Source organism: Camellia sinensis, chromosome 14 (assembly GCF_055761805.1).
Source record: "Camellia sinensis isolate YWXY chromosome 14, ASM5576180v1, whole genome shotgun sequence".
Classification (NCBI taxonomy): Eukaryota; Viridiplantae; Streptophyta; class Magnoliopsida; order Ericales; family Theaceae; genus Camellia; species Camellia sinensis.
Window position 1 is genome coordinate 111,955,259 of NC_138974.1, and position 144,179 is coordinate 112,099,437.

Sequence of the window (144,179 nt, forward strand, 5' to 3'; positions counted from 1 at the left end):
ACACGTCCCAATGTTTCTAACCAGAACAAGGCGGTATAAGCATCAGAACACGCTCCAAACGCTTCTAACCGGAGGGGTGGTATAAACACCGAGCACACGCCCCAATGTTTCTAACCAAAACAGGGCGGTATAAGCATCAGAACACGTTCCAAAAACTTCTAATCAGAGGGGTGGTATAAACACCGGGCACACGTCCCAATGTTTCTAACCAAAACAGGGCGGTATAAGCATCGGAACACGTTTCAAACACTTCTAACCGTAGGGATGGTACAAACATCGGGCACATGTCCCAATGTTTCTAACCAAAACAGGGTGGTATAAGCATCAGAACACGCTCCAAACACTTCTAACCGGAGGGGTGGTATAAACACCAGGCACACGTCCCAATGTTTCTAACCAAAACAGGGTATACAAGGGACATGAATGATCTTACCTGGAGTTCCACTGAATGAACCATACATACAATATCGTCTGGTTGCACCAGCTTTGAATGAACCGTACATACAATATCATCTGCATAAGAAAGAGACTTAACTGATACAGCAAGATAAGAATGCATGTTTCATGCAAGATTAACAGCATGTTCTATGCTAAATACCAAATGCATGTTCTATGCGAATGTGAGAAGCGCATATTCTATGTAAACATGAGAAAGGGCATATTCTATGAAAACATGGTGAATGCATGCTCCATGCTCGATTAACAAATGCATGTTTTATGCAGGTGAGAAGTGCATATTCTATGCAAACATGAGAAGTGCATATTCTATGCAAACGTACATAATGTGTGACTTACGCTCAATTAACAAATGCATGTTCTATACAAGTGAGAAGTGCATATTTTATGCAATGAAAATTGTGGCATGCTCCATGTACACCAAAATGCATATTCCATGCCGTACTAGCAAACTCATGCTCTATACAACAGACACACTTTCATGTGAATGTGAGAGCATATACAACGCAATACCAAGAGAGCATTTTCCATGCGAGATGAAGAGCATGTATAATGCAATGCCAAGAGAGCATTTTCCATGCGAGATAACAACAATACATATCTTATGCCAAACATGTTACGCACTAAAGTTCAAAATGCGTGCTGAATGCCCAAGTAGAAGTACGCTCTACGCTAAAGTACAAGATGCATGCTCTATGTGAGAGTACAAGATGCATGCTCTATATAGGAGTACAAGTACATGCTCTATGTGAGAGTACAAGATGCATGCACTATATGAGAGTACAAGTACATGCTCTATGCGAAAGAGACTATGCAAGACCTCATGTGAAAGGTACATTCCAAAGGGGTGCACATTCTATGCAATAACAAAAGCGGTGCATGGTAAAAACGACTCGATCATAACCCCCAACTTACCTCTCGTAGGAGTTGCAACAAGTTAAAAGGATACACCTCGCACGTGTTGAATATCACACACTGAAAACACGGTCCGGAGCTTTTGCAGAGACCATTTGAGCTTAAAAGTGTACTTTCCTTACACTTTCTTGAGGCATTAGGGCATAAAACAACAGAACAACATCCAAGGAGAGCACTAGAGGCCTGTCAACCACTCTGGGAAGCCATCGACCACCCATCGGCCACAAAAGAATGTCATCGGCCACAAATGGTGGCCGTCGGCCACCACTGGTGGCCGGTGGCAGACTCAGGGAAACAAATTCACCTTGGGTCTTTGAGTATAGGGTTCCAAACCCTTTTTCCACACTACCTCAAGCCTGAAAATCCTTCTCATCTCACTTTAGACCATTTTCCTCCTTAGATCTGAGTATCATGCACATTTTCCAACACCCCGTAAACATTTCCTTCACTAAACCCTCATAGTTTACACCACCTTGAACCAATTGAAAGTTGATTTCGGTGTTTCTTTCCTCATTTCCACCACTTGAGGTTTGTTTCCCTCGAGTTACCCTTGAGTTTGGTGCCCTTTTCCGAGCTTTGACTTTCTTCCATTTTTCCTCTCTTAGAGTGGACTTTTGTTGACTTTAGGCATTCTCCGCCCATTTTTCCCACTTTTGACCGTTTTCTCATCTTTCCTTGAGATAGCGAATGACATCCCACACGACGGAGCTCCTCCAGAGATGGAGACGGGCGATCCAGAGTTCGAGCCATTGCCGCTCAGCGTTCGGCTATTCGACCCAGCGACGTATCATCCTGAGATACACGTGCTACCACCCGATAGCATCCACCAGTTTAGGGGATTTGCATGAGGCACACCGGAGGACCTTTTACTGTACGAGCCGGAGTCACATCTATCTCATGGCGCCTCCGAGGTATACACTATTTTCATTTTCCACAATGTAGGTTGCATTTCTTGTATAGTTCACATTGTCTTTCATCTGTTCATCCCACACACATTCTTGCACTGTATTTCTTACACTGCCTTGCATCTGCTTATCCTGAACATACCCTTGCTCTGTATTTCTTATACTGCCTTGCATCTGCTTGTCCTGCTTACAGGGGAATTCACATTGCATCCGAGGATACGGGACTACCTCTACGAGGGAGTGATACATGGAGCTTCCTGACGTAGTCCGCCACATCATCGATGAGGCCGGCTTCGGCTCATTCTGCATGGGGCTCTCACGCCTCATAGCGAGCCGGCCTTTGCTAGGCGCTCTGGTAGAGAGGTGGTGGGATACCACCGATTCCTTTCAGTTCTCTACCGCAGGGGAGATGACGATGATTCCCTTTGACTTCTCTATGCTCACTGGCATAGAAGTAGGGGGTCATTCGATTCCTTACAACACAGACATGGACGAGTGAGAAGCCGCTTAGGTTTACTTGCTAGGGATCCGTCCACTCATCTCTCGATCAGGGATGGTTTGATATACAAGGTTTGCTGATCACTTCAGAGGGGCGACGTGGACGACCCGAGAGGAGATCGAGCACTATGCTCGAGGTTTCCTGATGTTCGTGTTTGGTACTACCTTGTTTGCCGACTGGACGAACACTGTCGGGCTCTACCTCATAAGCGCCTTGGTGGACTTGTCTCGTGTTCGATTCTACGACTGGGCCAGTGCAGGCTTGGCCACACTATACGAGTATATGAGCTTCACCTCCCGCCGGAGCGGGCATCTGATTGGAGGCTATTAGAGGGCCTGGGAGGTATGTCTTACCCTTCTGTTTTACATTTCCTATTATACCTTCTACTTTGCATTTTCTGTACATTGCGCACACTGTACACCATATACACATAATTTGTTTTCTACTTTGCATCTGTATTCCGCACACGCACTGTCTACTTTCTACATTGCATTCTCTATACACTGTATACACAATCTGCTTTTTGCATCATCTGTATTCATCTGTGGTATACTCACTGTTGCCCTTCCCACCTCTGCAACTATGGGTGTATGCCTATTTTCCCACCCTTGCCTTAGAGCCAGAGGTGGAGATGCCTTCCATAGTACCATACTCGCATCGATACGGCGGTCGGTGCCAGCGGAGGCCCCGAGAGTCCTTCTCATTTTTTCGTCGATTCTTCGACACTGTGACCACATCAGAGGTAACTCAAACCGTACAGTTATTTAAGCTCTACTTCCTATTGCATATCTAATGGCAGCTAACAATCTGTATATTCACTATTTACAGATCACCTGGCAGCCATGGGTGGTGATGCCTGACGGGGTCAAAGATCAGTTCGCCGGCGCTCAGGAGGCTTCCCGATTTCAACTTCTTCTTGAGGGTCCGGTTTGTCGGGTATGGTTCTTAGGAGAGCGATTCTTGCGTCAGACCATCAGTTCGTCCGAGCCGGTAGTTCTAATGTGACCCCTGACATATATGAGGGTCACAGAGAGGTACACTGTCCAAGAGATGATTGATTTCACTCGAGGCTGGGATGCCAACTTCTTCCGAGTCGAGGGTGACTACACAGTCTTCATTCAGACATACCTTATGCCCCCTTTGACCGGTGCCCGTGGGGGTGAGAGAGCTAGAGCATCAGCTGCGGGAGGGAGAGTCGAAGGGTCCCGGGTGACCAGGGCCCATGACAGGAGGGGTTCTCAAACGAGGCAGGGGGCAGGATGGCCAGAGCTGCCTACTACACCGACTTGCTAGCGATCCACTGGGGAGGCTTACCAGATTCCCATTGAGCCTGCACCAACTAGTCACGAGCTTGTCGGAGTTCGAGGCCCGACCCCGGTATGTACCATACTTTACATTTTGCACATTCAATGCATTTCAGTTATGCTTTATAGACCGCTGATCATCTCAACACATTTACAAGAATCCATAGAGTACACCGGGTAGGCTCTCGAGCTAGCGGCTTCTCTGATGGGGATGGTACAGATGAGCATGAACCTGCTCAGCATCTATGGCATTCTGGTAAGTTTCTTCAGCTTACATTTCATACCATCAAACCTTCTACTAACACATTAGCATTTCAACTGCAATCTTCTTTATACTGTACTGATACGAGACACTGCATCCATTCACTGCATACTGCATTCCATCTTTGCATCTGATATATACCACAATTAATGTTTTTGACAAACTGTTCTTTTCAGATCCCAGCCACACCAGGCGCTCCAACAGGAGCCGCAGCAGGACCATCAGCACCTCCTCTGACAGCAGGGAGAGAGAGACGAGGGGCTCTGGTACACAGTCGAGGTAGAGCTAGACGTACTCGTGACGAGAGGGACTCATTAGAGCCTGTCCCAAATGATGAGACAAATAAGGACGAGGAGCCAGTGAGTCCCCAGTCAGAGTCATCTGAGGGTGGAGACGACGGCACTAGCTCGGTTTCTGAGGGTGGTGGCGATGCTAAGGAGGGCTTCGAGGAGGGGAGCGGAGGCAGCTCTGGTTCAGGCCCCGGCTCAGATTCGGACAGTGGCGCCGGCGGTGATAGCTCTAAGTCCATGCGTAGGAAGAGGACGAAGAGGGCCTCTCAATCCTCAGATGGATGGCACTGATATTTTGCTTTTTGCTTTGTTTCCTTTGTTGCTAGTAGTGTTAGCACATTCTACAATTTTATTTTCTTAAAAACTTGTACCTTTTTGTAAAAAGAAACCATGATTGGAATAAAAATCAATTTTTTTGATGAAAACATGTTGCATTTTATTTTCTGAGCATCGCATTGCACCATTTTACATGAAAACGGGATCTGATGGAAAATTGAACATTTGTAAACTGTATTGGCAACTTCTTAATCAGGTAATGAGCCAACCAACACATAACAAACAGAGCAAAAGAACGCAATGAACAACTAATACAACAACTCAATAAGCGAAACAACAACTCGATAAGCAAATCAACAACTCGATAAGCAAATCAATAAATTGGTAAGAAAATCAACAACTCGATAAACATATCAATAACACAACTCGATAAGCAAAGAGAAACTACATAATTAGCGACTCAACAAAATTCTTCGAACATGGCAGCAAAATGCACCAAGAGTAGAACAAAACATAGGTTCCCAACATTCCCAACACATAAGAAGGCTATAGGAATCATGTCGGCCATAGACAGAGGTTGTCGGCTACCAAAAGTGGCTGTTGGCCACTAATACTGGTCGATCGGCTAGAAAAGTGGCCGGTCGGCCACAAAAACTAGCCGGTCGGCCACTAGTGCAAGAAACCTCCAGATTGTTGCCACCTGTCTTCCACTCAGCACCTTATCTTGTTCAAAAGTTGGGACTTTGTAGTTTCTTCATTCTAGCTCTGTTTTTGCCACAAATGGAGCCATTCTTCACCGAAAAACTCTCATATTGGATTGCAACTCTAGGTGGCCTGGAAAAAGTGAACTTTCAAGGTTTCGGGACAAATGCACTATTCCTGCTAAGTCGTACCCCACTGTGTTTTCCATTCCTTCATGCCGCGGCTAAATATTGGAACCTGGTTACGCATGTTTTCAGCTTCGGGGGACAAGAGACATGTCCCACAATCGAAGAATGCCAAGTTTTGATGGAATCGCAGCGTGACGAGGAAATCTTGGCCCAGTCCCCTTTTAGTCACATCCAGGCCTTAGGAAGGATGTGTGGGCTCACTTTACACGATGCCTGATCTTTGGTTCACAACGGAGAGTTGGCTATTCCCAACCTCATTTAGCAGTTTTCTGATGCCGGCGACCGTGGTGACTATCTTTGGCAAAGTTTTCGGCAGCATGCCCTTTGTTTGTGTATGTTGGCTCATTTCCTGCTTGCCCTCGGCTTCGGATGGTCTAGCATTCACTTGATCGAAGTTGCCCAAGGCTTGAAAGAGGGCAAGAGCTGTATTGGCTTGACACTAGCCGAGACTTTGATGGGCTTGGATACTTTCCATCGCCAAGAAACAACCAAGTTCGCAGGAAGTCCACTACTCTTACAAGTAATGTTTCCCACCCTTCTCACATGTGTTTCTCACATCACTCGGCCCTCAGGCTCTATTTTTTTTTTCTTAAAACTTTTTCTCACTTTTCTCTCCACATACACCTCTTTATTCTTTAATCTCTCTTATTTTTTATCCCTCCCCAGATATGGCTCATGGACAGGTTGAAAGTAGTGGACTTTTGCCCCACATATTCAGTGCACAGCTATTTCTTTCACCAACGGCTAGTTGATTTCCCGAACGAAGGATGATGGTGCCATTGGATGTGCAACAGGTCTATTGTTGACATTGCTTGACGTTGCCCCTAGTTTGATTTGCCTAAGATGAGCTATAATATGTCTCGATAGCTTGGTATTCAGTTGATTGGTTTGATATATTGTGTCTTCTATTTTTCATTCCGATTCAAGCGTCAGTTCAGGCACGACCAGACCTGCCCAGAAGAGGGGGTAGAGTACTCGACTTCATTTCCAATCTAAGGTTTACTACTAGCTCGATATCCCACTGCATAGTGGACAAGAGAACTTCTGGCTCCTACTCCCACTTTCAGTTACGCCCTTTCTGGCGAATGCATAGATTGGCTTGAAAATGAGGCGCAAACCGGGCCTACTTTAGCATCTGAAGCTTCCATAAGCTCTAGGATGGGACGCAGGAACATCTGACTTATCAATGCCCCAAGTTTATTGCATTAATCTTTACTTTCAAGTTTTCCTTTTGAATGTAATAAAAAGCAGCTTTGATTTGTATCGAGAGTTGGAGAACTCTGTATTGAAATCAATGAAATTGAAGGTTGTGGGTACCGAAAATTTTCCTTTTGGTCCAAAAATGGTCTAAGTTGTAAAAAGATTAATTTGAACAAAATCAACTTTTATTAAAACTTTTCAAAATCATTTTCGATATGGATCACAACTGGACACACCTGGAATCTATCCTTGAGATGTACAACCCTGAATCCAAAAAATGGAAAGTTGCCCCTTGTCTGAAGAGCACTACACTGCACTGAATTGTAACCAGCTCTCATAGTGGAGATCACAACCGAACTCTTGGATGTAGAAAGACAAAGACGACCAAAACAATCTCATGGACACAGTTGATTTGGAAGTATTTATGGCTGGACTTCAGAATGAAGTTGCCTACGTATCCTAAAAATGGGAATCAAGCCTTATGTGGTTTGGTTCGGGTTCACTCGGGTATTAACACTCTCCTTTTGCGCTCTAACTTTTGCCAAGGCCGCCCTTTCTAGGTTTTCAACCTTGCGAGCCTAGTTTTTCTTATTTCAATTTTTTGTTGAGCTCTAACTTTTGCCTAGGTCGCCCTTTCAGGTTTTCGACCTAGCAAGCCTCTCAAGGGTAGTATTGCTTTAACTTTTCCATGTTGATTGGTTGAGAGAATTTGAGGCCATCTAGGTCCATAAGAATGATAGCTCTACCCAACCAAATAGACTTGATGATGTAAGGACCAGTCCAATTAGGTCTGAACTTGCCCCTAGGATCATGGATGGGAGCTCGGTTGTCTTTGAGCACCAAATCCCCTTCTTTTAGATTCCTGGACTTAACTTTCTTGTTGAAAGCCGTGGCGATTTTGCGTTGATAACTTTGGATGTGATATAGTGCTTTCAGCCTCCTCTCATCGAACAACATTAGTTCCTCAAACCTGCTCTGCTGCCAATCCGCTTCTGTTATCTAGCACTCAGCCATAACCCGCAGCGACGGAACTTCAACTTCAATCGGCAGTACAACTTCCATTCCATAAACTGGGGAATACGGAGTTGCCCCAGCAGATGTTTGGATTGATGTCCGGTAGCCCCAAAGAGCAAATGGCAACTTATCTGGCCAATCCCTGTAGGTTTCTACCATCTTCTGTAGAATATGCTTGATGTTCTTGTTAGCGGCCTCAATAGCTCCGTTGGTTTGTGGCCGATATGTGGATGACTTGTGAAAAGTCACGTTGTATTTCTCTAACAAGTCGATCACTTCTTTCTTGAAGTGGGAATCATTGTCCGAGATGATCTCATTCAGGACCCCATAACGATAGATGATATTATTCCTGATGAACTTAGCCACATGTGACGCTTTCAACACTACATAAGATTGGGCGTCGACCCATTTTGTAAAGTAGTCTATTGCCACCAGGATATACTCATGCCCATTTGACCCCTTCAAAGTAACTGCCCCAATAACATCAATTTCCTATACTGAAAACGGCCATGGTGAGGTCATGTTGTACAGCTTCGACGGTGGGATATTCATGCGATTTGCATGAATTTGGCATTTGTGGCATCGCCGAACAAAACCAATACAATCCTCCTCCATGGTTGACCAGTAGTAACCCTGTCTGAGAATTTTCTGAGCCAGCATCCCTCTGCTCATGTGCGATCCACACTCTCCTCCATGGATGGCCTCCATTAGGTGCTTTGACTCTTCTGCATCAACACACAGCTTGTGCATTCCTAGATGGCCCCGTTTGTACAATTTACCCCCACAGATGATAAACTTGTATTGCCCTTTTATCTTTGGCATTTGCCCCTGGTGGATAAGCCTCCTTTTCTAAGAAGTTCCAAATATTATGATACCAGGGGTTCCGATTTTGTACTTCATCTATCGCGGCAATCGGCACATATCTCTGTTCAATAATGATCGGACGCATCCGGACTCCCAAAAGGATGTCTAGTATGGAAGATAGAGTTGATAAAGCATCAGCGAACCTATTGTTCTCTCTTAACAGATGCGTGAAGGTTAGCTTCTTAAACCTAGGAATCAGGACGTCCAAGGTTTGGTGATAGATTTTTATTCTTTCGTCCTTAACCTTCCAATCTCCTTTTGCTTAAGACACAACCAGGTTCGAGTCCCCAATGACGTCCAACCGTTTTGCCCCTAGTTCCAGGACGGCTTCCAACCCAGCGATACATGCCTTGTATTCTACTTCATTATTTGATACTTTAAACCAGAGTTTGAAAGCTAAAGGTATATGGGATTTGTCGGGTGCTATCAGCAACACCCCTATCCCATAACCATACTGGTTAGACGCTTCGTCAAAGTACCCTTTGTGGATATCATGATCGGAGTGCCCTTCGTGGATATCATGATCGGCCAGTCAAAGTCTCCGGATTCGGAGCCCCTTCGGCGCATGACGCCGTTGGGCCGAAAAAACCTCTAGATTCGGAGCGCCCTTCGTGGATGTCACATCGGCCACTCAAAGTCTCCGGATTTGGAGCCCCTTCAGTGCATGACGCCGTTGGGCTGAAAAAGCCTCCGGATTTAGAGCGCCCTTCGTGGATATCACGATCGGCCAATCAAAGTCTCTGGATTCGGAGTGCCCTTCGTGGATATCATGATCGGCCACTCAAAGTCTTCGGATTCGGAGCTCCTTCGGCGCATGACGTCGTCCAAGCCTAAGCCTGGAGCCGAATAAATACCTAAAGAAAATGCCAGATTCGGAGTCTTATCAACACCACTTTTGGGCAATGTAAAGGGCATACTGAATAAATATTTAGTGACGTGCTCCATTAGGACGAACCGGCTAAAATGGTTTATTTGAACAGTCTCTGTCCAACAAAGCACAAAACATTCAAACATATATACGCCAAAGAATTACATAATTACGCAATTTGACAAGTAATTATAAGCCAACAGGAATATTAACAACATAGCATTTTATTCATCTGGCAAGCAATTACATAATTTTCGACGCAATCTGCGCCTGAACGTTACAACGAATATTTTTATGCGGCCTCTCCCTTATCATTGCTCTTTTCGACCTCAAAGGCGGAAAAGGCAAAATGATTGCGTCGGTACTGCGGCAACGCCGAATCGACACCGTTTGCTTGAAGAGCCTCTACGGCCTGAAGTGCTGCGATCCAACCATGCTTAAATCCCCGATTTTCGCATCGGCAGACCTCCTCTGCAAGCTTTTCCTTCATTTTGTTAATCCCAACCTTCCGGCCTGCATGAAAGCCTTGCTCATAACCTTTGGATCTCGCATTTTCTACGGCAAGCATGCTAGCCGTGTCTTGATCGGCAATGGCATGACTCAATAGCCGTTGGGTCACCCTTTCGTCTACGATTGGATTAGATCGACCCGCCACATACAGCTCGACGGCTTTAGCCATCCTAAGCTCATTATGTTCGTGCTCGGCTTTCTCCGCCCGAACCTCCGAACTGCAGACCCTTTCGTCCATCTTCTCTATCTCCTACCGCGCGGCGCGCAGGCGCATGCTGACTTCATAGGCAGTGTACAACCCCTTCACCGCCCCGTGGATTCCCTCTCGAAAGACGTTAAAATCTTGTCGGCCAACCAACGACTGCTGTACCTTCGGTGAAAAAATCTGTCGAGAAAATTCGACCGCCACCACTGGGTCCCTGATAATGGAGTCCGCCTCCGTCATCGGTCTGTTCCCCATGAAAACTATGAAACTCAACAGTCGCGATCGTGGAGAGCTTTCCCGTTGCTGTTTCTCTTTTCGGGGTGATTTGCTTTAACAACTTGGAGGCTGACGTTTTTCCCATTCTTCGGACGACCCGCTTCCTACATGAGTGGCTTCTTTGCCGCGATTCATCGCAGTATCAAGCTCAGCCAAAGTTCGACCTTCGCCTCTGCTGTTGAAGAAAACTCTATTTGCCATTCGCGATAAGTTGCCTTGAAAACACAGTAAGCGAAGTTACTGGCACAAACAGCCACCCCTCATTTATTTCTAATACTTGCAGTGCCCCCAAGGAAATTTCATTAACGCTACTCTCCAAACGAACTATCTTAACGACAATTTTTGATCAATGCCTTTGAAGTTCATGCACTGGCTGGGGCAAGGGCAGATTTATTAATCTAGCCGATCGCGTACCCTGGCCTCATGCCGATCGATATGTGCCGCAGCCAGTTCATTCAATTTTTGGCTTTTAAAACGGCCTAACTATCTAAACGAAAATTTTTGATCAATGCCTTTGAAGTTCATGCATTGGCTGGGGCAAGGGCAGATTTATTAATCTAGCCGGCCGCGTACCCTGGCCCCATACCGATTGATATGTGCCGCAGCCAGTTCATTCACCAATTTTTGGCTTTTAAAACGGCCTAACTATCTAAACGACAATTTTTGATCAATGCCTTTGAAGTCCATGCACTGGCTGGGGCAAGGGTAGAGTTATTAATCTAGCCGGCCGCGTACCCTGGCCCCATGCCGATCGATATGTGCCGCTGCCAGTTCATTCACCAATCTTTTGGCTTTTAAAATGGCCTAACTATCTAAACGGCAATTTTTGATTGATGCCTTTGAAGTTCACGCACTGGTTGGGGCAAGGGCAGATTTATTAATCTAGCTGGCCGCGTGCCCTGGCCTCATGCCGATCCATATGTGCCGCAGCCAGTTCATTAACCAATTTTTGGCTTTTAAAACAGTGTAACTATCTAAACGGTAATTTTTGATCAATGCCTTTGAAGTTCATGCACTGGCTGGGGCAAGAGCAGATTTATTAATCTAGCTGGCTGTGTACCCTGGCCTCATGACGATCGATATGTACTGCAGCCAGTTCATTCACTAATTTTTGGCTTTTAAAACGTCCTAATCATTTAGTCGGCAATTATACAACATTTGACCCAAAGCAATTCCATTCATCAATAACAGCGAGGTTAAAAATGAATTTTCATTAAGTAAATTGGGCACAAATTGTAACCATTTTACCTATGAAAATTACTAAGCAAAAAACTATAAAAAGCTGAAAAATACACGCAAATCCTAAAACAAAAAGCAAACGCCTTTGAGATCAGCCATCGGAATCAGACTCCAGCGGCTCAACATCCACTTGCTTGTATGGAATTGGTGCAGCCAAAGACACATTAGCGGCAGCATGGGCTTTGAGCCAGCCGTGTTTAAAGCCCCGATTCTCAAACTTGGGGAGTTCATCTACGTATTCATCATAAGCAGATTATTTTCCGGCATCAAATGCGCTGGAAGCCTTCAGGTCAGCTGTTTCCTTCGCCGCCTTCATCTCTTCCAACTCAGCCTTCAATTTAGAATTCACCTACTGGGCCAATTTAAGCGCGGTGTCGCTCGCATTCGCCCTCTCCTTGGCGACCGATCTCAAATCTTCAGCATTACGGGCTCTCTCCAACTCAACCTTGGCATGAGCGCCCTCGATCTGCGCCCTACTCCTTTAGCCCTCAACCTCTGCTTGTAAACGGCCAATCTGCTCAACGGCATCATGATAGCGACGGCCCATGTTGACTATCCTTCCGATGGTCTGCAAAACAGGAAGTTAAAACCAAAATAATGTGTAAGGAGAAAAGACAGAGTCAAAATATGTACCAAAAGAGCCGATTGCGCGGCCAACGCGATTGCAACCAGATCCAGCTCCGCCCGAAAAGTCGCTTTATCAGCAGGCAGTGAAACAGACGTCGCCAAACTAAGTGCAACCGCTAGATCTTTGATTACCGAAGCATCGGAGAAGATCGGCATATTTTTCATCTTCGATTGAATAACAAAAGGTACAATCACATCCGATTCCTCCAAACGAGGCTGTTTGTTGGCGCGATCTTCTTCTGAGCCCGCCTCGACATCAGCAGGGCGCTTCTCCACCCTTTGCTCAGCTTCTACACTGCCTGCACCAAGGGTTCCGTTTCGGTGCTTCCTCCTTTTGCCGTCACTTCCTCAATAACGGCAGGGAGGACTGAGACTGAGACTGAGACTGAGATTCGGCAACCCGAATTTCCTCCGCCCTTCGCCGCGCAACTATCCTTTCCGCGTTCGCTTTCTTGGCAAGCTTAGTGAGGCTCAGCCGAACCATATCTTCTGGGTACGCGCTGGGAAGATCCTCCAGACCGTGAAAAATATCATCAAGTGGACGGTCCTCTCGACCTAAAGTGGACGGATTATCAACCGAATTGAGGCCGGCTTCCTCAAATGCTAATTTCAAAGCCTTGTCAACCTCTGTTTCGGCTTCGTCTGGTTCGGCGGCCTCAACTACTTCTGGTCACTCCGAATCTGATTCCTTACAGCCGACTTGCCTCAAATTTTTGAAGTCAGTCAAGATACGGGCGACAAGAAACTCCTCACCGATCGGAATTGGGATATTTTCTGCCGCCGAAAAGGTCGTATAAGTCGGCTCGTAGCGGAGCAGAACGTGGGCCGCCCTTCCCTGCTTCTGAAGACTCCGTCGGCCGAAGTACTTGAGCGCAGTCTTGATTTCTGAAAGGACGGCGTCGTTAGTTGAGGTCAAGATTTTCTTCAAATCATTCCCTGCAAAAGCAAAACCATAAGGTCCCAAAAACGAAGCTTTATAAATTTAACAAATGAATAAAAGATGATACTCAGCTACCTAGTTCCCCCCTCCGTCTAGGAATACGATCAAGGCGATTCTCGCCTTTGTCGAATTCCCAGTTTCCTTGGACAACGACCATAACATCATCGACTTGCTTCCCAGAGCTAGAAAGCATAGCCACTAGTTGATGGTCGGTGTCTTTGGCTCTAAGGAAATAACGCCCGTGTCGACCAGAAGACTTGGCCAAGGCATAACAGTACCGAACAGCGGGGATGCCAAGGTTAAGCCCAAGGCAGTAGTTTAGTGGGACAATCCCCATTACAATCCTAAAGAAATTGACGTTGGGCTGCGAAGGGATTAACTCCCAATGGCAAAGCACGGCCCTAAGGAGTGGGTGAAGGGTGAAATGGACCCCGCCCTTTGTGATTGATAGAAGAGGGAAGACGATTGTGGTTTCATCAACCCTCTCCATATCAAGGGTGTCGTCTGCCACAAAAGACAAACGGACGTCATCAGGGATGGAAAAATGGCGTCAGAAGCCAGAAATTCGATTCGGTGAGAGGAGGTCTTTTAAATGTTTCGCCATTCTCCCCAGCCAATATGATTATGCTAAGCCAAAAAACTGTGCAAAGAAGGAGAGAACTTACAAGTGGCGAAGGAGGAAAAGAGTAGAAGGTCGCAGAAGTAGTTCGGAAGGCAATCCAGCGACGGGCATCTAAAAGCGTGTATCTATTTGAAAAGACGTCGAAATTTTAAATCACAATAAATGAGTGTACGAAGAGGTGGGAAGTTGAAATGATAACTGAGAAGCGTGTGGACAGACATTCGTGTTGGAATACGATCAGCCGCCGAATTTTAGCTCTGACTCTTCGAGTTCAAAGCCAAACACTCCATCCAACTGCCGGTAGTGGAGTGCTTGGGGGGCAATTGTGGGGGCCGAATATTGGGAGTCGTAGAGATTTCGGAGAGTCAAACATTGAAGAATCAAGATTCAAAACATTCGGCCATTGCCACAGAAACTCAGACCCAACCTTATTCGGCTAGATAGCCAATTAAGCAAGGGGCCGAGTGAAGATCGGTTTATTACAAAATATGCCAAATAGGAGGTTGGATTTGGAACTAATCCCGAGACCCAAAGAAGAAAAGATATAAATTGAAGAGACATTAGCCAGAAAGAGGTATGTGATAATTGTGGTGTTTAACTTAGAATACAAGTAATCTAGCACGAGAGACTGACTTGTCCGTCAGAGTGCTAATTCCGGCACCCCCGACCGGAGTGTTTACTTCCTTTCAGGTGCCTATCGGTGGATCACGAGCGTCCCCCAGGATTAGAAGAGTATTTCCAAAAACCATATCCCCACAATATATAACTCGAAGAATAATCCTTACTTCAAGTCTTAGAGAAAGAAAGATGAGAAACCCCAAATTTGACGATGTTGAAACGTGATCTCCACAGCACACAATGAAGCCCTCTAGAAGTTATCCAACTTTGATGAAGGAACTTGGGTTAAGATGCCAATGGATTTAGGGAGATCAAGGATCTTGTAAGGTTTTTAGTAAGAAATGTAGAGAGAAGAAGGAGAAAAGGGTTTTTTAGATAGAGAGAGAGAGGTGTATAAAATGATATACACTCAGCCTAAGGATAGAAGAAAAGTAGTAGTTCAGACTAAGCGTCTCCCACACATGCGGTGCCCATTCCCGCATGTGCAGAGCGTGCCTCCCACACGTGCGGCCCTCTCCTCCCTACACCTGCTGCTTCATGTGCTTTTATTTCAATATGCTCCCAGGTCTTCCTCTATATTCCGCATGTGCGGCCTTACCTCCCGCACATGCGGCCCCTCTCCCGTACGTGCAGCCCCATCCTCCAATGCAGAATTTTCTAGATGATGGGATGTTGACACTATTATGGTTTATGTCATAATGATTAGTAGATGATGATGTCAGCAGGCAAGATTGGCTCACTCACACGAGCAATCGCCCTTGGCGCTTGGGAGCGAGCAAGGATGAGACTAGTGGTTTATTTTTATTTGGAGCCAAGAGAGGCTTAAATAATCCACTATGCATGTCGCCTTGGTTACAACCAAGATGAGGTCGTGTTAAGGACCAAACATGGATGTTAGTACCCACTTTCCATGTTGTGCCTGTTATGATTAGCCAGATGCGAGATCTCATTTAGTGCCTGGAAGGCGAACAAATAGGGAATTCGGGTTAGGCGCTAGAAAGCGACTAGACTAATATCTGTACGGTGTATCGAGTATGACGTCACTCTTTATGGAAGAGTTACTCCACCGTAGCATGTATTCATACTATATGTGCTTGGCGACCGAGTAATGAGGTGAGAGAATGAATCCCTATTTCCTCACCGCGTGAGTCGTACGTGTCATTATTGAAATGACTTTCATTTATGTACCCTTTCAAAAGGTAAGAGGTTGATGTTCTGCTACTTTAGTATGTTGCCTGCGGCCATGTATGATTCGGCCTTAAGGGACATCACTGGGAAAGCGGTCAATCCTAAACTAAATGGCATGAGGGCAAAGGGAAGATCATCTAGTATTACAGCACTGTTGTATATTCACTGTCGGCAACTCACATCGCTCTATATGAGAGGCGAATTGAGTGTGAATATATTGCAAGAATTGAGAGGGTCAAACATGCTCTTTTTGAGGGATTAGAGATGTTTTTTGGACCGGTGTAATTAGATGACTCTGGGGTATATGAGACACTATTTCTGTTCTTTTTGGGTTGATGTCTCTATGCTGAGTCATTTTGAGTTTCTAGTATAGAGCTCCCATATGCAGGTGTTCTCAACAGTCGCACGGTGCAGTGGCTGGTATGAGATTGTTTATTTTTTTGGGGAGATTGAGATAGAGATGTGGCAGTGTCATGCCAACTCATGTCCGAGTGGGAGATGTTAGAAATTGGGTGCCCATGTGGCATGACCCTTAGAACCTTTTGAACCTGAACCTTTTGAACCTTATCCATGTAAGTTTGAATTTGAATTCAAAACTTATTTGGATAACCATTCAGGATATCTATATCTATCATATCAATAGATACGAATAGATGGATAGATAGATATTGGTTATATTTTAGATTATATGGTTAATCTAAAGATATACGTATATTAGATATACGTTATGCGGTTTTTACCCATAACCTTTTTCCCTAGACTCTCTCTCTGACTCTCTCCCAGAAAACAACGATCAAGCCAATTTGCACTGTGACTTGTGTGGGTGATACTCATTTTGTAGTATCACTCCACTGCTGGGTTCGTTAACTAATCAGATTTTGGAAGCACGTGATTTACCCACGAGCTTGTGTCATTGAGGTATGATCTGAATTATTTTTTCCCGCTGTAATATAATACTTTGTTTTACATATAGATATTTTTTAGTAGAGTTATAACAATTTGGAGTTTATAAATGAAATTACGCATTTTAGGGTAATGTTTTACATTTTTTAGTTAAAAAATATTTAGATAAACAAATACGTAACATAATTAAAAAAAAATTCATAACATTATCACAAAATGCGTAACATCATTTTTGAACAAAAACTTATCAAAATTTTACTAAAAATTACATAAAAATATTATAAAAATACGCAACATAAATCACAAAATTACATAATAAAGTGTATATGATACACATATTTTGAGAGGTGTATACCATAACATTTCCCTTGATAGTTTCAAAATATTTCTCTTTTTGTAAAATTGTAAGAATCTCCTAAAAATGTTGTACTTCTTGTTCTAGATCGTTGTTCTAGAGTAACAAAATAAGTTAGGATATCATTAAAATATGAATCCACAAAGACGTACCAATAAAAAATGTCACAACACTTGGATCATCATCAACATGAAGATAATAAGTGACGGAGTCAGGAATTTAATATAGGGGCACCTATTAATTATAATCTCAAAATTTTTCTTCCCCAATCAATAACAGTAGCATAATAATAATTTTTCGAGCTAATGTTAAACATTAAAAATTAATATTCATTACAAATAGTTTTTAATTTTAAATTTTTATAATTGACCCTGATGGGTTTTCATCTTTTGAAATCTTTCCATAATAGTATCATTGTCAATGCTATCAAAAATATCTCTCTCAATGTAGACAACTAAGCTATCATTCATCCATTCATCACCTATTCAGTTCTGCAACCGATTCTTCACAATATTCATAGCTGAGAATACCCTCTCAACAGTAGCAGTTGTAACAAGTAAGATTAATGTTAAAGTCAGGAGAAAATACACCAATGGATATACTTTGTCTCTTCTAGTCTCCACCTTTTTCTTAGCAAGATCGGCAATTCCATTCAACATTGAGAACTCACTACTGGATAACATTTCGATAATAGATGTGTCAAGTTGTTCATTAAGTATCATGAGCTCCACTGAAGAAAATTTTTTGGGATAAAATTCAGTACGATGAATTAACTTTTTCTCGTCAAAACTTAAGAAAGAGTTAGATGGATTCAAACATGTCACACAAAGTAACAACTCAATGTTCGACTCAGTGAAATGAGCATTTAGTTCTTCAATTTGCATATCTAAAACAGTGTAGAATAACTCAGCACGATAGTGATGTAAGTTTGTAATTTCTTGAGTATTGCGCCTTTGTCTCCCTCAAGCTACAAACACATCTTCCATTTGGGGAACATCAATTTCTTGCTTTTCACAAAAAGACAAAAATATCATCAAGTAAAGATGTCCACGCACTCTCCCTCATCTTTTGGAACCGTACTTTAGAAATTTGAACTAAATTCATGGCATTAACAATATCTTGATCTTTCCTTTGTAGTGCTTACGATAACTTACTTGTAATAGCCAATATCGTTTTGAATTGAGTCCAACAATACATTTGCTTCTGCTCGTTGTTCTGAATTTGAACCATCCTCCAAAATCATTTCAAGCACATCAATCACTATTGAAAACATACTAGCCAAGTTGACTAAAGTACCATAGTGTGAACCCTAATGCGTATCACCACCACGTTTAAGATTAGTTTCTTGATTTAAGTATTGCCCACTAGATAGCTCTCTAGTATTAAGTGCCTCAGCAACTTTTGCAGCTTACTTCTCCCTAAAAATATCTCGACGTTTACATGATGCTCCAACAACATTCGCCACATTAGAAACGAAAGTGAAAAGTAAAGCAATTTGATTATGATTCTTTGCCATGGCTATAAGTGCCAATTGTAATTGATGAGCAAAACAGTGAACATAATATGCACAAGGATTGTCTTTCAGTATAAGTGTTTTAAGACCATTGAACTCACCTTGCATATTACTAGCCCCATCATATCCTTGACCCCGCAATCTGGAAATACTCAATCCAAGTCTGGAGAATAAATTTTCCACAGCTTGTTTGAGTGAGAGAGCATTTGTATTAGCAACATGCTCAATACCAAAAAAGTGCTCAATCACTTGGCCTTTTTTGTCAACATATCGTATTACAACTGCCATTTGCTCCTTGATTGATATGTCACAGGCTTCATCAATAAAAATAGAAAAAAGTGCATCACCAAGATCTCTAATAATCACATTGATAGTTTCAAATGCAGCCACATTTACAATGTCTTTTTGAATATCAGGAGATGTCAACTTGAGATTTTGTGGAGCATTGCTTAATGCAACCACTTTGACATCTTTATTATGATCAGCAAGAAACTTAAGAATTTCAAGAAAATTTCCTTGGTTACTTGAATGTTTAGATTCATCATGCCCACGAAGCGCAAGTCCTTGTCTTAGAAGAAATTTGACACAATCAACTGATGAAATCAAACGGGTTCGATACTCAATTCGAGCTTGATCAAATTGTTTGAAAAAAATGGTTTGAATATGTTGGTTTTGGTTTTGGTTTAACAAGTCTTGACATTTACTTGAAACTTGATTATGAGCACTATTAGGACCTTCAACATGAGTCTGAATTTTTTTTTTCTTCCAGTTTGAGAAACCCTAACCAACAAAAGAATCACCACCAGCTTGATCTCCAATATCGGGTTTGAAAAGATAACAACATAAACAAAATGTTGCATCTTTTGCTACGCTATACTCCAACCAATTAGGAAATTCACTAAACCAAGCCTGATTAAATTGCCGAAGTTTTTGTCCAAATGATTTTTTGTGGAAAATTATGATCACGAGGTTGACAAGGACCTTTTTGTAGATATGCCCTACGAATTTAGTCTCGACCGTTAGCATTATAGTCCATAATCCAAGCCTGTAGTCCTGGATCTGCAGGAAGGTCTACTAAGTTGATTTCTATGTGACTTTATTTTGTGGAAGAATAATGATCATCTTCTTCTTGAGGAAGAGATGGTTCCAACTTTGATTTTCTTTTGACATATTTCTCCATGATTGTTTGAAAAAGCTAAAAATCAAAATAAAAATTCATAATCAAAATCACAAACCCCCACAAATCAAAAGCTCCAATGTTAACACAAATCAAAAAAATTTAAATTAGCACAAATCACAACAAATCAAAATTTCTAATTTTAGCATAAATAATAACAAATCAAAATCCTTAATTTAAATATTAATCATTGCAAATCAAAATTTTTAATTTTAGCACAAATCAAATCCCTAATTTTAGCACAAATAACAACAAACCAAAATTCCTAATTTTAGTATAAATCACCACCAATTAAGATTCATAATTTTAGCATATCAAAATCTCTTATTTTAACATAAATAATAATAAATCAAAAACTTTTACAAATCAAAACTTAACAAATAACTATAAATTAATACTGATAATTTTTATTTAAAAGTAAAAATAAATAAATAAAGTTACTTGTAAATAATGAAGAGAAAATACCAAGGTTGTAGTGTGGTCTCAAATCTGTGTTGTGTGATCCTAATTTGGTGAATTGCGAGTTAGCAAATTGCAAAGCAACAAAGGGAGACAAAGAAGATAAAGAAAATACAAAGATACTTAACAAGTACTGTGAATAAATAAAAAAACAAAAAATTTCATACACTTTTAGGATTTTAGAGTTTTAGCCTTACTGTAATTGGAGTTGTGTGTACTTATCCAAAAAAAAAAAAAAAGGGTATGTGTCAATATTTAATTGCGATTGGGATTCTAAAAATAAACCAAACCTGGGTGCGTGTGTGTCAGTGGGTTTGACATATTTGGAAGGGCTATTTATTAGTATTAGGAGGGGTACTACTGCACAATATGAAAGCAGACCCCACGTAAAAAAAAAAAAAAAAGTTTTCAAAAGTAATGGGGGGCACGTGACGCCCCCTAAGCCCTAAGTCCCTCCACCACTGAAGATAACAGATATATTATTATCCAGAAGGCATGACCAATCACTCATAAAGACATTCTCAAGCCTTGAAAGGAATCTTCCACTCGTCACCCGACCTTATCCAAATTTGGTGATACTCATTTTTCAAATCCAACTTGGTGAATGTTTTGCCATCCGTCAATTGAACAACTAAATCATCCAATTTGGGAATTGAAAGATAATATTTAAATGAAATTATGTTGATCACTTTACTATCTACTTACATCCTTCATGACCCATCCTTCTTTGGACTAAACAATGCTAGCATGTCATAAGGGTTAATAGTCGCCCTAACGATACTGTTGAACAACAACTTCTCGACTTACATTCTCACCTCCTCATATTGTTTCAAACACATTAAATAATGGGTTCAGTTAGGTAGGTTAGTCATCAGAACAAGGTCAATTTTGGTGTTGGATATTCCTTAACAACAACCATATAGAAGCTTTGCAAGAAACACAATACTTAACTCTTTAGCAAAGGTTTGATGAGTTTGGGTACAACCCTCTCCTGAACATCTGCACCAGTACGAAGATTAACTTTGTTACTGCTACTTCCTCTTCGAACTACACTTCTAACAAAAGATTGGATACCTCCTTAACTTTTAGTTTAGGTACAATCTCCTTAGACAAGGACACCACAATCTTAATTTATTGAACATGAAATTTTAGTGCATTCATACATACTTTAACCTATAATCACATTGCCATGGTCTTCCAAGCAAAAAATGGTGCACATATCCATATCAATTACATCACACCAAACTTGATCCTTGTACTTCAGATCGATAAAAAAGAAAACCATGCATTGTTTAATCACTTTTACCTTGTTATCTTTCTTCAACCATGCTAGTTTATAACGACGAGGACGTTGCTTCATCTTTAGGCTCAACTTTTGGACTATTTCTTCAGACATTACATTATCACAACTATCGATTTAATCATGAAAAAATGACACACATTGCCTCCTATGATACTAGCAGAGTGAAAGATGTTCTTACAACGGTTCTTATTTAGACCTGACATATTTAATACTCTTAGATATGAGATTCAGTACTTTAATTGTTGTTCATATCCTTTATCATCTTGTGAGTAGTCGAGTTGAATTGGTGGTCATGTTTGAAATAGGTTGGGAGTTAGTTTTTCAAAAGAGTTGGTGTTCTGTTTTCTACTTGTTCGCTCGAGCGGTGTTTTGGTTGCTCCTGCGGTTTATCAAATCTCCTAGTATTTTTCGAGTCTCCAAAAGTTCTAGGAGTAGGGTATCTTCGCTCAAGCGGTATTTCTTGCCCTCGAGCGGTCTTCTTCAGTTTGCAAACTTCTAGGAATGGGTCATTGTCAGTTCCATCAATGTTTTGGTCGCTTGAACGGTGTCACTTATTATCTCTAACACTCGACCGGTGTTTTGGTCGCTCGAGTGGTTTGCACATATATTAGTTCGAGAAAAGGGGTTTTTCAATCACCTTTTCATTTCCTCTCTCTCTAATACCTTCTAGACCCTAATTTCTCCACGTTCTCTCTCTAGTTCTTGCTTGAAACCTCAAATAATCCATCATCCATTGATTTCTCCACCATTACTCCTTGGAGAAAAAGCTAGAGCTTGTCAAAAGCTTTATTCTATTCGGAAAGGATCTCATATTCGGCTCAGTCATAGTTTCACCTTTGCTGTCTTCCTCTTCTAATCGTATGGTAGGGATTTCTTCGACCTTCTAGTATGATACTAAACTTAGCTATGTGTTCCTTGTTAAGTCTTGAGATTTGGGAAATGGGGATTTTGGTTTTAGGGTTTAGATTTTGAAATGTAAAAGGGGGGCTTTCAAATTGGTCCTTGAGAAAGGTTGTGGGAATGTGTTTATTGTTGAGTTATGTTGAAAGGTTGGAAATCTCTTCTTTAAAAGCAATTTTGGAAGAAAAATGTGTGATTTGAAAATCATAAATGTTTGATTTATGAAAGAAAAATGAATGTTGTTGGGTTTTGAAAGGATGAAATGAATGTGATGTTGATAATGAAGGTGGAGTTGGATATATGTATCACTCCCATTTTAAAGAATTATGAGATTATAATTATTGTTGGAAAATTGTCTGTTGATTAGAAATATCTGTTTTGGGCTATCATGGAGAATAGCTTTCATTGTTGTAGAAATTGCACGAGGATTAGGTTAATTGAAACCAATTACTCATATATCTTGGATTGAGCATTGTTTCATACTTAAACACTAAAAATGTATTGTTTTGAGAAAAATAGGTGTATACCTCGGTGAATCTGGTTAGGGGGTGTGGTTGTGGTTATTATGTTGGCCTGTGTGTCCTTAGTGAAAGTCTAGAAACTCATGCGGTTAGGTGCCGATCATTCTAGTTAGTACTGGTAAAATGACTTTGATAGTGCTTGTATAGCCTGCTGGAAGACACGTACCAACATATTCCCAATGTTTGGTATCCACTGCCCAGTTTCTAATTAGAAAAGTATCATCATTGAATGGAATCACATCTTATTGAAAACATGGCATTGTTTTGAAAGAGAAAGCATCATGTTTTGGAAAAATAGCATGGCATTGCAATGCACTCACTATATGATTTTGTTAAGATTCATACGTTGTGTTTGAATATCTCTATTGGGCTTTAGCTCACCCTATGTGGAAAACTTTCAGGTGCTAATGATATGCCTCCATCAAGGACTTAACTTGGAAGAATTGTGGAGCTGAAGGCTCATTTTTGTTTCTTGTTCTAACTATTTTTGTACAAACTTAAGGTTTTAACTGTATTGAGTTGAACTCACTTTTGTTGTACCCAAGCATTGTCTTGGAAATATGTAACCATTAGGGCATTAACTTGTCTGTATAATCTTTTATTTCAATTCACTCATATATGACATATGCTATAGATTCAGGATCAAGGATGTATGAATGTATACTCGCATATGTCCTCTTTTGTACCGCAAAAGAATACAAATGAAAGGTTATTATTCCGCATATTGTGTTTCTACTGAATATCATGAGATGGGTTGTCATTATTATTTTGGGGCGTTACAACTTGGTATTAGAGCTACCAAGTTTGAATACTTTGGAATCGTGGGATGTGATTGTGTAGACACCTCATTTTTGACCGTCCTCAAGGCTTGGACGTCATCGTTTGAACACGCGATGATTATCCATACTTGTGTTTGTTTTGAGTTTCGAAAAGTCTTGGCTGCGCGCCTTGCCTTAGAATCTCTTAACTTCTTTGCTTTGTGTCTGGTTTTGCACCAAGAGCTTGTGGATGTGTTCCTGAGGGAAGGGGGGGAGCCTGTCGACCAAGTCTCCTGCCCACCGGCCGCCTTGTTTTTCAATCGGCCAAATGTGATGGCCGACCGGCCAATTTTACTGCCAGTCGACCACTTTGATGGCCGGCCGGCCAAATGTGATTTTCAACAGATATTTCTGTAGATAGCTGGCAGCTGCCATTCTAGGCCATACCACAACCCATGCTTGGACATGGGTGTTCTGAGGAGCTGCAGATTGATACATATCTATATCAATCAAGCTCTCTCACAAGAGAGAAAAAAAAGAGGAACAAGAGGAAAAAGAGATATAGAACTTGGAGCAAAAAAATCTCTCTCTCTCAACATTTTCTGCCTCTCTCTCTAAGGTTTAGGGCTTGTTTGTGCTCAAAAGTGCATTTTCTTTGCACTTTTGCATACAAACACCTAGTTCTCTACTCCCTTTGTTGAGCTAAGGTCCTTGAAGGTGATTTTTGGGGTGATTTGAAGCCTTTTCTTGGTCCAAAAGTTGCTGATTTGCTGTTGTGCTTCAAGGGTGAGCTTTTACCTCTTTTAAGCCTTGTTTTCATAGCTTGTTTTTCCATATTTGCAACTATTTTTGAGCTTAACATATAACATAGAAAAGTCTTCTTTTTGAGTGCTCTAAATAGTTTGTTAAGGGTGTTTTAAGATTTGGGGTTGTTTGACCCCTCTTAAGGCTTGTTTGGCCTTTGTTTTGTGCCATTTCGGTTGAGCTCTGGGACCATTGTGTTTGGGCCTCCTCACCACTGAAATCTTGAGGGATTTCAGTGATGAGGATGGTGCCTTGAGGTCCTAGGAAGGAGAGGGCCATCCCGTCTCTTTGTTGTCCTTGAAAAGGGCCATTTTTAGCCTCTTGAAGGAGCATATAGTTTGAGTGTGTATTGACCATGCCTCGACTGATTTTCATGCTTATTATGTCATAATATAGCATTGTTGTATGTTGGTTTTGGTACACCATGCTTGCTTAGCATACATGCCTTGTAATGCCTTGTTTTAGCCTTAACATGTCCTATGCTTTGATCCCTTATTCAAGCATGTTTAGGCCTAGCTTTATGAAGCTTTTATGTTTTTCTTGCCATGCTTAAGGTCTGTCCTTGGCTGTTTTAGTCGACCAAGACATGCATTGCATAGTCCCTTTGCATCTTGGATTGTTAGCCCCAAGTGTGTGAGTGTGTAGTGTGCATTACTTGTATCATTTTCAGTGGTTTGGAACCACTTACCATGCTATTTCAGTTCTCATAACATGCTTGGATGCATGCCTTTGATGCCTCTTTGATGCCTTAAAAGCTTGTGTTGTATGCTCCATGTTTAGCCTCTTTTGCACGCTTCCATGTTTAAGCCACTTAGATGCCATCTAGGTGTTCCCTTTGCATGGTCTAGGCCTACCTTGAACCTATTTTAAGCCCTCTTGGCCTTGCGAGGCTTGGTTGGCTTAGCCATGGTATAAGTCTCCTTGACTAGCCTCAAGTACTTGGACCAATTGTACGCTATGTTTGTCTTGGTTAAGTTGGTTTGGCACCATCATTACCATGGTTTTCGGAGCTTACATTGCATGCCCTTAGTCAATGTTTAGTCTCTTCCAAGCATGCTTGAGAGTTGCCTTTTGATGTTTAAATGTTGGCCCATTAACATGTGCATGTGTGTGTGTGTGTTGGTCCTCATGTTTGAGCACTTCGGCCACTGATTTTGGCATGCTTGCGAGCCATCCTAAATTAGTTTAAGTCCATCTCCTTTGCTTGATTGTGTGCTCACCTTGTATGTTTGCTTGCATACTTGCATATTCGCATTGCATTGCCATGTTGTATGCTAGTTCACATGCTTAGGATTGCATTGCATGAGTATGCATGCTTGACCTCTTGAAGTGAGTATGATAGAGGTTGAGTTCAATTTGTTTGATTATATGCATTGCATTCCATATCAAGATGCAGACTTGATTCTTTGGGCCATCATGCATGGAAATGCGCGATTGGTGGTCCGAGAATCGAAGACCATGTCCCTTTGACTCAGACACATGATAAGGGGTGTGATTGGTGCATACATTGCTTGAAATACATTGCCATGCCAAGTTCTGTCCTCTGCTGCTATCAAAACAGATTCAGCAGGAAGATTTGGCCGGCCGACAGTGTTTAGTGCTGACCGGCAAATAATGTTTGGCCGAGAGTTCAATTGATGGTCGATGACCACTTCAAAATGGCCGGTGATGATCCCACTCAGCCGGTGGTGTTCTACAACACTCAGAGAAGCAACCTTGGGAGTTGTGCAATTTTCAGAGAAGCAAAGCAGTCAAAGCAGAGGCAAACTTGTGCATGGCGTTGGATTTCCGAGCAAACCCGAGTACGCGCGCATTGGATCCTCTTCTCGAGGCCTTTACTGCTTTCTTAGCTTAGTAATTTATTTGCTTAATTAATTAGGTGGTCTGTAATAATTAATTAGCTTGTAGGTTAATTAATTTGTATTATTCTTTTGGTCCCTCCGAGCGAGGGTGAATTTGTAATAAGTGTGGGTGCGTGTGTGCTTGTCTTCCAACTCCCACTTCTTTCTCCCTTTTACTTACCTGCTTTGATGGTTGGTACTAGGACATGTTTACTTTAGCATACCTTATGCTATGCATGCGTGCATCATTCATTAGTCTTGTATGCACCAGGCTCGACGCATCATACTAACTGCATAAGTATTTCAAATCTAACTTGGATACATGCTACTTGTGCATTTTAACATGTCATTTATAGACTAGCCGAGCCTACTCTAGTGACATTCCGTATGCGTTGCATTAGCCACTTAACATGAGTTAGGATCATGCATTGATTACTAACTAGCTTTTGTTTTGGCTCGGAGTACATTGTAAGTATTTTTACGCTTTAGCATACCGCATGAGTGAGTGTTGCCATAATAGCATGATTACCATGAGGCTAGCTGCTTATGTGATATAACTGCTTGAATGCTTGTGGATGAAGGTTGGATTGTTTGAGTTGGGATAACTCATTGAAATCCGTATTTTAGCCTACTTGTGAGTAGCAAATTCCAAAGCGTTTTCCAAACAAACGGATATGCAATGTTTTGTTCCAATTTAGGTGATTTGGTCTATACTTGTTTGTTGCGCGCATAACATAGTAATTCTAGGCTAATAAATGGAATAAGAACACATAACGTTTTCAAAACTGGATATCATGGTTAGTAGAGGCCGATCTTCGGATCGAGCGAGAGGGGGTGCTCATAGCTGACCTTCCCCAATCGTACCCAAGCTCCCAAGCCGAGACAACTTTGGTGATGATGGACACGTGGCCTTTGGCACCGAGTCAGGGTTTTCTAAATTCCCCAAAAATAAAAATATTTAGGTGGCGACTCTGTATCTGGCAAAGCAGTCCATGTTTGGCACTTCTTTCTAAAAATCTGTTTTCTCAAAACGATTTGCCGGATTTGGACTCTTTGGTTCAGATTTAGAACCGTGACAATTTGAGAGTCCGAACTGTAGTGAGCCCAAAACAAACAGAACGGGGGAACTCGTCCTCCCGGGGCGTTCGGGGACGTCTATAGTTTCTGGCGACTCTGTTGGGGAGTTTAGAGAGCTTGACTCGAACTCATGATATCCTATTCTGATTTCATTTATGTGTCTCTTTGCAATGCATGTGCATTGGTGCGCCTAGGACACTGTGTTTGCCATCTGCCATTCCTGAATGGTTTGCCGGAGGCTTGACTTTGTCAAAGCATGCCATAAGGCTGACCGATTGTGGGCTCTGACAGTATGGGAACACAAACCCCGGTTTTACCGGGGCACCCTTTTCGACCATTCGACCTAGTGCATATTCGGAAACCATAGTGACCATTCCAAGCTAGGACAGGTTGCTTACCCAATTATAGGTTGTTTGAAAACTGCTACGTGCATAGTGAAACCCTAGCCCCTAACAAAAATAGGGTAGGGAAACCCTACCCCTCCATAGGGGTGTTTTGGCTCTCACTTGCTTGTTATGTGCTTTTAGAGTGCGTCTCTACAGGGAATGCATGTACCAGTTTACAAGTTTGAGTATCAGGCCTGTGGGCATCGAGATTAGTATTTGGGAAATCAGTTTTACCTGAGAGTATCGGTTTACAGGCAGAATTTGGGGCAGAATTTAGTAAAGATTCAAATATGTTTTGGCGAAATCAGGCTGAGATGCTGTCTATTTTCTCTTTTGCTAGGTAGTTTGGGAACCATAGCTTCAGAAGGCTCCGATATCCCCCGGGTACATTGGACTAGTGCTGATAGACTTTGTTAGGTCAGAAATTCAATTCAAGGGCAGCCAGTGTTCTTTCGCTGAGGCAAGGCAAGGCCAGTCGGGGCTCACCAGTCCATCTGATCCGTCAGTCACCAGTCACATCACCTTTGTTCAGACTCAGCAGACCGTGATGGCACAGGGTTCGGAAGAATTTGTGGCCGTGATAGCAGCATTAAATCAGGGAACTGCCATGCAGGCTGAGACCAGTATTGAAATGCAACGTCCATCTGGGGCATCTGCCTCATATCCAGCTTTGGGACCCCAGCCAAACTTCGACCCACTTCTGCCAGTTGAAGATTTGCAGTGTCCGAATCCTCGAGAAAGGTTGACTCAAGCTCAGGTGCTTAGACCCCTGGTGCAGCCTAATGAGAGGCTTTATCCCCTTGATACTAACGACCTTGATCCGACCGCGGTAAAAATTGCGAACCTTGGGAAGCAATTCAAGAAGGCACAGGGCCTTAACTCCATTCCTAACATTGAGGATGGGCACACCGAGGCTGCCGTACGGCTCCCAGACAGATTCAAAATGCCATATATTGACTGATTCGACGGGTCTGGAGATCCAATGGTACATATCCGACTTTTCTTGGATGTCCTGAAGCCGATGGGTTTGACTAAGCCACAGAAACTCTCTCTGTATGGAAGAACCCTGTCGGGTGTAGCAGCCACTTGGTATGCTAAGTTGGAAGATAAAGTGAAGCAAAACTAGGAAGAACTGGCTGAGGCCTTTGTCGATCAGTATTCGTACAATACCCAAGTTGAAATGACCATGCAAGAGCTTGAAACAACCCACCAGAACCCAACAGAGCCTTTTGTGGAATTTGTTGCAAGATGGAGAGCCAAGGCAGCACAGATGACAGATCGGCCTTCCGAGAGGGATCAAGTGCAGATGATGGTGCGAAACCTCGAGCATGATATGTTGCAAAAGTTGATAGTCGCTCCACTATTCACTTTCAAAAGTTTGCATGAACTGGGGGTTCAGGTCGAGTTTGCGTTCAACAGCGGGATCATTCCCAGAACAAGCGAAGCGACAAGGAGGGTGATTTCAGGGAGTGCCAATGCTGGTAGTAGCGCTATTCCCAAACCCGCAGAGATCAATACAGTCACCATAGCCGACCCTTTTGCCAATCCAAACCTACAAACCGCCGGCCCAGCCCGAGCTCAAGGCAAAACTTTCACCCCCCTCTATATGAGCCTGACTAGCGCACTAAAAGTCTTAATGGAAAGAGGGTATCTCAAACCCCTCGATCCTCAACCTCCGCCTAACCCACTCCCAGCCAGACATAACCCCTCCAAGTACTGTATGTACCATCAGCAGCGCGGTCATGGCACCGACTGTTGCTACCGCCTTCGTCATGAGGTTCAAAATCTCATCGACAACTGGACGATAACTCCACCTTCAGCCCCCAATGACCAAGTACCTCATCCACATCTCAATCTGATCCACATACTGGCTGTCCCTTACGACCCCAGCGTATACATCACCCCAGCCCATCTACCCAAGCCTAATGTGTTTATCCCAGAAAGCATGGACTTATGCATGATGGGTGCATCTGAACCCCAATTATCTCAAACCCATGAACCCACTACTTCTGAGCTGATGAGGATGATCGAAGATCTTCAGAGAACTGTGGCAGATCTGGCCTTTGGGGTTTTGGCCCCATCATCGACTACATCACGCACCAGGGAGTTCATGTCTAAAGGCTCCCCAACCTTGGGACGAGTTGCATTGGAAGAAGGCCACTCCCTTGGCAAAGTGGAGGCAAGTGGTAAGAATAAGGTAGGGGTAGGCATTGGTCCCCATGAACACCTTCAGTGCGATATTGAGGCTTTGAAAGCCGAAGGGCTGAACAAACAGCAAGTACTCACAGTTGTTGCAAAAACTGTGGACGACACTTTTGCCACTCAGAATGAGAGCAGTTCAAATCAAGGGGCAAGCCGGGAGAAGGGCCGTTGTACCAGGAATGTTCCTTTCAACTCTAAACCCTCGCTCGGAAGAGATCAGCAAACCCAGTTAGTGCCTACCAATCCCTTTGCTAGTGCATCCAGCAAAACTCCACAACCTCAAAACACCCACCTCGAGGCCAGAGGGTGTTCGCACCACTGTACATGTCTCTATCAGCGGCCTTGAAGGTTCTGATTAAAGAGGGGGATCTGAAACCCCTGGAGCTGCGACCACTGCCAGATAGACTTCCTCTCTCCCATGATCCGGCCAAGTACTGTGCCTTTCATTAGCAAGTCGGCCATGTCACTGATAGTTGTTTCCGTCTTCGCCACGAAATACAAGATCTGATTGACAATAAGGTCATTGTCGCACCAACTCAGCAAAGTCTATCGTCATTGGATCAGTGAACTTGGGGGATAATGTGAATATGTGATCGGGGGATGAACCAGCTGCGGCTGGCACTCGACTTACTCTAGATGTGGCGTATGGCACGCATTGTTTTGAGCATTTGCAAATACTAGTTTCTGACTCGGGTATTTAGGCCAGTTTTTGTTGTGTTGAGTCTGTCTCTTTATTTTGAGTCAGTCTTTTTGTTTCGGGTCTGTCTTGTTGTGTCGAGTCAGTCCTGTTTTATTAGAGTCAGGTGATTCCGGGGGTGTTACCTCGGGCATCACTATTTTGTTTTGTGTCTGTCTTTTCACTTTCTTTTGAGTCTATTTCTGCCATGGAGCCAGTTACACCAACAGTTATGAATGAAACAGCAGTGGTTTTTCATGCTTTTGTGCTTGCTTCTACCTTGTGCCAGTTATGCCAGAAAGTTTGAATGAAACGGTAGTACTTTTCACCTACTCTTCTGCACCCCAAAATCATTGCATTGACCTAAGTTTTTCAAAGCTTTTTGAACACTGCGGTGAAAACGAAGAGGAAGGAATTCCTCGGTTTTGCAAAAATTTGATCATTTGAGAGAAAGAGAGGCATGCTAAGGCTTTAATGATCGAGATCATGCTTGTTAATGTGAGTACTAAGAAGGATCCTGGCTTGATCCAGATTGGTCCCACACTGTCTTCAGCGCGAGCGACTAGTCGTTTTCTTAAAAGATTTCAAAAAAATGTTTTTCGCAATCCTGCGAAGACCTGTGTGGAATCGCTCTTGAGATTGTGCAGCCTAGGATCGCTCTCAGCCTTGAAACTCGACCCCTCATTTCCAAACCTTGGACTTAAATTCATAATGGTCAATGGTCAACCATCAAAGGAGGCCTGTGTGGCCATATTTGAAGTAGCCCACGAACTAGGGGCAAGGGAAGTCAGATCAAGAAGATCAGATGTCGTCAAAAGAAGCTTGCAAAGCTAGATCAGAAGCACCCCTTGAACTAGGGGCAAAAGATGCTAGATTGTGCTCGAACAGCCGAAGATGGATCATTCTGCAAATCAATGAAGACTGAGAAGAAAGAAGAAAGTATTGCTGAAGAACGACTGAGTTCCTATCCATAACACTAGGGGCAAATCCAGCCCCCATGGGATGGACTCCTGCATTTTCAGCGAACAACAGTCACTCTCCTGGATTCAGACGGATTCGAGATCTCAGAACCATTTGACATGGACCAAGCTACACTTTTACCCTTGAGAGGCTCGCTCGGCCCAAAACCCAAAAGGGCGACCCAGGCAAAAGTTAGAGCGAAAAAAAAAAGAAAAGAAAAGAACAAAAGAGAAAAATGCAAAGAGAAAAATAAAGAAAATGAAAAAAATGAAAAAAAAAAGAAGAAAAAGATGAAAAAAAGAAGAAATGAAATGAAAAGAAAAGAAGAACAGAGCTCGCAAGGTTGAAAACCCAGAAGGGCGGCCTTGGCAAAAGTTAGAGTGCAAAAGGAGAGGTTAAATACCCGAGTGTACCTTAACCCCGAACTACGTAAGGCTTGATTCCCATCTTTGGGATACGTAGGCAACTTCATTCCGAAGTCCAGCCGCAAAACACTTCAAAACCAACTGTGTCCATGTAATGGTTTTGATCATCTTTGCCTTCTCTGTATCCGAGAGTTCGGTTGTCATCGTCACTTTGAGGACTGATTACAATGCGCTGCGATGCTATCCAAACAAGGGGCAACTTTCCGTTGCCATACAGTGTGTCGTGGTGCCATTCAAACAAGGGGCAACTTTCCGTTGCCGTGCAACTCTCTTCAAGCAAGGGGCAATTTTCCTTCGGATCTGAGGTTGTGCATCTTAAGAGTAAGTTCCGTGCTCGTTAAGCATTGGCCATTTGCAAAAATAGTTTTTGAGAATTTTTACTGAGGATGACTAGTTTTCTCGAAAATTGTTTTATTTTTCAAAACTGGACCATTTTCTGGGACCCAAAAAAGGAAAATTTTCAGTGCTCATAGCCTGACTTGCATGATTTTAAATCAGAAAATTGAACAAGTATGTTAATCTAACTCTCATATTGGTCAAAATTGTTTTAGTAGAAAACCAAAACAAAAATGGTCATAATGATGAACTAGGGGCACGGTTGAGTTAGGCTTCCTGTTTTTCCCCCATCGCCAACATACTTGCCAAGAAGGGCACAACTCAAGCTGTCATTAAAGGGCTGAAAGCTCTCTCAACCTCCGAGCAACGAGGTATCGAACCAAGTGCGAAGCACGAATCTGAAGGGATCAAGGTACTCCGTTCCCTTACCTGGGGCATCGACCAAGCGCCACCGGAAGAAATAGCCGTGAGCAAACCATGTCGGGCGTGAACCCACAACTTCCTATTCATCCATTAAATATCCCGGGGGAGGGATAAAAAAATGAGAGATTGAAGAATAGAGAGATGTGCACTGAGAGAAAAAGTGAGAAAATGGCTTTTTTCAGAAAAACAGAGATTGAGTGCCAGAGTGATGTGAGAATCACAAATGAGAAAAAGGTGGGAAACACTACCCAGAGAAACTGGCTCCTCGCGAACTGAGAGGTCTCTTGTCTTTGTAACACGTCTGCGTGTCGTGTCTTTTGTTTTGTTTACCTCAACTTTTGTTTCGAGTCTTTTTCGAGTGTTACTTGATGTGTTTAGGTCGTGTGCCTTTTGTCGAGTCGTTGTGTGCTGTGTTCAGTCGTAGGGTCAATACCCAGACAAAAAATTTTTCTCATTTCTCAATTTCAAAAAAATAAAATAAAATGAATGAATCGTTTTATGCTCAGAGTGCTGTGCCATTCTCAACATTTGTGCAAAACAGGATTGTTTCTTTCATAAACTGCAGGGTCCACCCCCGATAAGTGTGAACAGTAAAACAAGGACCTATCTGAAGCTATATAGGTTCCGGACTGCAAAGCAAAAGAAAAGAGGGAAAATTTGGAGCATCTTAGTCTGTTTCAACTTCGGCAAATTCTGAGACTGCACTCCAGGTGCACCTTCTCAGGCCTCGCCATTTCTCTGGAGTATGAGTGTATCTCGACCCCAAATGTAAGCCTGCTTCAAGTCAGAATGACAGTCCAAGCGGCACCCGAGGGTTTCACATGCAGATGTTATCTCTCGCCAATATAAACAGGATGTCCTCTTTTGAGCTGAGCGTATTGCCAAGTCCTCCGAAAGGTAAATCGGAGGCACCAGAGTACGTGTTTGATGCCCTTCCATTGTATAGAATGTGCACTTTCATATACACTTTTGTTACATGCGTGCCGCGCATCGTTATGATTCATGCATAGAATATGCTTGCTTTCGATTCTGCATAGAATATGCTTTCAATATTGCATAGAATATGCTCCTGTTTCTTGCATAGAAAATGCTCGTATCTTTTGCATAGAAAATGCACTCTTCCATACTTGCATAGAAAATGCACCTCATTTGCATAGAACATGTATTCACTTGCACTGTCTTGTGCACTTTCACTTTGTATCTCACTAGCACTGTCTTGTGCATCTTGTGGTTGTATCTCACTCGCACTATTTAGTGCATTTCAAATCAATCGCGCTGTTTAGCGTATCACACTTTCTTGTGCATTTCAAATCACTCGCGCTGTTTAGCGTATCGCACTGTCTTGTGCATTTCAAAATCAATCGCGCTGTTTAGCGTATCGCATTGTCTTGTGCATTTCAAATCACTCACGCTTTCTTGCACATCGCATTATTTTGTGCAGTTTATCACTCGCGTTTTCTTGCGCATTGCGCTGTTTTGTGCAGTTTGTCACTCGCGCTCTCTTGCACATCGCACTATTTTGTGTAGTTTACACTCACGCTCTCTTGTGCATCGCACTATCTTGTGTATTTCATTACATGCTCTCTCTCATCTTGCTTAGAAAATTCTTGTAGCATTTGTCAGTGCATTGCATCGCACTGCTTTGTGTAGGTTATCATTTGCGCTGTTTTGTGCATCACGCTGTTTTGTGCAGGTTCAGGTTCACGCCATTTTGCGCATCGCACTGTCTTGTGCACTTTCGCATTTGTAATCACTCGCGCTTTCTTGCGCATCGCACTGTTTTGTGCAGTTTACACTCGCGCTGTTTAGCGTATCGCACTGTTTTGTGCAATTTACTTTCGCGCTTTCTTGCGCATCGCACTGTTTTGTGCATTACATTGTATCATTCGCGCTATCTTGCGCATCCCACCTGCACTTGTTAGTGCATTCCATTTCATTCGCGCTATTTTGCGCATCACACTATTTTGTGCACCTTACATGCATTGTGCATGAATTTTATCGCGCTATCTTGCGTACCTCACCTGTATAGCACTGTTTTGTGCATTCACTCTTGCATTGCACTGTTTTGTGCATCTTGTTAGCACTGTCTTGTGCATTCTAACCTGTATCGCACTGTTTTGCGCATCTTCTTAGCATTGTTTTGTGCATCACATTGTCTTGTGCACGCTGTGTTTTTGTATCACTCGCACTGTCTTGTGCACTCTTGGGTCTAGGAGACCTTAAATCCTCTAAAGGTGCGATTCCTTTTTTTTTATAAATCCTGAATTTTCAATCAAACCGGCGTCGCGTAGCGTATAAGTCCAATTTTCAGACCGGCTTTGCGTAGCATATAAGTCCAATTATCAAAGTCTTCCTGCATATCATTTGCATCTTGCCCCTGAACTACGCTGGTTTGATTCCTTGCAAAGGGATACGTAGGCAGCCTACGGGCGCAACCATTTATTTATCGGTATTTTGTTTGTTTGTTTGTCTAAGTCTTCGGCCTTGTCAAAAATGGGTCGTCTCTGGGCTTTGACATTCACTCCCGTCATTGTTATGACTTTCGAGTTCTGTCAAAGAGGGGTAATTGTAGACACCCCATTTTTGATCGTCCTCAAGGTTTGGACGTCATTGTTTGAACACGCGATGATTATCCATACTTGTGTTTGTTTTGAGTTTCGAAAAGTCTTGGCTGCGCGCCTTGCCTTAGAATCTCTTAACTTCTCTGCTTTGTGTCTGGTTTTGCACCAAGAGCTTGTGGATGTGTTCCTGAGGGAAGGGGTGGAGCCTGTCGACCAAGTATCCTACCCACCGGCCGCCTTGTTTTTCAATCGGCCAAATGTGATGGCCGGCCGGCCAATTTTACTACCGGTCGACCACTTTGATGGCAGGCCGGCCAAATGTGGTTTTCAACAGATATTTCTATAGACAGCTGGCAGCTGTCATTCAAGGCCATACCCCAACCCATGCTTGGACGTGGGTGTTCTGAGGAGCTGCAGATTGATACATATCTATATCAATCAAGCTCTCTCACAAGAGAGAAAAAAAAAGAGGAACAAGAGGAAAAAGAGATATAGAACTTGGAGCAAAAAAATCTCTCTCTCTACATTTTCTGCCTCTCTCTCTAAGGTTTAGGGCTTGCTTGTGCTCAAAAGTGCATTTTCTTTGCACTTTTGCATACAAACACCTAGTTCTCTACTCCCTTTATTGAGCTGAGGTCCTTGAAGGTGATTTTTGGGGTGATTTGAAGCCTTTTCTTGGTCCAAAAGTTGCTGATTTGCCGCTGTACTTCAAGGGTGAGCTTTTACCTCTTTTAAGCCTTGTTTTCATAGCTTGTTTTGCCATATTTGCAACTGTTTTTGAGCTTAACATATAACATAGAAAAGTCTTGTTTTTGAGTGCTCTAAATAGTTTGTTTAGGGTGTTTTAAGCTTTGGGGTTGTTTGACCCCTCTTAAGGCTTGTTTGGCCTTTGTTTTGTGCCATTTCGGTTGAGCTCCGGGACCATTGTGTTTGGGCCTCCTCACCACTAAAATCTTGAGGGATTTCAGTGATGAGGATGGTGCCTTGAGGTCCTAGGAAGGAGAGGGCCACCCCCTCTCCTTGTTGTCCTTGAAAAGGGCCATTTTTAGCCTCTTGAGGGAGCATATAGTTTGAGTGTGTATTGACCATGCCTTGACTGATTTTCATGCTTATTATGTCATAATATAGCATTGTTGTATGTTGGTTTTGGTACACCATGCTTGCTTAGCATACATGCCTTGTAATGCCTTGTTTTAGCCTTAACATGTCCTATGCTTTGAGCCCTTATTCAAGCACGTTTAGGCCTAGCTTTATGAAGCTTTTATGTTTGTCTTGCCATGCTTAAGGTCTGTCCTTGGTTGTTTTGGTCGACCAAGACATGCATTGCATAGTCCCTTTGCATCTTGGATTGTTAGCCCCAAGTGTGTGAGTGTGTAGTGTGCGTTACTTGCATCATTTTCAGTGGTTTGGAACCACTTACCATGCTATTTCAGTTCTCATAACATGCTTGCATGCATGCCTTTGATGCCTCTTTGATGCCTTAAAAGCTTGTGTTGTATGCTCTATGTTTAGCCTCTTTTGCATGCTTTCATGTTTAAGCCACTTAGATGCCATCTAGGTGTTCCCTTTGCATGGTCTAGGCCTACCTTGAACCTGTTTTAAGCCCTCTTGGCCTTGTGAGGCTTGGTTGGCTTAGCCATGGTTTAAGTCTCCTTGACTAGCCTCAAGTACTTGGACCAATTGTACGCTATGTTTGTCTTGGTTAAGTTGGTTTGGCACCATCATTAGCATGGTTTTCGGAGCTTACATTGCATGCCCTTAGTCCATGTTTAGTCTTTTCCAAGCGTGCTTGAGAGTTGCCTTTTGATGTTTAAATGTTGGCCCATTAACATGTGCATGTGTGTGTGTGTGTTGGTCCTCATGTTTGAGCACTTCGGCCACTGATTTTGGCATGCTTGCGAGCCATCCTAAATTAGTTTAAGTCCATCCCCTTTGCTTGATTGTGTGCTCACCCTGTATGTTTGCTTGCATACTTGCATACTTGCATATTCGCATTGCATTGCCATGTTGTATGCTAGTTCACATGCTTAGGATTGCATTGCATGAGTATGCATGCTTGACCTCTTGAAGTGAGTATGATAGAGGTTGAGTTCAATTTGTTTGATTATATGCATTGCATTCCATATCAAGATGCACACTTGATTCTTTGGGCCATCATGCATGGAAATGTGCAATTGGTGGTCCGAGAATCGAAGACCATGTCCCTTTGACTCAGACACATGATAAGGGGTGTGATTGGTGCATACATTGCTTGAAATACATTGCCATGCCAAGTTTTGTCCTCTGCTGCTGTCAAAACAGATTCAGCAGGAAGATTTGGCCGGCCGGCAGTGTTTAGTGCCGACCGGCAAATAATGTTTGGCCGAGAGTTCAATTGATGGTCGATGACCACTTCAAAATGGCCGGTGATGATCCCACTCAGCCGGTGGTGTTCTACAACACTCAGAGAAGCAACCTTGGGAGTTGTGCAATTTTCAGAGAAGCAAAACAGTCAAAGCAGAGGCAAACTTGTGCATGGCGCTAGATTTCCGAGCAAACCTGAGCACGCGCGCATTGGATCCTCTTCTCGAGGCCTTTACTGCTTTCTTAGCTTAGTTATTTATTTGCTTAATTAATTAGGTGGTCTGTAATAATTAATTAGCTTGTAGGTTAATTAATTTGTATTATTCTTTTGGTCCCTCCAAGTGAGGGTGAATTTGTAATAAGTGTGGGTGCGTGTGTGCTTGTCTTCCAACCCCCACTTCTTTCTCCCTTTTACTTACCTGCTTTGATGGTTGGTACTAGGACATGTTTACTTTAGCATACCTTATGCTATGCATGCGTGCATCATTCATTAGTCTTGCATGCACCAGGCTCGGGGCATCATACTAACTGCATAAGTATTTCAAATCTAACTTGGATACGTGCTACTTGTGCATTTTAACATGTCATTTATAGACTAGCCGAGCCTACTCTAGTGACATTCCGTATGCATTGCATTAGCCACTTAACATGAGTTAGGATCATGCATTGATTACTAACTAGCTTTTGTTTTGGCTTGGAGTACAATGTAAGTATTTTTACGCTTTAGCATACCGCATGAGTGTGAGTGTTGCCATAATAGCATGATTACCATGAGGCTAGCTGCTTATGTGATATAACTGCTTGAATGCCTGTGGATGAAGGTTGGATTGTTTGAGTTAGGATAACTCATTGAAATCCGTATTTTAGCCTACTTGTGAGTAGAAAATTCCAAAGCGTTTTCCAAACAAACGGATATGCAATGTTTTGTTCCAATTTAGGCGATTTGGTCTATACTTGTTTGCTGCGCGCATAACATAGTAATTCTAGGTTAATAAATGGAATAAGAACACATAACGTTTTCAAAACTGGATATCATGGTTAGTAGAGGCCGATCTTTGTATCGGGCGAGAGGGGGTGCTCATAGCGGACCTTCCCCAATCGTACCCAAGCTCCCGAGCCGAGGCAACTTTGGTGATGACGAACACGTGGCCTTTGGCACCGAGTCAGGGTTTCCTAAATTTCCCAAAATAAAAATATTTAGGTGGCGACTCTGTATCTGGCAAAGCAGTCCATGTTTGGCACTTCTTTCTAAAAATCTGTTTTCTCAAAACGATTTGCCGGATTTGGACTCTTTGGTTCAGATTTAGAACCGTGACAATTTGAGAGTCCGAACTGTAGTGAGCCCAAAACGAACAGAACGGGGGGACTCGTCCTCCCGGGGCGTTCGGGGACGTCTACAAATTGTTACCACAATGGGTTTGTCTCACTAGATAGTATTAAAAGTAGATCTAGTATGCTATATGATAACATGTTTATGTGACTAGATGAGTATGAGATTTGGTTTCTAAGATATTGATTGGATCTATGAGTTTCTAGAAGTCCTATTAGAAGAGTACTTGATTGCTTCTTGTTCCAATTGGAACTCTGGCAATGTCACAGAACTATTGATTATCTGGGAAGTAAATTTGTTTGTTATTACGTAATTCGATGCTTATGTCAAATTAATTAATTGTTGTCCACTGCATTAGGACATGAGTGAGTTAGGTTCAACACATTTGTAAATGTACTAAACTATTATGTTACCTTTATTAGAATGTTAGGATCAAGACGTGGTGGTGGTAGGGCTCAGGCCTAGGCAGTAGGGGGTGATGATACTGAATAAAATTTTAGTATAGGAGGAGGGAGTTAGTCAAACCAACGTGGTCAAGCCCGCTGGGCAGCAAGCCATCGGCACCTTAGCTTGCAAAATGACCGAAGCATTGTAGGAATCCATGGACAGTCTTGGGGTTGAGAACCAAGTCCAGAACTATGTTACAGAAATAGGGCCATCCTTTTTGAAGGAGTTTTTCTAGTCGAATCTGGACGAGTTTGTAAGAGATCCAAAAGAGCCACTAAAGGCCAATGAGTGGCTTGAGCAAATGGTGAAAATGTTCAAGATGCTTGGCATCGAGGATGACGGTTTGAGGATGACCTTGGAGTCTCTCCAACCGAGGGGAGATGCAGGTCAGTAGTGGAATATTGTGCGAGGGCATATCAGGTTGACTTGGGAGGCTTATGTTAATGCCTTCCAAGATAAGTTCTTGCCACCCACTGCTAGGGAGAGGTTGGGAGACTAGTTTCTAAAGCTTAAGTAGCTAAACACGTCAGCAGCCGAGTTTGAGGTGACTTTTACTAGTTTGCCAAGGTTTGCACTAGAACTTGTGGCGATGGAAGAACGACAATGTATCGAGTTCAAGAAGAAATTGAGGGTCGGGCTCCTTTTCAATGTGGCCAAAACAATGATTTGGGATACAACCGTCTTGTGGCGTCGGTGGCCCACTTAGAGATCCTGATCCAAGCAAAGGAAGAGCGAATGAGGGTCTCAAAGTAGAGGTCCTAGAATGTTTAGGGAGACACTAGGGACAACAAATGGCAAAGGGGTTCCACCCCGTAGCAATCCTAGGCCACATAGTTTAGATCTTCATTTCTCGTATCAAGTTCGGGTTCGAGCAAAGGTAATCACCGTCGGCTCGTTCTCAAAGCCAAAGTTAGGGGAGAGGTCAACCGCCTATCTGTTATCAGTGTGGGTAGTCAGGGCATTGGAGGAGGTTTTGACCTCAGTCTCATGGCATATCTAGTGCATTTGGTTCAAGGCAAACATAAAGTCATCAGCCAACACAGCCAGCACAAGCCTTGAAGGCCAATCAGGGAGCCACTTCGGCTTAATCAGTGTATCAGGCTTATGCTCGGAGGGGTAAGCAGGTAGATTAAAGGCCTTCAGGATATGTGTATGCTGTTACCGCAGTGGATCAATTACTAGCACCTTCCGTAGTGAGAGAGAACTTTTCATTGTTCAACTTTATTGTCAATGTTTCGATTGACACTAGTGCATCTCATTCATTCATATCATCTTCTTTTGCATCCACTTTGGGTTTAGAGTATGAGTTGTTGGAGTCTTCTCTATTGGTTAAGACCCCTATTGGGGGTAGAGTGCCATTGGGTCAAGTATGCTGCTCTTGTGAGATTGAGGTCGCAGATCATCGACTCTCTTTTGATTTTATTGTTCTTGACATGCATGCTTTCGACATAATCTTGGGTATACATTGGTTGACTCATTACCGCCCTTTAATACATTGTCATCGTCGGAAGGTATCGGTGTGTACACCAATAAGAGAGTGCTTCTATTTTATATGTGACTGGGGTGATAGTCCTACCCTTCCGTTATATGACCTCAAGGGTCGAGGAGGAGTTGAGTTTTTTTTTTGCTATCACAATAACCGATGAGGGTAGTATGATTGGGGTGAATTGCCAAGAGTAGTTCAAGAGTATCCAGATGTTTTTTCGGAGAATCTCACAGAGCTGCCACCACATAGAGACATTGAGTTCTTAATTGACTTAGTGCGAGGTACGACTTCGATTTCCATGGCACTATATAGCTTTACACCAGCCGAGTTGTGTGAGATAAAGATGCAACTTCAAGATTTATTAGATAAGGGCTTTATTCGTCCTAGTACATCACCTTGGGGAGCACCGGCTCTCTTTGCTAAGAAAAAAGATGATACATTGTGACTGTACATTGATTAGCGAAAGTTAAGCCATGTAACTATTAAGAACAAGTATCCATTACCATGAATAGATGACATATTCAGCTAGTTGAAGGGGTCTCATTGTTTTTCTTAGATTGATTTGAGATCAAGGTATCATCAGTTGAGGGTGAAGGAGGACAATATTCGGAAAATGACATTCTGTACGTGGTATGGCCATTACTAGTCCTTAATGATGCCTTTTGGGTTGACCAACGCACCGGCTTCGTTCGTGGACTTAATGAATCGAGTCTTTAATGAGTTCTTAGATTGATTCATGGTTGTCTTCGTCAATGACATCCTAATATACTCACCCTCCGAGGGGAAACACAAGGAACACTTGCAGGTTGTACTTGAGTTACTTATAGCACATCGGTTATATGCTAAGTTTTGGAAGTGTGAGTTTTGGCTCAATGAGGTTAAGTTTTTAGGCCATATGATTTCTGGAGAAGGGGTGACTGTAGATTCATCCAAGATAGACACAGTGCAAGATTGGGAACAATCTAAGAATGCCTTTGATATTCAGAGTGTCTTGGGCTTTGTCGGATATTACTAACATTTTGTGAAGGATTTCTCCAGATTGGCCTCACCATTGACTAGATTGACAAGGAAGGGAATTAAATTTGTGTGGAGTGAGACTTGTGAAAATTCATTTCAAGAACTTAAGGTTAGACTCACAACTGCTCTAGTTTTGATTATTTTGAAGATGGGTTTGGGTTATTCAGTTTATTATGATGGGTCTCGAGAAGGTTTGGGTTGTGTATTGATGAAAGAGGGAAATGTGGTAGTGTCTGATTCATGGCAGTTGAAAAAACATGAGAGAAATATCCCACTCACGACCTAGAACTAGGGGTGGTGATCTTCGCCTTGAAAATCTGGAGGCTTACCTATATGTGGAGAGATTTGAGGTGTTTGTCGATCATAAGAGTTTGAAGTACTTGTTTTCATAGAAGGACTTGAATTTGAAGCAAATGAGGTGGATGAAGTTCATGGAGGATTATGATTTTGAGTTACACTATCATCTGGGAAAGGCCAACGTAGTGGCTGACGCTTTGAGTAGGAAATCCGTAAGCAGTGTAGCTAGTATCGCCATCCGGGAATGGGAGATGTTGGGCGTAGTGGGAAAGTTTGACTTACATCTTGGTGAGTTCATTGAGTCGACTGCTTTGTTCACTATAGTTGCACAACCTACTCTTGTTACCCGAGTTTTAGAAGCACAATGAGATGATTGCAAAGTGAAATCTATCAGGAAAAGATATCTAGTGGAAAGGTAGAGAAGGGTTTGAACGTTTTTTCTGACTCGAGTGTGAGGTATCTGGACTGCCATTTTGTGCTAGAATCTTGTAGAGAGGAGGTACTCTGAGAGTTCCACCATTCACGCCTTATGGTACACCCGGGTGGTACAAAGATGTATCACGACCTTAGTTTCCGATTTTGGTGGAGGGGGATAAAGCGATAGGGAGTCTTGTTTGTTTTGAGATGCCTTACTTGTCAACAAGTGAAGGCCGAGCATCAGAGACTAGTGGGTTTGTTCCAACCTTTACCAATAGCCTAGTGGAAGTGGAAGTATGTCACAATGGACTTTGTTGTGGGTCTTCCGAGGACTCAACGGGTTAATGACAAGATATGGGTAGTAGTTGATCGGTTAACCAAATCTGCGCACTTTGTATCCATGCGCACGAGTGACTTAGTAGACTACCTTGCCGACCTATATGTTAGAGATATAATGCGACTTCACTAGGTCCCAGTGACTGTTGTTTTAGATAGGGATTTATGTTTTATGGATCGGTTGTGGCAAAGCTTATGGGTGCCTTGGGCACTAAATGGACCTTTATAGTACTGCCTATCATCCTCAGACTGACAGGCAGTATGAGCACACCATTTAGATTTTAGAGGACATGCTTTAGGCTTGCGTTCTTGATTTTAAGGGGTCGTGGGAGAGACACCTGCCTTTGGTGGAATTTGCCTACAATAATAGTTTTCAAGCAAGCATTGGTATAGCACCTTTTGAGGCCATATATGGCCGATCGTGTAGATCTCCTGTGTGCTGAGTCGAGGTGAGTGATGCACTTATGTTAGGTCCAGAGTTAGTCCGGGAATGTCAGAGAAGATTACGCTTATTCATAAGAGGTTGGCTTCGACTCTGAGTGGCCAGAAGAGCTATGATGACAGTAAGAGGAAACCTGTCACGACCCAAACTTGTCCCTAAAAGTTTAGGCCATGATTGGCCTGTAATTAGGCCTCAAAGCAATTATTGTACAAAACTCAATAACGAGGCCTAAAGCAGAAGCAAAATTAAATAAGAATGTCCATTGAGCTGTGTTTATATGTCAGGAGAGTTCACATACGGAATTTATATGTATATACAAATGCAAGTGATATAAGTATAACAAAGAGTTAGAAGTCCAAAAATTTACATATTGACCAAGTGTTCAGTAAAAGCCACCAAAAACTCAGCAAAAATATGGCATCAAAGGAACTCCTTAACAACAACAAAAGGGCTCCAACTTTGGAGGCTTAACAAATACAGGTCCAACAAAAAGGCTCCTGGAGCTGACCTAGGGTTGGCCTCCGAGCTGGTCACCTACATAAATATACATAAATACGGAATGAGCAAGGCTCAATGAATAATAATAATGTAAGGAGGTTCATGTGAATTGGCATATGTCTTGGAGAATATTTATCTAACATATACATGTCCATAATTATTTTCCAAAATGGCCTCAGGCCCACATAAGATAGAACGGCCTTGGGCCCAACATAGTCCGAAATGGCCTTAGGCCAAGCATAAGACAAAATGGCCTTAGGCCCAGCATAATACACAACAGCCTTAGGTCCAACAGAATAGCACAACGGCCTCAGGCCCAACATAATAAAAAAACGGCCTCAGGCCCAACATAATACCAAAACAACCTCAGGCCCACATATCAACAACTGTTAGAAACATTATAGGGTAGATTGAACATCGGTATGTCTTCATCTCCCTCGGCCTTACCTCATGATTCATAAACAATCCACATCGTTATAGAGTAGATAGAACATCGGCATGTCTCCATCTCCCTTGGCCTTGGAGCCATGAGTCATTAGTAGTCCATATCATAACGGCCTTTGGCCCATCATTTATAACCGAAGCAGAACAACCTTGGGTCCATTTCATACACCATTATTTAATCATTTCCATCAAAACATAAGTCATGTAACGTATGCCATTCATGATCAAGATATAGAAATCAGAAACAAAATTTCATAAATGAGATATATTGTTACACTACTATTACTCACAGTGGTTTAGTCGAGCAATGGTCCCTCCCAACAAATGACCTACACATGGCACACACATACAAATGAATAAACATTACATTATTCTCTTAGCTTCTTGACTTTCATCATTCTTCCATTTCATTCGCTTTCTATTCATTTTTAAACATTTCAGAGGACTTAAACGTACACATTAATAGATTCAGAGGGTCGAAAAGGGTAAAAGAAGGTGACATAATTTTTCCGCACTAGCTGCACGTGCGGAAGTTCCCCACCGCATGTGCGGATAGGTGTGCCGCATGTGCGGCGATGCACGTGCGGCTCCGCATGTGTTTTTATTTTAGATTGCTTGACTTGCTTCCCTTGTTTTCGCAAGTGCGGCTCTGAGCCATGCACGTGCGATCCTGGGCACTGTTTGAGCAGTCTGAAAATTCAACAATTTCAAGCTTTCCAAAAGCATTTTCAAGGCTATATTCAAGCAACTTTTGTGATAACCCTGCACTGTGTTAGGTTAATTAATCTTAATTATGATTGTGATTATGTGTCTGATATGATTTTGAGTGCCAATTTTATGATTATATGTATTTTCTAATTTCTATCTGTTTATCGTAGGAAAATCTACTCAACTTACTGCTACAATTTGAAAATTGAAGTTCGTAGAGGTTACAGAAACTGAAATTGTCTACATAATTATGATTAGCATGATATTTAGAGCCTATGGTGAAATATGATTAAAAATTGATTCGTATCGAAATAATTAGATTGAATTAAGTGAAGCTCATTAGCTTTAATTGAAATTGATTAACTAAGCTAACCACCTAGTATATATAGGCTAATTACACTCAAGCTCATAGTTGTTTGAGTTCAAAAATCTGAGATATGCACTCTAGAGAGAGAGAGGGGGCTCATCCTTGAAGATTTTGTAAAGGAATTCAAGAACTAGGTGGATTAGCTCAACGCTTACCTATATTTGGAAGAATTGGACCTTTTAGGTGAGTAACCAATCCTTAATTCATGAGTTTAAGCCTACAATTATGTGAATTCTAAGGGAATTGGTAATCAAGAACAAGATTTGAATGGTGTGTGATAAAATTGAAGTTAATATCTCCCTGTATGTAAAGAATTACATGAATGTGCATAATCATGAAGAATTGAGTACCAAATCACACATGCATGCATAATCTTGTTAAGCTTCATGATTTTGAGCATCTTTTGTGCCATTTGAAGTAGAATTGGAGTCAATAATTAACATGCATGCATGATTCATGGAGGTATGAAGCTTAAATGCATAAGTTTTGAAATTGGCAAAGAATTTGGAATGATTTTGGAAATGGCCCATGATTTTGGATAATTGGTTTCAAATTATCTAAGTTTTTATGTTACTCAATGTTTTTCTATGTTTTGACATTAATTTGCAAACTTTGGACCCTTTGGGATTGTGTTTTGAAGCTAAAATAGCTTGATGGAAAACCTAGAATTCAACTAGTCCGCTCAAGCGAGGAAAGTCTCACTCGAGCGTGAAAATTTAGCTCCCAGAAGTTTTGCAGAGATTTGCACAATGGCTTGAGCGGCAAACCTTACGCTGGAGCGAACCCTATTTTGCAAGACTCTTCGCTCAAGCATCAGAAATCCCGCTCGAGCGTAAAATTCATGCAACTAGTGCTTTTATAAAGCTTTGTAGGCCACTCGAACGGCTAAAGTTGGGCTCAAGCGGAGAGCCCTGTTTCAGAAATTTCAAAAAGTTGTTTCATGTTTCATTTTATGTTCTCTTTCATTTCTAAGAACTCTTATGCATGCATTAAGCATTGTAAATGAACTAAAAGGATAAGAATTAGGCCTAAGAGAAATAAATAAAGTAAGAATGAATTGAATCACTTGTGACCCAATATGTTATGAAATGTGTAGGGTCAAGCGTAAGGGTAATCGATCGGCAGAACACTGTGAGTAATATCTTAGTAAGGATATTTTGAAGTATGCTACTTTCCAAATGCTTACTTCTATATAAGTTTCACAGATTTGTTAATTTGAATTGTGAATGAATATTCGTCATGCCAATGATTGAATAAGGCCGTTGGAATACAATTATGATTATGATATGATTATGATCTTAATCATGAAATGCACATAAACATGAATAAATTGGGCTTGAGGCCGTTTGACATGAATGATTGGGCCAAAGGCCATCTGACATGAATGATTGGGCCAAAGGCCATCTGACATGAATGATTGGGCCAAAGGCCGTCTGACTTGAATGAATTGGGCCCCAGGCCATCTAACATGAATGAATTGGGCACGAGGCCGTTTGATATGAATGATTCAGCCAAAAGCCATTTGATATGAATGATTAGGCCAAAGGCCGTCTAACATGAATGAATTGTGCCTGAGGCCATTTGACATGAATGAATTGGGCCCGAGGCCTTTGATAAGAATGAATTAGGCTCGAGGCCATTTGATATGAAGGGCCAAAGGTTGTTTGATAGGTTTGGGCTTGAGGCCGATTGATGTATCTGATAGAAATATGAATGAGCCTAAGGCTGTTTGATATGTCTGTTACAAATTTCATTCATGTAACTTCTTTATTTGATATTATTCATTGGCCTTTGCTCACTCTCATTTATATGTATGTAGGTGAGCAAAGAGATGTCCAAACACAGCCTCACTGAAGAATGTGAGAGGAAGTCGAGTTTTGTGGAGTCAGCCCGAACGTCTCTCGCATGAGACTTTGTTTTGTTCTTTTGTTTACTCTTTTTGTTACCTTGGTGAATACGTTAGACCACCCATGTATATAAGCTTTTGTTCGGCTAACTACATGTTCGAAGTTCCTGGACGTATAAAATGTTAAGTCTGCCTATACGTGTGAGTTATTATGAAATTTTTTTGGAATAATTTTGTTATGCCATATAAACACAGCTCATTGGAGAAAATTTTTTTAGTCTGCTTCCGCTTTGACCTCTTTATTTCTACTAAAACATGTTTAATTAGTTTTAAGGCCATAATTAATCTCATGATTATTTGCCGGTTATGACCTTATAGGGGCGTGTTCGGGTCATGACAAAGTGGTATCAGAGCACGACTTAATAACTCATACACTTGTCCAAATGAGCAATAAGCATTTAGAAAAGATCTAGGATGCATTCACATGATAAGTATGAACTTGAAGACATATAAATATGCTTAAATGTTTTGAAATAAAGGACTATGTGCTATGTGTTTTGTGATTTACTTGCATTGTGACTTACTTGAATATGTATGCTCTATTGTATATGCATACTTGTGAACATTTTTTATAAAGAATAGTGCAAGTTTAATCAAATAATGGTGAGAACAAGAGGTGATGAATTAGAGAAGTCCTCTACTACCAGAATGGATAGGATGGAAAGATTAATACAGGACATGGCAGAAACATTAAGGCAACAACAACAGTGGTAGCAACAGTGACAACAACCACACCTCTGCCTCCACCTCCGGTACTGCCTGTACAAGATCTGTAGAATGATGACTGAACAATTGCTCACACCAAAGAGTTTAAGAAGATAAAACCGCCACAGTTTCATGGAGGATTAGATCCATTGAAGGTTGAAGTGTGGGTCCTTGGTATAGAGAAGTTGTTTGAAGTGTTTCCTTGTCTAGAAACATAGAAAGTATTGCTAATCACCTTTACACAAGAAAATGAAGCAAGTAGGTAGTGGACGTTGATGCGTGAAAGTAATAAAGATATTGGTTGGACACAGTTCTTGGAAATTTTCTATGACAAATACTTTCCACATTGTGTTCGTGATAGGAAGGTGACAGAGTTCATGGAACTTAGGCAAAACAACATGACAGTAACCGAGTATGAGGCCAAATTTACTGAGTTGGCCAGATTTGCACTACACATGGTTGATACTGACTATAAGAAAGAGAGACACTTTGAAGGAGGTCTTTGAGATGATATTTTAGAAAAGGTGAATGTACTAAAGCCAGAAACCTACATTGATGTGCTAGATCGGGCCATAATATTAGAAGCTAACATAGCCAGGTAGAGTAAATCATTAACTGATTGGAAGAGTAAGAGGCAGGGCTTCTTTTCAAAGAAAAGACTTTCAAAGAAACAGAATACAGGCTCCTCAAGCACTTCAAATTCTTCCAAAGATACGTCTCCAATGTGCAACCAATGTGGTAAAAGACATCGCGGGGTTTGCCACCATGTTTCAGGAGCCTGCTTTAAGTGTGGTAAAACTGGGCATATGACCAGGGATTGTAAACAAAACAGTGGGAAGTTAACTGCTAGCTCAAATGCGTCGATCCCAAAACCAAAAAACACTACAAGGCCTACTGCCACCAGAGAGTCTTTGTGCTTGTCTTGAGCGATACATGGAACACAGAAGTCGCCGTCTCAGGTACTATCTCTATATGTTGTCGGGATGCATTTATGTTAATTGACTTCGGATCAACGCACTCCTTTGTAACTTATGCATTTGCATCTAGATTGAGTTGACCTCTAGAATCATTGCCATATTTGTTATGTGTACCTGCTCCATCTGAGGAATCTGTGTTGTGTACATCTGTGTGCCGATTTTACGATATACGTATTGAGAATGCTACTTTGTATGTAGATCTATTACCCTTGGACTTTAGACATTTTTATTTAATTCTGGGCATGGACTGGTTATCTAAATACTGCGCCAACATTGATTGCGTAACGAAATGAGTCGTATTTAGACCACTAGGGCAGGAAGAAATTGTGTTTCTGGGTAACAGGGTAGTACCTCCACCTTATTTGATATCTGCAATGAAAGCATGTAAATTAATCAAGAAAGGGTGCCAAGGCTACTTGTGTTGTGCATTGTTCGAACAATCTCTGAATGTTGAATTGAGTAGTATCCCTATTATTAGCGAGTTTCCAGATGTATTCCAGAATGAATTGGTAGGAGAATTGGTTGATAGGGAGATAGATGTAGACACCCCATTTTTGATCGTCCTCAAGACTTGGACGTCACCGTTTGAACACTCGGTGATCATCCTTGTTTGTGTTGAGTTCCCAGAGGCCTCGGTTGCATGCCTTGCCTCAGAATCTCTCGGCTCGACTGCTTTGTGTCTGGTTTTGCACCAAGAGCTTGTGGATGTGTTCGTGAGGAAACGGGATGGCCTGTCGACCAAGTCTCCTGCCCACCGGCCACCTTGATTTTCAATCGGCCAAATGTGATGGCCGGCCGGCCAATTTGACTGCCGGTCGACCACTTTGATAGTCGGCTGGCCAAGTGTGGTTTTCAACAGATATTTCTATAGACAGCTGGCAGTTGTCATTCCAGGCCATACCGCAGCCCATGCCTGGACGTGGGAGTTCTGAGGGGGCTGCAGATTGATATATCTATATCAATCAAGCTCTCTTACAAGAGAAGAAAAGGAGAGATACAACTTGGAAGAAGAAAGAGAGATACAACTTGGAAGAAAAAAATTTCCTCTCTTTAAAAATTCTCAACTCTCTCCCTATCTCTCTCTTCCAAACCCTTCAAACCCTAAGGTTCTTGCCCCCTTTACACTACCACTCATAGCCTACAACCTCCATACTCCATTCCAGCAACTTGAGGCTGTTTTTCAGAGCTTAGGAACACCATTTCTCGGACCAAAAGCTACTGGAAGTTTGGACTACAAGGGTGAGCCTCATTTCTCTCTCTTTTTGCTCTATTTTGCATGCAATCTTAGCCTTTGTTGCTTACATTTTTGGGCTCCGACCTGAACTGTAAATAGTCATATTTTGAGCTCTTTTTCATGTTTGATCAAGGACCTCTTGCTGTTTGAGGTCTCCTCCTCCCTCTTTGTGTTTACACCCTCTCTTTAGGCCAATTTTTGCATGATATTTTAGGCTTATTTGTGAGCTGCTTTGGACTTGGTCATAAATTGTGAAATGTTTTTTTTTTTTGAGCCCCTCTTTAACTTTGTTGAAGGGCTCTCCTCTGTTTGAGGTCAGCTGCTACCACTTGCCTCTTTATCCCTCTTTGAGGCCTTTTTCTTGCATGCTGATTTGGCCTTATTTTTGTTCATTTTCGAGACTTGATGTAAACTGTAAAGTGCTTCACTTTGAGCTCCTCTTCAACTTTGTTGAAGGGCTCTTCACTGTTTGGGGCCAGCTGCTATCCCTTGTCTCTATTCTCTCTTTTAGGGCCATTTTTGCATGATAGATTAGCCCTATTTATGTTCATTTTTTAGGCTTGTTATAAACTGGAAAAAGGCTTGTTTTGACATCATCTTCATGTTTTATTAAGGGCATTATTTTATTTGAGGCCATAGGCTTCCTTGTATGCTTGATTGTCCCTTGTTTTGAGCCTTACACCTAAGCCCCAATTGCATGCTTTGTTTGGCCTTCTAGCCACTGAAATCCAGCGGATTTTCAATGGCTAAAACACTATTTTGAGAGCCAAGATTAGAGGGGGGTGACCCCCTCTCTCCTTCTCTTATTTGGTGGCCTTTTGGGCCTTCCAAAGAGACCCTACCTTGCATGCTTCGAAGTCACTTTCCAGGTTCAATTTGGTGAGTTTTAGGACTACCATATTTGATTTTCATAGTTGTTTATGCCATGCTAAATGTCTACCTTGCATGTGCTTGATAACTCCTTGCATGGCCCTCCAAAGTAACTCATTATTTTTGCATACCATGGTTGCATATCAGTGGTTATTTGGACCTATTTTCACATGATTTATTCACTGATTTTTGCTGGTTTGGTGAGATTACATTTGCTTCATATACTTTCCATGAAAACCATGATTGCTAGTCAAGATTGCATGCTATTTTGTCCACCACGCTAGCATCTTTTGGCCATGCTTTGAACTGGAAATGTTCATGTTTTGGGTCTGCCTTGGCTCTGTCTTCATGCTTCATGATCAAATAATGCATGCTTTGTATATCTATAAGTCATTCCATGTGCCTAATTTCGAGTTTCGGGTTTCATCTCATGTATCGGGTGCCATTTTCCATGTTTTGGGGCTATTTAGCATCGTATTTCAGTGCTGGAATTTGTGAGTTTGCATGCCATCTTGCATCCCTTGCCATGTCTTGTTAGAGTTACATGTTATGCCTCAGGTTCGGTCCTCGGTTTGCATGTATGCGTGCACGCATTTCGAGAGCCTCATTTTCACCTAATGGCTACTGATGTGAGTGTGGCTGAGGTACATTCATGTTAATGTAAGTCCATCCTTCATTGTGTATGCCATGTTTCAATGCGTTGTGCTTGTTATGTTGTTAGCATTGTGTGTGCCATATAGTTGCATTGCATGTTTGTATGTTTACTTGCATGCTTAGGTCACATGTGCATCGTTGTGCATTGCCTCGCCTCTTGATCAACCATGATTGAGGTTGGGTCCCTTGTATGTTTTGTGTGTATTGCATTTGACATTGAAATGCATACTTGACTCTTCGGCCATCATGCATCGAAATGCGCAATTGGTAGCCCGAGGGTCAAGGGCCATGCTCCCTTGAGCCCATTGTATGATAGGGGGTGTGGCCATGCATACATTTGCCTGAAAATTCCATGCCATACACTACTTGCCCTCTGCTGCTGTCAATTGCAGGTTCAGTAGGAAGCTTTGGCCGGTCGGCCAAATATAATGCCGACCGGCCAGTAATCTGTAGCTGACATGTTAGAAGGCGACCGGTGATCATCCTATTAGGCCGGTGGTGTTTCTACTTGGTCGGTGGTATTCCCCAATGTCTAGAGAGCACGCCCTGGACTTTGGCAGTCCTCAGAGGAATAGGGCAGTAGAAAAACAGAGGTAGCAGTGCTATGGTAGTGAGTTTCCGGGCGACACGAATCAAGAATGCATTATTCACGCATCCCGAGGCGGGGCTGTGGCCACCTTGTTTTGTTATTAATTTGTTAATTAATTAGAGAGTCTGTAATAATTAATTAGCTAGGATAGTTGATTCATTATTCGGACTGTATTATTCTTTTGGACCCTCCGAGCGAGGGCAATTGTGTAATAAGTGTGCGTGAGTGTGCGTATGTCTTCCAATCCCACGTCTTTCTTCCCTTTTATTTACCCGCTTATGATGGTAGACTAGGGTATATTTAAATTAGCATACCTTATGCTATGCATGCGTGCATTCATACATTTGTCTTACATGCACCAGGCTCGGCACATCATGCTAACTGCATTGTGCTTCAATTCCAAATTGAATACGTGTTAGTTGTAGCATTTCACATGCCATGTTTAGAATAGCCGAGCCCGTTTCTAGTTGCATTTTGCATGTGTTGCATTAGCCATCTTAAACTAGGATCATGCATATGATTACTAACTAGTTTCGGTTTTGGCTTGGAGTACTCGGTAAGCATTTATACTTTAGCATACCGCATGCGTGTGAGTGTTGCCATAACAGCATGATTACCATGAGGCTAGCTGCTTATGTGATATAACTGCTTGAATGCCTGTGGATGGAGGTTGAATTACCTAAATTGGAATAATGCATTAAAACTGTGAGTTTTAAGCCCACTAGATAGTGGCAAAACCATCTTTTCTAAAAGCCCACTCGAGGGTGGCAAAACCTTCATTTTACCCTACTCACGAGTAACAAACCATCTTCAAAACGAACATGCAATGTTTTGTTCCAATTTAGGCGATTTGGTCTATGCTTGTTTGCTGCGCGCATAACATAGTAATTCTAGGCTAATAAATGGAATAAGAACACATAACGTTTTCAAAACTGGATATCATGGTTAATAGAGGCCGATCTTCAGATCGGGCGAGAGGGGGTGCTCATAGCTGACCTTCCCCAATTGTACCCAAGTTCCCGAGCCGAGGCAACTTTGGTGATGACGGACACGTGGCCTTTGGCACCGAGTCAGGGTTCCCTAAATTCTTCCAAAAAAAATATTTAGGTGGCGACTCTGTATCTGGCAAAGCAGTCCATGTTTGGCACTTCTTTTCTAAAAATCTGTTTTCTCAAAATGATTTGCCGGATTTGGACTCTTTGGTTCAGATTAAGATCCGTGACAATTTGAGTCCGAACTGTAGTAGACCCGCAAAACGAACAGAACGGGACTCATCCTCCCGGGGCGTTCGGAGACGTCTACAGTTTTTGGCGACTCTGCTGGGGGTAATAGAGAACTTGACTCGAACTCATGATATCTTGTTTTGACTGCACTTATGTGTTTCTTTGCATTGCATGTGCATTGGTGCGCCTAGGACACCGTGTTTGCCATCTACCATTCCTGAACAGTTTGCCGGAGGCTTGTCTTGTCAAGGCATGACCATAAGGCGGACCGGTTATGGGCTCTGACAGTATGGGAACACAAACCCCGATTTTTATCGGGGCACCCTTTTTGACCATTCGACCTAGTGCATATTCGGAAACTATAGTGACCATTCCAAGCTAGGACAGGTTGCTTACCCAATTATAGGTTGTTTGAAACCGCTGCGTGCGTAGTGAAACCCTAGCTCCTAACAAAATAGGACAGGGAAACCCTCCCCCAACATAGGGGTGTTTTGGCTCTCACTTATCTGCTATGTGCTTTAGAGTTGGCCTCTACAAGATTGCATGTATCAGTTTGCAAGTTTAAGTATCAGGCCTGTGGGCATCAGGATTAGTATTTGGGGAATCAGTTTTACCTGAGGGTATCAGTTTATAGGCAAAATTTTGGGCCAGAATTCAGTAGAGGGCACAGTCATCCTAGTATTCTCATATCTGTTCAGGTGAAATCAGGCTGAGATGCTGCATGTTTTCTCTTTTGCTAGGGTAGCCTTGGAACCATAGCTTCAGAAGGCTCCGATATCCCCCGAGGTTCATCGGACTTGTGCTGATAGACTTTGTCAGGTCAGAGATTCAGTTCAAAGGCAATCAGTGTTCCTTTGCTAGAGGCAGGGTAAAAGGGCCAGTCAGGCACAGATCACCAGTTCAGCAGTTACTAGATCGGTGGGCCTTATCCACCCTACCAGTGAATAGTCAGGCTGAGGCCTCAGTTTTTATCAGTTTTTAGTCACCTCACCAGTCAGTCAGCCGGAATAGCAAAACATGGCAGGGATGGAGGAAATGATGCGTCAACTCCAAGAAAGTATGAAACTCATGCAGCAAGACGTTGCCCGGCAGACGGAATTTGCCAAACAGCAAGCTGCGATCATGGCCCAGCAGGCTGAGCTAATCACCAGGCTGCAACAGCAAAATGGAGCATCTGCTTCACACCAAGCCCCTCCCCCACCAGGAGTTCCAGCACCCGAGCAGGCACCAAATGTCCAGGGAGATACGAACATTCCGACAGGACCAGCTCCGCCCCCAACCTTACCCCAGCTGTCTAAAGCACCGATCAACCTGCCGGATTCACCCTTTGAGTTCGAGTTAGACCCTACAGTGCTGAAGGTGAGCAAGCTAGAAAAGATGTTCAAGAAATCTCAGGGAGTAAAATCCATTCCGGACATTGAGGACGGGTATACCAACGCAGCTGTAACGCTACCGGACAGATTTAAGATGCCACACATCGACCGATTTGATGGATCTGGCGATCCCATAGTGCACCTCCGGTTGTTTTCAGACATACTAAGGCCGATGGGCCTCACCAAGCTACAAAAACTTTCATTATTCGGCCAGACCCTGTCGGGTGTGGCCGTTATCTGGTATGCAAAATTAGAAGACGATGTCAAACGGAATTGGGATGAGATGGCCGAGGCCTTCGTTGCGCAGTACTCCTATAACACGTAAATCGAGGTCACAACCCGTGATCTTGAGACAACAAGGCAAGAGCCTAAGGAGAGTTTTTCTGATTTCGTAGCCCGCTGGAGGGCCAAGGCCTCAATGATGACCCTTAGGCCCACTGACAAAGATCAAATTCGGATGATTGTGCGCAATCTCCAGCCCAAGCTTATGCAGAAGATGATCGTTCTCCCCTTCCCTACCTTTTCAGATTTACATGAGATGGGAGTACAGATCGAGGATGCAATGAAACAGGGCCTTCTTGACCAGGAGAAAGAGCAGCCCAGGAAGGCGTTTTTCCGCAGTTCAAATGCGACCACCAGTGGTGATGCAGCTGCAAGATCTTCTGAAGTGGGCATGGTTAACACCACCACATCGAAAACAGCTACCCCATTCACCGGTGCATCCGGAAGTAGCTCACAGACGGCCAAATATCCACCCTGAGTCAAGAGGGTTTTCACCTCATTTTATATGCCTTTGTCAAAGGCTCTAGAGGTCTTAATCCGGAAAGGACATCTGAAACTGTTGGAACAACGGCCTCTACCCGATCCTCTCCCTCTGAAGCATGACCGGACTAAGTATTGTGCCTACTATCAACAAACCAGTCATGAGACTGATAGCTGCTTTCATCTGCGCCATGATGTACAAGATTTGTTTGACAACAAGGTCATTGCCGCACCGGCTCAGCAAAGTGTATCACCACTGGATCAGTGAACTTGGGGGATAGTACGAATATGTGATCAGGGGATGAACCACCTGTGGGCGGCACTCAGTTTACTCAAGATGTGGCGTTTGGCACGCACTGTTTTGAGCATTTGCGAATGCTAGTTTTATATTTTCTGACTTGGGTATTGGGTCAGTCTTGTCATTTTGTATTGAGTCAGTCTTTTCATACTGAGTCAGTTGGGTCTGCCTTGTTGTATCGAGTCAGTCCTGTTTTGTTAGAGTTGGGTGATTTCGGGGGTGTTACCTCGGACATCATTTGCTTGTTTTGTGTTTGTCTTTTTGCTTTTTTTTTTTGAGTCTGTTTCTACCTTGGAGCCAGTTATGCCAACAGATCTGAATAAAACAGCAGTGATTTTCACACTCTTGTGTTTGCTTCTGCCTTGCGCCAGTTGTGCCAGAAATTTTGAATGAAACGGCAGTGCTTTTCACCTGCTCTTTTGTGCCTTGAACTCATTGCATTGACCTAAGTTTTTTAAAAAACCTTTTGAACACTGCGGTGAAAACAAAGAGGAAGGAATTCCTCGGGATTTGCAAAACTTTGATCAAATTGAGAGAAAGAGAGGCGTGCTAAGCCCTTAGTGATTGAAATCATGCTTGTCGGCGTGAATACTGAGAAGGACCCTGGCTTGATCCAGACTGGTTCCACACTATCTTCAGCGCGAGCGATTTGTCGCTTCTTTAAAAACTTTCAAAAACAAAATGTTTTGCGCGATCTTGCGAAGACCTGTGTGGAATCGCTCTTGAGATTGTGCAGCTTAGGATCGCTCTCAGCCTCAAGACTTAAGCCCTTGCTTTAAAACCTTGAACCACAATTCGAAGTGTTCAACGATCGACCATCAAGGGAGGCCTGTGTGGCCAGATTGGAAGCAGCCCTCGAGCAAGAGGCACCAAAGTCAGATCAAGAAGATCAGATCTCATCAGAAGAAGCTTGTAAAGCTAGAACAGAAGCACCCCTCTAACTAGGGGCAAAAATGTCCGATGTGCTCGAAGAGCCGAAGATGGGTCCTTCAGCGAATCAATACAACAGTCATTTTCCTAGACTCAGATGACTTCAGGATCTCAAAACCATTTGGCATGGACTTGTTACATTTTTACCCTTTGAGAGGCTCGTTGGGCCGAAAACCCGGAAGGGCGACCCAGGCAAAAGTTAGAGCAAGAAAAAGAACAAAAAAAAAAGAAGAAAAAAAGAAAAATGCAAAGAATGAAGAAAAGAAAAGAAGAAAAATGAAGAAAATAAAAAGAAAAGATGAAAAAAGAAGAACAGAGCTTGCAAGGTTGAAAACCCGGAAGGGCAGCCTTGGCAAAAGTTAGAGTGCAAAAGGAGAGGTTAAATACACGAGTGTACCTTAACCCCGAACTACGTGAGGCTTGATTCCCATCTTTGGGATACGTAGGCAACTTCATTCTGAAGTCCAACCGTAAAACACTTCGAATTCGACTATGTCCATGTAATGGTTTTGACCATCATTGACTTCTTTGCATCCAAGAATTCGGTTATGTTCGTCACTCTGAGGACTGACTACAATGCGCTGTGGTGCCATTCAAACAAGGGGCAACTTTCCGTTGCCATTCAGTGCGCTGCGGTGCCGTCCAATCAAGGGGCAACTTTCTGTTGCCATGCGGTGTCCTCCAAGCAAGGGGCAATTTTCCTTCAGATCTGAGGTTGTGCATCTCAAGAGTAGGTTCTGTGCTCATTGAGCAGTGGTTGTTTGCGAAAATAGTTTTTGAGAATTTTTACTGAGGTTGACTAATTCTCTCGAAAATTATTCCATTTTTCTAAAACTGAACCATTTCTTGGACCTAAAACAGGAAAATTTTCAGTGCTTATAGCCTGACTTGCATGATTTTAAATCAGAAAATCGAACAAGTATGTTAATCTAACTCTCATATTGGTCAAAGTTGTTTTAGTAGAAAGCCAAAAACAAAAATGGTCAAAATGATGAACTAGGGGCACAGTTGAGTCAGGCTTCCTGTCTTTCCCCCATTTTCACCATACTTGCCAAGAAGGACACTCTACCTGCCGGAAAAAGGCACCACTGAAGCTGACCGCAACAGGGGAGAAAGCTCTCACATCCTCCAAGCAACGAGGTATCAAGTCAAGTGCGAAGCACGAACTGGAATGGACCAAGATATTCCACTCCCTCATCTGGACAAATTTGATCACGTCCAAACTCCCCAGCAAAGCATCGTCAACCGATGCTAGCTGCAGATTTGCTACACGCCCAGTTGTAGCGCAGCCCCTCTGTAGGAGAAACTCACTGTTGTGAACAAGATTGAGAATCTGGTAGAATACCAGGGGCAAGAGCCCACAATTTCCAGCTTATCCATCAACCACCCAGGAGAGGGATGAAAAAAATGAGAGATTGAAGAATAGAGAGATGTGAGTTGAGAGAAAAAGTGAGAAAATGGCTTTTTCAGAAAAACAGAGCCTGAGGGCCGAGTGATGTGAGAATCACAAATTAGAAAGGGTAGGAAATAATACCCAGAGAAACTGGCTCCTCGTGCACTGAGATGTCTCTCGTCTTTGTAATACGTCTGTGTGTCATGTCTTTTGTTTTGTTCGTCTCGATTCTTGCTTTGAGTCGTTCCGAGCGTGTCTCGATGTGTTTAGGGTGTTTACTTTTGTTTTCCTTTGTTGATTTGTAATGCGTTGTGTCCTTTCGTAGACTCAATACCCAGTTAAGAATTCATTTTCAATTTCGATTTCAAAATAAAATCGTTTTGTGCTCAGAATGCTGTGTCATTCTCCACATTTGTGCAAAATAGTATTTGCTCTTTCATAAAACCGCAGGGTTCAACCCAGGTCATGTCAGAACAGTAAAACCAGGACCTATTTGAAGCTATATGGGTTCCAGACTACAAAGCAAAAGAAAAGAGGGAAAATGTCGGGTATCTGAGTTTGTTTCAACTTCAATAAGTTCCGAGACTACATTCCGTTTGTACCTCTTCAAGTCTTGCCAATGCTCCGAAGTGTGAGTGTGCCTCTACCTCAAGCTCAAGATCAAGTCTGCTTTAAGCCAGAATGGCAATCAGAAGTGCTCTCCTCGAGTACCGTTTCGTGCCAGGGACATCTTGGCCGTGTCTGCAATGAGTTTCTAGGAGACCAACTGCAACGGTGGAAACTAGAGTTCGAATGGCTGATGCCTAGAACGTAAAGGTTCGGGATTTCCGGGACTAAAATCTGGTTTAAAATACCCAGGGGTGTATCCCCAGCTTGAAATCTCTATGGAAGCCCCATAGGTTGAGATAGCGTGTATGCACCTCAATTCAGGATACTGAACCAACCTAGTCTGCCACCCTGTTGGAGAATAGAAAAAGTTGTGAATATGATCAGGAAGAAAGGCAGCATCCAAAGTGTTCTACGTAAAGAACCCTTGTCAGCATTTCAGAACCTTTGTACTGTGATTTGAAGGTAAAGTGTTCGAAGAGAACAAGGGGAGATCCCCATCGGAGAAGAGCGGTTCACCGCCACTCACCTCATGAGGTGCTTTCTAAAGCGCTGCTTTGTCCATTTATTGCTTCCTTAAGCATCATGCATTGTAATGCATTGTACCTATCAAGTTTCTTTCTCATTCATGCATGATATTGTATGTACGGTTCATTCAAAGAAGTTCCGTTTGAGATCATTTATTTAGCGCATCAATCACACTCCATTCAGTTAGTGTATCAATCACACTTCATTTATTTAGTGTATCAATCACACCTCATTCACCCTTAGTGTATCTATCACACTTTCTTACTTCACTTTTGTGTATCTATTACACTCTCACTCAGTGTATCAATCACACTTCACTCATTTTGTGTATCTATCACACACATTCTCGTTTTCTGTATCACACTTTCAGTGTATCAATCACACTTCATTGATTTAGTATATCAATCATACTTTGTTCACTAAGTGCATCTATCACACTTCGTGTTCACCTTTAGTATATCTATCATACTCTGTTCACTAAGTGCATCTATCACACTTCGTGTTCACCTTTAGTATATCAATCATACTTTGTTCACTGAGTGCATCTATCACACTTCGTGTTCACCTTTAGTATATCTATCATACTCTGTTCACTAAGTGCATCTATCACACTTCATGTTCACCTTTAGTATATCAATCATACTTTGTTCACTAAGTGCGTCTATCACACTTCGTGTTCACCTTTAGTATATCTATCATACTCTGTTCACCAAGTGCATCTATCACACTTCGTGTTCACCTTTAGTATATTAATCATACTTTGTTCACTAGTGCATCTATCACACTTCGTGTTCACCTTTAGTATATCTATCATACTCTGTTCACTAAGTGCATCTATCATACTTAGTGTTCACCTTTAGTATATCAATCATACTTTGTTCACTAGTGCATCTATCACACTTCGTTTTCACCTTTAGTATATCTATCATACTCTGTTTACTAGTGCATCTATCACACTTCGTGTTCACCTTTAGTATATCTATCATACTTTGTTCACTAAGTGCATCTATCACACGTCGTGTTCACATTTAGTATATCTATCATACTCTGTTCACTAAGTGCATCTATCACACTTTGTGTTCATATTTAGTATATCAATCATACTTTGTTCACTAAGTGCATCTATCACACTTCGTGTTCACCTTTAGTATATCTATCATACTCTGTTCACTAGTGCATCTATCACACTTCGTGTTCACCTTTAGTATATCTATCATACTTTGTTCACTAAGTGCATCTATCACATGTCGTGTTCACATTTAGTGTATCTATCATACTCTGTTCACTAAGTGCATCTATCACACTTTGTGTTCACATTTAGTATATCTATCATACTCTGTTTACTAAGTGCATCTATCACACTTCGTGTTCACCTTTAGTATATCCATCATACTTGTTCACTACGTGCATTTATCACACTTCATGTTCACCTTTAATATATCTATCATACTTTGTTCACTAAGTGCATCTATCACACTTCGTGTTCACATATAGTATATCAATCATACTTTGTTCACTTGGTGCATCTATCACACTTTATGTCCATGTTTAGTGTATGAATCACACTTCATGACCTTTTGTGTATCCATCACACTTTGTTCGCTTAGTGCGTCTAGTACACTTTGCGTTCACCCTTGTGTATCTATCACACGCTCACCTAGTGTATCCATCACACTTTGCTTCATATAGTGTATCTATCACACTCGCTTCACTTTGTGTATCTATCACACGCTTACGTAATGCATCTATTACACTTTGTTCACTTTGTGTATCTGTCACACGTGCTCACTTTTGTGTATCTATCACATTATACTTACTTTGAGTATCTATCACACGCTCGCTTTGTGTATCTATCACACTTTACTTGCTTTGTGTATCTATCACACGCTCGCTTTGTGTATCTATCATACTATGCTCACTTAGTGTATCTATCGCACATGCTTACTCACTTTCTATATCTATCGCACATGTTCGTGAGGATTTCACAATTTTCAAACCGGCTTCGCGTAGCGTATAAGTCCAATTATCAAAGTCTTCCTGCATATCATTTGCATCCTACCCTTGAACTACACTGGTTTGATTCCTTGCAAAGGGATACGTAGGCAGCCTGCGGGCATAACCATTTATTTATCGGTATTTTGTTTGTTTGTCCAAGTCTTCGGCCTTGTCAAAAATGGGTCGTCTCTAGGCTTTGACATTCACTCACGTCACTTCTTGACTTTCGAGTTTTGTCAAAGAGGGGCAACTGTAGACACCCCATTTTTGACCGTCCTCAAGACTTGGACGTCACCGTTTGAACACTCGGTGATCATCCTTGTTTGTGTTGAGTTCCCGGAGGCCTCAGCTGCACGCCTTGTCTCAGAATCTCTCGGTTCGACTGCTTTGTGTCTGGTTTTGCACCAAGAGCTTGTGGATGTGTTCCTGAGGGAACGGGATGGCCTGTCGACCAAGTCTCCTGCCCACCGGCCACCTTGATTTTCAATCGGCCAAATTTGATGGCCGGCCGGCCAATTTGACTGCCGGTCGACCACTTTGATAGTCGGCTGGCCAAGTGTGGTTTTCAACAGATATTTCTGTAGACAGCTGGCAGTTGTCATTCCAGGCCATACCCCAGCCCATGCCTGGACGTGGGAGTTCTGAGGGGGCTGCAGATTGATATATCTATATCAATCAAGCTCTCTTACAAGAGAAGAAAAGGAGAGATACAACTTGGAAGAAAAAAATTTCCTCTCTTTAAAAATTCTCAACTCTCTCCCTATCTCTCTCTTCCAAACCCTTCAAACCCTAAGGTTCTTCCCCCCTTTACACTACCACTCATAGCCTACAACCTCCATACTCCATTCCAGCAACTTGAGGCTGTTTTTCAGAGCTTAGGAACACCATTTCTCGGACCAAAAGCTACTGGAAGTTTGGACTACAAGGGTGAGCCTCATTTCTCTCTCTTTTTGCTCTATTTTGCATGCAATCTTAGCCTTTGTTGCTTACATTTTTGGGCTCCGACCTGAACTGTAAATAGTCACATTTTGAGCTCTTTTTCATGTTTGATCAAGGACCTCTTGCTGTTTGAGGTCTCCTCCTCCCTCTTTGTGTTTACACCCTCTCTTTAAGCCAATTTTTGCATGATATTTTAGGCTTATTTGTGAGCTTTTTTGGACTTGGTCATAAATTGTGAAATGTTTTTTTTTTTTGAGCCCCTCTTTAACTTTGTTGAAGGGCTCTCTTCTGTTTGAGGTCAGCTGCTACCAGTTGCCTCTTTATCCCTCTTTGAGGCCTTTTTCTTGCATGCTGATTTGGCCTTACTTTTGTTCATTTTCGAGACTTGATGTAAACTGTAAAGTGCTTCACTTTGAGCTCCTCTTCAACTTTGTTGAAGGGCTCTTCACTGTTTGGGGCCAGCTGCTATCCCTTGTCTCTATTCTCTCTTTTAGGGCCATTTTTGCATGATAGATTAGCCCTATTTATGTTCATTTTTTAGGCTTGTTATAAACTGGAAAAAGGCTTGTTTTGACATCATCTTCATGTTTTATTAAGGGCATTATTTTATTTGAGGCCATATGCTTCCTTGTATGCTTGATTGTCCCTTGTTTTGAGCCTTACACCTAAGCCCCAATTGCATGCTTTGTTTGGCCTTCTAGCCACTAAAATCCAGCGGATTTTCAATGGCTGGAACATTGTTTTAAGAGCCAAGATTAGAGGGGGGTGACCCCCTCTCTCCTTCTCTTGTTTGGTGGCCTTTTGGGCCTTCCAAAGAGACCCTACCTTGCATGCTTCGAAGTCACTTTCCAGGGTCAATTTGGTGAGTTTTAGGACTACCATATTTGATTTTCATAGTTGTTTATGCCATGCAAAATGTCTACCTTGTATGTGCTTGATAACTCCTTGCATGGCCCTCCAAAGTAACTCATTATTTTTGCATACCATGGTTGCATATCAGTGGTTATTTGGACCTATTTTCACATGATTTATTCACTGATTTTTGCTGGTTTGGTGAGATTACATTTGCTTCATATACTTGCCATGAAAACCATGATTGCTAGTCAAGGTTGCATGCTATTTTGTCCACCACGCTAGCATCTTTTGGCCATACTTTGAACTGAAAATGTTCATGTTTTGGGACTACCTTGGCTCTGTCTTCATGCTTCATGATCAAATAATGCATGCTTTGTATAGCTATAAGTCATTCCATGTGCCTAATTTCGAGTTTCGGGTTTCATCTCATGCATCGGGTGCCATTTTCCATGTTTTGGGGCTGTTTAGCATTGTATTTCAGTGCTAAAATTTGTGAGTTTGCATGCCATCTTGCATCCCTTGCCATGTCATGTTAGAGTTACATGTTATGCCTCAGGTTTGGTCCTCGGTTTGAATGTATGCGTGCACGCATTTCGAGAGCCTCATTTTCACCTAATGGCTACTGATGTGAGTGTGGCTGAGGTGCATTCATGTTAGTGTAAGTCCATCCTGCATTGTGTATGCCATGTTTCAATGCATTGTGCATGTTATGTTGTTAGCATTGTGTGTGCCATATAGTTGCATTGCATGTTTGTATGTTTGCTTGCATGCTTTGGTCGCATGTGCATTGTTGTGCATTGACTCGCCTCTTGATCAACCATGATTGAGGTTGGTTCCCTTGTATGTTTTGTGTGTATTGCATTTGACATTGAAATGCATACTTGACTCTTCGGCCATCATGCATCGAAATGCGCAATTGGTGGCCCGAGGGTCAAGGGCCATGCTCTCTTGAGTCCATTGCATGATAGGGGGTGTGGCCATGCATACAGTTGCCTAAAAATTCCATGCCGTACACTGCTTGCCCTCTGCTGCTGTCAATTGCAGGTTCTACAAGAAGCTTTGGCCGGTCGGCTAAATATAGTGCCGACCGGCCAGTAATCTGTGGCCGACATGTTAGAAGGCAGCCGGTGATCATCCTATTAGGCCGGTGGTGTTTCTACTTGGTCGGTGGTATTCCCCAACATCCAGAGAGCACGCCCTTGGACTTTGGCAGTCCTCAGAGGAGTAGGGCAGTAAAAAAACAGAGGCAGCAGTGCTATGGCAGCGAGTTTTCATGCGAGACGAATCAAGAATGCATCATTCACGTATCCCGAGGTGGGGCTGTGGCCACCTTGTTTTGTTATTAATTTGTTAATTAATTAGAGGGTCTGTAATAATTAATTAGCTAGGATAGTTGATTCATTATTCGGACTATATTATTCTTTTGGACCCTTCGAGCGAGGGCAATTGTGTAATAAGTGTGCGTGAGTGTGCGTATGTCTTCCAACCCCACGTCTTTCTTCCCTTTTATTTACCCGCTTATGATGGTAGACTAGGGCATATTTAAATTAGCATACCTTATGCTATGCATGCGTGCATTCATACATTTGTCTTACATGCACCAGGCTCGACACATCATGCTAACTGCATTGTGTTTCAATTCCAAATTGAATACGTGTTAGTTGTAGCATTTCACATGCCATGTTTAGAATAGCCAAGCCCATTTCTAGTTGCATTTCGTATGTGTTGCATTAGCCATCTTAAACTAGGATCATGCATATGATTACTAACTAGTTTCTGTTTTGGCTTGGAGTACTCGGTAAGCATTTATGCTTTAGCATACCGCATGCGTGTGAGTGTTGCCATAACAGCATGATTACCATGAGGCTAGCTGCTTATGTGATATAACTGCTTGAATGCCTGTGGATGGAGGTTGAATTACCTAAATTGGAATAATGCATTAAAACTGTGAGTTTTAAGCCCACTAGATAGTGGCAAAACCATCTTTTCTAAAAGCCCACTCGAGGGTGGCAAAACCTACAATTTAGCCTACTCACGAGTAGCAAACCATCTTCAAAACGAACATGCAATGTTTTGTTCCAATTTAGGCGATTTGGTCTATACTTGTTTGCTGCGCGCATAACATAGTAATTCTAGGCTAATAAATGGAATAAGAACACAAAACGTTTTCAAAACTGGATATCATGGTTAGTAGAGGCCGATCTTCGGATCGGGCGAGAGGGGGTGCTCATAGCTGACCTTCCCCAATCGTACCCAAGTTCCTGAGCCGAGGCAACTTTGGTGATGACGGACACGTGGCCTTTGGCACCGAGTCAGGGTTTCCTAAATTCCCCCAAAATAAAATATTTAGGTGGTGACTCTGTATCTGGCAAAGCAGTCCATGTTTGGCACTTCTTTTCAAAAAATCTATTTTCTCAAAACGATTTGTCGGATTTGGACTCTTTGGTTCAGATTAAGAACTGTGACAATTTGAGTCCGAACTGTAGCAGACCCGCAAAACGAACAGAACGGGACTCATCCTCCCGGGGCGTTCGGGGACGTCTACAATAGAGTTTACTATTGATATTGTACTAGGCACTCAGCCTATCTCAAAAAACCCCTACAGAATGGCTACTGCTGAAATAAAAGAACTGAAAGAACAATTACAAGACTTACTTGACAAAGGGTTTATTCGACCAAGCATTTCACCGTGGGGTGCACCGGTATTATTTGTGAAAAAGAAAGATAGAACCCTGTTCTTGTGTATTGACTATCGTGAATTAAATAAGGTAACGATAAAGAATAAATATCCTTTACCCTGTATTAACGACTTGTTTGATCAGCTGCAGGGCTCATAAGTATTTTTCAAAATTGATTTGAGATCCGAGTACCACCAGTTGAAGGTAAAGGCAGAAAATGTTAAGAAAACCGCATTCAAAACGAGGTATGGTCATTATGAATTCCTTGTTATGCTGTTTGGAGTGATCAATGCCCCTACAACATTTATGGATCTTATGAATCGAATTTTTAACCCTTACCTTGATGAATTTGTTGTAGTTTTTATTGATGATATTCTGATATATTCAAAGAGTCGACTTGAACATGAACAACATCTGAGGACCATCTTGCAAACACTGAGAGAGAAGAAATTATTTGCTAAATTAAAGAAATGTGAGTTTTGGTTAGATGAAGTTATTTTCTTAAGGCATGTCATCAACAGAAATGGGATTTCAGTTGACCCACAGAAGATAAAGGCAATTGTAAGTTGGCCTACGCCAACAAATGTAACAGAGGTCCACAGTTTCATGGGCTTAGCTGGCTACTACAGAAAATTTGTGAAAGATTTTTTGAAAATAGCCGTACCACTTGCTCAACTCACACGCAAAGGACAAACATTTGAATGGACTGATGAAAGGGAGTTTACCTTTCAGGAATTGAAGATGAGACTAACCACTGCACCAATTTTGACATTGCCCTCAAGTATGGAAAACTTTGAGATATATAGCGATGCTTCTTATAAAGGTTTGGGTTGTGTATTAATGCATAATGAAAGGGTGATTACTTATGCCTCTTGACAGTTGAGGCCATATGAGAAGAACTACCCAACACATGACCTGGAATTGGCCGCAGTTGTGTTTGCTTTGAAAATCTGGCGGCATTACTTGTATGGGGCAAAATGCGAAGTCTACATAGATCACAAAAGTTTAAAGTACTTGTTTACTCAAGAAGAGTTGAACATGCTGCAAAGAAGATAGCTTGAACTAATAAAAGATTATGATCTTCAGATTTAGTATCACCCCGGGAAAGCCAATGCAGTTGCTAATGCCTTGAGCAGAAAATTAACGAGGAATTTAGCTTGCTTACTTACTAAACAGAAGGAAATCTTGCTAGATTTTGAGAGAACCAAGATTGAAGTTATGTTGCATGAACAAGCTGGGTTGATAGTCGCCATTTCAGTTGAGCCAGTAATAGTTAATGAAGTTAAGCAAAGGAAAAAAGAGGATGAGTTCCTCAAGAAAATAAATTGCTGAGTTTGAGGCAAATATGAAATCAGAATTCAGCATTGATGGTAAAGTGTTGAGATTTCAAAACCGAATGTGTGTCCGAAACATTCTTGAACTGAAGAAGAGAATCCTTGATGAAGCTCACAAGTCAATGTTTATTATGCATCCGGGTAACAACAAAATGTATCGGGAGTGAAGCAAAGCTATTTGTGTCCCAAAATGAAGAAGAAAATCGTAGAGTATGTATCCAAGTGCCTTTAATGTCAGTAGGTTAAAGCTGAACATCAAAAGCCAGGCGGTCTACTTCAACCTCTCCCTATTCCGGAATGGAAGTGAGAGCATGTGACCATGGACTTTGTTGTTGGTCTACCTTGAACTCCTAGAGGCATGGATTCTATTCGGGTTGTAGTTTATAGATTGACTAAATCTACACATTTGACATGAATGATTTGGCCAAAGGTCGTCTGACATGAATGAATTAGACCCGAGGCCGTCTGACGTGAATGAATTGGGCCTGAGGCCATTTGACATGAACGATTAGGCCAAACGCCGTCTGACATGAATGAATTGGTCTCGAGGCCATCTGATATGAATGATTGGGCCCGAGGCCATTTGATAAGAATGAATTAGGCCCAAGGCTGTTTGATATGATGGGCCAAAGGCTATTTGATAGGTTTGGGCTTGAGGCCGTTTGATATGTCTGTTATGAATTTCATTCATGTAACTTCTTTATTTGATATTATTCACTAGGCTTTCACTCACTCTCATTTATATGTATGTAGGTGAGCAAAAAGATGTCCAAACCCAGCCTCAGTGAAGAATGTGAGAGGAAGTCGAGTTTTGTGGAGTCAGCCTGAACATCTCACGCGCAAGACTTTGTTTTGTTCTTTTGTTTACTCTTTTTGCTACTTTGGTGAACACGTTGGACCACCCACATATATAAGCTTTTGTTTGGCTGACTACATGTTCGAAGTTCCTGGATGTACAAAATGTTAAGTCTGCCTATATGTGTAAGTTATTATGAAATGTTTTTGGAACAATTTTGCTATGCCATATAAGCACAGCTCATTGGACAAAAAAATTTAAGTCTGGTTCTGCTTTGGCCCCTTTATTTCTTCTAAAACATGTTTAATTAGGTTTGAGGCCATATGTAATCTCATGATTACTGGTCAGTTATGTCCTTAATCCATAGGGGGGGTTCGGGTCATGACAATTTCTCTTAAAAAACATGACATACGATCACAATAAGAGTGAAATTCAAGCTTAAGTAGATCAAAACTTCCTTTAATTTGACATATAGAACTTTGATCTCCATGATTCTTTCAAAGCTTCCATCTTTTCATGTTATATACATATACATATATATACTTACATGAGTTCAAACATGCAAAGACTCAAGATTAAATCACAATTTCTCACAATCTAACCCAAATCGCCTAAATCAAACTAGCAATAAAGGAATCACTCTTAAATTAAAGAAATCTATGGTAATTTCATGAGAGTTGCACAATCAAAATCATAATCCATAAACCCTGACTTCTATAAGGGTAAAAGCTTCATCATAGGGCTTGATTTTAACCAAGTGAAAGAAGATTGAGAGTATTCTAGTTGATTTACACATACCTTGAACTATAATCTTGATTTTCCCCCTTCAATTCCTAAATCTTCAAGCTCTATGATTGAGTTCTCTTCTTCCTCTCTCTTTTCTCCTCTTTTCTTTCTCTAGGAGTTCTCCAGGAGATATTTTTGTTGAGTCAAGCCTCTTATAAGACTTACCTATATATCTTACTAAACCAAGAGTTCCCCTTATTTGAGCCTAAGCCAAGCCTCACTAAGAGTTTAGACTAGTTAAACCTAATTAATTCATTACGAATTAAATTTTTACAAAACTTCATATAATGTCCTAAAAATCATGCTAATCATAGTTGTAAAGTCAATTTTGGTTTATCGCACTTCTAAGGCTTTTAATTTGCAGTCCAAAGGTCATAATTGCAACAGATATTCTTACAATCGACAGATACAATCTCATAAGCACATAAAGCACACATTTAAACATAAAATTTCACATCAAGCATACTAGAACACATATACTCACACGGATAATGAGGGAATTAAAGCATAGGCAGTATATGAAAGAGTCGGGTTATTATAAAACCTCTATATTTTGAGATATGGGATCACAGATAATGAAGGGGATTTGCCACCTCTCCATACATAGGATTTGTTGATAGCTTTGAATTCTTATTTTCTTACACTTTCTCTCTAATATTTCCACATTCCAAACATTTTATTTTTTGCATTTCTTTAGGAAATTTGATTGAATATAGACTTGTATAGAGGTTACTAATCTCAGCATATGTTTTGCTTTGATAATGTTCATAGTTCTCTTCATTTTCTTTTGTTTTCTATCATTTTCTCACCAATTTTCTTATCATCCAAACATGTTTAATTCTCATAATTCAACCCTTGCTTATGTATTGATGAGCCATTGTGCTTGTTTTGTGGGATTAATTGGATGATTAGAGAGGGTGATACTCTCATTTTCTTTTGTTTTCTCACCATTTTCTTTTTCATTTTCTTGGAAGCCAAACATTGGCCTCCTCTTGGAAATAACTTGTAATCTAATCTCTCCATCCATTGTTACATTAATTCGAGCATCTATTTGCTCTTTGCCATGTGTAGAGATGTAAATTCTTTCTTATTTCTTTGATTCTAGTTTCATTCTTTGAGTTGCTTCCATGATCATCATGTGATTGTTCGTATCATTTGATGATCAAGGAAGTCCACCTTTTCATGATTATTTCCATGATAAGAATGGTGGATTTTTGTTTGCTTTGATTCTTATTTCTATTCTCTGAATTGTTTCCACGATCATCATGTGATTGTTCATATTATTTGATGATCAAGGAAGTCTACCTTCTCGTGATCATTTTTGTGATGAGAATAGTAGGTTTTTGTTTTGTTTTTTCTTGATGCTAGTTCTTCTCCCATTCTTAGTCTTATGATGGTGAGAGGGAAATTCTTTATTATGATCATTGGAAAGCTTCCATGGCTTGAATGGATCTCATTCTCTCATTATCTATGGTGATTGAAGGTGAATTCATCATGTCTAGCTTCCATTAAGGTTTGAAGAGAATTACTACTTCTTTTTTACATTCCTATGTTAGAGAAGCACTTTGACTCATTTTAATTTTATTTAATTTTATTTGTTTCTTAGCTTCTTTTGATTAGTATCTCCTATATCTTCATTTGTTAGTTTTGATAGTGTAACTCATTCATTCATGGTAGATTTTATTTTTGTTAGTAGTTTGCTTATATCATATCGCTAGATTGCTTCTTTTAGATTAGATGTATGTATGTTCATCTCTTTTTTTTATTCCTTTCTCTATTCCTTTCTCTATTCCTTTTATTTGGTGTTTTCCATATTTTGACATCATCTTTTCTTTATTCATGATCTATATGCTTTTCATTAATTTTTCATGCATAAGGACTTGGCTCATTATACTTAGTGTTTTTATCATTACATGTGTGATTTTGTGCGGGATCCCATGTCTTGTGATGGTTTACATATCATATGCTATCAATCAAGTCTTTAGTTGCATTTCTTGTGTGTGCATTGCAATAGTTTCTCGTCTCTAGGATCAGACATGTTTTGTAACATTTTTGCACTTAGTTGGTGTGGAGGAGTACAAAGTGAGTTTCTTTCATCTTGGTATCTCACTTGTATGCATTTCTTTTCTTTATTTTATCTAGCATTCTACCATGTTGCTACATGCTTATCTAAGATACCTCTTTGATTGCTAGTCGGTGGAGACTTTTTCGCTTGAATTGGGATGACTTTGATCTTTATGCATGTGAACTCTTATTTTCTTTAGAGTTGCACATTTCAAACATTTTTTTCAAAATAAATGAGATCAAAGCGTTCCAAGACAAGTGATTCAGTCTATATTTGTTTGCGTCATCTAATAAAAATAGCATTAATAATCAGATCATGATCATATCTTGGCAGCGAATCTCATATTGTGAATTAGTAGAGGCTGATCTTTTGATCGTGTGCGCAGGAGTACTCTATTCATGACATTCCCCCCTCATACCTAGGTTTTCAAACTAAGACACTTTGGTTGTGACAGACAGTGGCCTTGTGGCACAAGTCAAAGTCATGGGTTTCTCAGTTTTCCCAAAAGATTAAGTGGCAACTCCAAGTCTAGTGATGTAGTTCGAGTTTGGCATATGATTAGTGGTTTTCTATGGATTTGTCAGATTCAGACTCTTATCTCATTTCACATTACACTTGTAAAACCAGACAGGGGTTTGAACGATTGGGCCTATTCAGTGCTCTCTCGAGAGATCCCACACCATGCGGGTACAGTTCAATTCTAAAGAACTGGTCTACTTATGTTGTGTTTGGTTGAGGGATTTGGGGAGGGATTCGGAAAAGGAAAGGGAAAAGGTGTGTGAAACTATGTGAAATGTAAGTATATTTTTTTTCACATTTCACCTACCTTTTCCATTTCCCTTTCCAAATCCCTCCTCAAATCCTTCAACCAAACACAGCATTAGTCAATGACTTTATCTCTAACTTGTAATAGATTAGACAATGTTGTGGTGGAGGTGGGTGCTTACTTGTGAAATGTTGGGTGCGGTGGTTTCATGTTATTTTGGTGTTGGTTTTGTTGTTTGAGTTGAAACCTTTTCAACTCTATTTCCTTCTTTTGCTTGAAGTGCACAGGATTGGTCTGTCATCAAGTGCTAACATAGATGAGATATGATGTTTGGACAACAATGTTGGTGCCGTCCTAAGCCCGTGTATAGTTTTTTTTTCATTTTTTAACATAATTTTTTTTTTGCTTTGCCACTCAAAATAAAAGTGTTGAGATCAAATTGTTCAAATTGAAATAATAAGGATAAAAGTAAAATTTAAGTCAAACTATGAGGTAAAAAGTGTAATTTATCCAATTTAAATTTAATAGCTTATTTATGAATTTCAATATTGAAATAAACTATTTTATTATAATGATTTAAAGTAACAATATAAAAATAGTTATTTGAAATCATGTTTAAAAAAAATTCTAGTACCAATGATCCGATTAACTTCTCAACTTGTCTTCTTCTATAACTTTTCTCTCCACCTATAATAATTAACGTTTCAATATTTTTAATTTCAAGTCTATTGATTTCAAAGCCTCAAGGGTTGGCCTAATAGGTGCAACTTGAGGTTTGAGGGTGTCCTCTCTTCCAATTTCAGGTTCAACACCCCCTAAGTATTATCAACCCCTTGGGTCATTCCCGTGGGCTTTATCCGATATTTACGAGATCCAGGTGGAGGAGGCACTTTACGAGAGTTTCAGGATTAGTCGAGATACGTATAAACTGAGCCGGTCACCCAGTCATAAAAATATCTCTTAATTTAAACCCCAAAAATGTAAAATTTTTACTGGTCTAGTTAACCAAACTGGAAGGTCTTTTAGGTAGTTATTATATAGCGAAGACCTATAAAATACTACTTTCATCAAGGCTGGGAGGTTATTGCTTAAGGAAACACCCATATAATTGCCAATATAAAAGGGCATACCCCCCATTGACAACGGATTTTCTTTCTCAAAACTATGTTTGTCTTTCAATTTTATGTATTTATAATTATATAATCTAATTTTTAATCTTAAAAGCAATCAAATTATGACAAATTATTAGCTGTGGGGGCCAAATATTGGGACTCATGGAGAGGCCGAATATTCAGACCTGGGTCGAAGCATATATTTCATTCGACCCTGTCCCACAGTTTAAATCTTGCCCTATTCAGCCGTATAGTCGATTGAGTATGGGGCCGAATGAGAAACGGTTTGCTGCGAACCAAGCCGAATAGACAATTACACGGCAAATTGACAGTGGGCTCATTCCTAAAGCCCAAGAAGGAGAGTAATATAAATACAAGATCATCAATTAGAGGAAGGTATGTGAGAACTATTATGCTTAACTTATAATACAAGTAATCCTGAGTGTAGAGACTGACTTGCCTATCGAAGTGCTAATTCCGGCACCCCCGACCGGAGTGTTTAGTCATTTTCAGGTGACTAGCAGAGGATCACAAGCGTCCTCCAAGATCAGAAGAGTATTTCCAAACCACTTCTCCACAATTGGCGCCATCTGTGGGAATACTCAAACACATCCATGGCGGGCGTAATGGAAGACCCTCCGATAGTCACTGATGAATCCATGCAGAGAGACGACCTCACTCCAACAAACATGCTTGGACCGGAGACTATCCCCGCAAGACGCGCTTTGAACTTCGCTTCACCCTCGACTTCAAAGCATGAGGCGATGCAAGCCATCATGGAACAAGCAAAGCAAAACGAACAGAGGTTAGAGAACATGATCGCTGAGAACGAACGTCTCCATCAGGATTTGGCCTTAGAAGTGGCAAAGTCCAAACAAGCTGTACGCCAAGATCCAGAATGACCTGTAAGGGCATGTGGTCGACGATCTCGAGCCCGACAACAAGACACTGATAGCAACTCCGACTCATTATCCCCGGAGCCCAAGAAAAGTGGACAATCTGAAACTTCCAGTTCCTCTGAAGAGAGTCCACGTATAAGGCATAAGCGCAGAAGAAATAGCTTAAATGAAGAAGACCAGCATGATCTCTTTGTACGACGGATCGCCAGGACAGTTTTGTCGAAAAAGTTCAAAGCTCCGTCGTTCACTCTCTATGATGGAAAATCAGACCCCACCGATCACATCCGTCACTACAAGCAAGCCATAACATTGCATACAGACGATGAGGCCCTTATGTGCGGAATATTTCCCAACAGTTTAGGACTATTGGCTATCAGGTGGTATTATAAATTGGAGCCGGCTTCGATCAAAAGCTTCCATCAATTACAGAAATCCTTCAGGGCCAGATTCATCACCAACGAGATCCAGCCGAAACAAGCCGACTCTCTCTGGGCAATACAGATCCAGCCAGGAGAAACACTAAGAGCGTATTCGGCGCGCTATTGGGAGTGCTTTAATCTTATTGATGACGCTTGCAACAACTCCATGGCTATCACCGCCTTCAAAATGGGTTTGCTTCCTGACAGTGCTCTCTGCAGTTCTTTGACTATAAGATCCCCCAAGACGGTCTGGTCGTTGATGAAGAAAGTTGAAGAATACTACAAAGTGGAAGATGACGCTTTGCGGGTTAAAGCCGAAAACACGGCCAACAAGACAGCTCCTAAAATTGCTCAGCCAATAAATTTTGTACCACCTCAGAGCCCTGAACCACGACATCGGGCCAAATGGGACAGGAGACGGGATTCTTGCCTATCAAGCGACCAATGCTCCCACCGAGAAAATGAACAACTGCAAGTTAACAGCAGGCGCACGAGGCGCGCTGACAAGAAATATACGGAGTTGACAGAGCCGATCAGTGTGGTTATGTCCACAATCCAACACCTTTTGTTCTTCAAATGGCCGTCGAAAATGGTAGGACCTCCCAACACGAGAAGACACGATAGACGGTGCGAGTATCACAACGACCATGGCCATGATACTGAGAGTTGTTATGCACTAAAGGATCACCTGGAGGAATTGGTACAAGATGGCCAGCTACAACAGTACGTCTGAAAAGGCAACCCAACCAAGGCAATAGCCTTAAGACAGGATTCACCTCCGCTCGGCATGATCCACATTATATATAGCCTGTCAATGTCATCGGCGGTGCATACGATTCAATCAAACTCCGACCCACAAAATCAACTCACTCTGGCTAAACGGCCCCATGAAGGCGAGGGCATTATTTTTGATGATTCATATTTGGCCGGAGTAACACTGCCCCACATTGATCCCTTTGTAATTGAGTTATGCATAAACGGATTCACAGTTGAGCGCGTACTCATTGATCTAGGGAGCACATCGGAGGTTATGTACTATAAGACATTTACCAAATCTGGCTTCTCCGAATCAGATCTCTCTCCGGCCCCTTATTCACTATTCGGCTTCAACGCCAATCCAGAGTACCCGTTGGGGAAAATCACAATACCCGTTCGAGCAGGCTCCCGAACAGTGGATGTGGAATTCTTGGTCGTCAAGCTGCCGTCGCCGTATAATCTCATCATAGGGCGATCTTGGTTGTATACTATGCAGGTCGTGCCAAGCACCTATCATCAGCTGCTACACTTCCCGACAGAACACGGTATTGAGCAAATTCGTGGCTCCCAGAAATTGGCACAAGCATGTTATCTCCTTGCTGAAAAAATGCCAAAAGAGCTGCAGGTGAATTCCATTGACGTGCCACATTGAGAGAGCCTCAACGATGTTGGGCGGCTCCCAAATGAAAAGGTCACAGAAGGCTTAGACCGAGTTAAAATCGATGGAAGCCCAAACAAGTTCTTTATGGTCGGCGCCTCCCTGAATCAGGTCGACAGACAGCAGCTAATCCCTTTCCTGCTCAGCAACCTTGATGTCTTTGCGTGGACTCCATATGAGATGTCAGGTATAGATCCGTCCATTTCACAGCACGGTTTGAATATTGATCCTAAGTGCAAGTCGATCATTCAGAAAAGCCGGCGGTCAGCCGCAGAGCACACTGCCGCCGTTGTTGAGGAGGTTGACAGGCTACTTGACGCCGGGGCAATCAGGGAAGTGACTTACCCTACATGGCTCTCTAATACAGTGATGGTGAAGAAGAAAAATGAGACTTGGCGAGTGTGTGTCGATTTCACGGACCTAAACAAAGCCTGCCCCAAGGATTGTTTTTCCCTACCCAGAATTGACCAAGTTGTAGATGCGACGGCACGTCATCAACGTATGAGCTTCCTCGATACTTACAGAGGCTACCATCAAATCGCCATGCATCCAGAGGACCAGGACAAAACGGCATTCCTCATCCCAAGAGGAACCTACTACTACAAGGTTATGCCTTTTGGGCTGAAGAATGCAGGGGCAACCTACCAAAGACTGGTCACCGCCATGTTCAAGGACCAACTCGGCCACACTATGGAAGTGTACATTGACGATATGGTGGCCAAGTCCAAGGAAGAGCAGAATCATATAGCCGATCTGGAAGAGACATTCGGCATTCTACGCAAATATAGAATGAAGCTAAACGCTTCCAAATATGCATTTGGGATCGGCTCTGGAAAATTCTTGGGATACATTGTCAATCACCGAGGAATCAAAGCCAACCCAAGGCAAATCACAACAATCCTAGAACTTGGCTCCCCTCGATCGGTCAAGGAAGTTTAGAAGTTAATGGGGATGGCCGCCGCACTCAACAGGTTCATCAGTCAGTCCACAGATCGCTGCCGACAATTCTTTCATACCCTACGGCAGAGCAAGGCTTTTGAATGGTCCGCCGAATGCGAAGCCGCTTTCAACGGCCTCAAGACCTACCTCCGCTCAGTACCACTCTTGACAACACCTGCTATTGATGATCTGGTAGTTTCTGACAGGGCCGTCAGCGCCGTACTGATAAGGGAAGAGCTGGGGGAGCAGCGGCCAGTGTATTATGTGAGCAACGAAATGGTTGACACCGAAACACGCTACCTTCCATTAGAAAAAACTCATCCTAGCCCTAGTTATGGCGGCAAGAAAACTAATGCATTACTTCCAAGGGCATAGCATTGGGGTGCTAACAGATTATCCCCTCCGATTAGTACTACGAAGTGCAGAAGCATCAGGATGTGTTTCAAAGTGGCCTCTTGAACTCGGCTAGTACGACATTCAGTTTCTACCTAGAACCTCAATTAAGGGACAGGTGCTTGCCGACTTTGTTGCCGAATTCACTGGGGGTCTTGCCGATTTCAAGTCCGATGAAATTCGACCGGAGCCAAACTGGAGAATTTATGTTGGGGGCATTTGGCAGTTGTACTATGATGGATCATCCAATCAGTAGGGCAGCGGAGCCAGAGTTGTAGTCATGGCTCCCGATGGCGCAATAATTGAGCAGGTCATCAAGCTCGGCTTTGAAGCATCAAATAACAAATCCGAATACGCATCCCTTCTAACCGATTTGCGGAATGCACATCTTCTGGGTGCTCGGCATTTGCTTGTATTTTGCAATTCAAAATTGGTGATCAATCAGCTAAAGGGGGAGTACGCGGCAAGAAACGACCGTATGGCAGCTTACATGAAAATGGCCAACTCCTTGCTGGCAAAATTTGACCATCATGAATTGAACCAGATAACACGTGATCAGAACACACATGCAGATGCCCTTGCTTACCTGGCCTCCGCCATTAACTCAGAGATTAAACAGACCATTGAAGTTGGTTTCATCCCGGAGCCGAGCATTGGCCCTTCGGAGGAAATCCAGGTCAATGTCATAGAGTCAGGACCGAGTTGGATGGACCCCATTGCTGCATTCCTGTCTTGCGAACAGCTCCCAGTGGACAAAAAAGAAGTGCACAAACTGCGAAACAAAGCCTTGCAATACTACTTGGATCCTCAAGGAAAACTTTATAAAAAAATCCCTTTCTAGTCCATACCTGGAATGTGTACACCCGGACAAAGTCGAAGAGCTTCTTACTGAAATACATGAAGGCAGTTGTGGCGCCCATTCTGGCGGGCGCTCTTTAGCCCATCGAGGTATAACACAGGGGTATTACTGGCCGACAATGAGAGCTGATGCTGAATGCTTTGTGAAGAAATGTGAACAGTGCCAGAAGTTCTCCCCGTTAACCCACCTGCCTGCTAAAGAGTTAAGCTCCATTACCAGTCCCTAGCCGTTCGCCTAGTGGGGACTTGATATCGTGGGACCATTGCCGAGGGCCCCAGGGAACAAGCGATACTTGATTGTCGCGACAGATTACTTCACAAAATGGGTCGAAGCGGAGGCATTAACGCACATTCGAGTTGCTGACGTTAAGCGCTTTGTATGGAGAAATATCATAACACGATTTGGCATTCCAAGAGCTCTTATTTCAGACAACGGCACCCAGTTTGATTGTGGCGTCTACCGAGACCTGTGCAGCAAGTATGGTATCCGGCCTTACTTTTCTACACCGGCTTACCCACAAAGCAATGGTCAAGCCGAGGCCTCTAACAAATCCATCTTGGATGGCATCAAGAAGAGGCTGGAGAAGGCTAAAGGCAAATGGGTCGAAGAATTGTCGAGTGTATTGTGGGCTCGTCAAACTACGTCGAGGCGATCCACTGGAGAAACGCCGTTTGCTTTATGCTTTGGAACCCAGGCGATCATACCTCTGGAGATCGGCCACCCAACCCTGAAATCGCAAGTTTTTAATATGGGCCGAAACGGCATGATGCTGGCTTTGGATTTGATTCTGATCGAAGAACGAAGAGACTGTGCCCTTGCGTCCATGGCACGGTACCAGTAGCAGCTTGCCAAGTCATATAATCAACGTGTTCAGCTACGCCGCTACACACCAGGAGAGTTAGTCCTGAAGAAGGTACTCCCAGCTGCCAAGAAACCGGCAGATGGAAAATTAGGTCCGAACTGGGACGGCCCCTATTAGATTTATTCGATCGTAGGAGTGGGGGCGTATCGACTCAAAAACATGTCTGGAAGGAGTCTGCCACGGCCTTGGAATTCAACGCACTTGCGCAAATTCTATCATTAAACCCGACCTGTGGGGAATGATATTGGTTTTGAAAGGCTCACCATGTACACATTCCACTTTTGTAATGCAAAGATTCCTGTTTACACACTATGCAATCCAATTCAAAAGATTTCTGATAAAAGCCTCCGGATTCGGAGCGCCCTTCGTGGATATCACGATTGGCCAAATAAAGTCTCCGAATTCGGAGCCCCATCGGCGCATGATGCCTTTGGGCTGAAAAAGCCTCCGAATTCAGAGCGCTCTTCGTGGATATCACAATTTGCCAAATAAAGTCTCCGGATTCGGAGCCCTATCGGCACATGACGTCTTTGGACCGAAAAAGCCTCCGAATTCGGAGCGCCCTTCGTGGATATCACGATTGGCCAAACAAAGTCTCCGAATCCGAAGCCCCATCGGCGCATGATGTCTTTGTGTCGAAAAGGCTTTCGGATTCGGAGCGCCCTTCATGGATAGCACAATTGGCCAAATAAAGTCTCCGGATTTGAAGCGCCCTTCGTGGATATCACGATTGGCCGAATAAAGTCTCCGTATTAGGAGCCCCATCGGCGCATTACGCCTTTAGGCCAAAAAAGCCTCCAGATTTGGAGCGCCAAAGTCTCCGGATTCGAAGTCCTATCGGCGCATGACATCTTTGGGCTGAAAATGCCTCCGGATTCGGAGCGCCCTTCGTGGATGTCAAGATTGGCCAGTCTCTGAATTCAGAGCCCTATCGGTGCATGATGCCTTTGGGCCGATAAATCCTTCAGATTCGGAGCGCCCTTCGTGGATATCACGATTGGCCAAATAAAGTCTCTGAATTCGGAGCCCCATCGGTGCATGACGCCTTTGGGCCGAAAAAGCCTCCGGATTCGGAGCGCTAAATAATCTCCGAATTCGGAGCCCCGTCGGCGCCTGACGCCTTTGGGAAGAAAAAGCCTTCGAATTCGAAGCCCCATTGGCGCCTGACGCCTTTAGGCCGAAAAGGTTGCCTGATTTGGAGCACCCTATAAATGAAGGCCGAAACATTCAAAATAAAATGAAGGCCAAAACATTCGTGGACATCACAACATTCAAAATAAAATAAAACTTGCCGTATAAATGCAGGCTGAAACATGTGAACAGTCAGAATAATTGAAAGCACATGAGATAAAAAAATGTATTATTATTCAATTAGCTGAAAATTACATGAATTTTTCATTACAACGCCTACAGTGTTTACTTTTATACAGCGTCTCCCTCATTGTCACTCTTTTCGACTTCAAAAGCAGAAAAGGGGAAATGACCACGCTGGTACAGTGGAAGCGCCGAATCAGCACCCTTTGCTCGGAGAGCCTCCGTGGCCTGAAGTGCCTCGATCCAACCATGCCGAAAGCCCCGGTTCTTGAATCGGCAGACCTCCTCTGCAAGTTTCTCTTTGGTTTTGTCGATCCCGACCTTCCGGCCCGCATGGAAGCCTTGTTCATAACCCATGGTCCTGGCATTTTCTATGGCAAACATGCTTGCCGTATCTCGGTTGGTGATAGCATGACTTAACAGCCATTGGGTCACCCTCTCCTCCACAATCAGGTTAGATTGACCCGCCGCACGCAGCTCGGTTGCTTGAGCCTTCCTAAGCTCTTTAAGCTCACGCTCGACCTTCTCCGCGCGAGCCTCCAAACTACGGATTCGTTCGTCCTTCTTCTCTATTTCTCGTCGCACGGCGCGCAGGCGCATGCCGACGTCGTAGGCGGTGTACAACCCTTTCTCTGCCCCATGGATACCTTCTCGAAATACTTCGAAATCTTATCATCCAACCACCGATTATTGGACCTCCGGTGGAAAGATCTATCGAGCGAACTCGACCGCTACACTCGGATCGTTAACGATGGAATCTGCCTCGGTCATTGGTTTAGTCCCCACGAAAATCACAAAACTCAATGGTCGTGGCGTCACGTCTGGCTTGTTCCTCAGTCGCAGTGGTAGGGAGCTCCCCCATTGCTGTTTTTCTTTTCGGGGTGATTTGCTTCGACGACGTGGGGGTTGACGTTTTTCCCGTTCCTTGGACGTCCTTCCTCCTATGCGTATAGGCTCGCTACTGCGATTCATTACAATGTCTAGCTCAGCCAACGTTCGTTCTTCTCCTCTGCTATTGAAGAACAGTTTGTTTGACATTCGCACTTGTCCCAAGCTAGTTTGAATCGAGTCTGAATAAGAATAAGTGGAATCACTGGTGCGAACTTACCACATTTATTCTTAGTGTATGCAACGCCCCCCAGGTGACGTCATTAATGCCAAACGCCAAAAGCCAGACGCCGATCGGATCATTCCATGAACGGGTCTTATTCGGCTTATAAAGCTCATGCACAGGCTAGGGCAAGGGCAGATTTATTAATCTGATCGGCCAAGTATTTAAACCCAACGCCGATCAATTTATGCCGCAGCCACTCCATGAGCTAGTCCTATCCGGCTTTTAAAGCTCATGCACTAGCTGGGGCAAGGGCAGATTTATAAATCTGATCGGCCAAGTATTTAAACCCAACACCGATCGATTTATGCCGCAGCCACTCCATGAGCTAGTCCTATCTGGCTTTTGAAGCTCATGCAGTAGCAAAGGCAAGGGCAGATTTATTAATCTGATCGGCCAAGTATGTAAACCCAACGCTGATCGATTTATGCCACAGCTACTTCATGAGCTAGTCCTATCCAGCTTATGAAGCTCATACACTGGTTGGTGCAAGGGCAGATTTATTAATCCGATCGGCCAAGTATGTAAACCCAACACCAATCGATTTATGCCGCAGCCACTCCATGAGCTAGTCCTATTCGGCTTATGAAGCTCATGCACTTGGTATTGAAAAGAAAATGTTGCCATTTTACAATTGAAAGCAATACCATTCATCAACAACAAAATTTAGCACAAATAATAACAAGGTAAAAAAGGAAAATTTCATTAGTAAATTGGGCACAAATTGTATCCATTTTACATACGAAAATTACTAAACAAAAAGCTACAAGTTCGCCTGAAAATGCCTAGCAAAACAACTATGGCTGTAGCAATACATGAAAATTACCAAACGAAAAGTTGTAAAAATACATACGAAATCCTAAAACAAAAACGTCGCCCAAATTAGTCCTCAGAGGCAGACTCCAGCGGCTCAACATCCACTTGCTCGTGTGGAATCGGCATAGCCAATGTCACATCAGCAGCAGCAAGGGCTTTGAGCCAGCCGTGTTTGAATCCCCGATTCTCGAATTTGGGTACTTGCTCCACGTAATCGTCGAGGGCAGCGCTCTTCCCAGCCTCATACGCCTTGGAAGCTTCAGAATCGGCTAATTCCTTCACCGCTTTCGATTCTGCCAAATTCGCTTCAAGTTTGGCGATTACCTCTTGGGCTGACTTGAGCGCAGCGTCACTCGTATTCGCCCTCTGCTCAGAAGCCAACCTGAGCTCATCTGCATTTCTGGCCCTCTCCATCTCAGCCTCGGCCCTCGCTCCCTCCATATTCGCCCTCATAGCCTTGAACTCGGCTCTGCTCCTTTGGCCTTTACCTTCCGTCTGTAAACAGCCAAGTTGTTCGATGACGTCATGATGGCGACGGCCCATCTCCACTATCCTATCGACTGTCTGCAAAATAGGAAATTAGAACCACAACGGTATTTGTATAAAATGAAAAGATAAAGTCAAGATATATACCAAAAGAGCCGATTGAGCGGCTAATGCTATCTCAACCAGATTCGGCTCTAACCGGAAAGCCGCCTTGTCAGCCGGTAGTGAAACGGATGTAGCCATGCTAAGTGCGACGGCAGGATCTTTAATGACCGAAGAATCAGAGGAGATCGGCAAGTTTTTTTTTATCTTCGACTAAATGACAAAGGGCAGGATCACATCCGATTCCTCTACACGAGGTCGTTTGTCGGGTCGATTTTCTGAGCCGGCCTCGACCTCGGCAGGACGCTTCTCTACCCTTTGCCCGGCCTCTCAATCGGCCTGCACAACCATTGCGGACTTGACGCTTTGGTTTTTTTGCCATTTCTTCAATAGGCAAGGGGGGTTGAGAATCAACAACGGGTAGGGAAGGCTGGGATTCGGCGGCAACTGGCACTTGAGATCGAATGGCCTCTGCTCTTCACCGCGAGGCCATCCTTTCCGCGTTTGCCTACTTGGCAAGCTGTGTAAGGCTTAACCCAGCCATGTCTTCAGGGTATGTGCCGGGAAGATCCTCTAAACCGTTAAAAAAGTCTTCAAATGGAAGGTCCCCTCAGCCTAAAGTAGACGAAGGGTCTGCTGAATTAAGGCTGGCTTCCTTAAAGGCCAACTTCAATGCCTCGTCTACTTTCACTTCAGATTAATCTGACTCGGCGACCTCAGCTACTTCCGCCTGCTCCGAATCGGATCCCTCTAAACCGACTTGTCGTAAGTTTTTGAAGTTGGTCAAAATAAAAGCTGTAAGAGACTCTTCACCCTTCGGTATTGGGATGTTTTCTACAACCGAAAAGGTCGTATAGGTTGGCTCGTAGCGAAGCAACACGTGGGCCGCCCTCCCCTGTCTTTGGAGACTTGGACGGCTGAAATATTTGAGCACGACTTTCATTTCCGAAAGAACGACATCGTCGGTTGAGGTCAGGAATTTCTTCAAATCGTTTCCTGCATAAGAAAAAACCATGAGGTCTCAAAAATAAAGTTTTATAAACACAATGAAAAATAGACACAAAAAGCTATACGGCCACCTGGTTCGCTCCTCCGTCTAGGAATAGGATCAAGGCAATCCTTGCCTTCGCCGAATTCCCAATTGCCTGGGACAACAACCATAACGTCATCAACTCGCTTTCCAGAATTGGAAAGCATAGTGACTAGTTGATGGTTAGTGTCCTTAGCCCTAAGGAAATAGCGTCCATGCCAACTAGAAGACTTCGCCAAGGCGTAGCAGTGCCGAATAGTAGGAATGTCGAGGTTAATCCTAAGGCAACGGTTTAGCTCTATAATCCCCAATACGATTCTAAAAAAATTGACATTGGGTTGAGAGGGGATAAGACTCCAATGGCGAAGGATAGCCCTGAGGAATGGATGAAGTGGGAAACGAACTCCACCCTCCACAATCGACAAGAGAGGGAAAATGATCATGCTTTGATCGTCCCTCTCCATGTCGAGAGTGTCGTCTGTCACTGACAGACGGACATCATCAGGGATAGAAAATGGGGTCAAAAGCCAGAAATACGATCCACAGAGAGAAGATCTTTTAGATACTTTGCCATTTCGATCAGCTTATAGGAATGTGCTAAACTAAGGGCAAACCAAGAAAAAGGACTCAAAGCAAAGAGAGAGCAGGGAGGAAGGAGACTTACAAGAGATGGAAAAGATAATGGAGGATGAACAGAAGTTGCTGAAAGGAGTCAGAAGGTAGTTCAAAAACTTTAAGCGTCCAGAATGTGCGTATTCGAGAAGACGACAAGATTTTAAATCATAATAAATGGAGGTGTACGAAGGGGCGGGAAGTTGAAATGATAACCGAGAAGCGTGTGCTCTGACAACTACGTTGAAATGAGGTTAGCCACCGAATTTCGGCTCTGACCTTTCGAAGTTCGAAACCAAACACTCCAGCTAACTGTCGTAAGTGAAATGCTTGGGGGGCAATTGTGGGGGCCGAATATTGGGACTCATGGAGAGGCCGAATATTCGGACTTGGGTCGAAGCATATATTTCATTCGACCTCGTCCCGCAGTTTAAATCCTGTCCTATTCACTACTACAAAAATAGTTAAAGATCACACTTTGACAAAAAAAAAGATCTCACTTTTATTGGAAGTGTGATAAAAAAAATTAGATTGATATTTTAATCACACTTAATTTGATTGAGTGTGATAATATTTATTTTTTATGTCACTTTTCAATTAAGTGTGATTATATATATATATTTTTAATCACACCTTCTAATTAAAGTGTGATTATATATACACTACTACTTTTTAATCACACTTTTTAAACAAGTGTGATTATATATATATTTTTTAATCACACATTCTAATTAAAGTGTGATTATTTATATATTTTTTAATCACACTTTCTAATTAAAGTGTGATTATATATACACTACTACTTTTTAATCACACTTTTTAAACAAGTGTGATTATATATATATTTTTTAATCACACATTCTAATTAAAGTGTGATTATTTATATATTTTTTAATCACACCTTCTAATTAAAGTGTGATTATATAAACGCTACTACTTTTTAATCACACTTTTTAAACAAGTGTGATTATATATATATTTTTTAATCACACATTCTAATTAAAGTGTGATTATTTATATATTTTTTAATCACACCTTCTAATTAAAGTGTGATTATATATACACTACTACTTTTTAATCACACTTTTTAAACAAGTGTGATTATATATATATTTTTTAATCACACATTCTAATTAAAGTGTGATTGTTTATATATTTTTTAATCACACCTTATAATTAAAGTGTGATTATATATACACTACTACTTTTTAATCACACTTTTTAAATAGGTGTGATTATATAGATATTTTTTAACCACACATTCTAATTAAAGTGTGATTATTTATATATTTTTTAATCACACCTTCTAATTAAAGTGTGATTATATATACACTACTACTTTTTAATCACACTTTTTAAATAGGTGTGATTATATAGATATTTTTTAACCACACATTCTAATTAAAGTGTGATTATTTATATATTTTTTAATCACACCTTCTAATTAAAGTGTGATTATATATACACTACTACTTTTTAATCACACTTTTTAAATAAGTGTGATTTTATATATATATTGTAATCACACATTTTAATTAAAGTGTGATTATATATACATTACTACTTTTTAATCACACTCCCTAAATAGGTGTGATTGTATAAAATATTTTAATTTGATTTTTATATAAAATATACAATTCCCAAATTCGCGCCTCTATTCTACCCATGAATGATAGAGATGACTCACTACTAGAAAATGAGGCTTTAGACACAGAACTTTTTCACCCATTTTTTCATCTTTCTATCTCTCTGTCTCTGTCTCTCTTCTCTCTCTCTCTCTCTTACTCTCACTCATCACTCTTCTCTGTCTGTCTGTCTCTCTCTCTATCTCTCTCATCTCTCTCTGTCTCTCTTCTCTATCTCTCTTCTCGTTATCTCTCTCGCTCATCTCTCTTTATCTCTCTCTCGTTTATTTCTTTTCGCTCTTTTTTTCTCTCCCTCTCTCTTTGTCTATATCTTTTCGCCTATTTTTTCATCTTCCTCTCTCTCTTCTCTTTCTCTCTCTCACTCATCACTCTTTTCTTTCTGTCTATCTGTCTCTCTCTCTCTCTTTGTGTCTCTCACTCATCTATCTCTTCTCTCATCTCTTTTCTCTCTCTGTCTCTTTCGTTCATCTCTCTTCTCTGTATCTCTCTCATATTTCTCTGTCTCTCTCGCTCATCTCTCTTCTCTCTCTCTCTCGTTCATCTCTCTTCTCTCTATCTCTCTCTCGTTCATCTCTCTTCTCTCTATCTTTTTTCTGTCTCTCACTCTCTATCTTTTTGTCCCTCTCTCTCTCTTCTCTTTCTCTCTCTCTTTCTCTCCCACTATGTTCGCGTTGCTCACTCTCTCCTTTCTGTCTTCTCTATTTACTGAGCTCCCTCTCGATTTATCTATCCACTACAAGAAAATGCACTTTTAGCGACCACTTTGTCTCTCTCTTGCTCATCACTCTGTCTTTGTCTCTCTCTCTCTCTTTCTCTCCTCTATCTGTCTCTCACTCATTTTTCTCTCTCTCACCACCCATCTCCTTTACCACCTTCACCACTACTGCAAACGCCATTCCACTACCACCATTACTACCACTGTCGCCATTTCACCTCTACGACTACTATTGCTACTACCATTGCCACCACTACCACTACTGCCACTATTACTACCATTACCTCTCATTCACCCTTGCCACTTCATCTACTCTACCACTACCACAACTTCACCACTAATCTCCTTCGCCACCACTACCACCACCATCATCTCTTATCCACCACCTTCACCACTACTGCCACTACTACTACCATTACCTCTCATTCACCCTTGCCACTTCTTCTACTCTACCACTACCACAACTTCACCATTAATCTCCTTCGCCGCTACCACCACCACCACCATCATCTCTTATCCACCACCTTCACCACTACTGCCACTTTCTATCCTCTACCAAAAAAAAAAAAAAAAATCATTAATTACAAAAAAATATATATTTTAACAAAAAATATTTTTTTTTGACGACGGCAACTCCCGTCGAAAAAAAAAAAGAAAAAGAAAGTTAAACGACATTATTTTGTTATTTAAATTTCATTTCTGACAAAAAAAAATATTTTTTATTTCCACCTATTTTTGTTTTCCATTCCCGCTCTATTCTCTTTCTCTATCTCTTCTATCCGTTTCTCACTCATCTCTCTCTCTCACCACCCATCTCCTCTACCACCTTCACCACTACTACAAACGTCATTCCACCACCACCACTACTTCCACTGTCGCCACTTCACCTCTACGACTACCATTACTACTACCATCGCCACCACTCCACTACTGCCGCTACTACTACCATTACCTCTCCTTCACCCCTTCCACTCCATCTACACTACCACTACCACAACTTCACCACTAATATTTTTCGCCATCACCACCACCACCACCACCACCATCATCTCTTATCCACCACCTCCACCACTAATGTCGCTACCTTTCCTCTACCACAAAAAATTAGTTCATGATTTTTACTAAAAAAAAATAGGTCGTAGAAAAATTAACTTTTATTTTAGTGACTACAGAAAATTAACTTTTATTTTAGTGAAAAATATTTTTCATTAAAATATATATTACCCCTACTTCTACCAAATAAAAAATAATAATATTTTTTTCCATTAAAATAAAAATGAAACAAATAAATTTTCAATCTTAGTGACTAAAAAAAAAAAATTTATTTTTTCGTTAACTACAAAAAAAATATATATTTTAACAAAAAATAAATTTATTTTTTTATTTTTTATTTTTATTTTTATTTTTATTTTTATTTTTCATTCCCGCCCTTTATTTTTTTTCCATTCCCGCTCCCCCTTTTATTTTTTCCCCATTCCCGCTTCCACACCGCCCCCCTCCCCAAAAAAAATATCCCCAATCTCAAACCTAAAAATTCCCTAATCTCTTCTACCCCCTCTTTTCTCTCTCGATCGAGGGCGAGCGGCGACGGATGATAAGATTTCGTGTACTGTGATGGCAAAAAACAAACAGGCCGTCGTTTGCTCTCCTTCTCATATCCCCAATCGCTCTCCCTCTTATCAACTGACCATTGCCCATCGCTCATCGTCCCTCTCATCGACAGTGATCACCGTTCCTCACTGTGTCTCACCGTCTCATCGCCACGGTCGGTACACCGTCCAGCCTCCAATCGATTTTGATTCAGGTCTCTCTCTCTCTTTCTCTCTCTCTCCCTATTTCACTCTAGCTCCAGGTTTTTTATTTTGTTCTCTCTCTCTCTCTATTTCCCTATTTCACTCTAGCTCTAGGGTTTTTATTTTGTTTTTTGATGCTGTAGAATGTTGATTTCTATGAAATGAGTAAATGTGTTTTGATTTTTGTCCTAGATTTAGGGGTTTTATTCTATGTAGAGGCTTGATCTCTTATGCTAAGGAATAAATGTATTGATGGAGATTTGAAGTATTTTTTCTGATTGATTACAGCAAACCTGAATGTTTCAAGTGGATTACAGAAATGCGAGTCATCACACCATTTGAGTTTCGAGTGGAATCACTAGCTTGCATATGCATTTCACCATTTTCCTTCCTTGTTTACTTGATTTATTTTAATCCATGCTCATATTTGTATTGATTGGGGATTGGCGTGAGTGTTGTAGTATGGTGTTTGGTTGGGTTTTTATTAATATTTATTGGTGTCATACAAGTTGTGTTGGTGGAATTTGATAACATGATACATAGGGGGTATAGGTGTTCTCATTGATAGTTCTAATGGGTGCTTCACTGTAGAAAGTGTAATAGTGGATGTTAACTGGCTGTTCATAAGTGAGTGTAATAGTGGATGTTAACTGGCTGTTCTCTTTGACAAATTTCAGATGGGTTTTTTCTGAATTCTTGTAATGATTACTAAATTCACACCGTTAGTAATATTTCTTGATGATAACGATAGAATATTGAATAATTTATTATTTTATAATTTAGTGATAATGACAAATTTGTAGTTTTATAAAAGAATTGGAGATGATTTTGGGCTAATTTTTATTAGTAGTTTCTCTTACACTATCTTTGGATTGAAAGTTTTTGAGAAACGAAGGATAGGTGGGGAAAATGGTCGATATTTATTATTCACTATGTTTGGATTGTTTTTAAGGAGGGAAGAGAAACTGCATAGAGAGGAGGGAAATGGAGGTTTTGATTAAGATAATTTTTTACTATAAAGTATACCCCTTAGTTTGTGAGTTGTTAAAACTTATTTCTGTTTTTCATTCAGTTCATGCACATACCTTTCTTTTATAATTATTGTCTAACCAAACAAGAAGGAAACGACACCCTCCCATAGGATATCCCAATGACTTGGGTCGCATTCCCTTAATAAAAATACTCAAGTTCAAGCCAATGAGAAGGTTAGAGACAAGCACATGTCAACATTTTAGCTCACAGACTGCACTCTTAGCTCATAGTTATTGAATTCAAATTCAAAAGTTATTGAATTCATATATTATGTTTCGGGTTCCTTTCCTTTCCTCTCTTAACTGCCGAATTGGGTCTCTTATATGCACAGTTATCCAATTCTTATATGCATCGTTATATGCACAGTTATTGGATGCTTCATATGAGTATTCTCTCATTTTTATATGCACAGTTATATACTCATTTTTGATGGATGAGTATTGTTCCTTTATGATGGATGCTAGGTCCGAATTGGGTCTCTCATTTTTATATGCTTCATATGGATGCTGGGTTCCTTATATGCACAGTTATATGCTTCATATGGGTCTCTCATGGGTCTCTTATATGCACAGTTATGCACAGCTCCGAATTGGGTCTCTCATTTTTATATACTCATTTTCATAGAGTATTCTCTCATTTTTATTCTCTCACACAATCACAGCACCTTCGATCTTCCTTACCATTACCAGACTTGGCTTGGAGAATGAGATTCAATTATTATGGTGTTACCCTCCCTCCGAAATTTCGACAAATTTTTTTTTTTTTTTTTAAACAGGAAATTTCAACATTAAACAGGAAATTCTATGTTTACATGTTAGAAATTCAAAGCAAAAAAAAAAACAGCTTTGAATAATCAGAGCATATAATCACGTACTTATTATTATATTGTTACAATCACATACTTATTATTATATTGCTACTTACTGATCTTTTTGTTTTGTCAATTGGTAATTATACTTGAACAATTGGACAAGTCAATGTTGTGAGTCTTGGGTCAATTGTTGAACTTACCATGAAGAGATACTTTTGTTGACAGATAATAGGAAGGAAAAATCTTTGGGACTTCTTACACAGAATTTTGTCAAGCTCTTCCTTTGCTCTAATGTATGTAAAAGTTTTAGATTATTGCACTCTATTGTCTATCCTGTTATGCATAAGTATCTATTAGCTTTGGTCTGATTGTTTAAAACCACTTTAAAAAATGTGGAATGTAACTTTAGTAACAATAGAAATAGAGTTAATTGAGATGTGAATATTGAAAACCATAATAGGAAAAAATTGACGCAAGTGCTGAATTATTAAATTACATTTAAATAATAGTTTATCGACACAAAACTGATGCAAGTGTTATCAAAATAACACAAAACGCATATTTTAGAGACAAAAAAATGTAATTATCCCCATCAATTAGCGAGGCTCATATCTTTCCATGCATCTTGGGACAAAAATGAACTCATGACATGTGTATTCTTGGGTTATGACTTATAGATAATTAGGATAACATTGTGCTATCATAGCTCTGTTCATTGGTTACATACTTGGTTGTTATGTAAATGATTCAGCTGTACTGAAGTCTCATATTATGAATGAGGATGACATTATCCTTGAATGGATAAAATTATAAACAATTTACTTTAGTGAGTGGTGATGCCATGATAATCTAGGCATTTGATGCTTGATTATCTAATGGTTTAGCTGTACTAGAGTTTCATATTACCATTCTGTGGATCACTCTGACCACTCTCACCATTGTTCACTCTGGCTCCATGTGAAACAGGAACTTGAAACAGAGGTGGAAATGATTAACTCGGCTGCTCGGTAATCTCAGCCGGGAACTTTGCTCGGTAATGTGAAACTGATTTTTAAACTGATTATATTTATACTTAATGACTCAATAACATGCTGGTTTTGAAGCCAGTTCAGTTCGGTGATTTTGGTGATTTTGAAATAACTCAAGGTCACATGATTCTTGGTGATTTCTTTTTATTACTGTAAATACTACTGTAAATGTTTTGGTGATTTTGGTGATTTCTTCTTATTTCCATGTGGTGTAGATTGTTCTGGTTTATGTGACTCAACTACCTAAGTATACTATGTTAGACTTACATGATGAGTCTGGATGATATATGAGTCTAGATGATAATGACTTTAAGTATACTATGTTATTGCATGTTAAAAAAATGATGCGTTATTGTTGAGTCTAGATGATATATGAGTCATTAAATATATAAAATTTATACTTAGCTATACTTAAATTTATACTCAGTAAAATATATTAAATTCACTCTGGATGATATTTATACAACGATTTTTTTTTTGATCCCTGTAATCAGTCATGTTTCATCGAATGCTCTTTGTAATTTGTTAACTCACTGCCCTCATTTCTATTTTTTGTGAAGAATCCATATCTATGTCTATATCTATATCTCTATCATTTGATTTTCATACATAGACATTCTGATTTTTATTTTTTTTAATCTCTATCATTTGATTTTTATACATAGACTTTCTGATTGATTTATAAACTGTATCAACAGATAGGCTTTGTCTCAAGCCAAATGAACTATATTCTTTTAGTTCTAATAGTTGCGAGTCCCATGATAATTACAAATTCACTCTTATGGATCATTTTAGTTTACAAATATTTTAGTCTTCATGACTTTTTTGGGTCCCTAACATCAATTAAATACTCAAAAATGAATAAAAGCTCAAAATAGAGCACTGTTAGATGAAAATATGTTCTTGCCTAGTGAGCAACCACCTTCAAGAGACCACATAGTGATTCAAGGATTGGCAAGTAGAATATAACTTAAGGTTAGCCCTAGTTTTATGCACACTCATGAAATGATGATTTATTTGCTTGGATTGGCTTGTTGCACTTGGAACCAATTTTGGGAGTTTCTTCAAGTTGTTTGGAAATTGTGCTCTTCTTATAGCAGAATCTGAGTTTCAAGTGGCTCTTGGCATCTTTAAGCTGAAAAAACATATATATATATATATATATCTGTTTAGGAGAGTCTATTTGACAAGCCACTACCTTTAAAGATCAAATCCTTTCAACAGTTTTGCTTTTCTTCCTCCTCATAGACTTCATGAACTTGCCCAATCTTCTGTCCCAACTGCCACAAATATAGTAATAGCACCAGTAATGGAAACATTATCTTCTCAGATAACGAGTCAGGAATTCTAAATTTGTTACAGCCATCTCATCATGTTACTGCAGGAAAATTTCAGATAATTGTAATTTAGGCCCTTTTTTTTTCGGAAAGACCATGGCTGAAATGGATGAAAAAAGAAGGAACATCATACAAGTGAACAACCTTCACATTGATAATAAGATACTATTTGAAAAACATTGTCGATGGTCACCTCTTGGTGGTGATTGCCTTGTTGAAGAAATATTATAGAATATTGTGGTAAAGTCAAACCCTAATATGTTGGTAAATGTTGCATTATGGGAATAGGATGTATTATTTGGATTTCAAACTATTTCATAGTTAAATATGGAGCTTGAGCATAAATGGGATAGACTCACTGTATTGGCAAATGTTTGATACATTTTTAATCAGATTTTCTTTGGATAAAAATCTTTTGATGACAGAATTCGACTAAAGAATGTGTTGTAAAATTACAGTTGTGGTGAGCTGTGGCGTGTGGTGTAGTCGTATGATTATATCTTCTCGATGATTTTTCTTTGTCTTTATCTTATACCTGCTGCTATAGTCCTATGCTATGATCATTCCCAAAGATAGAAATGTAAGTGGCCTGTAAGTGGCCTTGCAGCTTCATGTGCATATGAACTATGGTGTTTGGCTCTGATAAGCTTTTGTTATACACAACTTATGCTGGATGCCATGCATCTCCAAAACAGCATGAATGTCTAGAAGTAACTTCAAAGTATTATGTAGTAGTTAAGGCTTATATCAAGGATTTAAAAGGAAAAAATTGATTGCGTTTATCCCAATAATAACAATTTCTTAGCAATTTATCTTAATCCAGTAAGTTTCCACAAAGAACAATCAAGGTTTTTAAAAGAGGGTACTAGTAAAGCAGACTTCCTTTATGATGCCTTGAAATTGAAATTATATGAACTTTTAAGGCTCTAATGTTCAGCAAGCAACCATCCATACAAAATTGCCCCATCGCAATAGTCATGTACAATAGTAGCTCTTTGTGGCAGCTGCAGCTGTGGCTGCTTTGTGCATTGTAACAGCTCTTTGTCCTGCTCTTTGTTGCATCATTGGGGCAGCAACAGCTTGTATTTGGTTCTTTGTGCATTGTGGCAACAACTTGCTGTAGCAGCAGCTTCATGTTGCAACAGCAACTTGTTGGTTCTTAATATTTTTCTCTTCTTTTCTCTTCTTTTCTGCAACAGCAGCTTCTTTTCTTGTTGGTTCTTAATGTTTTTGTTGATAATTTCATGACTTGTAATGTGGTTCTAATATTAGACTATTAGGTTATCTTATAATTTCACGAATTGTCATGCATTTTAAATTTTTGGTTCTAGTTGCTTACAATTCATTTGTTACATACAAAGACTACACAGATGCCACCTGGGCAAGCCAATAAGAGGAGGTCGACGACTTCACTGTCAGAGGCAAACCCGATTGAGGTCCCAGCTCACATGTCAACAGCTCCATTTCCTATGGATGCATCTGCAGGTTTATCTCCAGTGAATGCATCTCCATCTTTGCAAACAGCTGATATTGGTAAGTGTTTCATCCTTTGTATAGAACAATTTGATTTTTGCTCTTGAAACTGTAATCAATGTTGAGTAGTTACTTCATGCTTTCTCTTTTTGGAGTGATTATGATCAAAAATTTGTTAGTATTGAAGTATGACTCTGTGTATATAGTAGCAGCAACCTATATATTTAATATTTTCTTTTGGTTTTCAAGTATATGAGTGTGTAGTGAAATATATATATATATATATATATATATTGTGGTGCAAAATGTGTATTCTAATTGAATGTCCGTAGAGCCTTAGTTGGCAATAATAAGTAGGAGACTTAAGGTATCCTCTGGGTATTATTGTGAAGGAACTTTTTTACCTTACAATTATTCTCCTTCTGATTAAAGGCAAAATACTAAAAGGATCAAAAAAAGGAAAAAAGAAGAAAAAAAAAAAAAGAGAGGATAGAAGACAGTCACTTTAAAAAGAGGATATTATAAACTGACAGTCCCTTTAATTGCTTGACACCTCGAAGTTCAAAGAGCTGTAACACAGACTATAGGTTAAAAGCTATATTCTTCCCATCTAGCTTATGTATTCTTTCCATTGTTTATCAACTTGTACTATATTCTTTCCATCTAGCTTATGTATTTGTAATTTAAAAAACAAAGTATAGGTTAAAAGCTCATTTTCTTTTTTCAACTCAGTAGGGTACAAACAAAAATTGAATTCAAGGTTGGCTTCTTTAAAAGGATAGAAGAAATCATATTATCCTAGACATAGTAATCTTATAATCATGAACATGAAATAATTGCAAGCTTGAATAAAGGCATATACATTTCATGATGCATTAAAGTTGAGAGTTCTTAAAATCTGCAGCAACCTATATACATTCTATGATACATAGTCAAACCCGATTGATTTCATTCGGATTTAGATACATAGTTGGATGGTTGGGGGACATAGGTTAAGGTGCCTTATTTTCAGTACATGACTTGGTATCAAATTAATCAAAAATCAGATTTGTGGGAAGTTTCGGTAGGTAGTTCCAGGTTGATGATCTGGGGCTCTGTTTTATGAATGACTGCTGATAGGTAGTTGGTCTGTGCTATGAGGAGATTGGTATTTTTGGATGGATAATAGTGAAGGTATACTTGGTTAGACTATGCTATGATTTGTCAAACGTGTAAATAATATTTCAGAATAACTCCATTATTGGTTTCTGGTTAGGCAACTTTAGTCCCACCTGCCCCTTTTCTTTTGTGCCTAAAGTTAGCTCTTTTTTCTTTGGATTAGATTTGCCTTTGGCATCCCCTAATTTATTTCCACTTTTCCACACCCACACTTCTCCTCACAATGATCATGATCATCCTCCTACTTTTGTTTTTTGTGTTTTCGTTTTTTTATGTTTCATCTCAAGTTATAATTAGAATTGGTTGGTGCCATTTGTCTTCATTAGTTTATGAGTAAAATGCTATTTAATAGGAGATAGCTTCTCTCTAGTTAGTGATTTGATTGGAAAAAGATTATTAAGTTTTGGTAGATTTATTTTGGAGCTTATCTTGGTGATTCAAATCATTTATTTTGTGTGAGCTCATCTCAAGATTTATAAATGGCATTACTGTACTTTTATATATTATCGTTACATTTTTTATTTGATATTTTTTTATCTATTATCATTACATGACCTTTGTCTGTGGTTAAGTGACTATCACTATATGATTTCAATGTAACAAACTCATCTCTTGTTGCAGGGACCAATTGTTTTATGTGGTTTAAGAAATGGAGCAATTTGTTTTCTTCAAGTTCATGTCTTGGAATAATTATTTATTTTTAAATGCAGATGACAACACTCTTCTGGCTATTAATTTGTTTTCTGCATGTTCATGTCTGATGATGAGTTAACTGCTGAAATCTTTTAACACATAGAGTTTTCCCATATTTAAGGGCACGAATAAAATGTTTGCACAACCCTGTTCCTTCTCCAAAGCATTGTTGCCCTGTAGTCATAGTTCATATTCAGCTATCTTAAGATATTTGGTCCATTTTTTCCATGAGAATTGATTATTCAATCAAAGTAGTTATTCTTTTTCTATTGAAGCAGGAGATGAAGAGTTGGTATGATGAGAAAAAGTCCGACGGTATCTTTGGTAAGACTAGAATAGTCTCTATAAATATAAATATTTAGTTTATTCATATGCTACTGCAGTTTCTGAATTAATTTGTGTTTTCATTTTTCAGGTCAGAAATTTCTTGGAGAGATGCAAAATATGGTCAAAGAATTCAAGAACTTACTTTTTTCAAGTTTTTTATTTTTTATTTTTTAATGTATGTAATCACAGTTAATTTTTTTTTTATTAATTTCTTTGTATATACTTTTAAACATTTAACTTTCATTTATGAAATATATGATATTATTTCATTCAATATATGGTTGTGATTCAAAATATAGTATATAGTGTGTATTACATTATTCAAATGCGCGTGCAAAAATAATATTGATTATTCTTTAAATATGTCAATTTTTTTTTAATTTTTTTTTTATCACAGGTTTTATTAGTTATTAATCACACTTAAAAGGTGTGATCTAAAGTTTTTAATCACACTTAAAAGGTGTGAACTAAAGTTTTTAATCACACTTAAAAGGTGTGATCTAAATGTTTTTAATCACACTTAAAATGTGTGATCTAAAGTTTTTAATCACACTTAAAAGGTGTGAACTAAAGTTTTTAATCACACTTAAAAGGTGTGATCTAAATGTTTTTAATCACACTTAAAAGGTGTGAACTAAATGTTTTTAATCACACTTAAAAGGTGTGAACTAAAGTTTTTAATCACACTTAAAAGGTGTGATCTAAATGTTTTTAATCACACTTAAAAGGTGTCATCTAAATGTTTTTAACCACACTTAAAAGGTGTGATCTAAATATTTTTAACCACACTTAAAAGGTGTGATCTAAATATTTTTAATCACACTTAAAAGGTGTGATCTAAATGTTTTTAACCACACTTAAAAGGTGTGATCTAAATGTTTTTAATCACACTTAAAAGGTGTGATCTAAATATTATTAATCACACTTAAAAGATGTGATGAAAGCATTTTTTAATGACACTTAAAAAGTGTGATTAAAAATGACCATTTTTAATCACACTCCTAAAGACCACACTTTAATAAAACTTAAAAGGTGTGATTAAAAAACATACATCACACCAAAAAAGTGTGATCTTTATCTATATTTGTAGTAGTGATTCGGCCGTATAGCCGATTGAGTATGGGGCCGAATGAGAAACGGTTTGCTGCGAACCAAGCCGAATAGACAATTACACGGCAAATTGACAGTGGGCTCATTCCTAAAGCCCAAGAAGGAGAGTAATATAAATACAAAATCATCAATCAGAGGAAGGTATGTGAGAACTATTATGCTTAACTTATAATACAAGTAATCCTGAGTGTAGAGACTGACTTGCCTATCGAAGTGCTAATTCCGGCACCCCTGACCGGAGTGTTTAGTCATTTTCAGGTGACTAGCAGAGGATCACAAGCGTCCTCCAAGATCAGAAGAGTATTTCCAAACCACTTCTCCACATTAGCCAATATCACACTAAAAATAAAAAATAGAAACCACAAACACAAAATACAAAATACAAAGCCCAACAAAAGAAAAAGATTGCAGATTATGAAAAAACACTTATTAAATTTTCAAATCTTGATATCAGTCTCAAATAGGCATTTATTATTAATAGCTAACCCACCTTCTATATCATATAAGATTACTACAACCATGGAATGGCTCTATTGTGGTTACTGTTGTGCAACTCTTTCTCTATTCATGGCCCATTCTCTGAAATTTTGACTAAGTGGGCCATCAAAATATATTTTAAATTTTTTTAAAATAAGGATAAATTATATATTCTTTATTCTTCTTAATTATTATCTCATATCACTTTATATCGGTTCATTAAAAATTATAACACTTAATCTCTTTCATTTTCTAATTATTATTTTTTTCAATCTAGACCTTTATGACAAAAAATCAACTATAGGGCAAATTACACTTTTCTCTCTTAAATCCTCATTCAATATCACTTAACCCCTTTAATTAAAAATTATTACCATCTTAAATTATCAATATATCGATGTGAAAATTTCGTTTTCGATCCAGTATATAAATGAATGAACAATTGACATATGGCCTACACATGATATGTCAAGTTTATAAGCAGCTTAAAATGAAATTGTTCTTGTCTTCTCATTATTTTCTCTCTCCCCCCCTCCCCCATCCTACCCACGACAGGAACAATTTTATTTTATTTATTTATTTATTATTTATTATTTTTGTTTCCTTAAGTAGGATAAAAGAAGAGAATAATAATAATAATAATAATAATAATAATAATAATAATAATAATAATAATAATGTCACTTTAGGTATTTCATAATATTTGAGATGTTATATGTCACATGTCAAATTTTCATTTATTTACTACACAATATTAATGGAAGAGTTACACTTATAGAAATTGATAGTTCAATGTTGTAGAGTGTAGTATTTCTTGGTTGAGGTGGCTAAAGTGATATTGAGTGATAGTTCAAAGTGATAAAGTGTAATTTATCTTATAGCCTTAAAAGGGTATTTTTGTCATAAAAGTTTAGATCGAAAGAAATTAGCAGATGAGTGATAGTTTAACGGGTGAGTGTTGCAATTTTTAGTTGACGATAGAAAAATGATACTGTCATACCCCAAACCCGCCCCTAGAAGTTTGGGCATGACCACTTCAGAAACGGACACTTAACCTATTTTATATATATATATATATATATATGGGGCCTGAACGGAAGCACTAAATATCAAAATTTGACAATGGAAACAAACTCCATCGAGCTACTACTATCATGCCAGGATCACAAACTTTTAACAGACAAATAAAATTTAAACATACACCTGAACATCGGTTATATACATACATATATACAGACCCAGCCCTATCATTGGGCATATATAAAAACATGAAAGCTATATACATCAATCTTAGATAGACATTCAAAAAGCAAGCCAACATCTTATCAGTTTAACAAAATCAATGGCTGTGTATAGTGCCTGGACACACGAAGGTTGACAAAAGAAAGCGGCGTCATGGCTAGGACTGACCACCTGATTGGTGACCTACAGAAACAGACATAACAGAGAGTGAGCCGGGCCCAGTGAATAGTAATACATAAATAAAACGATGCTTAACTTGAAACATAACACATAGCAATGCATATAAAGATGTAAAGTTCACATAGTTAGTCTGATTCTGTGCTAAGTACATAACGGCCTTAGGTTCAATCTTGCAACATAAACATGGTGGCTATAAGCCCTTGAAACATGGTGGCACAAGGCCCTTGAAGCATGTGGCATTAAAGCCCTTGAAACATGTGGCATAAAAGCCCTTAAAGCATATGGCATGAAAGCCCTTGAAACATATGGCATAAAAGCCCTTGAAGCATATGGCATAAAAGCCCTTGAAACATGCATGTATGAACCCAAGAGGTGTCTCACACGGATTCTAGAGGTGACTCACATTGTAGCACTTAGTTCCGTGTAGCACTTTGTTTCATTTCATGACAACTTATATAGATGGCCATAAGCCTCATAACTTTCATGGAATGGCTTTCAGCCTCATAATTTTCACATATGTATGAACTCAAGAGGTGGCTCATACAGATTCTAGAGGTAACTCGCACTGCAGCACTTAGTTCCGTATAGCACTTTGCTCCATACCAGGAATTAATAGGTTTTCCGGACCAAACCGTACATATCATGTCTTATCATAAACGGAATCAAATCATACATATATTTTTTTTATACTTAAATCATAAGCAGAAATCAAAAGTCATATTCGTAACATACTTGAATTTGTAACATACATGAACTTGTACCATGCGTAAACTTATAACATACTTGAACTTGTACCATACTTAAACTTAGAACATACGTAACTTGTAACATACCTATACTTGTAACATGCTTGAATTTGTAACATACTTAAGCTTGTAACGTACATAAACTTGTAACTTAATTACTTAAACCACGGTATTATTACCCCCGGGTAAGGGCCGTGTGTTACGGATGTCATGAATACTTTACATTTATGGTCAACTGTTCATTAAGTCAAAACGTAACATACCAGAACATAGAGCATGCTTAGCAAGGACAGAACAGTTTACATTCTAATGTGGGTTACATAATGATGTTAAACCTTTGTTTTCATATCGTAGATTCTAAACGACCTCGAGTCCATACGTAACACAACAAAATAATCTTGGACTCATACAGGTATCATTATTCATGGATGAACATAAGCTCTATTTATTCTTAAGAAATACATAATACACTGATAAATAACAGAGGTTTAATACTTGTTATTGACAGAACAAAATGGTTCCAAAGTCATACCGACATACGCAAATCTTTCCATATTCATAAAAATTCATATTGATTTCCACTTGTCATAAACGTTGATAACACTTACAAAGAACAGAGTGTTAGTGACAATAATTATCAACGATAAATAAGATGTACATTTCTGTACTACTACTCACAGTGTTCAGGTGCTTGATCCGCCCCTATAGCTGACCCTACACAATTCACGTAATTCAAACATAATTCATCATAGTACAACACCATTCAATTCACTATGAGTCAACACAACATAATCCAACAAAGTCAATATCACTTGGTTAATCAACACCATTTGTAATTTAACATAATTCAAAATAAATCATTGAATTCTATTTCAACATTCCAAAACCGAGTTCATATCATCCATATCATTACTAGATTATTTCCTCAATTTTCCCTTCACATTGCAGCATGAATTACAATGTTCATAACATAGTTCATTCGCAAATTTTAAACATAATTTTCACACATTTCCAAATTCCAATTAAACTTGAACACATATAATTCAATACCTCAGTTTCATTACTCTGCTTTCAATTTGGGCCAATTCATTGGTTATCATCATTAATCAACCTAGGGTTTCAAGAAAATATTGAAATTTCAAGAAAAATTCAAACTTATTAACCCATTACATTTTATTCCAATTTTCCCAATAATTATACATCTAGGATTCACCATCCATCATTTTAACCCACCAATTTAACTTCCAACATCTCCAATTCTAAACCCCCAATTCTCATAATAAACACTACACTAGATGTTCAAAAAAAAAAAATATGGGTTTTACATTTATATACTCCAAAGTATCACAAATCTATCTATCAATGAAAGCATGAAGGAGAACTAGGACCCTACCTCAAGAAACAAGCAAAGGGACGAACCTTTAATGAGAATCCTTCGCAAATCCAAGTTCCAATCAGTTAAAAATACTGATCCTTTCTTATTCTCCATCCTTGATGCAAGAACCATGGTGAATTGTTGATCAAAGTAGAGGAAATCAAGGTTTGGGGAGCTAGGGTTTCGGACATGAAGGAGGGGAGAAGAAGAGAGGAAAAGAAAATGTAAGAAATGGTCCAAAAATCACGTTTTTGAGCTGCTGTCCCGCACAGTCCCGCACGTGCGCCGCTATTCCCTGCACGTGCGGATCTGCTTCTAGCACAGATGTGAAAACTTCAAATGGGTATAACTCTCTCATCCGGACTCCGTTTTAGGTCATTCTTGTGGTCAAATTGAAGCCCCGGAGATAAGCTTTCCAATGGTTCTATCCTCACATCCAAATTCAAAGTGTGGAAAAAGAAAAGGGCAAATGAATGACGGCTGATCGTAGATTAACTATCTGAATTATATTCGTTGGTCCAATCTTACTTTACCATCATACCACCACCTCAAACAATACCCCAAAATAAGGTAAGAACATTCCAAAAATGAGCCCACGCTCGAGCGGAGGGAAAAAAAATTTCAAGCCGATACAGTAAAGGTCGCCATAACTCAGCAGATAATTATTTAATTCCGATAGATATAGTTGAATTAAAACACATTAACCCCTAATTAAATAAGGATGACTTTTGGGGTCATTACAGATACAGGATAATAATTGAGGGGTAAAGTGTAATTTGATTTTAAAATAATATGATAAACCTTATTTAGGGTTTGATAGACCTAATTTAACCATTTTAGGAAGACATTAGTAGGTCTAATCACTACAGCCAATAAGAGTTTTACAGGTAAAAGTAGGTTCAAAAGTGTCCTTATTATATTTTCAGTGATGAAATTATATATTTAGTGATGAATTATTATTTTTTGGGGATGAAATTTTTTGTCTAAAAAAACCTCTTCTGGTACCAAATTATTTTGCATTTATTAGTGACATTTTTTAAGTTGTCACTAAAAGCCCTTTTTTTCAAATATTTTGAAATGACCATTTATGACTATTCTTGAAACAACAAGAATTGATCTGAAAATATTTTTTTGCAATAAAATTTTCACTTTTAAAAATAAAACAATTTAATCCTTAAAACTATTATATTTTGTACTGAATCTATATATGACATGTGATGTGTCATTCTAAATAGTAACATGTGTATATATGATTAATATTTTTTTTAAATATAAAATGATTATGTATCCCTTTACTATTAAGTGGGTACAAATAACTTCTCCAATCAAAGGGCGTATTTTGTATAATGATTCCAGTTTAGACCCGACTCATTTATTGTTTCGGATCTGGGATTCCTTGTTTGATTTGATTATTCATATCCTTATTCATCTTATTCTTGATTGAGTTTGGTCGTTTGGACGTCTTCGATGCATTTTGAACAAGTCGGGAGTTTGTTTTTCAATAGAATAGTTGCCCAGATTTTGGTCACTTTGCTCGAGCGGTCCTTTAGTCGCTCGAGCGGTTTTTGAGAACATCCAGTATATTTGTAGGTCTACAAAAGTATTAGGAGGATTTTTTTTTTTTGTGCTCAAGCGGTCCTTCTTGAGCTCGAGCAGTTAGCCTTTATTTGCAAAACTACTGGGATGTGGTGTTCTTCGCTCGAGCAGTCACTTTGTTTGCTCAAGCGGTCTCACTTATTGTGTGTGGTCACTCGAGCGGTGTTTTGTTTGCTCGAGCGGTCTGTGATTATATAAGTTCGTAAAACTCACTTTTTGAGTCACTTTTTCATATATCTCTCTAAAATTTCAAAACCCTAAATCTAGACCCTCTCTCTCAAAAACTCATCTTCAACCTCCAAATACTCTCAATCTATTGATCCCTACACCCTAGTTCCTTTGAGAAAAAGGTAGAACTTACCAAGAGCTTCATTTTAATTGGAACAAAGTTGGTGTTCGGCTTTGTCAAGGTTTCTCTAGTCTCTATCTCTCATCTTCTAGCTTTCAGGTAGGGATTTCTCCACACTATTGCATGGTTTTTAACTTGACTGTTTGCTTTTCTAAACAATATTGTAATTTGGAGACTTTTGGATAAACATAGGATTTTTGTTTTGAAATCAAAAGAGGGGTTTTTAAAATGATTTTTTGAAAATGATTGTGGATTTGTAAAAGTGGTTGAGTTGTGAGAAAATTATGGATTTTTATCCTTGGAATTGATTTATAAAGAAAAGGATATTTTTCCCTAAAATGTGAATATTTGATTTTGTACAGAGGAAATGGAAATGATATTGGGTTTTGTGAAATTGGAATGATGATGATGATGATGATGATGATGATGATGATGATGATGATGATGATGATGATGATGGTGGTGGTGGTGGTGGTGGAGTTGGATATGCATTATCACTCCCATCTTCAAATTTTAGAAAGTATATCTTTATTGAAAATTATCTATCTATTTAGAGATATATGTTTTGGGCTATTGGTAGAGGATAGCTATGATTGTTGTAGAAATTGCATAAGAATTAAGAGAATTGAAACTAATTTCTCATCTATTTGCATTGAACATTGTTGCATATTTAACACATTGAAAATGTATTGTTTTGAGAAAAATAGATAAGTGCCATGGTGAATCTAGATAGGGGTGTGGTTATGGTATTATGTTAGCCTTTGTGTCATTGGTGAAAGTCCAGAAACCCGCACAGTTAGGTGCCAAGTCTTCCAGTTAGTACCGGCAAAATGGCAATTGGTAGTGCTTGTATAGCCTACTTGCAGACACGTACCTAGAGATTCCCAGTGATTATATCCATTGTCCTATATTCTATTATAAAGGAAATGATTTCATGAATTGTGATATAAACTTTGCATTGCATAGTTTTGGAAAGAAATATAAAATATTTTGGCATGAGCATTGCATGTGCATTCATTTTATAACCTTGTTAAGATTCATACACTATGTTAGAGTGTCTCTACAGGGCTTTGGCTTACCCTATGTGGAAAACCATTTTCAGGTGCTGATGATATGCCTCTGCCAAGGTCGTTGCTTGGGATGACTAGGAGACAAGAGCTTCTTTTTGTTATTGTTGTAATTATTTTTGTACAAGCCTAAGGCTTAAACTATATTGAGTTAAAACTTACTTTTGTTGTAACCAAGCATCGTCTTGGAAAGATGTAGCCATTAGGGCATTTATATATCCGTTTAACATGTATTTCGTATCTTTAACATGTGGCACCTGTTATAGATTCAGGGTTAGGACTTATGAATACATAATTGCATGTGTTACATTGTGTACAATGGAATTATATAAATGAAAGATAATTATTTCAGTACATGTTGTCAAAGATAATTATTTCAGTACATGTTGTCATTTAATTAATATCATGAGATGGTTTTATTGCTATATTTTTAGTGCGTTACAACTTAGTATCAAAGCTACCGGGTTTGAATACTTTGGGATCGTGGGATGTGGTTTTTACCACAATGGGTTATCTCGCTAGTTTGTGTTGGAAGTAAACTTGGTACGCTATGTAATAACATGCTTATGTGACTAAGTGGATATGTGATTTAATTTCTAAGATATTGATTGGGTCTACAATTTTCTAGAAGTCATGTTAGAAGAGCATTTGATTACTGTTATTTCTAACTGCAACTCTGGCAATGTCGCAGGACGATCATTATCTAAAAAGGAAATCCGTATGTGTTTATGTGACTACGTGCTTATGTGGAGCGAATTAATTGTTGTCCACCGCATTAGGGTGCGAGTGAGTTAGCTTTGGCACATTTGTAAATGTACTAATCTCTTATGTTACCTTAATTAGGATGACAGATCATAGACGTGGTGGTAGCAGACGCAACAAGCCTAGAAGTAGGAAGTGCTGTTATCTGATGATATTTCGGACAGGAGGAAGGGGTTGGTCACGCCAATGTGCCCGAACTAGTTGGCCAGTAGGCTATGGGTGCTTTGGCCCGTAAGATGGCTGGAGTCTTGCGGGAATCCATGGACATTCTCAGAGCTAAGAATCAAGTCCAGGCTCATGTTGCTGAGATAGGGCCATCGTTTCTGAAGAGGGAGTTCTTTCGAACTAATTTGGATGAGTTTTTGAGGGATTCGAAAAAGCCACTAAAGGCAGATGAGTGGCTAAAGCAGATAGTGAAGACGTTCGAGATGCTTGCCATTGAGGACGATGGGCTGAGAGTGACCTTAGCATCCTTCCAATTGAAGGGAGATGCAGGTCAGTGGTTGAAGTATGCGTGTGGGCGCATTGGGGTGACTTGGGAGGCCTTTGTCAGCGCCTTCCAGGACAAGTTCTTGCCTCCCACTACTAGGGAAAAGTTGAGAGAGCAGTTTTTAAAGGTCAAGCAGCTTAACACACCGGTGGCCGAGTTTGAGGCCACTTTTACTAATTTGTCAAGGTTTGCACCAGAACTTGTGGCGTCAGAGGAACGCCATTGCACTGAGTTTGAGAAGAGTTTGAAGACCGGGCTTCTTTTCAAAGTGGTTGGGTCCATGATTAGGGACTACGGGCGCCTTGTGGATACAGAGGCTCATCTTGAGACCGTGTTTAATTAGAGGAGAAGCAGATGAGGGGCTTTAGGCAGAGGAGTCAGGAGGTTTAGAGGGAGACTCAAGATAGCAAGAGATAGAGGGGTTTCACCCCACAACAATCCTAGGGAGCATAATCTAGATCTACTTTTCCTGTACCGAGTTTTGGGGTAAGGAGAGGTGGTCAGGGTGGGATCACTTGTTTCAAGTGTGGTCAGCTGGGCCACAAGTCTTTAGTTTGCTTGCAAAGAGGATAAGGGTAACAATCTACACCATCTTTAACCTGTCCTCAGAGCCAGAGTTCGGGAAGATGAGGTTTTTCCCTCAATCGGGTGGTGCATCTAATGCTTCTGGCTTGAGGCAGACACAGAGCCATCATCCTACACCATCAGCTCAGGTCTTGATAGCCAATTAGGGAGCCTCTTCGGCTTAATCAGTGTTTTAGACTTATGCTTCAAGGGGTGAGTAGGTAGGACAAAGACCTTCAGGGCGTGTATGCTATTACCACACCGAATTTGTTGCCAGCACCTTCAATAGGAAGAGATAATTTCTTGTTATGTAATTTTATTGCCAATGTGTTGTTTGATACTAGTACGTTGCATTCTTTCATTTCGTTTACATTGACATCAGCATTGGGGTTAGAAATGGCTCTGTTAGCATCTCCACTCAAGGTAGAGGCACCTGTTAGTGGTGAGGTTGTGTTGGACTAGGGGTGTCAGGGTTGTGAGATAAAGGTTGCCAGTCGCCAACTTCCTTTTGCTTATGTGTTGATTAATATGTCAAGTTTTGATGTTATTTGGGCATGGATTGGTTGTCATCCTATCGAGCCATTATAGATTGTTACCATTAGAGAGTTATGGTGTGCACCTCGAGTGGTGATTGTTTTTGTTTCTTAGGGCCGAATTGATAAAGCCTTGTTGCCAGTGTATGATCCACGTGGTCGGGGCAAGCTTAGTCTCCTTTTTACTACATTCTTGGTTGTTGAGAGTGATGTGGTTTGAGTAGAGTTGTCGAGGGTAGTTTGTGAATCCCCGGATGTCTTTCCTAAGGATCTCACTAGTTTACCACCTCACTGTGAGATTGAGTTCTTTATTGATTTAGTGTCAGGTACGACACCGATTTCCATGGCACCGTATAGATTTGCACCTGACGAGTTGAGTGAGTTGAAGATTCAACTCCAAGAATTGCCAAATAAGGGCTTTATCCGCCCTAGTACTTCACCTTAGGAAGCACCGACTCTCTTTGCCAATAAGAAAGATGGCACATTGTGACTTTGCATTGATTACCGGAAGTTGAACCAGGTAGCTGTTAAGAACAAGTACTCATTGCCTCATATAAATGACTTCTTTTACTAGTTGAAAGGGTCTTGTTGCTTTTTTAAGATAGAGTTGAGATCATGTTATCATCAGTTGCGAGTGAAGAAGAGGATATCCCAAAAATAGCATTCCATACGCGGTATAACCATTATGAGTTCCTAGTGATGCCTTTTGGGCTAACCAACACACCGGCCTTATTCATGGATTTGATGAATCGAATCTTCAATGAGTTTTTAGACCATTTCATGGTTGTCTTTGTTGATGACATCTTCATGTACTCACCCTCTGAGGAGGATCAAGAGAAACATTTGCAGATTGTGCTTGTGTTGCTTAGAGCCCACAAATTGTATGCTAAGTTCGGAAAGTGTAAGTTTTGGTTAAAGGAGATGAAATTCTTAGGCCATGTAGTATCTGAGAAAGGGGTGACTATAGATTCTTCTAAGATAGAGGCAATGCAAGATTGAGAACTACCTAAGAATGCCTTTGAGATTCAGAGTTTCTTGGGATTAGCTGGGTATTACCAACGTTTTACGAAGGATTTCTCTAGATTAGCCTCACCTTTGACTAAATTGATGAGGAATTGAGTCAAATTTGTATGGAGTGAGGTTTGTGAGAAGTCATTTCAGGAGCTTAAGGTTAGACTTACCACTACTCCAGTGTTGATTATTCTAGAGAGGGGTTTGGGCTACTCAATGTATTGTGATGCGTCTAGGGGAGGTTTGGGTTGTGTCTTGATGCAAGAGGAGAAGGTAGTGACATTTGGCTTACGACAGTTGAAAACACACAAGAGAAACTATCCTACTCATGACTTAGAACTAGAAGTAGTGATTTTTGCTTTGAAAATCTGGAGACATCATCTTTATCGTGAGAGATTTGAGGTCTTTTTCGATCACAAGAGTTTGAAGTATCTGTTTTCATAGAAAGATTTGAATTTAAGGTAGAGAAAGTAGATGGAATTTATGGAGGATTACGACTTTGAGTTAAACTATCATCAGCAGAAGGCCAATACAGTGGCTGATGCCTCGAGTAGGAAGTCCATTAGCAGTGTCACTAGTATTTCCATACGGGAATGGGAGGTGTTGGGTGCTATTGGTGAGTTTGATTTGTATCTTGGCGAGTCCGTTGAGTCAGCAACCCTGTTTACTATAATTGCACAACCTACACTTGTGAGCCGAGTTATAGAAGCATTACAGGGTGATCACGAGGCAGAGTTTATCCGGGGAAAGATATCTAGTAGGAAGGTAGAGAAGGGCTTGAACGTGTACTCTGACTCGAGTATTAGATATCTTGACCGCCTTTTTGTACCAGAGTCTTGTACAGAGGAGGTACTCCAAGAGTTCTACCATTTCTGCCTTGCGGTATATCTGGAAGGCGCAAAGATGTATCACGACCTTAGTCACCAATTTTGGTGGAGGGAAATGAAGAGAGATATGGCCTTGTTCGTTTCGAGGTGCCTTACTTGTTAACAAGTGAAGGCCGAGCATCAGAGGCTAGCGGGTTTGTTACAGCCCTAGTCCATAGCTGAGTGGAAGTGGTAGTATGTCACGATGGATTTTGTTATAGATCTTTTGAGGACTCAATGAGGTAACGATGTCGTGTCGGTGATAGTTGATCGATTAACTAAGTCAACACACTTTGTACCTATGTGCACAAGTGAATCGGTAGATTACCTTGCCGACCTTTATGTTAGTGACATAGTTTGATTTCACGGAGTCCCTATGACTATCGTTTCAAATAGAGATCTGCGTTTCATGGCTTGATTGTGGTAGAACCTTTAAAATGGGCACTAGATTGCACCACCTATCATCCTTAGACTGACAGGTAATCAAAGCGTAGCATTCAGATCCTAGAGGATATGCTTTGGGGTTGTGTTCTTGACTTTAAGGGGTTGTAGGAGAGGAACTTACCTTTCGTGGTGTTTGCCTACAATAATAGTTTTCAGGCGAGTATTGACATGGCACCGTTTGAGGCCTTGTATGGCCGACCGTGCAGATCTCCAATGTGTTGGGCCTAAGTGGGTAATGCACATATGTTAGATCCTGAGTTAGTTCAGAAAATGACGGAGAAGGTTGCACTTATCCATAAGAGGTTGGTTTCGGCTCAGAGTCGCCAGAAGAGTTATGCTGATTGTAGGAAGAGATCATTATCCCTTGAGGTAGGAGATCACGTCTTCTTGAAGATATCACTAAGACAGGGTTTAATGAGGTTTGGGAGGGGCGGGAAGTTGTCTCCTAGATTTATTGGGCCTTTTGAGATCTTATAGCGCATTAGAGAGGTAGCTTATCGTTTTGCCTTGTCGCCATAGCTTTCTAGGGTTCATGACGTGTTTCATATCTGCATGCTCCAAAAGTATGAGTCGTATCTATCACATGTGTTGGATTGGACCAAGTTAGAGGTAGATGAGGATGCCTCGAATGATGAGAGACCGGTTAGAGTCTTAGATAGACGAGACCAAGTCTTGTGAGACAAGATAATTTCTTTGGTAAAAGTGTTGTGGCAACACCACGGGGTTTAGGAGGCGACTTAGGAGTGAGAGGCAGAAGTCTGTGAGAAGTATTCGGACCTTTTTGTTGATGCTTGAAACTTGGAATGAAAATCTTGTTATGTTGAGATTAAATGTAAAACATTTCATATGTTTTAGAAAAAGTGAATTGTATATTCATTATTGAAAACTTTGTTTATCATTGTTATGAGAAAAAATGACCAGTAGATAGGTCACGGTTTTGAGAATTGATGGATCATTGTTATGTTGATTTAAATATAGTGGTTATTGTGTTGATTTAAAAATTTCAGGGATAAAATTCCTTAAGGGTGGAGGTTATAACGATTCTGGTTTAGACCCGACCCGTTTATTGTTTTGGATCTTGGATTCCTTATCCTATTTTGTTGTTCATATCCTTGTTCATTTTATTCTTAATTGAGTTTGGTTGTTTGGACGTCTTTGTTGCATTTGGAACAGGTTGGGAGTTTGTTTTTCAATAGAACTATTGTCCAAATTTTGGTCAGTTCGCTCGAGCGGTCCTTTGGTCGCTCGAGCGGTCTTTGAGAACTTCTAGTATATTTGCAGGTCTACAAAAGTACTAGGAGGTTGTTTTTTTTTGCTCAAGCGGTGTTTCTTGCGCTCGAGTGGTCTTGGCTCAAGCAGTCTTTCTTGAGCTCGAGCAGTTAGTCTTTGTCTGTAAAACTACTGGCAGGCGGTGTTCTTTGCTCAAGTGGTCACTTTGTTCGCTCAAGTGGTCTCACTTATTGTATCTGGTGCTCGAGCGGCCTGCGCGTATATCAGCTCGTAAAACTCACTTTTTAAGTCACTTTTTCATATATCTCTCTAAACATTTCAAAACCCTAGATCTAGACCTTCTCTCTCTAAAAATCATCTTCAATCTCTAAATACTCTCACTCTATTGATCCCTACATCCTAGTTCCTTTGAGAAAAAAGTAAAACTCACCTAAAGCTTCATTTTAATCAGAACAAAGTTGATTTTCAGCTTCGTTGAGGTTTCTCTAATCTCTATCTCTTGTCTTCTTGCTCTAAGGTAGGGATTTCTCCATACTTTTGTATGGTTTTTAACTTGACTATTTGCTTTTCCAAATAATATTGTAATTTGGGGATTTTTGGATAAGCCTAGGATTTTTGTTTTGAAATCAAAAGAGGGTTTTTCGAAATGGTTTCTTGAAAATGATTGTGGGTTTGTAAAAGTAGTTGAGTGAGAAAATTGTAGATTTTTATCCTTTGAATTGATATATAAAGAAAATGGGATTTTGACCTAAAATGTGAGTATTTGATTTTGTAAAGAGGAAATGGAAATGATATTGGGTTTTGTGAAATTGGAATGATGATGATGATGATGATGATAGTGGAGTTGGATATGCATTATCACTTCCATCTTGAAATTTTAGAAAGTATATCTTTATTGGAAATTATCTATCTATTTGGAAATATCTGTTTTAGGTTATCAGTGGAAGATAGTTATGATTGTTGTAGAAATTATGTGAGAATTATGAGAATTGAAACTAATTTCTCATTCATTTGCATTGAGAATTATTGCATATTTAACACATTAGAAATGTATATTGTTTTGAGAAAAATGGATGAATACCTTGGTGAATTAGGGTAAGGGGTGTGGTTATGGCATTATGTTGGCCTGTGTATCTTTGGTGAAAGTCCAGAAACCCATACGGTTAGGTGCCGAGCCTTCCGGTTAGTACCAGTAAAAATGACAATTAGTAGTACTTTTATTGCCTACTTGTAAACACATACCTAGAGATTTCCAGTGATAGTATCCACTGTCTTGTTTTTTATTGTAAAGGAAATTATTTCATGAATTGTGATATGAACCTGGCATTTCATGGTTTTAGAAAGGAATATAAAATGTTTTGGCATGAACATTGCATATGCATTCTTCTTATAACCTTGTTAAGATTTATGCACTATGTTAGAGTATCTCTACTGGGTTTTGATTCACCCTATGTAGAAAACCATTTTCAGGTGCTGATGATGTGCATCTGTTAAGGCCGTAGCTTGGAAGGAGTAAGAGTCAAGAGCTTCATTTTATTATTGTTGTAATTATTTTTGTACAAGCCTAGGGCTTAAACTGTATTGTGTTAAAACTCATTTTCGTTGTAACCAAGCATCGTCTTAGAAAGTTGTAGCCATTAGGATATATCCATTTAACTTGTATTTCATATCTTTAACCTGTATCACATGCTAAGATTCAGGATTATGACTTATGAATGTATAATTGCATCTGTTACCTTTTGTACACTGGAATCATATGAATGAAAGATAATTATTTCGGTACATGTTGTTATTTAATTAATATAATGAGATGGCATTATTATTATATTTTTGGGGCGTTACATTTTGTATATACCAACACAAGTATGTGAACAAAATCCAACTTTCATTTCCCTTTAGAAAAATTGTTAAATAGGTTTGTAGTACTGTATGATATTTGTCTACATGATATTCTAACAAATGAGAAAGAAAAATAATATATAAGTCTGCTTTTTAAATCTATTTTATAGATTCAATAATGTGTAAGTGATATGATTAATTAATAATTAGAGAAGATATGAGATAGTGTTGTTACCTTTAATATTCTATTTGGGTCTGATTTTTAATTTTGAATAGCAATGTTCAATGAGAAATTATAAAACACATTAGGTGTGTCATCCCTTATCTCCTAAGTAGTTAACAAAGATGGGTAAATTATCTTGTAGAGTTTTTGACTATATATTTGATTGATAGTACACATGAATAATATCACATAAGATTTAAATATTACTAAGGTGTCATTTGGTAACACTTACTTTTTTTGTTTTCTGTTTATATTTACAAAAATTTTAAAAATTCAAATAAAAACTTGTTTGGTAAATTTTTGATTTATAAATCAGTGGTCTCAGCTCATAAATTTTGCCAAAAAATGTAAACTTAAAAAATGTGTTTCCGTTTTGAGTTTTCAGTTTTTTTTTTTTTTTTTTACCACCTAACACTAGCCACCACTCGCCACCATTTTCCACTATCGTCTTCCGCCATCACCACCCACCCCCCACTACCACCACTCACCACCCACTTGCCACCACCACCCACCACCCGCCACCGCTACTCACTTGCCACCCACTTGCCACCATCACCCAGCCCTCGCCACCACCACCACCATCCACCACCCACCTGCCATCCACCACCCACCTGCCATCCACCACCCACCACCCGCCACTACCATCCACTTCCCGCCACCACCACTCACCACCCACCACCCACTTGCCACCAGCCACTTGCCACCAGCCACCCACCACCACCAACCACCCACTTGCCATCTACCCGCCACCACCTACCACCACCAGCCACTCACCTACCATCCACCCGCCACCACCCACCCCCACTAGCCACCCACCTGCCACCCACCCGCCATCGTCACCGCCACCACCACCCACCACCACCACCTTTACCCACTCGCTACCACCCACCACCCTGCCATCGTCACCCACCCACCACCACCCACCACCCGCCACCACCACCCACCACCCGCCACCACCACCACCACCCACTCGCTATTACCCACCACCCGTCACCGTCATCCACCCACCCACCCACCCACCGTCACCACCTTTCACCACCGTCTTCCGCCGTCACTTGCCACCACTTGCTATTTCTCATTCTTTTTTATATTTTTAATTTTTTTAAAACATTTTGTCAATTACCAAACGTATTTGTAGTTTATGTTTTTCTAAAAATAAACAAAAAATAAACAAAAATCAATTTATTAATTTTTGTAAATATAAACTGAAAACGTAAACGTTACAAAACAGACCCTAAATAATTAACAATTTTTAAAAAGTCACAATATAAATCTCATAATTGATCGCCAACAATGACTTGGCAAGATAATTAAATTTTACATAATTAAATTTATGACAAATCAAAACTTAATATGTAATGACTTTGTTTGGAGAGTTGGCTATTTGACTTTTTTATCATTTTAACATGACAAAAGTAATTGTATTTAGAAAAATAATTGATTTTTTTTTATAATTAATTTGATGGTTGTGAGAGAAAAAATAAAATAATTATATATTAGATATAACATTTTATATTATTAATTATTTTAATCTATTTTATTTTTATTACTCCATCCGTCCCAAAATATTGGTTCCTTTTGGGGAATCCAACTTTTTTTGGTAGTACACTTATTGCATTTGAAAAAAGTTGGTTTTCCAAAATTACCCTTTTGATAGTACATTTTTTGGGAATATCAATGTCATAATTGTACTTTTTAAATTGTTTATTAATTTAAAAGAAGGGCAAAATAGGAAATTGATATTATTTTTGTACTTGATTTATAAAGAATGACTAATATTTTGGGACAATGAAAAATGGAATAAGGGACTAATATTTTGGGATGGAGGGAGTAATTATTTTTATAAAAAAATTAAAAAATTAATTTACTATCATGTCATTAAATATAATTATTAAATTTAAATTGTGACTACCAACCTTTTTCATAACTAATTAATAATTAACAGTGCTCTTTTTAAAGTACAAATGTACAGTAGCTGGGAACTAGAATGCACAAACTCGTTCATAAATAATATATTCCTCCTGAGAAAAAGAAAAGAAAAGGGGGGGAGTGGGGGGGCCGGGATGGTAAAATACAGTCCCAGTTGCGGTGTTGGCAGGTAGTCAGGAGGGAGGGCTCAGCTATCAACGACAAGTACTGATAACTCTTTCCTGTTTACCTGTACATAACCCTCATGTTTTATAGTTTGATATGACCTCTCAAGACCCTTCCTTCCCTTCCCTCTGTCTCTCTCTCCAGTAACTTTCACCAAAGCTGCCACAGGATCCATTCCATCCCCTCCAACCTTATATTTTTATAATATTATAAATTTATTTTTATCAATTTAAAAATTATTCAAAAATTAATTTTCACCATATTTTATATGATTTTCACATAAATTTTATATTATATAAATTAATTTTCACTGCATAATTACTCACTCAAAAAATTTTGGATGGTTAAGTCTAAATTGCCCGGCTTTCCCTATTAGTATAATTTAAGGGTTGTTTGGGATGAACTAAATAAGTGTACTTTTTATCTTTTTACGAAAATATGTGCAGAAAAGTAGAGAGATGATGTGATAGAAAAAAAATAAAAAAATAAAAATTGTGTACTTATTTAGAATAGCCTAACTTGACCTTAGTAGAGTACCTATCTCAGTTTGGTGGTTGCCTTAAATTTATTATTATTATTATTATTGTTATTGTTATTGTTTATCTTTGTGTTTTTTTATACAATTATATCATTTTTTTAAAATGTTTTTAGTAGTCTGCCTTTCTTAGATAAATTTAAAAACTAAAAAAAAATAAAGTCAAATAAATAACTATTTTTGACTTTTTTGGTGGCTTTCATGTTTTCCGTCTAGTAGAGTAAGATTTAAGAGTGTAAAGTTTTTAAAGTTTTTTACTTTTTTTAAAAAAAAAATTCGCTAGAAACGAAAAAAAATAAAAAATAAAAAAGTTACTTGTTCAAAAATCCAAAGTAAGTAGGGTATAAGGCAAATTCAGTGAATATTTTTTATTGATGAAAGATCCACCTATTGTGAATTATATGATGAGAAGTCCTTTTGTTGATTTTGGAAAACATTTTATATTCAATTTTAATGTTGACTTTTTGTTGACTATTTGTTTAAATTTGTATCTATTTATTTAAATTTTTTGACTATTTATTCAATTTTTTCTCTTATCTATTCAAACATCCATCCAAATTATCTACCTGTTAAATTATTTATCCATTTTTAAAGTCTATCTGTTAAATTATCTATCTATTAAAAAACTATCTGTTGAAATAGCTATGACATTTTTAACCGATCTATTCTAATATATATATATAGATTATCTATTTTGCTAAAAAAAAATGAAGGGTTAATTACCAACCAAAAAAAAAAAAACTAATGGCCTGTTTGGTAACGTTTACGTTTTCAGTTTATATTTACAAAAATTTTATAAATTAGTTTTTGTTTATTTTTAGAAAAATATAAATTATAAACGCGTTTAGTTTAGACAAAATGTTTAAAAAAATTTAAAAATATAAAAAAAACTAAGAAATGGCAAGTGGCGGCAGAAGACGGTGGTGGAAAATGATGGCGGGTGGTGGTGGCGGAAGACGGTGGTGGAAAATGGTAGCGAGTGAGTGGTAGTGGTGGTGGGTAGGTAGGTGACGGTGGCGGGTGATGGGTGGTAGCGAGTGGGTGGTGGTGGTGGTAAGTCGGTGGTGGTAGGTGGGTAGGTGACGGTGGCGGGTGGCGGGTGGTAGCGAGTGGGTGGTAGTGGTGGTGGCGGGTGGTGGGTGGTGGTGGCAGGTGGGTAGCGGATGGAGGGTGGTGGCAAGTGGGTGGTGGTGGTGGATGGGTGGGTAACGGTTGCGGGTGGTGGTGGCGGTGGTGGTGGTGGTGGCGGTAGCGGGTGGTGGTGGCAGGTGGGTGGTGGGTGATGGTGTTGGTAATGGTGATGGTGCTGGGTGGTGGTGGCGGGTGGTGGATGGTGGTGGCAAGTGTGTGGTGGATGGTAGTAGCGGGTGGGTGGCAGGTGGGTGGTGGTGGCAGGTTGGTGGTGAGTGGTGAGTGGTGGTGGCAGGTGGGTGGTGGGTGGTGGTGGCGGAAGACGGTGGTGGAAAATGATGGCAGGGGGTGGCTAGTGTTGGGTGGTAAAAAAAAAAAAAAAAAAAAAAGAAACTCAAAACATAAACTCATTTTTTGAGTTTATATTTTTTGGCCAAATTTATAAACTGGCACCATTGATTTATAAATCAAAAATTTATCAAACAAGTTTTTTTTTTAGTTTTTAAAATTTTTGTAAATATAAACTGAAAACTGAAAACGTAAGTGTTACCAAACGGCACCTAAGGTTTCACACATTTTTCACTTTAGATCAGTGTTTCAATTTCAACAAATTAAATCTTAGAGGTCCATCCGTGTTTCAATTTGCCCCATTCATCTATCTCCGTCTATGTAAGGTAATGAATGGGGTTTAAAGTGAAAAACATGTGAATTTGTGGTTTATTTTGTAATTAACCTTCTTTTTTTCTTTTTTCTTTTTGTATTTAGTGATTTTAATTTTAAAAAAATGGTTAATTATACAAAAAAATTCTCCAGGTTTCACGTATTTTTCACTTTAAACCCCACTGTTTTCACTTTAAACCCTTTCTATTACCTTATACATATAGAGATGAACAAAATGGACAAATGGAAACACGGATGGAACACCAGGGTTTAATTTGTCAAAATTGAAACACTAGGGCTTAAAATGAAAAATACATGAAACCTAGGGATTTTTTTTTTTTGTAATTATCCACAAAAAAAGAGATGACCTGTTTAAAATTTTCAAACAGATCCACTTTTCTCTCTCTATCTGTCTATCTCTCTTTTTCTCTCTATCTGTTGGTATCTCTCTCTCTCTCTCTCTCTCTCTCTCTCTGTCTCTTTGTCTATTTCTCTCTCTATCTAATGGTCTTGAAGGCCAAGATCTTCACAGATTTGTCCAATGCAAAGGAATCAACAAGAGAGATAAATATGAGAGAGATTAAAAGAAATTATATGTATGAATATATGTACAAGCATAACAACTAGATTATCAACTTTGATTTCCTAATAATTCCCCATACATATCAAGCAAATTGAAAGGAAAACACACACACACACACACACACAAACAATGTAAACTACTTCAAAAGAATTCATGAATTGAAAAATTAATAGCTCTTGCGTCAACAAATCACAAAATCAAACGCATCACAACTCTTTCGCTGCTCTTTCCCAATAACCAAAACACATTCAAAATCAAAGGAGAGCAGAAAGAGAGGATGTTGTACACACACACACACACATCAGCGGCATCTACAGCTTCGTACAAACATCTTCACCTCTGTATAACCACCATCGACGATCACTCTCGATGCCATTGACAGCGTCAATTTGAGGCAAAAAGTCTTCCCTAGGGGTATAGAAGTCCTCGTATGTGTGTGCGCACGCGCGCGCGCGCGTGTGTATGTGAGAGATTACCAAGATGATCATCTCTTGAACTCTCCGATAGAGAGACCATGACGATAATGGTGAGGAAGTGTCACGACCCAAACCTGCCCCTAAAAGTTTAAGCCATGACCAGCTTGCACTTAGGCCTCAAAACAAAAAATATCAAAAAACATTTTAGTTAATAACAGGGCCTAAAGCGGGAACAAGTAAAAATTAGAACATCCATTGAGCATGCTTATATGCTAGGATTCTTAAAACATCATGCCATATTTAGAATATTCACATATGTGTTCCATATACATACAAGTCCACATCATGTAATTATTTACAAAGATATAACCATCCAACATTACTATATTAACAAGGTGTTTACCCCAAAACCACTAAAAGCTTAACAAAAAGGTGGCATTAAAGAAGCCTCTCAAAAGACAAATGGCTCCAACATTGGAGACTTAACACAGCAGATCCAAAAAAAAAGGGTCTTGGTGCTAACCTAGGGCTGGCCTCCAGACTGACCACCTACAGAACACATATGAATACAGGGTGAGCAAGGCTCAGTGAGTAATAATATAAAGAGGCATGTAAATGAGCATGTGCGTTGAAGAATATTTATATAACATTCACAGGACAGAACGACCTCGAGCCCACATAAGAGGGAATGGCCTTGGGTCTAATATAATAACCGAACGTCCTCTAGCCCAACATAATAGCAAAACAGTCTTAGGCCCATCATAATAACAGAGTGGCCTTAGGCCCATCATAATAAGAGAACGGCCTCAACTCCAATATATTTCAAAACAACCTCAGGTCCACGTCTAACAAAACGGCCGCGAGCCTACTTATCATATCATAAACAATTTCATAGCCATATATTCCATGTTACAATTCTTGGAACTCATTCAATCGAATAAATCATAATTCTAGACAATCACATCATTTATGTATCAAAAAATATAAGTGACCATATCTTGACAATACAATTACTCACAGTGATGAGAGTTCACCGAATGAGAGTTCGATTAGGGTTTGGGGTATGGCGATGGATGAGAGAGAGTCTCTAGACCCAGATCCAAATTTGAGATAAAAGTAAGAAGATGAGGAAGGAGAGAGAGAGAGAGAGAGAGAAATGAGGAGAGAGACAGAGAGGATTTTGGAGATTTGGTTTTGAAATTAGTTAGGGTTTGGTTTGGGTTTAGAGAAAGAGAAAGAGAAATGGGTTTGATGCTAGAAATAGACGAGGCATGGTTTTAAATATGTAAGAGTAGCTTTGTCATTTTACAAAAAAAAAATAAAAAAAAAAAAAAAAAAGAGATAAAGAAAAGAAATCACTAAAAAAGCGAACCTTAAACACTCATTGATTTTCTTGCTCCCATCCCATTGCTTGTGAATATTATTCATCGTTTTGTTGATTTTTGTTATAGAGTTTTATTAGACTCCACTTATTATGTGATGCAAAGATTTAAATTGGTGTCTTGAAACTTTCATTTCTTTTTATACCTTACAGATTTTACAAATGGGGGAAAAAAAAAATCATTTTATCCTCTTATGATTTAACACTAGAGCACTTTACTTCCTATAATTCGAATATAGTAAAAAAAATCTCCATGTGATTATTAACACCGTTAACTACAGATATTAAATGATTATAATACTCTCAAATCCTACGTCAATTTTGTTACTTTCTTACTCTCTTCTCTCTCATACAAATAATATATAATTTCTAACATTAATTAAAGCACAATCGATTATAATTATTTATTTTATTTTTGAACTTTTTATTTTAATTTTAATTTAATTATATTTTAGATCACAATTAATTCTAAATATTTAATTATTTATTGTAATTCCTAACTTTTGGATATAATTTTAATTTAATTATACTTTAGATGACAATTAATCCTAAATTCTTAATTATTTATTATAATTCCTAACATGTTAATCTAATTTTAGTTTAATTCTATTTTACATCAATTCTTAATAATTATTTATTTTATATTTTTATTTAATTATATTTTAAATCAACTTATATTTATATTTTATAATTTAGTTCATTCCATAATTATTTTTAACTTATTTTATTTTAATTAACATATTAATCTAATTTTAGGTTTGGAGAAAATAAGGGTAAAAATTTTCTTGTTTGTTGTATTAATTTAATTTATCTAGTTAGAAAATCAAATCCACTCTAAAAAAAAATATAATGTGATACACCTTCTGTTAGTTTGGATGAAAAAACTAATGGTGACATTTTGGTCCGAAATCACACAAGAATATTTTGACTATATTTGAAACATAGGAGAGTAAAATCCTCCAATCCCAAACCATGAAGGGGCAAAATGAATTTAACCCTTTATAGAAATTCATCATAATCCCATAAATGTTTGACAACTAATTTACAGAATAATAATTGTTAATAACTGGTGTATGGAATTTAAACATCTATTTTACATATAGATTACACGAATAAATAAATATAACTATTATACATTACACAAATATTTTCATCTTCACTTTTGTACAAATTTAATTTTAAAATTTTTATTTAAAAAAAAATTTTCCCACTTAGAAAACGTTGATAACTATTTATTTATTTTTGGGGCATTTACATACAAGTCCCATTTTGTGAACTTATAATCTATTAACTCCTAAATAAAATTATTTGCTCCTTCAAGTCCCATTAATTTTTAATAGCCCAATTTATCTTTCCAAGACCTCCTCATAGCTGCCAAACATCATTGCTATCTTCATTCTCTCTCTCTTCACAGTTGCAATTTGAAGTTCTACGCAACTTCAGTTCAGCGAACATGGGTGATTCGAGTTCACAAGGGTAATCTGGGTCCTTTTAGTAAAGATGATTTAAATTTCTTCCGGTCTGATGTTAACAGGAAGGCGACTGGGCAGGTCGACTTAATCTGAATCGAAACACTTCATCATCCTGACAAGGAAAAAACTAAAGCTTACATTCTTGAATTGGTGGTGTGGCTTCATCATCTTATTACCCAATCAAGGGCTGCAACAAATGGATCCCCTATTAAATCCCCAATTCGCTCGCCGAATCAGAAGATGATTCAATTATCCACACATAAATCCAGTTCTCCATCACCCACGCTAACAGTTGAAGATCAAGAGATGCTTCGGGATGTAAGCAACAAGAAACTGACACCAGGCATAAGTAAAACTAACACAACCAAGTAAAACTACTAGCCTTCACAACATTATTTACATTTTGGCCTATTTGTTCCTTTCTCAGCAACATTTTTTACAATTGTTATTTGTTCTCTTTTGTGTTCAATGATCACTAATCCTTGTGTTTTGTTAACCACAAATTGGGTCAAAACCAGCCCGTGAAGCCCACTCAAGTTCCACCCAATTGAACCAAGAACAGGTCAAGAAGTATGCAGATCACACCAGGGCTTCGAATTGAACCCCAAATTGCAGTCTACCAAGTCAAAAAGTTCATCAGATCTGAAAATTGTAACCCTATGTAGTTGACTACATTGTTCTTCTGAATTCTAATTTGAAATTGTGAACATTCTCAGTTTATAATATTCTCAATTTTAATCATGAAAAAAATTGTGAAATTTTTTAAAATTGATAATTACAAATTTCTTAGTTTTGATAATATTCTTAGTTCATACTAGAAAAAATTGAGAAATTTCTTAGTTTTGATAATTATAAGTTGAGAACATTCTCAGTTTTAAAATTGAGAACATTCTCAGTTTTGGGATTAAAGAGCAAAACTTCTTTTTACCTATAAATGGGACTTAATGGTTCAAAAACTTTTTGACAGGACCTAAGCTACCACCAAATATGTAAATATGACTTTTTGGTAATTAATCCTTTATTTTTTCATATATATATATATATATATATTATTAATTTGGCACACAGTATGTGTGTCTATATATATAAGAAAAATTATACATTTGTCTTTATAATTTGTCCTTTTTATCAATTTATTTATTCATTTAGAAATTCCAAATGTATCAATTTTTCTTCTAATTTTCATATTTATTTTAATCTAATTAATAACATTCATTTAGAAATTTGAAAAAAAAAATTAAGGACAAAATTGTATATTCAAAAGGGTGAATCATTTGGAGTTGGTATTTCAAAGACCATGTTAAGGATATCAAGTCTAACACTTAGTCAAAGCCAGTGTAGGCAATGTTGTAGCCAATGCTTAGCTGCAGCCTGAGTGAAGACTAGGTATAAGCCAGCTCCATCAGCAATATTTGTAACTACATAAGTGTGAGTTGTTAGAGAGTTTGTTATACAAGTGGTTAGTGTGTGTGAGTTAGTTATATATTGGTTAGAGGACAGTTAGATACACATTTGATTGTATAGATTGGTTAAGTATATAAGAGACAATTGTAATACATATTGATTCAAGAAATATAGATTGAGCTTTTCATCATGGTATCAAAGCTGTGAAGCTCTTGTGAGCACAAATCCATGGCATTCTCTACATCATCTCTTTCTTGTTCAATTCCTTTGAATCTAACATTGTTAATCTCAAATCTCTCTTCATTTGTTACTGTAAAGCTTGACTCATCTAACTTCATCATATGGAAGAGTCAGATGAGCAATATACTTAGGGCAACCGATCTTCTTGGTTATGTAGATGTAAGAATACTTTGTCCTCATCCTACAGTCAAAGATGCTAATGGAATTGAAGTATTGAACACAGAGCATGTTCAATGGAACCTCATTAATACACACTTATTGAGTTGCCTTACTATAAGTCTGCCTCCTTCAATCTACTCGACTATTCTTCAATATCATCATTGTGCTAAGGTTTGGTCTTCTCTACATGAGAAGTTTACTTCACTTTCTCAATCACACATTCACCAGTTAAAAAATAAATTGAACTGTGTCATTAAGAAATCTAAAACAATGGAGAAATATCTTTCCAAAATCAAAGAGATAGTTAATTAATTGGCACTTGCCTCAGTGTTTGTTAAAGATGAGGATCTCGTATTACTGACCCTAAATGGTCTGATAGATGAATTTGATGCATTCAAAACAACTATTTGAGCTAGATATAAGCATATTTCAATGGAAGAATTTCCTTCTTTATTGAGTTTTGTGGAAATTCACATGGATGCCAAAACTAATAAGAATTCAGAACCTACAGTTGCTTTTTCAACAATCAAAGGCTCCAATCCTTCTTCTTTCTCTACTTTTCAATCTCGAAATAAGAATTTTGGACAATCTAGAGGTAGATCTTATTTTAGAGAAGCAAGAGGAGGTAGATTTAACAAGGAATCGATATATTTAGGTATTCTCAATCTCATTCCCAGAATTCTTAAGTTTGTCAAATTTGCAGTGGTTTCAGTCATTTGTTGCATCCTTTTATGTTCCTTTTTGGTACATCCTTTTTGGTATAGAATAAACCCTAAATACCAATTCTCACATGCCAATTCAAATACTCCTTATTCATCATCATATTTAACACCTAAAGCCTTTGTTGCATCCTTTTATGTTCCTTCTTCATCATCATCACAAGTACCATAGTATTGTAGACACCTTATTTTGACTGATTCTAAGACTTTGGGCATTTGCAAGCCTCCTGATGATGAAATGGTAATTACTTGATTCTTGGAATATTTTAAGTTGTTTGGAATTGTTTTATAAACCTATTTTGGCCAAAAATCAATTTTTTGCAAAAATTACCATTTTACCCTTGAACCTGTTTTAGCCAAAACCAACTTTTTAAACCAGAGAAAAAGAGAAAGGAGCCCGGTTATGGTTCGATCAGAAGGAAATTCGGGTTTACTTGAGCCACAAGTAAGCCAAGGGCATAGGACTCTGCTCTTGTGCATTTATGCATGGCATGTATACCAAGGCAAAATATGCAGCGCACATTAGTTTTAAGTGTGCACATTAGTTGTGCGTGCGCACATCCAAGTGTGACAAATTTATTTTTGGTAACTCACTCTTGGTGCATTTCTAGTGGAAGGTGGAAGACAAAGTGATGGGGATTGCCCTAGCTTGTCCTCACGCCTGTTATTGCCTATATAAATACCCTCTCCCCCTCCCTTTCAAAGGGTTAAGAAGTTGAGCCATTTGGTGAGATTTTGATAGCAAAGACACCGTCCTCTCCCCCTTCCTTGCCTTGACTCTGAAAATAAACCACCCACAACAACTCTAAACCACTGAAAACATCCTAAGGACTAAAAAACTTGGACCCCAACTCAGAACCCTTGCTTGATGGAAGCTTGCAAGTAAGAAACTCAGCTTTTTTTACACTCTTCTTGGCATATTCTTCGGATTAGGAAAACCAACAGGTAATCTCCTCTCCCTTTTTAATTTCAGTTCATTTCCTTCCTTTTTTCTCAATATATAAGCATGTAGGGTAGTTCGGATGTCATGATCATCATGTAGTTCACATATTTTATTCGTTTTATTCACTTTCTCCCTATTTCTTTGCATGTTGTATTCATTCCATTAGAATAGAATGTTTTAGGCATTATTCCCGTCATATAATAAGAATGCATGGCCCACTTTTAATCATCACGTTAGCTAGTTTATTTATTTTTTTGCTTTTTATCTGTTAGTTGTATTTTTGTGCATAATCGCCATTTAGTAGCCTCAAATCGAGCCTAGGATCATTCTTGTATGCATTAGTTGCATTTTAGGTCATGTTTATTTTATGCATGCATGTAAGACGCTGAAAGTGGGCGATCGGGTAAGTTTTCTTGTCTTCCTTGGCATATGTATGCTATTTTCATTGTATTTTAAATAGTGCAAGTTTTTGTGCTCTTCTATGCAATATTGTGTGTTTTGTATGTTTTTCGTAAGTATTGATTAGCTTAGTTCATGGGTATGGTCATGTCCTTTAAAAACTCTATTTCTGGCAATAAAAATCTTTGTTTTTGGAATGGATATGACTTATTCATAGAACCTAAGTTAGGTGGTATTTATCCTTCAAATCACGTAGTTTTAGGTTAGTTAAGGGTTTTAGGGCTTAAAATGAATTTGTATGAATAATTAACCACTATAATCATAAAATTCAAAGTAAGTAAATGCCAATCTTTGGATTGGGCAAAAGGGGATGCTATCATTCAATGACTGTCCCATTTGTACGAAAGCTCTTGAACCTTGAATTTTCTTGGTTGTTATGTATTGGTCCTTAACTTAGTTTTCATTGTTAAAGGTTTCTTAATTCCCTGTAAAAATTAAGTGTCAACTCTTTGTTGGTCAAAGTGAGTGTGAGAAACGAGCCTTAGACTTGAAAAAGGCATGACGCCCACAGTTGGTGACTCTGGGGAATTAAGTTAGCTTGACTTAAAAATTTATATTTTATGAGATTAGTGGTTAATTATTAATTTCATTGCATCATTGTGAGCTCGAAAAATCTAACTTCGTTGCATAATATCCTGGACACTATTCATAGGCTACGTTATGTCGACAAAGCGAGCGTTAGAGTATGCTATTAGTACTATTTGATCATCCCCTTATACTTTAAGGTGGTATGAGAGGTATATTGATAACCAAAATTTGATGTACCCTCTTGACCAAACCTACCTTTTAGCACCTTCTAAATTAGGACATGATACTCCCCATTTAGGATTATATTGTTGCCTTTCTATGTAATTTAGTGAATCTTAGATCTTATTTTCAAATTAGAACAACGAAACCCTACCCCCAAATAGGCATGAATGCAAATTATGTGCTTATGTGGTATTTTTTCTTGTATGGAAATGATTTGATTTGATTTCAAGGATCAGTCATAAAGGCAATTATTTAATCATAAAATCTGGGGATTTGATTGAGAAGTGATTTGATTCTAGATCAATCTGAGTTTATTTTGGGACAATGATTCAATTCCCAAATTTGGGGAATTCGATTTAGGTAGTGATTCGATCTTGATTATAATTCGAACAATCAGTCGTTAATTAGGGGGTGGTTTCCCAATTTAAAGGATTTGGGTTTTGAATTTGAATTCATACCTTAGTGATCAACTGAAAATGATTTCTTTTCCAAAATTTAAGTAAAAATTCGCAAGAAAATATATGATCAAAGAGTAACTTCCAAAAAAATAAAAATTCCAACTTAAGTAGAGCCTTGGAGATTACGGAAGATATTTGATTGAATGAGAGTCTTTAAGTTATTGACTTTGGGGGGAATTTCAAATTTTATGAAAAAATGGTAGATAAGGAAGTGGTGACCAAGTCTTCCATTTTCAAGGAAGTTTAAATTCCCCTGAAAGGTATTTAACTAGAAGATAATTGTTTGATTAGATTCTTGAAATAAAATCTGAAGTTCCTTTGGGAGGAAATAATTCTGAAAAATAAAATTCGAGTAGAATTTTCGAAATTATGAATTTTTTTTGATTGAACGAAAATCTTTAAGTTATTGACGTTAAAGGGAATTTTGATTTTATGAAAAAGTGTTAGACAAGAGGTGATGACCAAATCTTTCGCTTTGAAATAAAACTTTGAAGTTCTTTAGAAGGCATTTGACTAGAAAATAATTGTTTAATTGATTTCTTGGAATAAAATTCGAAGTTCCTAGGACAATTTTGAAATAAAATTTGAGTAGGGTTTGGAAATTATGGAAAATGTTCTGGTTAAATAAAAATCTTTGGGTTGCTGACTTTGGAGGAACTTAATTTTTATTGAAAGAATGGTAGATAAGGAAGTGGTGACCAAGTCTGCAATTATAATAAAATTTTGGTTCCTCTATGAGATATTTAGCTATAAAATGAATGTTTGATTGACTCATTGAAATAAAATCTGAACTCCTCAAGACTTTTAGAAAAAAGAAAAGCTCTGCTTTAAAAAGTAATTTTGAAAAAAAAAATGGAAGTTATAATTTGATCATATGCGGTTAAATGAAGACGGGCATTTTTCTTTGATAAACAATGAACAATGGAAAGGCAATTGTCTGATTGATCACTCTAGTAAGAATTCTGAAAATTCCTTAAGCTTCCTTGATAGGGAAACCATCACCTAATTGATGATGATTATGATCTTAAGATCCCGTGGTAAGTTCAAACAAATTTTGACTAAGGGTTCATCTGAATACTTCTTATGATTGTGTTCACAATTGTCATTCCCAAAAAAGGAACTCCCCAAGACAATTTACTGTGTTGTGTACTCAAGCAAGTTCTACCAATCTCATCAGCTATCGACCATGTCTCGACAAAAGGAGTTAGGGGATCTGACCATGTTGCTTTAGAAGATGTCCTTGGATGGTGAGACCAACACTCCAATGATCAACGACTGCTTGGTTTAAACAGAGGAGGCAACTTAAATAGAAGAAGGCATATGGTGGGAAGATGGAGACCTTCACTTGGCTTACACTGATGAAACATGGGAGAATGTTAAGTCAAATGACACTTGGTATATGGAGGAAGTGGATCACCTTACATGCAGTGGACGACCGCATTCCTTGAACAATGTGAAGTTTTAGAACCATCCAGAGGAAAAGGAAAAGAGCATAAGGATTGTGCACTTCAGCAACTAAAAAAATTCAGGTGGATATCTCCATTTAGGGCCTTCTCGTGGCCTCTCATGAACACCACCAGGCCATGTTGACTGCACTGAACAAAGCCAAATTGCCCGTAAACACCACCCTGGAACAGCTAGTGGCATTACTCGTGCCTATGAAAAAGAACCCGACCATCACTTTCTCCGACAAATTTGCCACCTGAAGGGACAACCCACAACAAACCCCTTTACATGTCATTGAAGTGTCGGGAGAAGTGGGTACTGGTGGTGCTAGTTGACAATGATTCTACCATAAACGTGTGCCTAGCCAAGACTACATACACTTTGAGGTTGAGGCCCAAAGATTAGATGGCAACCACGTAGGCTGTCAGGGCTTATGGAAACACTCAGCGGAAAGTTTTGGGAATAGTGAAACTAAGGATTGAGTTCGGGCTAGACAAGCATGATGTGGAATTCTATGTCATGGACATCCCAGCCACGTTTAACATGCTGCTAGGAAGGCCGTGGATGCACCAACTCTGAGTCATACCTTCGACTGTTCACCAAAGAATCAAGTATGTTAGAGGAGATCATGTAGTTACTTCGGATGGTGATACTTCGGTACGTCCACTTCCCAATATAACCACTCTTGAAATTCATCACGGTGATGAAGATGTCTTCATTTCTGGTTTCACCTTGGTATAAACTGGATTAGTACAATCCATCATGGCACTAGAGGAGGACCAATATGTCGGTGTACCCTCTATTCTAATGATGAACAAACGAGGGCACATCCTTGGTTTTGGTCTAGCAAAGAGTGGTAAACAAGGAGTCACAAAGGTGCCAAAAATCAACAACCACTCATTCACCAACCGACAAAGGAAGATTTGATGGAAAATGCAACCAAAGCACGTGGCAATGAAAGGGAAAAAATGGAAGGCATAAAGTATGAGTTGAAGTACAAACCCATCCAAGGAACACTCAACGAGCATTTTGTTAGGAGAGGAGAGGATTTTTTGTTTTGTGGTTTCCTCAAACCTTGGATTAACCATAAGCAAGGAAAAGGTATTAGGGATTCAAAATTTTCTTTGATCATGAGTTCATGCATAGTGATGAAGAATATATAGACCCGGACATAGACATTGGGCCGGATCGATACAACAATTCAAGTGATGGGAGTGGAGACTGGACAAATAATTTGACTAAGGCTAATATTGAGACTAGCTTGAGTACTGAGACTGGTGACACTGGCTTGCGGGAATTCAATTCCGTGTTGATGCTAGAAAATGGAGTTTTGGAAGAGGATATCACCAAATACATAGTGGATGCAATGGAGGGTCAAGTACAAAATTGGTCTGTCAAAAAATGTATTGTTTATAAGTCTGACAACAAGTCTAGTGCTAAGTCAAGTGAGTCGGAATTTGACCTATCGGATTTTAACGCGTCAAGTGACCAATAAGTTATAAGTCCAGGAGTAGAGGTTGAGTCTAAAATTTTCATTTATTTTGAGTATGAGTCAGATGTAAGTCCTCCAGCTCTAATTAATGAAATAATTAGTGATTCTGAGTACTTCGCAGTGCCACTAGTTAAAAGTATTAATTCCATTGATTTTGAAGCTAAAAATGAAAACGATTTTGAGGAAGAAATTCCTCAAGGCATAAAAGACTTAATTGAATGGGAAGAGGAAAGATAAGCCAAACTTGCCATGGATGAGATAATTTCCATAAACTTAGGCAATAAAGAAGATCCCCGGATGGTCCAAATTGGATCCACGTTGTCTTTAGAGGAATACGAGCGCTTGGTTAATCTTTTAAAAGAATTGAAAGATGTTTTTGCATGGTCTTATGAAGACATGCCTGGAATTGATCCTGACATTGTACAACATAAAATCCCTCTAGACCCCGAAGCTAAACTTGTGGAGTAGAAGTGAAGAAGGATCCGCCCCAATTGGGCACTTGAGATTAAAGAGGAAGTAACAAAACAAAACAATGCCGAATTTTGATTAGTGTCAGAATATCCAACATGGCTAGCCAACATAGTTCCAGTTCCAAAGAAAGATGTCAAAATTAGAGTTTCTGTTGACTTCAGGGATTTGAATAAGTCTAGGCCAAAGGATGATTTCCCATTACCACACATTGATGAGTTAGTAGACTTCACAATAGGACAAGCACTTCTGTCATTATGGATGGATTTTTGGAGTACAATCAGATCATGATGGCACCAAAAGATAGGGAGAAGACAACTTTCACTACTCAATGGGGAATGTATTACTATAGGCTTATGCTGTTTTGATTGAAAAATGTTGGAGCTACCTATCGGAGGTCCGCTACTACTCTATTACATGATATGATCCATAAAGAAGTAAAGGCGTATGTGGATGATATGATTGTCAATTCCAAAGAAAGAGAAAGCCATTGCCTTGTACTAGAGAAATTCTTCAAAAGGATTCATGAGTACAAATTAAGGTTAAATCTGCAAATTGCACATTTGGGGTAATAGCTGGGAAACTGTTGGGACTTTTGATAACACAAAGAAGCATAGAAGTAGATCCTTCCAAGATCAAAGCTATCCTAGAAATGCTTCCACCAAGGACTAAAAAAGAAATAGGAAACTTTCTAGGCAAAGTGCAATTCATCAGTCGATTCATCGCAAAATTGACATTGACCTATGAACCACTATTTAAGCTTTTAAAGAAAGGGACAAAGTTCCATGGGGATGAAAAGTACCAGGTTGCCTTTGAGCAAATCAAGCACTAGTTGCAAACCCCACCAATTTTGTCACCACCAGAGCCTAGGCAACCTTAGATTCTGTACTTATTAGTGACAAATTCAACCATGGGATGTATGTTGGCCAAGAATCAAAGGCAAAATCAGAAAAGGCCATCTACTACCTCATCAAGAAGATGTTAGGCTACGAGGTCCGGTACACGCCACTAGAAAAGACCTATCTTGCACTAGTATGGGCCACTAAGAAGCTATGACATTACCTACTTGCCCATTCAGTGGTGTTGGTTTTGAGACTAGACACCATCAACTATCTCTTCAAGAAACCAACACTAACTAGTAGGTTAGCACGTTGGTTGTTACTTCTGGCCAAATTTTACCTAAAGCATATCACCAAAAAATTAGTGAAAGGTAGACCTTTGGCAGAATTCTTAGTAGATCAGCCGATCAATGAAGAGGATGACTCAGAATTCTTGTTCCCAGATGAGGAAATCATGTAAGTATCAGAAGAAACCTAGAATTTGTACTTTGGCGGGGCTTCAAACTAAATTGGCTCTGGGATAGGGGTGCTCTTTATTGCCCTTGATGAGTCTCATGTGCCTTTGGCTTACAAGCTCCATTTTGAAGTTTTAAACTATCACACATAGTACAAGCCTTGCATTGCCCGTTTAGAAGTGGCCCTCAAAAAAGGGGTAAGGCGTTTGGACATTGTTGGTGACTCAAACTTGGTAGTCTCATAAGCCAGAGGGGATTGGAAAGTCAAAGAAGAAAAGATAAAAGTATACCATCAAACTCTGTTGTCTGCTACCAAGGTTTGAGAAAGTTACGTCCACTCACATGATAAGAGAAAATAACCGGTTCGCTGAGACCTTGGCTACTTTAGCTTCCATGGTTGATATTCTAGAAGGCATCAAACTGAGGCCGATCATTATAGAGCAGAGATATGTACCAGCCTACGAGTTGATTGCAATGGTGGAAGAAGTCCAAGACGGACATCTTGGGTACTACAACTGTGTTAACCCACCACGTAATATACTTATATTTGTTTAATTCTGAATTGTGATTATGTACCTTGTGTTTAATTTGTGCATTTATGTATGATTTGTGAATTATTTATTACGATTTCTGCTTTGAATCTGAAATTGATAACTTGAATGACTTTAGAAACCGAAATTGAAGAATATAATTAAGATATCATAATTTTTAGAACTTTTTGGAAGTTTGATTAAAATTTGATTCAATTTAATAAATAAAATTTTAATTAAATAATCTTAAGCGTGTTAATTTAATTCTTAATTAGCACCCTAAGCTAATCATGTGTATATATATGTTAAGAGAAGAGTTTTAGACACATTCTTGAGCTCAAAATCTGTTGGAGGAGAGCTTTAGAGAGAGAAAGACTTCATTTTAGAGAGAGAGAGAGAGAGAGAGAGAGAGAGAGTTTGATAAGAGAGAGAGTGAGTTTGATCTTGAAGATTTTGTTAGGAGATTGAAGAACTAAGGGGAGGAACTCAAGATTTTGCTAGAACAAGCTTAATTGAAGACTCTAGGTATGAAATCCAATCTCAATTCTTGATGATAACTCACCTAGTAAATGAATTCAAGAAGATTGTAAGATTAAACACAAGAATTGAGCTAGAAGTTGATGAATTTGAAAGATATGCATACATGCATGCATAAGTTTGTAAAGTTTCACCATTTTGAGCATGATTTTGTTATCCATGTCTGAATTGGGAGTTGAATCATACATGCATCCATAATTCATAGAGTTTTGAAGATGAATCTCATGTTTTAAGAGTTGTGGAAAAGAGTTTGGAACAAATTCATACATGCATGAAGTTTTAAGCTTCAATTTTGTGGAATTTATGATGATTTCAGCTAATGGTTTGGAATTGATTACATACTCATGTTTTTCAAGTCATTTCTAAGTGTTTGGGCAAGCTATGCAAGAGTTTTTTCTTTGAAATTGAGTTTGGTGCATTTTTCTTCATACTTTGAAAACTCAAAATTCGATCTCATTGCTCGAGTGATGAATCACCGCTCAAGCGCACAATGAGAACTTCCAGTATTTTTGTAGAAGCATTGCACATAGCTTAAGTGACCAAGTGACCGCTCGAACGACCTCAATTTGTTTTGCACATGGCGCAAGCAACCATCGAGCCTAGATTTTGAGCATCCAGTACTTTTGCAGACCCTACAGTTTGTCCGAGCGGCAAACTATGTGCTTAAGCAAGCTGCCTCGTTTCAACATGTTTTGAAAAGTTATATTTTGTTCATATCTTCATTCTCATGTCTTTCTAAACATTCCTAGGCATGCATTAAGTCTCATGAATGAAGTAATAAGTTAGAATTGGACTTACAGGATTTGATTCAGAAAAGAATGATTCGATTAAGCAATGTATTCTAATGTGTGTATGTGTTTATGTATTGTATAGGTTGATCCACGGAGACATGGCAACAATCTAATCATTGTGAGTAATATCTTAGTAAAGATATTTTCATATATGCTGTTTTCTAAATATTTCCAATGTGATAAGCTTTTCTGAACTTGTGATTTTGTGATTATGAATGAGCCTCTATTTGTTCGATCAATATAGTATTTGTTATGGAATTGATTAAGTACAACTGGAAGAAATGCCTAAGGTTGTTCTGTGTATCTGTAACGACCCCGACCTCTATATCATTTTTACATATTATTTACAAGGCATAATTTGCATGATTATGTGTTTATTTGACACTTATCTATTTGTTTGTGAATTATCTGTTTAATTGTCGACTTAGAATTCAAAATTGAAGGCCCAAATAGATTCAAAAACTGAAATTGATTAATTCAACAAACTAATTTCAATTTTTAGAACCATATGGTAAGTTTAATTAAAAATTGATTCAAATTAATTAATTAAGTTGTGTTTAATTAGCCTAATGTTCTAATTGATGTGTTAAGGCAATCATAAAAATATATATATATATATATATATATGAGTTTCATGAGAGCCTTAAGCTCATTTTAAGCTCATCTTTTGCATTTGGCTAAGAAAACATTGTAGAGAGAGAACTCTCATTTTAGAGAGAGAGAGAGAGAGAGAGAGAGAGAGCTAGAGAATTGGAAGATTAAGAAGATGAGCTCTAGAATTTGCAAGAATTTGGCTAATTCATGATCTTAGGTGAGTTATTGAACTCTGATTTATGAGTTTAAGTTGTCAATTTTTTTATATTCAAGAAGTTATGAGGTTAATCACAAGAGAATGTCTAAAACATGATGAATTGGAAGTCAATCCATACATGCATGCATGATTTTGAAGAGTTCTATCATTTTTTGACATAACTTTACTATCCAAGCTTGACTTAAAGGATATTTCATACATGCATACAAGAATTAAGTTGTTTGAAGCTAGATCATACATGCATGCACATGAGAGTGTAGAATCATCATCTTAATCATGAGTTTTATTAACCATGTTGAGTTTAGAAGTTGAATTCTACATGCATCTGTGAAACATATTGTTTTAGAATTCAATTGCATGTTTTTGAAGCTTTGGAAAAGAGTTTTGTACATGCATAGGACTTACGTGAGTTATTTTTTAAAGTCCTTCTTGGCTTTGCACTCAACATCTCATATAATCATGTTTTGTGAAGAAAAGAGCCGGATTTCCTACATGCATGTCCAGAACATGGTGTTTTGAGTTTTGATTTGAAGAATTGAAAGAGGATTTGAGATCATGGCTTAATATTTTCCAACAATCTATGTTTTCTAAAGTGTTTCTAAGCTTCTAAGACCAACACTGCAAGCTTGGAACTTGAAAGGCATGTTTTTTCACTTCAAACACAAATCTGGAAAACCCATCCAATACTTTTACAGACAGTTGGCCTTTGACTCGAGCGACTAAGTGTGCGCTCCAGTACTTTTGCAGGCAGGCCACACCACTCAAGCGACCAAGTGTGTGCTCGAGCGTAGACCATGTTTTCTATAAATTTTGACTAACACTTATAAGTGCATATTTGCATCCTCATGCCCATCTAGGCATTCTCTTGCATCTTTTAGACATCTTTAATCATGGGATAAGATAGAAACACACGTAAGACAATAAATTAAGATACGATGCTTGTTTCAAACGTGTGTTCAATGTGTATTTGTGTTATGTGATTTGTGTAGGTGGTTAACCAAGGTTTACCATCAATACCCGCCAACTATGAGTAGTATCTTTGTAAATGTATGTTTTTAAACTATATTTTGAATTATCGTAGGAGTATTATTTTGAAATGTAATTTCGTTATGAATGAATGATTGTCTCTTTTAAAATGTAATTGTGGCATCCTTTGTGTAGCCCACACCTGGGGGTACCAATATCATGGCCCATTGTTATATGGCCCTCGCCCAAGTGTAACAATACCATGGCCTTTGTTATATGGCCCTTGCCCGGGAGTAACAATATCGAGTGTGTCAACCTTGTGAATCATGATGCTTTGTTTTATTTCTTTTGTTTTGGAACTTGAAATGGATGGATAATTTGTAAAAGTGTTAAGATGCTATGATGGACTTTAGCATCCGCATCTCTAAAGGAGTTAAAGGTTTAAATTCGTATGATTTTCATGTATTCACTGCTCGATGGACGTGTTTATATCTTAATATTGCTTCTACAGTGCCCCTTTATTATTATTAATTATTAGTCTTGTCTTTGAGGCTGGAGGTAATCTAAGATTACTGGTCGGTCACAGCCTAAACCTCTAGGGGTGGGTTTGGTTCGTGATAGTATCTGATAAGATGGACCCAAGGTCATTCTGATTGTCTGATAAGTTTGAAATATCTATTATGTATTGACCAAAGGGTCATTGTACAGCTGTAATCTATTGGACCCAAGGTTGTTCTATCAAGTTAAAATATGTTCTGTTCTTTGCATCTGTTATATGTTGGACCTGAGTTTATTCTGTCATGTATTGGACTAGAGGTCATTCCGCTATGTAATGAATCTTGATATGAGAATGATTTTATTTAAGTATTGGAACTCATTCATGTAACCCTTTACTTTGATGTTACTCATTGGGCTTTAGTTCACTTTGTTATATATGTATATAGGTTAGCAGCGGGATGACAAGTGACCTTGGTGGAAGATTATTCATGTTTTTGTGATGTCAGCCTTAGAGAGACTCTCAGATGAGGCTTTTGTCTTTTGTTTTTGTTCGTCAAGTTTGACCATCTTTTGTTACAGCACTTTATCTTTTTGGTAGTCGTTGAAATGTACTCTCATGTATACGTCTTTGAACATGCAATATGAAATGAATGTATATCCAATGTGTGTTTATACGAATGTGAGTTATTAATGTATAAGATGTTTTTGTTTATGCCATATATGCATAACTCAAAGGACAATTTTATTATTCTGCTTTCACATCAGGCCCCGTATACTTAATTATGTTTTGAAATTCTCTCTGAGGCTGCAGATAATCTCATGATTACTGGCCAATTATGATCCAAACCTCTAGGGGCGGGTTCGGATCATGACAACGACATTTGGAATTTCATAGAAAAGGAAGATTATCCAAAAGGGACAATGGAGAAGGCCAAAAGAGCAATTTGACATTTGGCCACCCAGTACATCCTATGCCAAGGAAGGCTATACAAAAGAGTTCATTTGGGGATGCATAAGTTGTGTGTTGATGAGAAAGAAATAGAGAAGATCATGGAATCAATGTATGGTGGAGAGTGTGGAGCTCATGTAAATGGAGTTATGCTAACAAGGAATATCCTTAGAGAGGAGTATTTCCACTCTACCATGGAAAGTGATTACATACAATTTGTCAAAATGTGCCATAATTGCTAGATTCAGGCAAACCTTATGAATATACCACCTTCACGGTTACACAACTTGACTTTGCAGCCTTTCTCGATGTGGGACATTGATGTAATTAGGCCGGTTACACCCAAAGAATGAAATGGACATAAGTACATATACATACTAGTGGCCATTGATTATTTTACCAAGTGAGTTGAAGCAACATCTTTCTCGATACTCAAAGCCTCGCACATGGCCAAATTCATCAGAAACAATATCATTTGCAGATATGGTATGCCAAAACAAAATAATGTCAGATCATGGTTCTCACTTCAAGGGAGAAGTAGCAGACTTTCTTGAAAAATATGGTGTAACTTTCCATAAATCATCACCATACTGCCCACAAACCAATGGAGTTGTTGAAGCCATAAATAAGAACGTCAAAACCATTCTGCAAAAGACAATTGACAGATACATGGATTGGCTAGACAAGTTGCCATTTGCGTTATGGGGATATTGAACATCGATTAGAACTTTGACTGGGGGGAAATCCTTATTCTCTAATCTATGGGATGAAAGCTATCCTACCCATGAAAATTGAGGTCCCTTCACTACGTGTGTTGGCAGAATATCAAATTCAGGAGACTGAATGGCAAAAGACTAGATTCAAGGAATTGATGTGTTTTGATGAGAGAAGACTGGAAGCATTGTACCATGTTTTGGGTTATCAACGAAGAATTGTCCGAGCATTTAACAAGGACAACAGGTGATCCTTCGAAAGGGTAAGTATAATGAGGGTGATCAAAAGGTCAACTCAGAGAGAGGAAGATCGACTAGCCAACCAAAGTAGAGGCCAGAAAATGTAAAAGAAGGAAATCTAGTGCTCAAAGAGAATCGAGCTCCAGTACATGACCCAAGAGGGAAGTTCAAGCCAAATTGGACAAGGCCATATATCATTAACAAGATCATGAATGAAGGAGCGGTTGTTGTAATGGATCTGGATGGGATAGAGTTCACACAGCCTGTTAACTTGGACAAATTAAAGAAATATTATCTTTGAGAGAGCTCGCTAGGCCAAAAACCCAAAAGGGTGACCTAGGCAAAAATTAGAGCATACAAATAAAAAACAAATAATAAATAATAAATAAAGAAGAAAAAAAAAATGAAAGCTTGCAAGATTGAAAACTCGGAAGAGCAATCTTGGCAAAAGTTAGAGTGCAAAAGGAGAGAATTAATATTGAATGAACCTTACCCCAAACTACGAATAACCATCCTAGGGATACATAGACAGCTTCATCCTAAAGTTCGGTCCCATCTCGTCCAGATCTTATCCTTTGTCCAAATCAACCAACAACATCCAATACCAGCATCAATGGATTTTTAGTTATACAACTCATGGAATCGGTTATGGGAGTGTTCGATCAGTGAGTTTGCAAAACCATCATTTGGATTGTTTTAAATAGAGGGATGAGTTATTTTGTGTTATTTTTTTTAAGCATTTTCAAAATCAAAGGGATCAACTTCATTACACCATTTTAATAAATTTCAAACCTGACAAATAAGAGCAAAGCTTACTAAATTCTATTCAATGAAAGTCTTGAAATACCAAACAAAGAAGAAAGTGGGAATAAAACTATAAACTAGGGGCATTGCAAGTAAAGCTAGGAGTCATTTAGTATTTATTCTTTGGTATGCTGTCTCTTTGTTTGTTATCCTACGCCCTAACCGTATTTGACAGCCCATAACCAGAACCGTTCTCTGCAATTATAGGTGTTCAGTCTCACCAAACTTTTGATGTTCATCTCTAAGTAAAGGGATCAAAGGATGAAGGGAAAATTGTGGCAAAATCTGATTGGAGGGAAGAAAAGGCCATAAAGTAAGAGCACCTCTTGAATTATGGTTGGGAATATTAGTAGCTGTAACGCTGGCCAATGCCTTTGTGTGAGTACAACCACCAACACTAGCTAAGTTTGGATGTGACATGAAATTGCCGAGTAACAGGAGAAAGTTACATGCACCTGCAATTTGCATACAAGCCACATCTAGAGAACAAAGAGGAAAAAAAAATAGAGAGATAAAATAATTGAGAGGTGTGGAACGAGTGGAAAAAGTGAGTTGGGGTGTGCAAAAACATAAAAGAGAGATGAAATGTGAGAAACCAAGTGAGATGGGGGGTGCCTAAAGCAGTAACCACAATTTTACCAGCATGAATAGAGCCACTACTTCTCCTGTTCCTAGCTTGCCTGCCCGTATCAAACAAGACAAAGACTTACTGTCTCATTACTCGGCATTACCAAAAATCAAGCAAGCAAGGAGATATGCCAAGTAGTTCGTTGGCACTCCTGAAATTCTTGATCACCTGGGAAGCTAAAACAAGGGCATCCCAAGATGGTTCAACGAGCACGCAAGCATCAGGCAGGGCAATTCAATGGGCTCACCATACAGCAGGGCATGGAACACTTTGAAGTGAATAGGGCGTTCTGACGTCATTGTTAAGAGTCTACCCTAGGTGATTAGGATATTTGTAAAAATTTCTTTTCGAGTTATAATCTCCTTGTAATAACCCGACTCCCTCATATACTGTTTATGCTCTAATTTCCTCATTATCTATGTTATTATATATGTGATTATAGGCTTGATGTGAAATTCCATGTTTGAATGTATGAATTACATGTTTATAATTTGTATCTATCGATTATGAGCAAATCTATTGAAATTGCGACCTTTGGACTGAACATTGAATGCCTTAGAGGCACGACAAACTGAAATTGACTTCATAGTTATGATTGGCATGATTTTTAGGACATTATATGAAGTTTTGTAAAAATTTGATTCGTAATGAATTAATTAGTTTTATTTGGCCTAAACTCTTAGAGTTAACACTTGAAACTGAAATTAACGGGTTTAATGAGTTCAGAAATTGAAATTGAGTATATGAATATGTTAATGGAATTTTTAGAGCCATTTAGGCAATTTAATTGAAGATTGATTTTTGTCTGATTCGATAAGTTGGTTTGGTTGGCTTTGTTATATATATATATATATATATCTTTGAGCCCTTTATGTTCTTTACACTCAACCAAGCACCAAAAATATCTCCTGGAGAGTGGGAGGAGAAGAGAAGAAGAAAAGAACTCCACTTGGAGCTTGAGAATCTAAGAAATTGAAAGGGGATTCAAGGAATATAACTCAAGGTAAGTGTAAATCAACTAAAACACCTTACATCCTTCTCCAATTGATAGAATCAAGACCTATAAGGAAGCATTGTCACTCTTGGGAGTTAGGGTTTATGAGCTATATTCTTGTTTGAGCAAATAGTATGAAATTACCATAGACTTCCCATAATTATTGGATTAAAGAGTTAATTCCTTTATGTTTAGTTGAGTTTGTCATTTAATCTTGAGTTCTTACATGTTATGAACTTATGCAAGCAGGTATGTATATATATAGAAGTATATGTATATGTATATATATATTATGAGAGGATGAAGAAAGTGAAGGGGTGATGAGCATTGAGAATTTGTATGCCAAATTAAAAGAGGGTTGATCGCATTGAACTTGTGTTTCATGTTTAATATGTTCGTACATCATGTTTTTGAAGTAACCTTGCTTGAATTGAGCCTTAGGAATGAGTTTGGAAAGTTGGCCTTTAATGGATTTTTGGACTGCTCAAATAGGGCCCAAGACCGCACGTGCGGGGCTCACAGCCGCACGTGCGGATTACAGGGGAACCAACTTTAGCATTCTACAATAAAAGCACATGCGGGCCGTACGTGTGGCGCATCTTCCCGCACATGCGGTGGGAGACTTCCGCACGTACGGCACATGGGGAAGATTTCTGTCACCCTTCTTGCCTCTGTTTGACCCTCTAAAATTATTAATATGTATATTTGATCCGTCTAAAATGCTTACAATTTCATACGTATTAACGAATCAAACAAATGACTAAGGAAATAAACTAAGGAAAGAATTCATTATTTATCCGTTTGTATATGTGTGCTATGTGTAGGTCACTTGCAGGAAGAGACCGCTACTCGCCTAAACCACTGTGAGTAATAATAATGTAATGATGTATATTTATTCCTGTATTTCTGCTTCTGAATTATTATACCTTAATTGTACTTGGCGTGTTGGAATCATTGTGCTATGGTTTACATATTATGATTGTGAATGGCATATTTGGGATGCGTAGTGCTAAGATTCATGTATCTTTGTTGGATACAAATTGTGTTTATTGCAATGGTATACGTCATGTGAATTATGTTTTGATGGAAATGATTCAAATGGCATTGACATGGACCTAAGGTCGTCTTGTTCTATTAATAATGATGGGCCTGAGGCCATTATGATATGGATTACTTATTATTCGTGGCCCTAAGGCCAAGGGAGATCGAGACATGCCGATGTTCCATCTACCCTATCATGATATGAATTGTTTATGACACATGGCCCAAGGCCAAGGGAGGTGGAGACATGTTGATGTTCTAGCTACCCTCTAATGTTCCGAACAGCTGTTTATATGTTGGGCCCGAGGCCGTTTTGTATTATGTTGGGCCCGAGGTTGTTTTGTACTATGTTGGGCCCGAGGCCGTTTTGTACTATGTTGGGCCCGAGGCCATTTGGTATTGCGTTGGGTCCGAGGCCGTTTTGTCATGCATTGGGCCTTAGGCTGTTCTGTCTCATGCGGGCCCGAGGCCGTTTTGGAATATGGCGAAGGAGACATGTAAACGTTAGATAAATATTCTCTAAGGCATATGCTTATTCACACGAATCTCTTTACATTATTATTATTATTCATTGAGCCCTGCTCACTTCGTTTTGTTTATATATGTTTATGTAGGTGAACAGCTTGGGGGATAGCCCTAGGTCAGCTTCAGGAGCCTTTTGGTGAGTCTGTTGTGTTAAGCCTCCACAATTGAAGCTTTTTGTCTAGTCCCTTTTGACGTCTCATGTTTTGTCAAGTTTTTGGTGGCTTTTGTCAAGCCCGTGGCTACTTTGTAAAGTTTTGGTTACTAGCCCTTGTATATACTACATGGAGTGGACTAGCTTATATGTATATGTATAATTTGTGTAATGATCCTAACATGTAGACACAAGCTCAATAGACAGTATTATTTTGGTATCTGCTTCCGCTTAAGGCCCCGTATTTGAATATTATTATTTTTGATATTTTGTTTTGAGGCCCAAGTACAGACCGATCATGGACCAAACTTTAGGGGCAGGTTTGGGTCGTGACACTCCTTCTATGTTCTTTTGAAATCTTGTAAAAAAAGTCATCAGATTCAATAAACAAGCGTGAGTAAAGGAAGTAAAATCGAACTCCATTGCATAAAATATGTTTATAAGGCCTTCCCCAAGCATCCTACGCAATAATTCTTCAAAAGATGGAAAAAAAAAAAAAAAAGAGGAAATAATCCTCAAAAGTGCAAGATGAACCCCCAAGTCACTCGCAAACTCAAAAAAAGAGAAAGGCATCAAGGACGGACCACCACAGGAAAAGGCTCATCATCATCATCGAATCATCGCATAAGGAAAGGATAATGAAATCACTTAGACTTGAAAAGTCAGTAAGCATGGTTGAGAAGTCATTGGAATCAGAACAAAATGCCCATAATATGATCAAACAAAGATTAAAGGTACGCAGCACTAAGGAAGCTGAGGTAAGGAAGAAAAAAAATTCTCAGAACCTTTCGAGTTCGCAAAGGCCATTTAGGGGTTGGTCAAGTGAACGATGCGCACATCATGTGCTGCCATACGTGTGGCCCACATGCCCTATATGCATGGTTAACTTATGGCATCCTCTGGACATCATCAAGGCATAGGTACATCCTAAACTCAAGCTCATGCATTGGCACGCCATTTGAGGAACATCATTTTAATTGAAAATCATTCATCTATCTCATTGCATCACACAAAACTTGGCGCACAAGTCATTTGGCACCTATGTAAAAAATGGACCCTTAACTTCTCCCTAGTTGGGTTGTTAATTGGAAATGGAAAGTATTTGCAAAATTAATCACAGTAGCATTGGAAAATTGCATGGTTAGCGTTCACACCTTGGCAGCTCGAATTTTGGAAAAATCAAAAACTTTGGTAACCGCATTTTGGAAAACTCTGAAAATTGGCACCACTTGGAAACTTTTCACAAATACTTGGAATTAGTTGGAAAATTTTGGAACCACTTGGCACCCGAGAAACCCCCATGTCTCATCGATACAAGTATAGAATGGCATCCAATAAACCCCCATGTCTTGTTGATACGAGCATGGAAAGACACATGATAAACCTTCATGCCTTGTCAACACAAGCATGGAATGGCATCTTATAAACCTCCATGCCTTGTTCATATGAGTATGGAATGGCACCCTAATAAAGCCCCATTCCTTGTAGATACGAGCAAGGAATGGCAACTGGTAAACCTCCATGCCTTGTTGATACGAGCATGGAATGGCATTTGTTAAACCCTCATGTATCGTTGATATGAGTATGGAATGGCATCGATTCATAAATCCCCATGCCTCATCTGTCACAACCATGAAATGACACCAATCTATAAATTCCCATGCCTCGTCTAACACGAGCACCTGGAATGGCATACATTGGCATCATAGTGGCATCATTCTAACCACATTGCAATGCGTATAATTGTTTGGAATAGCTTTTTTTCAAAAATTCGCAGGACTGGCACATCTTAGAAATGAATGGAAAGTAATTTGGCATAAGCTTTGGGCAAATAAGCTGAGTATGGCAGGTATCGCCCACTCTTCTCTTTTTAGATTTCATGCTTGGATGAATGATTGAGTGCTTGTTGCACACACTCATTCACGCATAAATTATTGTACAACCACTCTCGAATTACACTGATTTGATTCCTTGCATCAAGGATGTGTAGGCAACTTGGTGGTTCGATCACTTGCATGAATGTTTGGCACTGCTTTAAGCCTTAGGGTCATGTCAACTGGGATGCTATCGGATCTTTGACATTCACTCCACTTTACTTCATGATTGCTTGAGTTCTATCAAAGAGGGGCAGCTGTAGATACTTCATTTTGACTGACCCTAAACTTCAAGCGATTACAAGCCTTTCAATGATAAAACAACAATTATTTCATCATTGGAATATTTGAAATTATTTTGAGTTGCTGTATAAACCTATTTTGGCCAAAAATTAGCTTTATACAAAAATGACCATTTTATTCTTGGACTCATTTTAGTCAAAAACCAAAATTTTAACCCTGAGAAAGAGAAAGGCCTGGTTGTGCTTTGATCGAATATATTTTCCAAAATTAGTGACTGGTTTTATCAAAAACATTGTTCAAAAGGAAATTTTGGTTTATTCAAGCCACAAGCAAGCAAGGGGCATGGGACCTCGCACTTGTATATGCACACATGGCACGTATACCAAGGTAAAACATGCGGGCACACGTTAGTTGTGAGTTTGCATGTTAGTTGTGTGTGCGCACATCTAAGCGTGACAGAGTTATTTTTGATAACTCAATCTTGGTGCATTTTTGGCGAAAGGTGGAAGAGAAAGTCATAGGGGTTGCCCTAGCTTGCCCCTCACACCTCTTGTTGCCTATATAAACACTCTCTCTCACTTCCTTTAAAAGGGTTAAGAAGTTGAGCCATTTGGTGAGGTTTTAAGAGAAAAGACACTCTTTTCTCCCTCCTTACCTTGACTCCGAAAATAACCCACCCACAGCAACTCCAAACCACTAAAAACAATGTAAGTACTAAAGAACTTGGACCCCAACTGAGAACCCTTGCTTGAGGGAAGCTTGTAAGCAAGAAACTCGGCTTTTCTTGCACTCTTCTTGGCATATTTTTCGGTTTAAGCAAACCAACAGGTAATCTCTTTTCCCTTTTTAATTTTTGTACCTTTTCCTTCCTCTTTTCTCAATATGTAAGCATGTAGGGTAGTTCTTATGGCATGATCATCATGTAGTTCACACATTTTATTCGTTTTGTTCACTTTCTCTCTCTCTCTCTCTGTTTCCATGTTTTCTTCATTCCATTAGAATAACATGTTTTAGGCGTTATTCTCATCATATAATAAACATGCATGGCCCGGTTTGACTCATCATGTTAGCTAGTTTATGTTTTTGCTTTTTATTTGTTAGTTGTATTTTTGTGCATATTCACCATTTAGTCGCCTCAAAATTGGAGCTAGGATCATTGTTGTATGTATTAGTTGCATTTTAGGTCATGTGTGTTTTATGCATGCATGTAAGACATTGAAAGTGGGTGACCAGGTAAGTTTTCTTGTCCTTCTTAGCATATGTATGTTATTTGCATTGTCTTTTAAATAGTGCAAGTTTTTATGCTCCTCTATGCAAAATTATGTGTATTGTATGTTTTTCATGAGTATTACT

At 39.5% G+C, this 144,179-nt stretch overlaps 2 protein-coding genes across 7 annotated transcripts; one reads left to right on the top strand and one right to left on the bottom strand.

Annotated features, from left to right (window-relative positions):
- Window positions 1–17,711: 17,711 nt before the first annotated feature.
- LOC145807249 (uncharacterized) lies at window positions 17,712–82,809 on the bottom strand. Its single transcript, XM_082905203.1, has 6 exons — window positions 82,714–82,809; window positions 82,282–82,644; window positions 18,667–19,519; window positions 18,381–18,486; window positions 18,202–18,233; window positions 17,712–18,112 (listed from the first exon to the last, which is right to left on the bottom strand). Exons 1-6 carry the CDS (start codon window positions 82,807–82,809, stop codon window positions 17,712–17,714), a joined length of 1,851 nt encoding a protein of 616 aa, XP_082761329.1.
- Window positions 82,810–88,097: 5,288 nt separating this feature from the next.
- Window positions 88,098–96,597, top strand: LOC145807963 (uncharacterized). 6 transcript variants are annotated; one of them, XM_082907097.1, is made up of 5 exons: window positions 88,098–88,475; window positions 90,533–90,600; window positions 94,034–94,205; window positions 96,275–96,320; window positions 96,412–96,597. In XM_082907097.1, exons 1-4 carry the CDS (start codon window positions 88,286–88,288, stop codon window positions 96,292–96,294), a joined length of 450 nt encoding a protein of 149 aa, XP_082763223.1. In that variant the 5' UTR covers window positions 88,098–88,285; the 3' UTR covers window positions 96,295–96,320; window positions 96,412–96,597. The 6 variants fall into 6 exon arrangements, 3 of the variants coding, with proteins under 3 accessions (XP_082763223.1, XP_082763221.1, XP_082763222.1); XM_082907095.1 differs by having other exon boundaries at window positions 88,140–88,475; window positions 96,252–96,320; XM_082907096.1 differs by having other exon boundaries at window positions 88,140–88,475; window positions 96,272–96,320.
- Window positions 96,598–144,179: the final 47,582 nt, after the last annotated feature.

Excerpts from the sequence above, each read along its gene's own strand:
- LOC145807963 (XM_082907095.1), top strand. The coding sequence starts at position 88,286 with ATGGCAAAAAACAAACAGGCCGTCGTTTGCTCTCCTTCTCATATCCCC. Across the intron at positions 88,476-90,532 it reads TCCAATCGATTTTGATTCAG|ATAATAGGAAGGAAAAATCT; the intron begins GTCTCTCTCTCT and ends TTTTGTTGACAG. Across the intron at positions 90,601-94,033 it reads AGCTCTTCCTTTGCTCTAAT|ACTACACAGATGCCACCTGG; the intron begins GTATGTAAAAGT and ends TTACATACAAAG.
- LOC145807249 (XM_082905203.1), bottom strand. The coding sequence starts at position 82,809 with ATGGCTACATCCGTTTCACTACCGGCTGACAAGGCGGCTTTCCGGTTA. Across the intron at positions 18,234-18,380 it reads AACGATATTGGCTATTACAA|CAAGAAATTGATGTTCCCCA; the intron begins GTAAGTTATCGT and ends TTTTGTGAAAAG. Across the intron at positions 18,113-18,201 it reads GTTCCCCAAATGGAAGATGT|ATATGCAAATTGAAGAACTA; the intron begins GTTTGTAGCTTG and ends ACACTGTTTTAG.